The following is a 144,179-nucleotide window of genomic DNA, read 5'->3' as shown; positions in this document are numbered from 1 at the left end:
ATTGACTCTTTTTTTTTTTAACTTGCACTGGACTGATTTTTATAAAGATAAAATATAAACACTAAAAAGTCTATTAAGATCTTTATAGGAATGGGCAAAACTCTTCTAATCTCTGTTTTAATAAATCTACCCATTGTAAACTATAATTTTATATATTTTGGCATTCTTGTTATTTTTATTAGATTAGGAAGCAGTTTATCTATAGAAGAATCTCATCATTTGTGATTCCATAAGGTAAAAATCTGGAATAGGAAATTTTGCCCTGGAAAAATCTTTTAGAAGGTTGGAAGCCCAATATATCATTTCTCAATAAATCCAAGAGAGCCAAATTTTCCTCAAGCTTTGGAAGACATCTCTGTTTCTTTGAGTACAAGATGAAATATTGGCTTATATTTGAAGGCCATGCTGTATAAAAAGTAAGTACATTTAAATCTTAAATCATAATCACATGCAGTGGACCAAGATGCTCATAATATGAAAGGTAGGAGGGAGGTATGATTAAGTTAACAAAAATTCTTCTAACCCAACACATGCTCACTTCAAGGAATATTCATGGATAAGAATGGAAAAATAGAAACGGAAAACCTTCAAGTTTTCAGACTTACAAAAAAGTTTTAGCTTAAGATCCAAAGAGAAGACTGCTCATTCTGGATATTTTTTTTCTCATTTTGGCTTAAGTTCCATGCATTTGGCACATATCCTTCATAGTTTAGGATCTGAGGTTATAGATATTTCTTTGTTTCATTGAAGACCACACTTTTTTTCTCTGTTACTTTTGTTTGTTTTCTGTTGTTTTCTATGAGTTTTAGAAGACAAAAATCAAATTAAAATGCTTTATTCCTTCCATTTAAAGTCATGTTTATCATTTTATTTTATTATTTTTATTTGAATAGTATCTAATTTCATTTTATTAGGAAGTATAATGTCTTAGTAAACTCAATTTATTGAATTATTAATGTCCCTTATTGTCTTAATCATTAATTTTCTGACTGCTCTTTTACATTTGAGTTTTAAAGTTCAAATTGTATCAACATTAGAGTATCTGTAATTTAATGAAATTTTGGCTTTTAAAATGTTAGTATTTCAAAATAGTGAATAAAGTAAATTTCAACTTTATTGTTTTATTTCAAAAATATTAACAATATTTTAAGGCATTTAATGTAATACTTGCGAAGACAAGCATGATGATTTAATGACATTAATTAAATAAGAAAAATATGAGAAACCCAGAGTTCAAATACGTACATCTGTTCTCAAGTCTATAATCTTGCCAAAATCTATTGCTGGTTTTATTTAAATTACTATGGTACAAATTCTTCCTTCTGTCATGTGCAGTCACCCTAACTTAGTTTTCCAATTAATTTCTATATTTACTCATGTTTATAACGAGGACAAGGATTTGAATATAAATGAGGAGGAGTTTTAAAAATATTTCCTTAAAAGTAAATTTATTTTTCATATAACATTTTCCCTTATTTTCTTAGAATACTTTTCATTTCTTTATTCATTCAGCTCTTTATGTGTAAATGAGAACTTAGCTTGGGCCAAAATCTGTGCACATTTGTTGTAAATACAATGTAGAGCAGTCTGTTCCTGTAAGGAAATTAAAATATAGTAAGAAAGTTATAATAGACTAAACTTAAAATTATAATATAGTTTGATAAATCCTATAATGGAGGAAGTACTGTTTCTAAGATATACATACAGAAAGAGCTCCTTACACAGAGTTGGGAGGTCAGAGACAATAAAAAATAAGGAAGTTTATGAACAGATGATCTTTGCATAAGGAGCTATGTTGCTTTTCTTGATATATTTCTAAACTTGATGCAGTCTCTGGCCTGCCTGGGCAAAGCTTGTGCTTTGATTATGAAGTCTGATGATCTGAGAATTTACTAAGTAGAAAACTCTCTGTTTCTATTTTTCCCTTTAGCTTTATACATTAAAATAATTGTTTCCTCATGAAATGAATTAATGTAAAGAGATAAAGCAGTGGAATCAGCCAAAGTTGAATGAAGAAACTACATTATTAAATAATCAAATCACTTTTTCTCCAAATGGAATCTGACTTTTAAGGTCCATGTCTGAAAAAATAAAATAAAATAAAATAAATAAAATAAAATAAAATAAAATAAAATAAAATAAAATAAAATAAAAAATAAGGTCCATGTCTGTACTCATGGGAATACTAGTTTGTTTGTTTAGTATTGAAAACAAAAACAAAAACAAAAAAACAACCCTGATGCATGTTTTAATAATAAGACTTCATAGACTAACTCCAACATTGAATTTCTGGCTTTCTTTTTCTGGACCTTTTGCAAAATTAGTTCTGATGTTTCGATTAATGGAAAAAGAGAAAATTAAAGTTTTAAAAAATCTAGAGAGAAGTAATTTCAAAATATAAGGTCCTCTGGTAATATAATCATAAATGGAATAATAAATAAGAATAAAATAATAACTTATTTTAAATAATAACTTGTAACTTATATTCTATTCCATCTTAATCAGATTAACATTCTTAGAATTGCCTTGATTGGAGAAACAATAATCTCTATAGACCTAGATACTAGAAATAAATACAACACCTTATTTTCTGTTAATCATACCTTCTTTTAATAAGAAATGACTGTTTTCTAGTTCTCCATTTGTAGGAACAATTTAGATGAGATTGGGCACATTCAGGGTGGTATGGCCATAGACCATTTGTAGGAACAATTTAAAGCTAAATTGCTTATCATATATATGTGCACTAGGCTGATTTCATTATTTGTGTCTTTTAACATTTTGTAGGTAATCTGTTTCTAGGTAAATAGCTCTTGCTACTGACATAAAGTTGCTACTAAGTAAACAATTTTGATTCTAAATAGCAGAAATCAAAGAGTAGTATATATTCACCAAATGCTCAATATATCTCAAATATATTTCAAAAGGCTATGATAGCAGTCTATGATAAAAACATGTTTTCTTTGGAAGATTTTGACATCTCACAATGGCCTCAACAGAACAAAACTCTACCTAGCCCACATAACTGGCCCAATGACATCAATACTAACCGACTATTTTATTCTATGTACCAACCCACTTTACTAGATTGTTTCGAAGATCAAATGAGAAGGCATATAATAGTATTTTTCAAAATCTAAAGTACATGGCAACATAACTGGTTTATTGAAAAATTTCAACTCAGCACAGTCTGCTAGAGATTCTCTCTCCATCTCCTCTTCCCTCCCCCTATGTCCCCCCCCCCCCACCACTGTTGGGCAAGCACTCACTCTCTCTGTCATTCTCTCTCTCAAATAAATAAATAAAATCTTTAAATTAAAAAAAAAAAAAGACTATACTTTCCAGAACTGCAGTATTATTTTTTACCTTCCGTGCTGGTCATTATTGCTTCTTGAACTCTGACCTGCCCATCAATACCATCTATGAAGGTCAGGCAACCAAAAGAAGTGGTTATTTCATTTGTGAGTTATCTGGACCCTTAGGCAACCCCAAATGGGACTCAACCTTTTTTGCTACACTCAGTTGTGTATTATCTGCTAGGTTTCCTTTACACACTAAGTAGCACTGTATTGTGGAGTACAGTTATGGGGAGTCAAGTTGGATATCTTGGTTGTATTCCTTGATCCTGAAGAAAGTCTCACATGCTAGCCTCAGCGAATGGTGAGAATGTGGGCTGCTACACAGGATGTCTGTCTCTGGGCCCTGTGACACCTCTCTAATTCTGTTCTCTCCTGCTCACATAGAATAGTCTGATCTTTAGGCCTTTGCCTAAGCAGATACCCAACTAGAGAATGGATGCAACTCTATAGTTTTGAAAGACATCTTCACCCCTTTTCATGGAGTTTCCTTCTAATTTGGCAAGAGGAAGATTCTAAGTAGATGGGAACAAATATGGGTCTGATAATAGAAGCTACAGACATGGATTGTATCTGTCCAAGATAGCTAATTGATTCTTCATTTGCCAAATAACTCATCAAGGGTCAACCATGGGTCAATAAAAATAACAGGATCTTGGGGCAAAAATAAGTAAAATTAGACATGGCTACTATCATAAAATCAATAATGTATAGGTGAGTGGATGGAAAATACTGACCAAGGCATACAATAAAGGCAAATTTATACCTAGGCCATTTTATTTCTTTTAATGGTGAATTACTAAACATCACCATTAAATAAAATAATTACATCAACAACATGGATCAATCTAATGAACACAATTTTGAGAAAAATAAAGCCAGATAGAAAAAAATCTGAACATAGGGAAAACTACCTATAGCAAGAGTAATAGGTGGTAGTTTCCTTTGGGAGGATGGTGATTGGATTGAGAAGAGGCCAATGGGGTATCTGAGATGCTGGTAATATTCAAATTTTTGGCAGGGTTTTGGTTTTATGGATATATTTCGTATAGCATATTATGTCAAATTGCCCTCTGCTTCATGCATTGTTCAATACGCAAGTTTGCAAATAGGGAAGTGCTATGGACTAAACGGTGCCCCTTCTCAATTCATATGTTGAAACCCTAAACCCAATGGGACTATATTTGGAGAGGGCCTATAATAACATAATTAAGGTTAAATGAGGTCATAAGGGTAGGGCCCTAATCCAATAGGATTAGTGGTATTATAAAAAGAGGAAAAGAGAGAAATTTCTCTCCCTCTCTTTTTCTCTCTCATTCTACAAGCACACAGTGAAGAAAGGCCATTTCAACGCAAACTGAGATGGCAGCTGCCTATAAGCCAAGAGAAAAGACCTCAGGTTGAAATCACCTTTGGTGGCACCTTGTTCTTGGTCTTTACAGCCTCTAAAACTGTGAAAAGAAATTCTGTTGTTTAAGCCACCCAATCTCTGGTATTTCATTTTAGTGGACAAATCTGACTAAGACAGAAGGTGATCAGGGGTTTGATATTGCACATATGAAATATAGGCTGGCTTTAAACTAAGACAAGTTCTCTAGTAGTTGTCCAGTTGTTAAAGGAACAGCTCTAGAACTCAGAGATGTTGATGTCTGCAAATCTATTTAAAACATATATTTGTGAGTTAACTTTGACAATGTGGTTTAAATGATGGGTTTAAATAAGATGACAAGGGAAATAATGTAAAGTGAGAAATTTCCTAAGAAAACAGCCTCAAGAAATGCCAACATTTAAAGTTGGATAGAGGCTGGGACGCCTGGGTGGCTCAGCGGTTGAGCGTCTGCCTTTGGCTCAGGGTGTGATCCCGGAGTCCTGGGATCGAGTCCCACATCGGGCTTCCTTCATGGAGCCTGCTTCTCCCTCTGCCTCTGTGTGTGTGTGTGTGTGTGTGTGTGTGTGTGTGTGTGATGAATGAAGAAATAAAATCTTTAAAAAAAATAAAGTTGGATAGTCACTGAGACTAGACAAGAAATGATGAAGGACCTGCCAGAAAGTTAAATAGACAAAAAAAGGGCTAGTTGTGTTAAAAGAAGATACAAGACCTAATCAACAGCTAATTGAGCACAGAGCAATAATGAGGTATCAGATTAGAACAGGCCAAGTAGTTTGAAAGTGAGGAAATGGAGATAGTGCATAGAAACAAATATTTTTTAGGAAAAAAATTTAAATATTTAGATTAGCAAGAAAGAGTAGAAATGAAGGATCCAATATATTCTAAACATTAGAATATTTGAAGAAAGAAAGTGTAATTTTTTGTGTGAATTTCCTGCAACAAAGTTGAGATGCCAAATACAGTGGAAGCATCACTCTTAGATAAGAGGAGGGCATTGTCTTGTCAATAGCAGGAAGAAGCACAAAATATGGACACAAATAAGTCTTTTTTTTTTTTTATGTTTCTTATCATGAAGTTGAAGGAGATCCCCTCTAAGAGATTCTCTTTTTCGGTGATTCATAGGCGAATTATCAACACTGAGCACGGAAGATGGGGAGATCAGAAGTTTTGGTATAATGGAAAAGGTTTGAAAAGGGATTAAATTAAAAAGGAGGATGTATGTTTTTCAAAGACATACAGTAATATTTCTGAGCAGTGTTGAAGGACTCACTTAAGGGAAGTGACCAAGAATTGATAGTGAAACCAAAAGACCTAATTTGGTTATATCTTGCTGTGTTGCTTAACCACTTGGGTTCAGGTGCAGAGAAATTGGGTGGTTGGTTCTTCCAGGGCTCAGATTTTGCCAAGTGAATGTAATTAAAACAGTCAAGAAAGTTGGTGATGCTGGAAAAAGAATTCTTTGAATAATAACTAATTAATCTAAGCTGAATCACAAGAAAATAAAAAGGATAAGGCCAATGTATTAGGATAAAGAGAAAAAAATCAATGGAATAGAAGTTGTCTGCAATAAAAATTAAACACATATATTTTGATAAACACATTCTGGGAGAAGTTTGTGGCCAGAATGAAATGCTAAAGATACTTTGAGAGATAGATGGAGTAAGAGATTGAAAGGAAATAAACGTGGATGACTCTGGAAGTAAGAGCTACACGAGAAAATGGGTAAATCACTTGAGTGCTGAAGTCACCTGGGAAAATGGCGAACTTCTATTCTTAAAGAGGTCTGTTAAATATTTGTCAAATTCTTTGAAAGATTAGAAATAATTGTCTAGACGCCATCAAATGGTGACAACAGAAAGCTATTAAGTGATTATATGAAAGACTTCACCATAGCTTTACAAAATATTTAATGATAATGGTGTGGGTGGGTGGAACAATACGGAGTAGGAATAACCTCAATCTCATGTCGTGTACCTGAGGTTTGAAAAAATAGTCACTTCTTGAAAATCTTCTGCCAGATAAATGTTCTCACAACAGAGGGAATCTCACTTAAAACAGGGATATTAAGAAAATACTCATAGAAGAGCTTGCAAATTGAAGGGAGTTTGCTAATGATGAAACTTGATTCCAGTGGTGCCATATAAGGATTTGTACAGTGGGCAATAGGTTGGGTATGGAGCTGGGTCAGATACGATGAAGATTTTTGGTTATGGTGTTTTAGAGAACCCAGGATAAGAGGACTCCATGTTTTTGCTGACTGACAAAAACAGAGATAGAGAAAAATGTATGAATTTAGTCTTAAAGTAGCTTGAAGGAGAGTAGATGCTAAACCTAGGAGCAGGTAAACATGTCTCCTGAGGTGAAGAGGAACACAGGAGCCACACTCCTTCTGCTGGCATGCTCCCTGTTAGACCCAGAATTCAGATCACATTCTGAGTGGACTGGATGGTTAATGGTGAATCCAAATGCTATCAGCAGCATCAGTATCCATAACATAGCAGCCACAATAAAGGGTGAGGTCTTGCCATTAACAACAACATGGAGGGACCTGGGGGGCATTACAGCAAGTGAAATAAGTCAGACTGAGAAAGACAAATACCATATGATTTAATGCATATGTGGAATCAAAAAAAAAAAGTAAATGAATAAACAAACCAAAAGTAGAATCAGACCTATAAATGCAGAGAATGAACGGATGGTTGCCAGAGGGGAGGAGGGAGGCAGAATGGACAAAATGTTTGAAGGAGAGTGGGAGGCACAGATTTCCAGTAATGGAATAACACGCACAGCATAGAAATATAGTCAATGATATTATAATAGTGTTACTTGGTGACAGGTGGGAGTGACACATGTGGCGAGGCTAGCATAAGGCATAGAGATGGTGATTCTTTATGCCATACACCTAGAATTAACATGACACTGTGTGCCAACTGTACCCAGACAAAAAAATTAAATATAAGTAAATGAGTAAGATAGCAAATATTATGTACCATGGTGATGTTCCCAGTGTATCATAAATATTAACTTAACCTTCTTAACAGTTCAAGAAGGTCATACCTATCACCATTACATTCTTATGTGATGAAACTGGGGAATGAAGAAATTAAGTCACTTTCCTGGGATCCCAGAGCTAGTAGGTGGTCTCACTGGGATTTAAAAGCCAGCAATATGGTTATAGATATTTTAAGACAGAAGAGAATTTAATATATTTAAATGTCGGCCATAAGAAGTTAGTATAAAAGGTGAGGTTGTAGAGGCAGAAGCAAGAAGTCATATATAGTAGGGCGAGATGCATACTTGCAACCAGTACCTCCTTTCCCCTTCTTTTTAAAAAGGATTTCAATTATATTCCAGTAGGTGATTTTATTTCCCAGGCTTCTTTTTCTTAGGCATGACCATATGATTATGTTTCTCAAGGAGTAGAATGTGGAGTAAAAAGTTGGCTTAGAGTTGGAAGTTGAATCAGTTGGAAGGAGGAGCACTTTTATCTTCCCATCTGGCTGCTCCTTCTGGCCTTCAATGTAGACACACTGGCTAGAAGTCCAGTGTCCGCGTTGGACCAGAAGGTGGCCCTGAGGAATGACATGGAAACATAGGACCCTGGATCTGTAATGACATCCCAGAGCTGCCGGACTGCCCTGCACTCCCTAACTCTAGAACTATTTTAGAAGCGAACAAAAATGTACTTCTTATTTTAGTCATTATTTTAGTGTTTTTCTGTTAAATGCAGTTGAATATCATCTAAGAGAGCATGGTGTCCAGAAGCTGGGCAAAAAAAAAAAGCGAGGGAAATGCTAGGTACTTTCTTAGAGCTAAAGCAAGTTGATAACTGAAACATGCTTATTGATTAAGTGGAATAGGCCACTGATGAACTTAACACAAGAAGTTTCACAACCGATGGAGTTTAAAGTAAAGAAAATAGCAAACTGAGAAGAAATAGAAAAGGAGAAATTGGAGACAATTTAAGTACATAATAGAGTAGAAGCTTTTCTCTGAATAAGAATAGCAAATGGAGGGAGTCTAGCACTCACATATATAGATTTTTTTTTAATTTGTTGGTTTTGTTTTCTAATGAGGGAAAAAAATAGAACATGCTTAACTTGCTTTCTGCAATAAAATCCTGAGTATTTTCTTTGGCATGGGGAATTCTATCATCTATCTATGTATCTATCTATCCATCTATCTACCCAGAAAGAGAAGCATTTTTAAATGGTGTGAATTTTTACTTATGTGTGATGCCATAAGTGAAATTTCTGAATAAAGTGAATTAATTTAAGGCAGTTATAAAATAAATATGTCATGGGGATTTAATGTGCAGCACAGAGAATATAATTAATAATATTGTAATAACATTGTATGGTAACAGATGGCAACTAGATGTATCATAGGGATCATTTCGGAATGTATAAAAATATCAAACCACTACAAAGTACACCTGAAACTAATGGGAAATTTTGTGTCAATTATACTCCAATAAAAAAAATCAATTTAAGGATCTTTTAAATGAAATAAACAAAAATTAAAAAGACAAGTGCCACACCTTATAGCACAGATTATAAAATAAATTTACACCTGCAAAGGCTTACTTTATAGACTCTTGATAATTATTGCTAATTATATCAAAATATTTTTAATAATAAATATATCTAGTTCATGATTACACTCACTTTAAAGTTTCACTTGGCTTCCAGCTTTGAAATGAGAGTTATCCTAAGAGAATATTTTAGTAGTGAAATATCTGAAATTGAAACTGAGACCTTCATGGTGAATTTGAGAAGGAAGATTTCAGGAAGATTTCTATGGCAAATTGTTTATGTGCCAATAAATTCTGTAATAGACATTTTCACCAGCCTGCTAAAGTTTCATCCAAGAAAAATAGTATAAGGAATGAATTTATCTCATGTTCTGCTCCCTCTCAAAACAGTAATTATATATATTTTTAAAAGCCCACAATTTATACCATATGCTTCTCAGAACATCTTTATACCTAAGGCTGTGGAAAAGTATAAAACCCTTATTGAGGATAGACAGGCAATCTACTCATTAAGCTCTCTGCAGAATTAAGTGTATATATTTGTATTTTGAAATTATGTGAAAAATACATTAGCCATTAAACATTAAGGCCCTAACGGGTGCATCCAGAAGGCAATAATATACAGGAACATGATTTTCCAGACGTAAACATTATGACTGAAATGCTTTGAAGTGTGAAATAGTTTTGAAGGAGAGAAATTCCTTTTCCTTATCACTGATTCTACCAACTTTCGATCAACAATCCCTTCACTAAAGTTGCTGGAGTTTCCCCTAACACCATGTTATCACCCAGGCACTCGAGGGCATGGACCGGGTCATCAGGTCTCCTGTCTGTTACGGCCTAGCTCTTTACACTGACTACACAAGACTAAAATGGACAAAGGATACATTGACAGTGGTTTCCAAATTGAGATATAATTTCAATTTTTCTGAAATCCACATACATTTCCACTTTCAAATAAGATCACTCCAGAAATAATGTTTCCGTATGAAGAAATACTTTATGTGAAATTTTGTGTCATGGATTTTTCCAAAAGGCGTATTTGCCTAAAAACTATTACATGAAAGTAAAGATTTCTTTTTTTTTACTTTGTTAAAGTGATTACTATCCTAAAGTTACACCCAATTATCACCAACATGTAAGAACTGATCACATCAGATTTCTAAATAGATACTTTTATTTCAATAGATAATATATGTAATAAGATTTCAAGAAAATACAAATGAGAATATAGGAAAAAGTGTTTCTCACACCTCAGTCTTTTATTTTCTCAGAGACAACCACTGCAGCTGGTTGATTATCTTTCTAAAGATAATTTGGAAAAATATAAATTAATCAATATGGATATAGAACCTGTTTTGTGATAAATGCAAGAAGTAGTATATGTCTATGCAAATTTCTAAGAATACATGTCTAATAGTCATCTTATTGTACTTAATCAAAATGTTTTTCCAAAGCCTTAGATAAAACATGTCTGTCCACAACTCCCTTCATTCCACATTTCCACCACCTGCCCACCCAAAGCAGCACCCCCTACCCACTTCTGGTCACTTTTTTCTGCATTATCCTGTTTTATCTTTTCTACAGAAATTATCATTATTGGAGATAATCTGTTTAAACTAATTGATTTATTTATGTTTTTGTTACTTCTACTATTAGAATAAAAGCTACTTTTGAGGCCGGGAACTCTTTCTTTTTACTATTTATCTCCCCAGCACCTACAACAGTACACACCTGATCCTTTTCCACCTTGTTTCCCCTCACTGAAAAACATCTCAAAAATCATTCAGTCCATAGAAAATACTTTTACTTGACCACATGCCATTTCATTATACAAGCATACCAGTTTATTTGACTAGCTGCCTAATAATGGACATCTAGATTGTTCACATTATCTTGATAAGACAGACAATGCTGCAGTGAATATACTGACATTCTATACAAGTTGGCGTAGTTGTTGTTCATATGTGTGAGTATAACTGGTGGATAATTTTCTAGAGTAGACTTGCAGAATTGAAGAGCACATGTATTTTTATGTTGATATATTTTGCCAAATTACACTTTCAAGAGATTGTTCCAATTTAAATTCTCTACAACAATGTATGAATGTTTTCAAAGATTGTCATCAATATAGTGTGGATAAAATTAATTAATTTTTTTCTTATCATGACTGAGTTTGAGCATATTTTTACACATACAAAAATCAATGCTAAATTGTCCTTTTCACATTATTTTTTCAGGAGCTTATTGATTTATGGATACTATTATGAAAGTGAATAAAACAACTCATGTGCTTTATTTGACTAAATTACAATATTTTTCTATACACCCACAATTTTAATTTTTGCACATTCATATTGGTCACTTTTTTCTTTTATGACTGTCCTAGTTACTTTTGTGTTTAGAGGCTATTCCACTTCAAAACCATAAAAAATTATCATATGTTTTCCATTATTTATTTTATGGCTTCATAAGAGACACAGAGAGTGAGGCAGAGACACAGGCAGAGGGAGAAGCAGGCTCCCTCTGGGGAGCCCTATGTGGAACTCGACCCCAGGATCCTGAGGTCACGAACTGAACCCAAGGCAGACGCTCTACTACTGAGCCATCCATACAAAAAAATGTATTTCTTAAGGGCATCCCAGGTGGCTCAGCGGTTTAGTGCCACTTTCAGCCCGGGTTGTGATTCTGGAGACCCAGGATCGAGTCCCACGTCGGGCTCCCTGCATGGAGCCTGCTTCTCCCTCTGCCTGTGTCTCTGCCTCTCTCTCTCTCTCTCTCTCTCTCTCTCTCTGTCTCTCATGAATAAATAAATAAAATCTTTTTAAAAAATGTATTTCTTAACATAATAAGACTTGACAGTTGAAATTACCCCTTGATCTATGAGCTGCAGAACGGATATTGTATTAGTAAGCATAAAAACAACATTGATCTTGTACATTTCCATCAGAGTTTTTGAGTGATCGGATGCATTATCAGTAAACAACAATCTTTAAAGGTATCTTTTTTCTGAGCATTAGGTCTCAAGAGTGGGCTTAAAATGTTCAGCAAACCATGCTGTAACCAGATATACCATCATCTAGAATTGTTGTCCTACTTACAGAACAGAGGCAGACGAGATTTAGCATAATTCTTAAAGACTAGGATTTTCAAAATGCTAAATGAACACTGGCTTCATCTGCAAGTCAGCAGCTGCACTAGACCAACAAAACAGTCAGCCTGTCCTTTGAAGCTTGAAGCCAGGCATTGACTTCTTTCTCCTCCAGCTGTGAAAGTCGTGGATGGCAACTTCTTCCAATAGAACTCTGTTCTGTGTACACTAAAAACTGTTGTTTAGTGAGCCACCTTCTTTAATGATCTTTAGACCTTCAGGACAACCTGCTGCAGCTTCTACACCAGCACTTGCTGCCTCACCTGTACTTTTATGTTATGGAGAGGCCTTCTCTCCTTAAACTTCAAGAGTCAACCTCTCATAGCTTCAAACTTTTCTTCTGCAGCTTTCTCACTTCTCTCAGCCTTCACAGAACTAAAGAGGTTAGGGTCTTGCTCTAAGTTAGTCTTTAGTTTAAGAAAATATTATGATTGGTGTGATCTTCTATCCAGACTAACATTTTATCCATCTCAGCTATAAGACTATCTCACTTTATTTTAAGATTTTATTTATTTATTCATGAGAGACACACACAGAGAGAGAGAGAGAGAGAGAGAGAGGCAGAGACACAGGCAGAGGGAGAGGGAGAAGCAGGCTCCATGCAGGGAGCCCGGTGTGGGACTCGATCCCGGGGCTCCAGGATCATGCCCTAGGCCGAAGGCAGGTGCTAAACCGCTGAGCCACCCAGGCTATTTCACTTTATCATTTATGTGTTTACTGGAATAGCACTTTTAAGTTCCTTCAAGAACTTGTCCTTTGTATTCATAAGTTGGCTGACACAAAAGCATAGCTTTCAGCCTGTCTCAGCTTTCAACATACCTCCCTCCTTTATCTTACTCATTTTTAGCTTTTGATTTAAAGTGAGAGACATGAGACTTTCCCCATGACTTGAACACTCAGAGGCCATCGTAGTGTCATTAACTTGTTTAATTTCAATATTATTGTGTCTCAGAGAAAAAAGAGGCCCAAATAAGGTAAAAGAGAGAGATGGGGAAATGGCCAGTTTGTGGAGCAATCATTTATCAGTTAAGTTCACGGTCTTGTCTGGGGGTAGCTCATGGTGCCCCAGAACCACAATAGTAATATCAAAAAGCACTGATCACAGATCACCATAACAAACATAATAATGAAATGTTTGAGACATTGTGAGAGTTACCAAAATGTGACACTGAGACATGAGATGAGCAAATGTTGGAAAAATGGCACCAATTGAGTTACTTGGCACAAGGTTGCCATAAATCTTTCCATTTGTAAACAACAACAAAAACAACCCCACAAACATATTTGAGAAGCACAATAAAATGAGGTATGCCTGTATTTAACAAAATCCCTACTGAATACCACTAGAGTTAATGGATTAATTCAATTAATACCTGACTCAGTGTACGAATGCAGAAGTTTTTATCTAATTATTCTCCTATTCTATACATAGACTGTTTTGATTATTTCTGTTTTCAAAAATTGTGTTAAATTATTTTAAAAACTAGAATGGATTTGTGAAAATTAGACATGCTTCCACATTTTGTACTTTCCTTTTTGTTTCCTTACTTTTATTTCCCCTATATTATTGTCTTTATTAACTGTGAAGCACAATAAAGAACAGTAAAGGAAAAAAGAGGGTATGCCTATATGTAAAAACCAAGGATGTAAGATTTTTGGTTTCCACCCAGTCTAGTGTCCACATAGTCCTTCTGATAGACTAAATAAGACAGACTAAATAAGAACTGTCTAAATGTTTAAATTTATTAAACAAACTTACACACATTTTTGTGACTTTGATCTGATTATTTCTGTCTCAGGTTTGGTCTGTAGCAGTTGAAGACAACCTTATCAATTCCTTTACCAAAGCCTGATTTTTGCCTTCTGATCAACCAACAAGACCTAAGATATTGACACACTTATGGTTTTGTTTTGGTTAATTTTCAAGAAATAAATCCATTATTCTGAACCTATAAAATTATTAGGTGGTAAAAAAAAAATATTAGGTGGTAATTTCTTTAAAATGCAATGGTAACATATTGCTTTTTATATTTTAGTGTTTAGTGATACTTGAATTATTTTGCACATTTATGATGTAAGACAGGAATCTAACTTTACTTTTTCCCATATGGAGAGCCAGATATATAGCATTTATTATATATATATATATAATTTATTAACAAGGTCTACCTAACAACTAATCTGGCATCTCAATCATTTGCTAAGTTTTCATAAATATATTGATCTGTTCTTGAGCATATCATTGCAATCATACTAAACTAAATAATATTACTAAATTAAGAAACACTAAACACTAAATTAAACACTAATACTAAGCACAGCTAAAATACTGAACCACCCAGGCACCCCAAACTACAAAATTTCTTTGAATTTCAACTTTTCCTTATTGATGTCCTTTTTCCCAGGATTCAGCTCCAAGATTTCACATTGGCTTGTTGTATCTTTTTAACCTCCTTAAACTTAAACAGATCTTCAGTCTTTCCTTGTCTTAGACAAGGATACTTGTCAGTTATTTTGTAGAATGGTTCTCAGATTGGGCTTGTCTGGTATTTTCTCATTTTTAAACTGAAGTCATGCATTTTTAGGGAAAATAATACAGAAGTGATGTGCTCTCTCTGGTGCACCATTTCTAGACAAACAATGTCAATGGGCATTAGTGTTATCAGTGATCACAGTAACCTTAATCACACAGTTAAAATGCCAGAATTATTCCCTATAAGGTTACTATTTTCCTCTTACCAATAACTGGATATTTAGGGAGAGATACATCTAAATTACACAAATATCATTTTTTCTGTTTAGCTTCTGCCCCCAATTTTAACAGCTATCAGTGGATCTTGTCTGCAGTAATTATGCTGTTCTAGGGGTTAATTTCCATTTTCCTTATTCTATCTACATTTATTAATTGAAATTCTCTATCAGGAAGAGCTGTCCTTGCTCTCCATTTGTTTGTTCAGTTATTTATATCTGAAGTGATTTTTTTAAATTTGAAGTTTAATTCAAAACAATAGTTATTTTGTTGCACAAGTTGTTTACATTTTAGCCATTGAGAGCTCTTCCATATGGGGTCCTGTACCCCCTTCTATCTATCATCTATCTATCTATCTATCTATCTATCTATCTATCTATCTATCATCTATCTATTATCTATGTGTATAGATATAGATATAGATATAGATATAGATCTTCTCTTTCTTTCTCTCTAGCACTTCCTTATTTTCTGGAACCACAAAAGGCTGCAGTTTCAACTTGTACTTCTCCTGCCTCAGTCTTGGAGTCCTTCTAGGTCTCTAAGAATCCTTGTGTACTTTCACCGGAGAAAGGTATTTAGAAACCAGGTTATAGTGCTAAATATGCCAATTTTTACTTGGCTGTCACTGCTTCTCTTCCCTAGTGGATACAGCTAGAAAATATATTTCTGTAGGTTAATCCATGGACATGCACACACACACACACACACATGCACACACCTGTAGTTATCTCTGCATCTATTTGTATGTACAATTTTTTAAAGTCTGTATTAATTGTTCTGACTACAATCCAACACTATAAAGTTTATTATAGCCTTTTCCCTTATTTGCAACTTTTTTCTCAGATCATGAAAAATCTGGCTTTCATTATCTACTTGTTGGTTTAATCTTAGTATATAGTTAAAGTAGCTTTAGATTTGCCAACACATATCCTTGTGAGAAATAAATTTATCAGAGTACTTCTGTACAATGTCCAGTGGCCTTAGAGTATTTACTCAAAACAATTCCAAAGTTACTTAAGTGAACTTCTTTCTTCCCTTTTACCTTCAGTGTGATTATGTAATTCATTTTAATACAGTTAGATGCATTTGCGGCAATTGGTTTTCCACCACTACCCCTGTATCATGGTGGTTTGTTTGTTTCTTTTGAAATTTATTCAGCATAATCCACTCTCTATGATGTGAAATTCTGTAGAGCTTTGGCAAATGCATAGAACTAAGTATGTAAAACCACAATATCATACAGGACAGTTCTAATGCTTCCCAAACTCCTTCCCTTTGTAGGAAACCACTGTCCCAACCCTCATCCCCTGGCAACCTTTTGTTTCCCATGTCTATAGTTTTGCCTCTACCAGAGTGTCAGCTAAATGAAATCATAAAATATGTAGTCTGTGGGTTTGGATAAAACGCATTTAAGATTTATTTATACGGGAGTTCTAGGTGCTTCATATCCTAGCCAGCAATGGGTATTACCAGTTTTCCATTTTGTTGTTGCTTTTAGTTTTAGCAATATCAACAAATGTGTAGAGATATACAATGAGTTTGGACTTTGATCTGCTATTCACTGGCTTTATGGCCTTGAGTAAGTTATGTAATCTCTTTCAGTTTCCTGAACTGTAAAGATGGATTCCTGATAGTGCCTGCCTCTAGACTTTTGCAAATTAAATGAGATAACAAACATAAAGTCCTTAATATTGTCTGATACCTATGCCTCAAAAGATTAACTCTTCACCTTCCTTTATCCTCTTAATGTTTTTATATTTACTCACTAAGTCGTCAAGTCGGCCAAACATTTAACCTTGAACAAAACTAGCATTTTCAGGTAAGTAAAATGATTTGTGCCAAAACCCATAGATTTTGGGCACTTTACTACTTTTGAAATTGCTGGGTCTTTCTTGCTTATATCACTATCATTGATAGCATCTGAGCCTCCTTCTAAAATATTATCTTTTTTATTGCCTTTGACTCAAAATCTAAGCTCTATCCAAGTCCAACTCTACATCTCCTATTGCTGACATATTTTGAGCTGAGAATGTGCCTTTCTCTAAAATATTCTTATTTATTCTCAAAATTATTGACAATCATTTCAGAATTATTTTGAGAACTTTTTCAAAATAGATATGCTTACTCAATTCCTTATTGTAGTCTCTGGTGATCAGTGCAGACTTTTTTTAAAAAATAACCAATTGATAGAATGCCCCTTCCCTTACTTCCCTTTCAAACAGTTTGCAAACCATGATTTAGGATGTGTCTTAATAAGCTATTGCATTCTAATTCTTTTCATGTCTAAACATAAGATGCAGTAATCTTTTTCCTCAAAACTATTTTATGCCTGTTATAGCAATTCTGGGAGATATATTTTCAAGCTTCTTTTTTAAATTCCCAAATGACCTGGAAATCATTTTATAGGCATCTATGTGAGTTGGAAATGTATTAATAGAAGTCCCTTAGTATTATCTGGTGGCCTCTAATTAATCTTATACTGAGACAATTAAGGGGAAGAAAATGTTTAATCTTAATCTTCTTTAATCTCTTGGAGCAACCTAGAAAGCTACAGGATAATTTAAATTTTTTACTTTTTCTTTAAGAAAGATATATTTAAGGACAAATGAGAGAGTAGGTCCCTTGATTGGATAGTTTTTCTAAGAAACCTGAATCACGTAATTTATTCAATGGAAGTGCTTCTAAATTGTTAGCAAACAAAATTAGTCTTAAATTTTTTAAATAATTTTTTAAAATAACCTTATGCCTCATGATTTAAATATAAAATTTTAAGGTTTCTAGTGCTCCATAAATTAATCTAGAAGCAGAGGGTTGCTTTCTTTTTGAGATGGGCAAGACTTCTGAAGGAACAAGTTTGGGATTAGAACAGAGATGTAAGAACTGAGATAAAGAGTTTGGTATGCAATCTGTTAAGTTTGAAATTACTATTACCATTTTAGACACTGAGTAAGTAGTTTGGAGTTACAATATCTGGGCTGGAAGATAAGTTCAAGAATTACCATCCTAAATGTAGTACTGAAAGTCACTCTGTGAAAATGAGTGGAGGAAGTAAAAAGATCCAAGAACGGAATCTTGGTACACTATACTATTCAGACCCAGGGTCTGGATGAAGAAAAGAATAAATAAAAATAAATAATAAATAATAAATAAATAAATAAATAAATAAATAAATAAATAAATAAATAAAATAGATCTTGCAAAAAGAATTGTATTTAGCAATACAAAGGGCTACCATGACCTGACTATAGTGACTTTGGTATAGCGTACAAGTGAAACAATGATTACAACTGGTTCACAAAAGAAATTAAAAGAAGTACTAAGAGGAATCATAACTTCTGAATGGGTAAATGGATAAGTAAAATGGGCAGTATCTGGAAATGGAGAAAAATTAGTTTCCTCTTTTAGGATACCTACAGAAAATATATTCTTTTGTTTGCTAGTAGGACAAAAATTGGGAAAGGGGGAAAATGGTCATGTAGGAGACGATTGGTAGATAATTGATAATTGTCCTTTTGTAGCTAAGAGAAAATAGAATTAAGTGTAAATAGGGAAGAAAAAAGGGAAGAGGCCCAGAATGTGATCCCAGGGTCCTAGGATCAAGTCCCACATTGGGTTCCCTGCATGAGAGCCTGCTTCTCTGTCTGCCTGTATCTCTGCCTCTTTCTCTGTGTCTTTCATGAATAAATGGATAAAATCTAAAAAAAAGTGGGGAAGAAAAGAGGCCTTAGGTCATGGCACAAAACACTCAGACAGAAGGCAGTGCCTTTGTTGAAAGTGAGATGGCCAAGGAAAAGTTATCAAATAGTTATTTAGGAGAGGAGAAAAGATGATGGATGTTGGACAGCATTAAAGGCTCACTGAGGTTTAAAGTGAGACATGTAAGTACAGTAGTTTTTCTCAAGCCCCACTCCCCTGCAGAGATGTAACTTTGGAGTAGGTAGAGAATTGAATTTAATAAGGATTGGGATTTTGTCAGAAAATTACAAAAAAAAAAAGATGTGGTAAGAGATGAGGGTCTATGTAATCATCTTTATAATGATAGATTATGAAATTTAAGCCAGTTTAGAAAGGCATCAAAGAGGCAGAGGACACTGAAATGCTTAAGAACAGTAGATGGTGGCCCCAAAATACTGTTGGAGTAAAAGCACTAAAGAAAATGAGTAGAATGTTGGAAATTGAGATTTTAGAGTGTTTAATGATGAAACGATCTAGATTCTGGCCATGCTTTTGAGAGGGAAAGTAGCAGGCAGAATGAAGAAATCACAAAAATGAGAACTTCAGAATATCATGAGTTTTAGCAGGAGTATCAAAGAAGATGAAAGTAAGCCAGGATCCAAATGAGAGAACATTCAAAAAATGACTGGGAAAAAGAGAGAGAGAGAGAGTTAGTTGAGGATATAACTGGATGATATGACATTGAAACCTTGGATAGTGCTTAGGAATTAAAGAGAAAATGACTTGGAAACCCCAATGAGAATCAAAAGTGAAATTATCCTATTTCAAAAAGAGTAATGCAAGACATTCTAAAGAAGTAACTTGATGGATGAAGTGTCCTCAGAAGAGACCTAGATTTCAACCACTTAGATTACTGGGAAAGAGAATGATCAGAGAAGAACTGAGTATGCAGTATAGGAAATTGTTCTGAAGATTGACAATACCATAGGACTCTGAGGAAGGGTTTCGATATTTGAATAGGAGTAAGGAAGAGGCACACAGGAGGCGAATGTTGGCCAAGGGTGATGATGACCAGAGTTATGGGTTTTTCTCAATGATTGACTGAAAAAACAAATGAGATGAATCCTTACAGTATCAAGGCAATAGCAATGAGACAATATGCTTGTTATATGTACAATATAACCCCACTTTTTAAAAGATTGATTATTTATTTATTTATTTATTTATTTATTTATTTATGAAAGAGTGTGTACAAGTGGGATGGGGTGAGGACGGAGGAGAGGGAGCCTTAAGCAGACTCCATAGAGCCCCATGAGAGGCTCCATCTCACAATCTGAGATCACAACCTGAGCCTAAACCAAGAGTTGGATGCTTAACACACTGTGCAGCACACATGTCCCTCAAATATTTTCATAAACAAATGAAACATGCCTGCATTTGCATACATAAAATATGGAACATTATATTGCAATCTTCTAAGAATTATTTTTAAGAGGGAGACATAATATTGGATTTCTATAGTATATGTTTGGTCATTGGCTGAATTTTTATAAGGATTCACTACTTCCACAATCAAAATTTATAAAACTATAATAGGACCACATAGCATCAAAATATGTACATCGTGATGCCATTATGTATTTAAAAATGTAGGAGAATATAATGGTAGCAGTGATTCATTTGGAGTGATATACCAAATTAATAGCAACTATCTCTCCAGACTGGTATCACAAGACAAATATTAAACTTGCTAATATTTGAATTTTCTATGACAATCATTTTTAATGAGAAAAAAAGTAGAGAGATAGAAACAGGGAGAGAAAAAAAACAGTTCTGCTTACACATCTCATAAAATTTCTATCAGACATTTAAACAAACAAGGACGCCTGGGTGGCTCAGTGGTTGAGCATCTGCCTGAGCTCAGGTCATGACCCTGGAGCCCTGGGATCAAGTCCCATGTGGGGTTCCCTGCATGGACCCTCTTCTCCCTCTGCCGGTGTCTCTGCCTCTCTTTGTCTCTGTGTCTCTCATAAATAAATAAATAAAATCTTAAAAAGAAAACAACAGAAATTTAAACAAACGGTTTTCACTCAAACATGTTTGTTAACTATCAAATGCACACCAAATATATTCCTCCTATGCATCAGGAAATGGTAGTTTTCAAGATACTCAACATCCCTCCCTTACTTACACTCTAAACTATTATTATCCAATAGAGATGTAAGTGCGTCACAGAGTTAATTTTATATTTTCTAGTAGAATACTAAGAAATAAAAAGAAACTAATTAACATTAATCTTATATTTTATTTAGCATCATATAACCAAAATATTATCTTTTCAACATGCAACCAATATAAATATTATCAATGAGTTATTTTACAGTATTGTGCCATCCTCTGAAATTTGGTGTTTCCCTTATATGTTACCCTTATAGCACATTTCCATTTGGATGCTAAATTTTCTTTTTTTTAAATATATATATATATATTTGAGAGAGAGAGAGAGAGAGAGAGAGAGAAAGAAGCAGACTCCCTGCTGAGCAGGAAGCCTGATGCAGAACTCGAAGCTCCATCCTAGGACTCACCGGTCATGAGCTGAGTCAAGGCAAACACTGACTGAGCCACCTAGGCACTCCTGTATACTAAATTTTCATCAAATATATTTGATCTGTATTTAGAGTTGCTAAACATAGAGTTAAAAAAATATGTTTATATATGTAAGTTATCCTAAACATATTTCAATGGTTTCAAATTACTGAATCAAATTTCAATGGTTTCAAATTACTGAATCAAATTCCAAAACTTATTTTACTTTATTACTTGTGTCTAAATTAATAAAACTAGTTCATTGTTTGTAGTTTTTTATTTTTATTTTTTTACTTGTAGCAAAAGCACACTGGTTTCAAAACTGTGTCTGTTCAAGTTAAATACATTTATTAACTCTTATGTCAACCCAGTCTTAGTGTTCTTCAACTTTTTTTTAATTTTGAGGGCAATTTACATAATGCTGCCAATTACAATTAAAATCTGCATGTTGATTCATGTTGGAAAATGTACATAATTATTATTGACTTGTATTATGAAGAGCTTTCATTTCAACATAAATTCATGTACCTGTTTAGCTAACAAATAAGCCTTTCCTTTCTTTGATACTACATATTTTGCTTGCTTATATGGAATGTTATATCAATGAAATATGTAAATCACACTATCATTTTTTGTCTTATCAAATATTTGGGAAGCATCCCTTTAGTTTCAAAAAAATTTGAATTAATAGTACAGTAAATCTTTAGAGCACTCATCTACAACTCAACAAGGGGAACTGGCAAAGGACACAAGATCATTAAATTTATTCTCTCCTCTCTCAATAACTCAAAAACTGGCTGTAATTTATAGCATTTGCTTACATATATTAAATGATTTTAACAACTGTGTACATTATATTTTTAATATAATTGTCTCAAAAACCTAGCACAGGTTTAATATATATTACACAGTGGAATGAAACAAACGAAATAGTTTTAATTCCAATCAACATGAAATTTTGACCTAACATAATAGCTGGAGCACCATACATCAGGATAGAAATGAAATTTTCCATAATCTAGTTGAATTCTGTGTTTAGCAGATGGAAAAGTTTCAAAAATAAGCTACAAATTCTATTCTACACCACAAAATGACACTTCTTTGTCCATTTGACTGTCCTCTGAGGAAAAAGCTAACTCAAGTAAACATTGCACAGTGTGTCTCAAAAGTTTGCAATTTTTCAGTTTTTGAGTAAACGCTCTTTGACATGGTTAGGTATTATATTGTAAGAGTTGTTATTAGGTGGCTTCACTGAAGATATTTCAGTTTAGTATTTTGTCATTTTTATTTTTTCCTTAAATTTTATAACAGAGTTTCTGGAACTGAAATATTTTTTGTATCCCTCCATATAAAAATGGTTATGACAAAACTGCCTTTGGAGGTGCCTGGTGGCCTCTTCAGTTAAGCATCTGACTTGGTTTCAGCTCGGGTCCTATTTTCCAGGTTGTGAAATGGAGATTAGCATGGGGCTCTGAGCTCAGCACAAAGTCTGCTTGAGACTCTCTCCTCCTTCCTTCTCCTTCTCTCCATCTCCTCACACAATAATACTGGATGGCATATCTGAAAGTTGCTAAAAGAGTAGATCTTAAAAGTCTTCATCACAAGAAACAAAAATTTTGCAACTATAAATAGGAACAGATATTACCTAGACTTATACAGTGGTCATCTTACAATATATACAAATATTGGATCATTAAGTTGTATGTCTTAAACTAATATTATCAATCATACCTCTATTAAATTTTTTAATTTTTTTTTTATTTATTTATGATAGTCACAGAGAGAGAGAGAGGCAGAGACACAGGCAGAGGGAGAAGCAGGCTCCATGCACCGGGAGCCTGATGTGGGATTTGATCCCAGGTCTCCAGGATCGCACCCTGGGCCAAAGGCAGGCGCCAAACCGCTGCGCCACCCAGGGATCCCTATTAAATTTTTTAAACAATGGCAATGCATATATGTGCATTGTGTTTGTGATAATAAAAATGTAAATTAATATTCAACTAAAATACAAATAACAAATTGTAATTAATTCACAGTATGCAATTATACAATACCTACCTATGAATATGTACATAATACACATTATGTACACACACAAAACACTGCAAGTGATATGACCTATAGATAAAGCATTGTATAACAAGGATAAATCTTAAAAACATACTCCAGATCAAAAATTACATATTTCAAAATGTTAAATATATTGTAACAAAATATATACAAAGCTGTAAGACAGCCAGAAAAATAGATTTTTATGGTTCTATAAATATTTAGGAAATTTCTAAAAAGTAGACAAATGACTTATAGTAAGTTTATGACAGTGATTACTCCTGGAAGGTACAAGATAGGATTGAGATCCTGGATGGTTATATACACAGGTATATATGTTTTGCTTCTTTAACATACAAAGTAAATATAACCAAAGAGGAAGATTTGATAAAGCTGAATAGTGGTTAAAAGCTTTCACCAGCATATTGCCTATCTTTCTCTATAGTTTTAAAATATTTCATAATTAAAACTAAATAACTAAATAAACACACAAGTAAATAAAAGAATGGTGTAAGAAGTCTGGCAATGAATACTGAAATAGAAAATATGGAATTATTTAAAAATAGTTTAATGGATTTTAAAACTTAATGGAAATTTATTGTTACTTAAAAAACTATGTATCCCATAGAAATATGTATGTCTTGTGAACTTGCTTAGCCACAAATGACACCAGTAAGTGGACAGGAGTAGAACAGCAAAATTGTGTCCTATATATTTCACCTAAAATAGAGAAGACAAAGCAAGTATCATTTTTCATTTTTAAAATATTTGTTTTAAGTTGTTGGTTACAAAAGGAATTCACACTCACTAAAGATTTGGAAAAGATTAAAAATCTCCTAATTTCCTAAACATTCCATCATAATTAAATTCCAGTAATAATCACTTTTTTTTTTCATTTTGGTGTTTACTTTCAAGTTACTCCATCTTTCTTATATATATGAAATAGATTTTGCACAAATGCAAAGACACACATAAACATATATGCATAATTTCAATCTTTTATAAGGTGTAATCATATATAAAGTGCATGTAATGTCTTATAATCTAAGTATATTTTCACTTAAGACAAATAAAAATGTTACATTCTCTCTTTTCATTGATATCTCATTGAAGAGGTCCAGTTTGAAACTTAATACAGTTAAAAAAAAAGAAAGAAACTTAATACAGTTTAACTATCTCCTCTTTGTTCAACTTTGTTCTTCCAACCCATGCTCAGGATCACTATCCATGCCTAAGGGTTCTCAACGAAATATTTTCCTAAGGAAAGTAGTTCTATTCCTGAAGCAAACGGAGGTACAATATTAGAAATAACAAAATTTTCACTAAGAAAATATCAATGTATGTATCATAATGTATTTAAACACTTCCATAAATGAACATCTAGGGTTTTTTTTTTTTCACAATCCCTCTCTATTATAAACACAAAACTTACTTTGTTTGTATAACTCTATGTAGTCATGATAATTTCCTTAAAACAATTTTTAAGAAAGATGGTCATAGGGCAAACAGTTATGTATATCATTTCCCCCCCAACAGTTATGTATATCATTCAGGCTTTGATATTATTGTCAAGTTTTTATTCATGTGTGATTCCATTTTATATCAGTTGGTTGGATCAAAATGAGACAACTCATAGGATCCACTTTCTACCTCTCAACTGTACTGTGATCTGTTCTCATGTCTAGCCCTTTAATTTGAGGAGAAAGGCAGCAATGAGATGCAATTATTATCTTTTTCTATTACTTTTCAGATGATTTCTCCTTTCAAATGTAGTGAATTTTGAGTCCTATCTTTTTGAAATCTGATCTCATCTATAGAAGATTTGGCAGAAATTTCTTGGCCCTTCTTGCATGACACATGGTGTTCCTTATTTTAAAATTTTATTAGTGTCTTAATAGAAGCTGGGGAGAAACAAGGTTGGATAACCACTGCTTATGTATTTTCCTCATAAGTTTGATGCAGCTTTATTTTCAAATTAGAAAATACTGGTTAAAGAATTATTTTGAAGAAATCTTAAAAGTAGACACTTATAATAAGAACAAGATAAAAAACTGTCAATGCATTAGAAAATTTAAAAGCAACAAAATCATAGATCAAAAAAGAAAAAGAGGGAAGAAATGAAAAGAAACTACAAGAGGTATAAAGTTTAGGAAACAAGCTAAGAGATAGAAAATTAAACGTGTAAATTATACCAATAAATAAAAGTCAGTTGTACTCCTTAGTTAACTTAATTCCATAAATATTTATTGAATACTTAATATGTGTCAGGTACCACTAAGTTCTGAGGAGTCAGTGGTAAACAACATTGACACAGGACCTCCACTCCTGAAGTTTAGTCTAGTGGAGAGCGCATTAAACAAGTAAATACGAAAGTGATGTGTGCCACCAAAAGAGAAGTGCAGGATGAATAAAGCACACATCAAGGATTTTCTAAATGGGTTGGAGAAAGTCATGAGCACATTATCATATACCTAAGTTTTTCCTCATCATCACTGATCAGCTATACATCGGCCAACATCACATTTAATATTGAAATACTAAAAGGAAGTACTGTTAACATGAGAAATAAGACAAGGATGACTGCTGTCATCAATAACAGTTTTATACATGTTCTCACCAAGACAAGAGGTACAAAGGACAATTCAATCTTATGGGAGGGAAGCAAACTGATGAAATGTTACTTATTTCAGAGAATTAAAAGAAGATGAAGAGCTTCAATAGCATTATTCAACATTGAAAATGTTTTAAGGTATTCACTCCATGCCAAGGACTAGGTTTAAAAAAAAAAAAAAAAACATAGCGAGCAGGAATTTTCAGTATAGTAAGTGAAAACAGACTAGAAATGATTACTTTATAATGGGTTAAGAGCAGTACAAAGAGCTAACACAGTTTTATGATCATTGAAAAGCCAAATAACCCCTTCATAAATGCACCAGGAAAAGGGTTTTCAGAGATTTCAAGACAAAACAGCCCTGAAGGATAAAAATATATAGATGGAAAGAGCTTTCTGGACACAGAATTTTCTATTTAAAAATGTAGGATGTGGGCAGCCCAGGTGGCTCGGTGGTTTAGCACTACCTTCAGCCTAGGGCCTGATCCTGGAGATCTGGGATCGAGTCCCACGTCCCTGCATGGAGCCTGCCTCTCCCTCTGCCTCTGTGTGTGTGTGTGTGTGTGTGTGTGTGTGTGTGTGTGTGTGTCTCATGAATAAATAAATAAAATCTTTAAAAATAAATTTTAAAAAAGTGTAGGATGTGAGGCTAACAAAACAAAGACAAAAATAAGCTACTAGGACTACATCAAAATAAAGTTTCTGCACAGTGAATGAAACAATCAACAAAATTAAAAGGCATCCTACTGGGTAGGAAAGGATATTTGCAAATGGCATTTCTGATAAAGGGTTAGTATCCAAAATATAAAAGAACTGATACAGCCCAAAATCCAAAAAACAAACAATCCAATTGAAAAATGGGCAGAAGACATCAACAGACATAAAATAATACATGGAAATGGCCAACAGTCACATGAAATGATGTGAAACCTTATCATCAGAGAAATGCAGTTAAAACTGCAATGAGCTATCACTGTCACATGGCTAAAATAGAAAACATAAACAACAAGTGCTGATGAGGCTGTGGAGAAAGGGGAGCCTTGTGCACTGCTGGTGGGAAAGCAAACTGGTGCAACTATAGTAGAAAACAGTTATGGAGGCTCCTCAGAAAAATTAAAACTTGAACTACGCTATGATCCAGTAATCACGCTACTGGGTATTTACTCCGAAAATACAAAAACAATGTTTCAAGGGAAGATACACATGCTTATGTTTACTGCAGCACTATTATAATAGGAAAAATATGGAAGCAGCCAAAGTGTCCATCAATAGATGAATGGATAAAAAAGATGATATATATATACAAAATAGAATATTATTCAGCCATAAAAAGATTGAAATCTTGATATTTGCAACAACAAGGATGGAGCTAGAAAGAATAATGCTAAGCAAAATAAGTCAGAGAAAGGCAAATAAATACTATATGATCTCACTCATATGTGGAATTTAAGATATAACAAATGAGCAAAGGAAAAAAAGAGAGAAAGACAAAGACAAACCATGAAACAGACTCTTAACTATAGAAAACAAAGTGATGGTTACCAGAGGAGGGAGTAAGGGGGCAGAGGAAGTAGGAGATAAGAATTAAAGAGTACACTTAAAAGAAGGTAAAATGATTTTTTAAAAAGTATAGGATGTAACAGAGACCATGGCATATTCTGTGTATATTTTAAAGCAATCGGTATGGTTGAAGCTGGAGAAGAACAAGAAAATAAGTTTTGAGATGCTATCATAGTTCAATTATAAAATAAATTTATACTTTCCCAAGAAAACACTGGGAAATGATGAAAACATTCTAAGCTATGGAATGGCATTATCAAATTTGTGTCTTAGAAATGTATTCAAGAGTTAGAAGTGCATGTTTAGGAATTATTGCAGTAATCCGGGGGACAAATGGCTGATCACAGCTAGGCCAGTAGTCATGGGGTTGGAGAAATAAAAAAGCAGAATCTAGGGATAATAAGGCCATAGAACTTATGGACTTAGAGAGGTACAGGCAATGAGGAAAACAGTCTAACATGACTCCATGATGACTGGTGGTACATCCACTGAAATAGGACACTAGGGGCAAAGGACTGTAAATGTAGTGGTCCACATTATCAATGTAAAGATAATACATTCTGGTTCAGTATGTTGAATTTCAGATGCCTGTGAAATGTTCCAATCAGAAATGTCCAGTAAACAGAAAGATCTTAGTGGAGCAGAACTGTGAGTCATCAGTGTGTACTGGAGATACTAACGCTAGCCCTTGGGGACCGAGATGATCATGTAAGGCGAGTAGCTAAGACAACTCCTTCTCTTCCCACTACCAGTAGACCCAGTGGAACAAAAACATTTTTTAAACATTTTTATTTACCCATTTTGGATGTATAGATAGAAGTGATGAACACATAACTTTAGAGCCTATAATTTAAATACTGGCACAGAGCCTATAACTTATATTGGCACAGACAATAGGTAGGGTTATTTGTACCAGTTAATTACTCTGGCCTAAGATTTGTTATCCAAGGCTGAATAAATCACTGGATTTTAGAGTGTGGGATCTTAGCACAGAAGAATTTTCCTAGGAACGCATACTAGGAAGAGATTCACATACCTAGAAAAAAAAGATTCCTCCCTCTATATAGTCTTACCTGTTGAACATGATCTGAATTTTCTTTAGAGACAGGGAAATAGACTAGCATGAATTGGCTTAAGGGTACTGTCATTATAATGTTTTATGAGGAAGGAGACTAACAATGAGCTAGATACTGTTCAAGATAAGGTAGGTGAAGTATTTCTGGTTTACGGCCAATTAGGATTATTTCATGTAACAATGATTATACAGTGGCTACTATAAGCCAGGCATTTGGTTAAAAACCTAGGATTCAGTTTTGCTTTCTAGGAGATCATAGTCTATTATTTAACAAGAAAATAGACTTAAGAGTACTAGTTCCCCTTACCTAGGTGCTTCTTCAGCTAAAATATACAGTCACACTTAGTTATTACTAAGAATTTTAATAAGCATGATAGGAAATCAATCTCTAGTTTCAAAGAACTAAGAGGTCAATTGCTTTCCAAGAAACAAAAAGTTAATTTAATCAATATTTCTCATTTTGAAACTTTGTCTGGAAAAATTTGAACAGTATCTTTGGCCCCTTTGGCCCTTTTACTGTGGTGCTATTCCTCATAGGCCTCGTTTTGGGAGGTCGTGATTGACTTGGTTGTGGATTCCCAGGAAGTGGCTGGTGACTTTTACTACATATAAACTCAAGCCAGGAGACCCCTGGAGGCAACCGGTGGTAACCAAGCACCTTAGTGAACACACAACCTGAGAGAGAAGATGTGGTAGACTCTTTGGCGGGAGGGGGTAAGGAGGGTACAGTGGAAGAGGAAGAGAGGAAGAAGATGATGAAGAGGAGGAAGAGGAGGAGGATGTGGAGGAGGAAGAGGATGGAGGCAAGGACTGTGGCTGAATATTACTACTTTTCTTGACATAAAGCAGCCAGTCGATAGCCTGGGGTTGTTGGCTTACAGCTTTGTTTTCAGGGGCTGCTGTTAGCCATTTGTTCTCCATATTTAGCTCCTGCGTGATGTCAGATTCAGATGGAGGGGAAACCTGCATCTCCTCCGTCCCTTCAAGGTTGTCTTCAGGGGCTGCAACAGGCTGATTTTCTTTCACAGGGGATGGGAGACAAGATGAGAGAGAAGTCTCTGGCAGGGAAAGGAGAAAAACTAACTTCACTTCCACTTCTCCCTCAGAACCAAGTTCAGGCGTTGGTATGACAAACAGTGTTGCACTGCGAGGGTCCTTCCTTCCTGTAAGGTGGCTACACTGAGATTTTATGCAGGAAGCACAAGCTAAACAAACCATATAATTTGATGAAAGGCGGGGACCAGGATGAGGATTTGGCCTTCCCCTCATCCTTCGAAAGAGAATCTGCCTACAGAGGTCCCTCTGGATTCTGGTCTTGGAGACAGAATTGACAATTTTATTTACAATATCATCAGGGATGGTGCCACCTTTCACAATGCAGGGATAAATATAATCTAAACTCCATGGAATTTCTTTATTTGGTTCTGTCTTTGCGCAAAGATCAAAGTTGTTTTTACTCTGGAATCTGGAGCCCAGTTTTGAAGCAGCTATATTTCTGATAAAGTGTTTGGAGCTTGAGAATGTCTGACTTGAGATATTTGGTTTAGAATGGGGTGGAGATACATCTATGGTTCTCTGTTTGTCATTTGGTGAGGAGGTGTTCTGAAACTTGGAGGGACAAACCGGTGAGCTCAAGGTCCTGAAGTCATGGTTAAGTGACACTGTCTGAGATTTGGATGAGAACAAGGGCAAACTCTGAGTCTGGTGGACTGAATGTGCTACAGGTGACTTCCTTGGTTTTGAGTGGGACAATGGCAAACTCAGAACACAGGAACTAGAATTCAATGCAGGTGCTGTCTGAGTTCTTGAGTCAGATAACAGTGAGTTCAGATCCATTTGATTGGATTCCAATGAACGTGATGACTGAAGCAAGTCATTTATTTGAGATGTAGAGTTGAGTGATGGTGAGCTCAAAGACCTTTGATTGCGCTCTAATAAAGATGTCCAAAGGCTATCCAATGAAGATGCTTTCTGAGACTTGGGTTGTGATAATGTTGAGCTAAGTATTCTTCGATTAGATCCCAAAGAGGATGAAGTCCAGAGAATGTCTAGGGAACGTGTTTCTTGATATTTGGTGGGGAATGATGATGAACCTGAGACTTTTGGGTTAGACTTCTGTGAAGGTGATGTCCAGCAAAAGTTTGGTGAAGGTGTAGTCTGAGGTTTAGGGAGAGGTAATGGTGACTTCAAGTTCATCTGACTGGACTCCATTGATGAAGATGTCTTATTCAGATCAAGCGAAGATGTTGTCTGAAGTTTATGGTGTATCACAGGTGAGCTCAGGGCTCTCTGATTAGGCCACAATGAAGTTCTCTGATGGAGGTCTAGTGAAGGTGTGGCCTGATGTTTGGATTGTGATACTGGTGCTTTCAGAGCCCTGTTATAAAAGCCCTGTGAAATTGTGTCCTGCGACTTGGCTGAGGGCAATATTGAGCAGCTCTGCACCATCTGCTTAGAGTTCACTTGAGGTGCTGCAAGTTGATTACTATGGGCCTGTGCTCTGGCCACAGGCTGGATATCAGGTTGATTTAGTTTTTCACTTGTGTATTGATATGTTAATGAATTGGTTGTGGCCAGTTGGTAAGAGTGTTCTAATGACACAAAGTGTTGATCATAGTATGCTAATGGCACCATCTTGTGCTAGTGGTACAGTTTATTTGAAAGCAGCTGGCTTTTGGGATATTATGGTAACTGAGTCTTTTAGCTGGATTCCATGGACAATGAATATTTTAAAATAAATAGTCTTTGGTAGTTTCTAACTTCTATCTTGTTTCCTCACTGTTAATTCCCATATATTATAGAGTATCTCAAAATTCAGATATAGATTAGGTTGAAAAAATTATCACCGTTTGAAATTCTCCACTATCTTCTCTCTCATTTCCTAGAGTGTTTTTTTTCTCTTGAGGAAATAATGCCTGTTAATAAAATAGCAAAAAGAGTTCAGAAGAGATCCTAATAGGGATATTAATTTTCTCAAACGATTTGTTGCAGTGACTAGAGCATGGGCTTTATGTTAAATCCAAGTCACTTACTCTGTGTGTAACTTTTGAACTAAACTTTCTAAAATCCATTATCTATCCATAAAATAGATTAATATTTATTGAGCTATAGACTAAATAAGATACAAAATGTATAACATTGCCCAGAATATAATAAATGGTAATAGCCATTTCTGGTACTCTTTTAATCGCAACTTTAGTAAAACCAGCAAAAGAACAAAAAAAATCTATGGTAAGCTTATTGCATTAAATAGGAGAATCTTAGAAAAGAGTGAAATGGAAGTTCTAAAATGTTGGTTTTCAGTTTAGATTTAATTACCTATCAGTATCACCCTTTAGCTTATCTCCAAAAGTCCATTATTCCAGTTGAAAGTCTATTGCATTCTTCTAGTCTTGTTCTTATTTGTCACCATGGTAGCTTTTGAGACTGTGACTACTACATTTTACAACTAAATCTTCTTCTCTACAACTTAATCTGTCTTCGTTCATATTCTTTCTGTCTTTCTCTTCTGGTTCTCTCCACTCATTCTCTCATATCTCTTCAGGCCTTCACTAAATTGTTTTTATTTTCCTCTCACCTCAATGTAGTCCTCAGTGTTATATCACTAGTTCTCTTCTCTTTTTATTTTATTCCTAAATAATCATACTAGTTATGTTTGGGATTTTAAAAATGAGCTACAGAAAGAAACCTCACCAAAAAACAAAACAACCAGACATATAGCTGGCCAAAAGTGAAACAAACTCAGAAAAGATGGATGTGCTGCTTTTTAAAAGACAACATATAATATAACATGATACTATTTTAGTGCATTTTCATGATTTAGGTCTTTTTCTTCTGGTTTTAAAGCTAAGACATATGATATGACCAAAAAAAACTGCAAGTTATTGCAACAGATCTTGAGATCAGCCAAATAATCCATTGGTCCTAAGGTCCTTTAAGATGGGAGCTATCAAAATTTGGTTTCATGATTCTTCTTATACTCCCATGACTTACCAACACAATTTCTGATGGACAAATTTATTCTTCATATATGCCAACTTATCCAATTACTTAACCACCAATTTTATTACAACTAGAAGGTCTTCAAGGTGTCTTTTCACATACTTATTCTAATCTTATGTATATCTATTTTAAAATTTATCTTATTTATATCTTAATTTACTTGTTTTGAACTCCTGGGTCATTCTTCGTGGAATTCTCCAAGTATCAACAATATTAGTTACACACCAATGACTTCATAATCTTTTGTGTCTGGTACTGGTTTTCTCTTTAGATTCAAAATTAATTTCCCACTAATCATCAGACTTCTCTACCCCAAAGTCCCAAAGACAATTCAAATACAAAGCACATAAACTCAATAAAGTTATTTCTCCTTCTAGAGAAATCCTTTTCTATATCTTCTATCTAAATGCCTAAAGCTTATTTATCTAATTCAGAATCTTTGCAGTTATTCTTGAACAGATTCACCCTCCAAAACCATTTAGATACCAATACTGGATGATTTTTTTTTAAGATTTTATTTATTTATTCATGAGAAACACAGAAAGATGCAGAGACACAGGCAGAGGGAGAAGCAGGCTCCCTGCAGGGAGCCTGATGAGGGACTCAATTCCAGGACCCCGGGGTCATGTCATGAGCCAAAGGCAGATGCTCAACCACTGAGACCCCCAGGCGTCTCAATACTGGCAGATTTTACCTCTTCCACATCTTAATTTACCTTTTGCTATCCAATGCCATTAATTTCAGTTTATACTATAGGCATATCTCATGTAGACAAATATGTTATTAAATTAACTTCTATATATCTTTCCCTCATCACCTCACTTCCATCTCCTCTTCCAGACATTCAAGAGCAAACTCTTGCTGGTGAGACACAGCTGCAGCTCACCCAAGGACTTCCCTCACTTTGCTTATGTCTGAAAAAGTAGTAAGCCCTGAAGTTATCTGTGATTACTGGATTTTGTGTAGTGTGATCTGACACCCAATTTTTTAAAGAGGGAGAAAATTGTATACACCCCACTGTGTACTGTCTGGCACCCTAACAAGCTTCTGGATAGTAATACAGAATAACCTCATGACCTCGAGGTATGCAAAGATTTCTTAAACAGAAAGTAAAAAGCAATAATCACTAAAAATTGGTAACTTAGATTCATGAACTCCCAATCATCAAAATATACCATACTTAGAAAGAGTAAAGGTAAATTAAAAAATATGAAAACATATTTATAATACATGGTATCTGAAAAAATATGGATATTATCATGGAAATATTACATAAATGATAACCACTGCATATTGCTTAGAAAAAAAGTGCAATTGGAATGATGGCAAAATACATGGACAAGCACTTGACAAATGAGGATAGCCAAATGCTAACATATATATGAAAAAAGCTCAGCATCATTCGAAATTCATATTTAAAAAAAGAGATATTACAACACATTATCAGAATATGACTTAAAACAAAATAAAATAAAATGAAATAAAAACAGACAAAGCCAAGATTTGGTGACTATGTAAATTAATTAGTATGTTATACACACACACACACACACACACACACACATTTCACTCTTAGGTATTATCCAATAGGCATGTCATGAATGAATATTTTCACCAAATACCGGCACTAGGATGTTCAGGGGAACATTATTCTTAATAGCTGCAAACTAGAATTAACTGTCAATTAATAGCAGAATATATAAATAACTCATGATACATTCATTCAACAAAATAGCAAACAATGATAAAAAACTAACAGAAAGTCTAGCACCATGCAACTGTATGGATGAATCTCATATACAAAATATTGAATGAAAAGAATAATATGCACAAAAATACTTCATAATTTTGCATATGAAAGTACAAAACAAAGTCATATGCTCTTAAAAGTCTAGCTAATACACTTGGGGAGGTAGAGATTAGGGGGGAACAAAAACTTCTAGGGTGGTGGTAATACTCTATTTCTTGACCTGGAAGATGATTATATGGGTGAACTCATTTTGTGATAATTGAGCTCTAACACTTACACTATATGTATTTTTGTATGTTTTTAACTTCAATAAAAAGTTTAAAAAATACATAACTTGATGCTAATTTGAAAAGACACATCTGAAACAAAATTACACTGAAAGGTGAAACATTAAAGGATGAACCAAGATCTGGCACACAGATGTAATGAAAACTTAAAAAAAAAAAAAAAAGAAGAGGAATGTAATGTGGAAATCCTGCTATCATATGTAGAGGAATAAAGAAATTCAAAACAAATGGAACTAACAAAAATCTACTTAAGACAAAAAACAGAGAAAAATAACATTTCTGAATGTTTTCCACTTTCAGACTTACTCAGCAAATGGCACTCCCACTTCAAGGAATGTGTTTTGCTAAAACACAGGAATATTAAAAGTATGCAATAAGTGGTGGAAATTTGAATGAAGCTATTACTGCAGAAGAAAATGAATACCACTTAAGAAAAAAATTAACCCACATATAGTCTTGTACCCAAATTCTTTTTATAGATAAGTTCTTTCAAACTTCAAATGAAGAGATTTACATAGTTATATAAACCTTTTCAGAATATGATAAAGAAATAGACTAAATTGTTCTATGAAACCTCTGTACATGATTCAGATATTAAAGCATGACAAAAAAAGTTGAAAATTAAAATAAAAATAATAAAATACCACTTATTTCATATGTAAATTTCCTTAACTAAACATTTCATTTAACAATATAAGAAAATAACAATCAACCATCACTAACTTGATCTTACTCACAAAATGTAAAGATTTATTAGTAAACATTATAATTTGTCATGTTCATAATTCAAAATAAATCCTAGTAGATGCTCAAAAAAAATCACTTTATAAAATCCAACATCCACTCTTCATAACCCAGTACTACTACTAAGAACTACTACTACTAGGGAAAAAAATTAGTTACTTAGTGAAAATAAACGCCAATCTGAAAGCAAAATGAAATTGTCCAGTTGATATCGAAATGTGAGCTAATCCCATTACAGGCTGATAATAGACAAGATATTCATCATATAGTCACTACTATAATTTAACATTGTTTGGGAAGATCTAGCCAATGTAATATGAAGAAAATAGGGAAAAAGAAATATAACTATTGAAAAAGCAGAAATAAAATTATCTCTCTATGCATATACTGTGATTAAAAACCTAATTTAGAATAAGGAAAACCTGATAAAATCAATAATATATTAACATTCTGAAAGTTCAATGAAATCACTTTAGTAAGTCAATATATATGAATCAAGAATTTTACTAAATATCAATATATAATAAAATATATGATCACCATAGATACTTTATATATAATTTGCTCTAACAATTCAATAAAAATACAAACACCTTATTACAAAAATGAGCAATTACTTGAAAATTTTATAGAGAAGACCATATGACAAATTTCAATAAATTCAAATGGGTTTGAGTCATACATAGTATGTTCTTACTTTTGACAATGATATTAATTATAAATAAATTACAGAAATATCTGAAAATATAACCAGATACTTAATATAAAATAATATACTTCTAAATAACCCATGGATCAAAGAAGACAAAAAGGAATTATTTTACAATAAATGAAAACAAAACTAAAATGTATAAAAATGTGTAGGATGCTGCTACAGCTGAACTTAAGAAGGGAAGATATCGTGGCATTAAATAATTATATTAGAAAAGAAGAAAACTTTCAAACCAAGGACATTAATTTGCTTATTAGGCAAAGAGAAAAAGCACATTAAGCCAAAATGAAAAAAAAGGCATAGATTAGAAGAGAAATTAATATAGAAACTAGAAAATCAAGGAATGCCAAAATCTGGTTGAGATCAATAAAACTGAAAACATTTAGTCTGACATGTCAGGAAGAAAACAAAGAGAGAGAGAAAAACAAAATCTGGAATGAGAGAGGTGGTATTACTACCAACTCTATAGATGTTGAAAAATAAGGTAATACTATGAATATTATGCCAATATGTTAGACAACTCAGATGAAAGAGACATATTTCTTGGAAGACACAAACTGCCAAAGCTCACTAAAAAGTAAATTTAAAAACTAGATGTCTAGGGGCACCTGGGTGGCCCAGTCAGTTAAGTGTCTGCCTTCAGCTTAGGTCACCATCTCAGAGTCCTGGGATTGCCCCTGCATCAGGCTCCCCCCTGAAGGAGAAGTCTGCTTCTCCCTCTCCTTCTACCCCTTCTGCTCAGGCTCTCTCTTTCAAATAAATAAATGAAATCTTAAAAAAAAAAAAAAAAAAAAAAAAAAAAAAAAAAGAAAAACTAGAGATCTCTTACCTATGAAATAAATTGAATTTAAGTGTAAAACCTTCCCACAAAGAATGGCACCTGGGTGGCTCAGCTGGTGAAGCATCTGACTCTATTTTGGCTCAGGTCATGATCTCAGCGTTGTGAGACTCACACTGTGCTGGGCTCTATGCTGGGCCTGGAGTCTGCCTGGGATTCTCTCTCTCTCCCTCTGCCTTTGCCCTTCCCCACCTCTAAAACAGCAAAAACACAAAACAAAACAAAAAACCTTCCCCAAAAGGAAACATCAGACTCTGATGGCTTCATTGGTGCATTGTACTAAACATTTAAGGAAGAAATACCAATTCTGCACATAATCTAGAAAATTAAAATGGAAGAATTTCTTCATAACTCATCCTATCAATCATTATCCTGATACCAAAACCAAACAAAATCATTACTAGATTTAAAAAAACAAATAAGCAAACAAATCTATATATCTATTTCTTCAGGTAGTTGCATAAATCCCAAAGTTTTAGCAAGTCAAATCTAACAACATATAAAAAAGGATAATACACTTTCCCCCAAATCCATGAACCCAAGAAAATGTCAGACAAACCCAAATTAAGAAAAATTCTATAAAATATTTCACATTGCTGTTTAAAAGTGTCAATCTTGAAAAACAAAGAGCAATAAAGAAACTGTCACTGATTAAAAAAAAAATCTAAATGTAATGACTAAATGAAATGTAGTATCCTGGATCAACAAAAAGATGTTAATGGAAAAACTGGTGAAATTCTATTAAAATCTGTAGTTCAGTTAACAGTATTTTACCATTGTTAAGTCTTTGTTTTGATAAATACACAATGGTTGTGTAAGAAAAATCTGGGTGAAGAGTTGAAATGCAAAGGAGCTAGAATAGACAAAACAGCTTTGAAAAAAGAGAACCGGGGGGGGGATCAGCGTTACCTGACTTCAAGACTTATTAAAAAACAACAATAGTCCAGCACCTGGGTGACTCAGTCAGCTGAGTGTCCCACTCTTGGTTTTGGCTCAGCTCATGATCTGAGGGTCATATGATAGACCCGGAGGCCCCAGGCTCTGCATTGAGTGAGGAATCTGCTTAAGATTCTCCCTTTTCCTCTGCCCCTCCCCCTCCTCACTCACTGGCTCTCTCTCACTCTCAAATAAATAGAAAAAAAAACCAAACAAACAAAAAGGCAACAACAGTCAAAACAGTCTCTATGGGCATAAAAGTATACAAGTTGATCAATGGAAGAGAATAAAAATGCCCCCACACATATATGGAGAGCTGATTTTTTAGAATGTGCAAAAGCAATTCAGGAGAGTAATCCTTTCAAAAGATGTTGTAATCATTGAATATACATCTACAAAAAACATGAAGTTTGACCCATACCTCAAATTATATACAAAAATCAAATCATAATGGCATTACAGATCTCATATAAAACCTAAATCTACAAACATTCTGGGAGAAAATAGAGGAGAAAATCTTTGTGACTTTAAATTCGGTGTAGATTTTTAGATGAGACACCAAAAGCACAGCCAATAAAAGAACAAATGAATAAAGTGAACTCCACCAAAATTAAAAACTTCTTCATCAGCCACTTTTGGGAAAATGAATAGATAAGCTATAAGCTTAGGGAAAATATGTGCAACCATATACCTGACAAATGACATGTTATCAAGAGTATATGGATAACTCTCAAAACATAGTAAGAGTGTTAATGATCCATTGAAAAAAAATGAGCAAAATATTTGGACAGCTCTCCAAAGATTATGTATGAATGGGAAATAAACGTATGAAAAGACACTCAACATCATTAGTCATTAGGAAATGCAAATTGAAACCACATGAGATACAACTAAATATCTATTAGAGCTGCTAAATTTTTAAAAAAATTCAGCTACTAACTGTTGATGAGAATGTAGAAGAAATAGACTTCTGATACACTGCTGGTGGGAATTTAATATAGCCCAAGATGTTTGGAAAACAGGTTGAACGTTTCTTAGAAAGCTGAATCTCACATGCATCACGTGATCCAGCCACTCACTCCTAGAGAAAAGAAAGTACACACTCATACAAAGACTTGTATGGGGATCCCTGGGTGGCGCAGCAGTTTAGCGCCTGCCTTTGACCCAGGGCGCGATCCTGGAGACCCGGGATCGAATCCCACGTCGGGCTCCCGTTGCATGGAGCCTGCTTCTCCCTCTGCCTATGTCTCTGCCTCTCTCTCTCTCTCTGTGACTATCATAAATAAATAAAAAATTAAAAAAAAAAAGACTTGTATGAAATAGGTTCCTTGCAGCTTTAGTTTAATTCTCCAAAAATGAGAGTAATCCAATGTCCATCAGCAGATGAAAGAATGCATCAACAACTTGCAGTAGTCCCAGATAATGGAACATGTAATATTACTATTAATCTCAAGAATCCCACCTTCAGCTGAGAATTTGGGAGCAAAATTATTACAAACCAAAAGACAACAACAACAACAACAAAAACCACCAATATAAAACAAAGAGAGTCTCATAAACCAACCCTATTTAATCTCTCAGACGTAGACCTCTGAACAAAGACAGTACAACAAGGAAAATGCTTTGTGTTCTCAATAAGCCATCAAAATATAAATAGGTTCCAAGTTCAAAAGAAATCAAACAGACTTCTAGGAAACCCATATACATAAAATATAAATGCATATTTGCCTTAAAAATTGGTGAGGATTAGGACCTCTGGGTGGCACAGAGGGTGAGCATCTCAGCTCAGGGCATGACCTCAGGGTCCTGGGATCAAGTCCCACATCCGGCTCCCTGGATGGAGCCTGCTTCTCCCTCTGCCTGTGTCTCTGCCTGTGTCTCTGCCTCTCTCTGTGTGTCTCTCATGAATAAATAACTTTAAAAAATTGGTGAGGATTGGTTTAGCATGTATAAATAGGCAATATTCCTGTTGTACATAAAAGTTGATTTTCCAGCAATGTCACATTGAGTTAATACTGAGAATATACAATACCTAATTTTTAAAATTTAGTCTAGAGTAACATAGCGTAAGTTGTTTTAATTGTTTAATTTGTTTGGTTTGTTTAAACCAAATCATGCCCTGCCCACCAAACTCTCAACATCTAAAATACCCTTAGACCTACATTATTTTTGCGATTCAAAGATTCGAATTTAGAAAATTTCTTGGAAATCAATTCTTAACGCACTAGAGTCAAAGAGAGGATGGATCATTCTAAGAAGATAATCCTCTTTTGGGAGTCAGCTGCATATGATATACTCAGGTATATAGACTTCAGAAGAAACCTCTACAATCCTAGGCTTATCTCTAGCCTGACATGAGTACTTGACATGAATACCTGACATTTCTACTTTGTCGAGCTCAGACATTCAGGTATCATCTTTTCCCAAATATAAACCTGAGGGAAACCTCTCAGATTCATATTCCAGGGAGGGCTACACTCTCTGAACACTATGGTACCTGCATTCACAAGCACAGTCATGTACACATACTCCTGATGGTAAGTGTGCCTCTCCTCAGGAGAAGTTTCATGAAAACTAAAAATATGGCTCTTTCAATGACACTTAGAAAAGAAATGTGAGCTGCTCTTATGCTGGACACTGTTGTAGGCTATATACTATCTACATTCTCTGTGAGGAAAAGTAATACCGGAAGGACTATTTTCTATTGTACAGAAAAATAAATATAATTCCTAGGGTACTACTTCCAGAAAAAGCTCTACAATTCTCTATGCAAAGTAAGAGCTTTGAGAAAATTCTGACTTTTTTCACCTGCAATCAGGTTATCACCCAATACAGGGAGTTATAAGTGGAATGGCTTCAAGCAACCTTGCAGAAATCTATCCATCTGACAGAGAAGTTCGTGCATCTCTTAAAACCCTAACTATGAAAGTATAAAGCATTCTTGATATGACAACACACACACTTGTTACTTGAAACAAACATGGTAAGAACCTCAAAACTTTTAAATTGTGCTTTTTATGTTGAGCAACTTGATGATCCTTGTAATTAGTCAACTTAATATCATATTAGTTTCTATTTACTTTGGTGTCTGGCATCTTGTGGATCTGTTGTACATAATAAGTATTTCAACTCCTGTTTATGTTCTCACACTGTCACAAGTAAAAACTGCCATAAAATATAAATCTCGAATGAAAATATCATATTGGGTAGACAGAGCCAATATGAGTTCTAGATAGATAGATGATAGATAGATAGATAGATAGATAGATAGATAGATAGATAGATATTTAGATATTAGATGCATAAACTTCTCTGTCAGGTGGGAAGTCCTGTAAGGCTTCAAAGAAGAAGAGACATGAATTGGATTTTTGAAAGATGATTTCACTATTGACAGTCATGGGAAGGTCATCTCACGAAAGGGCACAAAAGCAGGGAAGAATCTGAACATTCAAGGACAGAGATTCACTGTGGCAGTATAACAGGTCACTGGAAGAGGAGGGGCAGACGATGACTCCAGGAAAGATGAGGGTGAAAGCAGATGAAGAGAGGCCCTGAATGTAGTTCTAAAACATACGGATCTTATCCTGTGGGTAACTGATGAGCCGGGGAAACAATGAGCAGAGAAGTGAAACCAGTAAGATGAACATGAATAATCAGACTGCACACTCCCCAGGCAGGAACCAAGTAGCACGGTGCCCAGCTAACTGGCTCCATGTTGCTCATACAAAGTGTATTGACGTCAGTGTGTCTTATTAGAAGTGTATCTGTTTTAAAAGTCAATTGTGTGATTTGGTACTTTTTGTGTGTGTGATTTGGTATTAAGTTCACAGCATTACTGGCCTTTCGATTTTATTTTAAACCCGATGTAGCCTTTGAGATTGAGGTTTTAAGATATCTCTTCAAAGTCAATAAAATCTGTAAATTGATTGCCCTATAATATAATATTTCTAACAAAATGATTAAATGGGACTACATGTGAGAATATACTATATGCTCTGGGCTAAAATTTATATAAACATTTCTTCTTTTTTTAATGTAGCCGCTATTTAGTAGTATATTAGACAATCCAAACATCGTGATGATACAAAAATTCAAACCATCAATGATAATGAAACAATGGATCAAGTTTTCATAAGATCAAATGTTTGTGCAAGTAACTTTGTCCCTGGAAATGGTCGCTAGGTTTAAAACAGCAGTGACAATATCACAAGGGAAACGTGATATCCAGGCCTCTAGAAAGCAGCTGTGCAAACAAAGGGAAGGACCTCTTGGAAATCACGACACATCAGAAGACCTGTTGATTACCCTGCATGTCTAATTCAAGATACTCTGCTTATGCAAAATCAAGGACATAGCCTCCAATGGATAATTTGGCAGGCTACACATTGCCTTCATATCGCTTGATTTGTGTTTTTCACTTAACAGTGAAACCCCTTGCTTTCTGAATCTAAAATGATTAGATTTCAGTAATGTAGATTTTGTTCCAAATGCATTAAACTACTTAATGCATATACATAACATTTCTATATCTTCATGTGCTTGACAATAGCCTAATGCTAACCATTTTAAGAATGAAATAGGATCTTTTAAAATATCATATCTAGCAAATAGCTAGCAATATTCATCTTCTCCAAATCCAAGAGATTAGTTTTCCCATGATGACAACAAATCAAAATATAGTCATGATGACAGGTAACATTTAGTACTCTGTAATTTACTGCACATAAGCACTGCATAACCTTTTCCTTATTGGAAAATACGCTTATAGAAGTTTTGGAAATAAACTACTATTAAAGTCTTCACCTAAATTTTCACTAGTTTAGATGATTATTTAAAAGGTCCTCTATCTAAAAGATGCATCTAATTTTTCTATGTCTTTGATTTTATGATTTAAAGATTTTTGTCTAAGCTCCAGTGCTGCTATTTTTTCAGTATTTCTTCAAATAATTCCAGGGGACAAGAAACTCATTATAAACTAATATAAATCAACTTTCGGTTTGCTTATTTACCAAGTTAATAACCTGTTTTAAAATAAATAAATTTTTAAATTATTCCTATAAGACACAATCCTACAATATTTTCTCTTGAAAACATTACCTGGGCACTCCCGGTGGCGCAGCGGTTTAGCGCCACCTGCAGCCCGGGGTCTGATCCAGGAGACCCAGGATCGAGTCCCACGTCAGGCTCCCTGCATGGAGCCCGCTTCTCCCTCTGCCTGTGTCTCTGCCTCTCAGTCTCTCTCTCTCTCTCTGAATAAATAAATTTAAAAAAAAATACTTATTTAAAAAAAAAGAAAGAAAAAGAAAACATTACCTGGGATACTACAAAAGGAGTTTTATGTATTTTTCCTAAAACATTACATTGGAAGTATAAACAAAAAAATGAAAAATTTCTATCTAGACCTCTGATATCATAATCATCTCAAGTCAGGATGATTCCATTACTCTTTTACTCTTTCTCTATCCCTCTACTTCCCAAATATTTCTCTTCATAGGAAACTGGGGAATGGCAAATGAAGGAATATCGAAATGCTTATGGTGAAATTAATACGAGACTGCACGTACTCAGTTCTTGCCATCTGTGTCAACCCTTTCCAGTACATGTTAATATCTACTCCATTTTTGTGAAGAGCAGTGGCCTGGCCCCGTGCACCACACAAGCTAGGTTTGACCTCACAATTTTTCTCTTCAAAAGTGGATAAGAAATACCTTCTCAATCTTTCTCTCTGGATATAGAAGGGCATTTGATTTCTATTTCTCTATCTTTAAAAGATAAATAACCTTCGGAATCATGGTCTCCTCTCTCTGCCTCTCCCTCGACGGCTGCCAGCATCTGTTTTCAGTCATCTTTTCCATACCTTCCAAGACTTTGCTCTTCATCTTCCTGACCTTTTCTCTCTGACCCACATCTATGCACCTCTTTTCTCAATTTGCACTCATTTTTCCTAATTCCTACTTCTAAACCCTTCTTCTATTTCCTATCAAGCTCATTGTTTTTATATGCTTCCTCACTTATAATACTATCAAAAATTGCTATGTCAACAATTTTAAGCATTTGAGGTAAAATCCAGATGTTTATTGAACAGCAGTGCCAAACACCAGACACTTAATATAAACAATATGTTTACAAATCCCCTTATACTGAATAGAATATTTTTAACTCATATGACTAGCCAGTGTTGAATGTAGATAAGAAACAAAAAGCATTAAAAATCATTAACTTTGAAAAATCATTCTTCTATATTATTTTTACAACTTCTTTCAAATGGATTTACTGAAAACTCGCAATTTGTATTTTAGCATTATTTTAAAAAGCAAACTTTTATGAATCTATCTTTTTATATCGGGTAAAGGACTGGTTATGAAAGCAATTAGAATAAAAGTTTGTTTATATTATAAAAAATTGCAGTGAAAACATCTCAATTTTCAATTAACTAATCATAATATATTATTATTGATTGTACCCAGGTTTCTGTGTATCAAGAAATATAATAAGACTTTTAAAGAACTCATTGTAATCAGGAAAAATATTATGCAACAGGGTTAAAATAATATTCATATTTTTGAGAAATTAGTTTAAAAAATCTTGGTCACTTAGCATAATGCTACATCCATCCATGTTGTCATAGACAAATATCATATGATTTCACTGATATGTAGATTCTAAAAACAAAACAAACGAAATACAGCCTCTTAGAAACAGAGAACAAACTGGTGGTTGCCACAGGGGAGGTAGCCAGGAGGATGGGCAAAATAGGGAAGGAGATTAAGAGGTACAAACTTTAAGTTATAAAATAAATAAGTCACAGAGGTGAAAAGTACAGCATAGAGAATATAGTCAATGATATTGTAATAATACTTTATGGTGCTAGCAGGTGAGTACACTTACCATGGTGAGCACTGAGTAATGTGCAGATTGTTGAATCAGTGTGATACAACTAGTATGATATTGTATGTCAATTATACTTCAATATTTTTTTAAAAGTCTAGGTCAAGTAAGCCAAAATTATAGCTCCAACCATGTTGTTTCCTAGCTCTATGATCTTGGATAAATTATCTAAACTCTGCAAGCCTTAGTTTTCTCTTCTGTAAAATAAAGACAATAGTAGTACTTATGTTTGCTCTGAGGAATAAATGTGAAAATATAGTTAAATGTCCAGTATAGCATACATGATTAATAAATTGCCATTTTTATTATTATTAAATAATTACGACTGCCTCATTATATAGTGGAAACTCAAATTATGTAGATACCTCTCCCATAATCCATTATAGTTGATTTATATTTATTTGGGTGTTCCTGCCTAGGGAACCCATGATGTTTCCACTAGTTATGCAATCATAAGGAAATTAAATATTGAGATATACGTGTGAATACTCAGTAAAGATCTCAGAGACCAAATGCAGGTTATTAACAGGATCTGTGTTAACCTAGTGTGTATCTGTGTGTGTGCAATGGGAGTGAGGTGTATACCCTAATCCAGCATGGCAAGTGTGCAAAAGATACATGGATTTCAACCTGTCAGTTACGCTGTTGACTTTACTATTTAGCTATTTAATGCTTAAATTTTCCAAAGAACTACAGAATTTTTTTAAACCTCACGAATTCTTAAAAACAAAGGAAGGTTTGCCTAAGCCTTGTTTCTGCTTTTAAGTAAGATGGTCTTTTTATAACTGACACCACTACATTTTATAAAGATAATAAACAAGAAACTAAACCCAGGTTGTAGAAAATTCCTGTGTAAAAACACAGCTGCAGACCAGCATTTCATTCTGCTTAGTGCACTTGAAGCATACATTTGGATAAAAATATAAAGTCCACATATAAACAGGTCACAACAAATGGAAAAGAACTTATATCCAAATCAAAACTATTGTATCTAGAGGTAGCATGATAACTTCACTAAGCATAAGACAGTTCTATATAACTAAGGTGAAAAACTGCATTCTCCATCTAGGAGATTATCTTCTAATTTATATCAGACTTTGAAATGCATATTCAACAAAATATCACACTATTAAAACTGAAAACTTTGACAAGAAAACACTTCTACTGTTCAAGGATTTAATCCAGCTTATAATCAATCATGGAAATGCACCATACAACCTTTTTATTGCTTTTGTTCCTGGTACAACAGCTGAAGGAAAAAATAACCTCAACATCAGTTAATGTAGGAAACCAAGAAACATATCCCATTTAATCACCAAGTTTCTTTATTCTTCCTCCCACAGTAATAAAATACCCCATTCTGCAGAAGTTATATTATTTAAGTAGAAATGTGGAGTAGGCAAGTTTCAGACACACCTAACTCTTCCAAACCCAAATCATCAATAACAACAAACTTTAAACAGTTTCTTGGCAATAGATAAAAAATCAAGCAAGGATATCTTTAAAAACAAAAATGGGTTTAACACCTCTCCAATGCTGTGTGATTGGTAAACGTAAGTTCCTTTTGCTAATATAATGTACTGCTCCTTCCCTAAAGGACTCATAAACTTCTTTAGGCAACACCTAGTTAAAGTGGGCATTTATTAAACTGTTCTATCCTCTTAATTCACCTTTGAACTCTTGGAACAGGTTATTAAATGAGGCAGTCAATGTTCCTTTTTGCACCTGCAAATAACAACTGATTCTACAATTAAGGATCATTTCCTCCTTTTTGAAATTCAAATAGCGGCATTAAAACAGAATGTAATATTTTTATCTGCATCTGGTCAGGCTATTTCCTGGCATTTGGGATGAGGTAACAGGATGACTATATAAAAATGCTGCATAAAGATGCTGCGATAATCTCTAGGAGACTTCAGAATAGCAGGCAACTTCTAGACATTACAGTATGCAGTATAAAAACAGACCACACACCTCTAAAGTCATGTAAGGTGAGATTTTTAGTTTCTACGTGAAAACAAAACCAAAAAAAATCAAATTTAAATCATATACTAGTGTTTTTGGGTCAAACACTTTTTAAAAATATAATTTACTAGAACCCTTTAATTCCATCATCCAGAAAGAATTAAAATATTTAATGCAATTTATCCTTTCCCAAACAGATATATACCCTTTTCTCATGCCCACTGCCACACACATATTCCCGGAGTAAATTCCCACGTCTTATCTACCAGAGTTCCAGACTTTGCAAAAGTCTCTCCTACAATTCCTCATGGAAACCCGAAGATTACGTTCAATAGTTGTACTAATCTGTGTTACTAACTATTCCATTTTTATTGCTACTGAACTCTTTTGGAGCTTATCTGAAAAGTATCTCATCCTTAACTCCAACTAATAGTTTTCTAAATTTTATCATTTTACCAGAAAGGTTTTTTGTCACTACATTTCCTGCATTCCCATTTCCCTGAATTTGAAATCCAAAATGCAAAACACATGGTAAAGTATTAACAATATAACACATTTGCAATACTGCTGTACATTTTATGGCATAATACATATTTTACACCTTTCTCACATTTTTAAGATAGAAAATATCTCAAATGTTTACTTCAAACTTGTCATCTTTGGGTGAGGAAACTGAATTCAAAGAGATTAAATGATTTCCTAAGATCATCTAGCTAGTTAATGAAACCAGGATTTCCCAAGGCTGTCCTAAATCATAGTTACCTTATTATCTCTGAAAACTGTCCCAGTTTGGAAAACAAATCATAAGGCCACTCTAGTTAATGTAAACTGCAGGTCAAGCCTTTGGTTTAAACCTTTTTTTCTTCATCTCCCCTAAAAACAAAAATTTTAAGGCACTGAATCCTGGTACACATGCAGTTATTGGTAGTGCTAATTCTGATTTGTAAAAGTACTAAATTAAAACTAAATCAAAAATAAAAAATAAGGGCAGCCCCAGTGGCGCAGCGGTTTGGCGCCGCCTGCATCCTGGTGTGTGGTCCTGGAGACCTGGGTCCCACGTCGGGCTCCCTGCATGGAGCCTGCTTCTCTCTCTGTGTTTCTGCCTCTCTCTCTCTCTGTGTCTATGAATAAGTAAATAAAATCTTAAAAAAAATAAATAAAAATAAATAAAAAATAAAAATAAATAAAACGAAATCAACCTGTAAAAATTGCAAAACCTATTACAGAGCAATGTGTATTACCGAATTATTTTTTTAATTTTTTTTTTTAGTTCGAAGTTTATTCTACAGACCTCAAAATAAGTTCTCTAAAAAATAAATCAGCATAGAAGCATATGTGGGCACAGTTCTGAACCATCTGTACTCAACTTATTGATAAGACATCACATTACTCAACAGATACACAGTTAGTAGTGGTTTCAACAGGGCAGTGGTTAGAAAGTCAAAGAAAAGTAGGGCATATAAGATTCTTAGAAACTGGAGGAGGACGAAGGATAGAGAGGGTGGCTCCTAGAAAAGACTTCATGGTGGTTGCCTGGGTGGTTCAGTCAACTGAGCCTCTGTCTTTGGCTCAGGTCATGATCCCAGGTCCTGGGATGGAGCCCATGTGGGGCTCCCAGCTTCGGGGTGTCTGCTTCTTTCCTCCCCACTCACACTCTTTCTCACTATCTCTGTGTCTCTGCTTCTGTCTAATAAATAAAACAAAATCTTTGGGAAAAAAAAAGATTTCATGGGAATGATGCCGTATTTGTACAAGGCCTTGAGGAGGTCACAATTTCAAAGGCCTGAATGCTGGGTAGGGAGTCGGAGCAGGGGAAATCATGAACACGCTTAGGGGCTAAGAAGTCACTGAGGTGGGAGGAGGAAGAAATCAACGCTATGAGAGTGGTGCGACAGGAGCTGGGGGCAACACAAAGGAATGTGGATGTCCAGACGATCATTTTATATAAATCAGTAACTGGGGGAAGCAGGTAAAGTTTGGGAGAAACTGACAATAAACACATCCTTGTGATAATCTGATAGCGGTTCATAGATTTATAGTAGAAATTACCTTAGACACTTGTTTTTTTTTAATATTTTATTTATTTATTCATTATAAACAGAGAGAGAGACAGACAGACAGACAGAGACAGAGATACAGGCAGAGAGAGAAGCAGGCTCCATGCAGGGAGCCCGAAGTGGGACTCGATCCGAGGTCTCCAGCATCACACCCTGGGCTGAAGGCGGCGGTAAACCGCTGAGCCACCCGGGCTGCCCTACACACTTGTTGCCGAAACATCTAGCTGTGAAGTAGAGACAGAAATGCTGTGCCAGAATCAGTAAGAACATGAATTTAGAAGTTAGTTAGATGGGGTTTGAAATGGTCTCTGCCATTCATTGAGTGTTTTGAATACTTTTCTTAGTTGTTATAAATTCCTTTCCAGATTCCCCCTTTGTAATCTAAGAAAGATTAATAGGAAAGTTGATTTTGTTATGAGGATAAGTGAAGTCAACATATTTAGCTCAGGACCGAGAAAATAGTAAGGATTTAATAAATGTCAAATGTTATTAAAATCAATATTATTAAAGAAGCAAATAATGATGGTAGCCCATTGTTAACACTGGTGTGAGATAGATGAGTAATAAATCAATTCTTTATCATAGTAATTGAACTTGATTTTGTTTTTATGTTAAGATTCTTAACACAGTTTCGTATTTCTGATATTAGGAAATTACTTTGACCTAGAAAAAAATTGCATATTATGATTATGCTAATAAAATACATAGCCTATATACAATATGAAATCAGATTAAAAGTGTTTAAGAACAGTTTTATAATAATATTGTGAGTGAAAAATTCCTTCTTAGCCCATAATCATGAAGGTATTGCACAATTTTCTAGTTCCTGCTAAACTCCAGTTGAACTTGAAATATAGTAGCTTCCATTTAACTGAGGGCAGTATGCCATGAATTCTGAAACATCTGCCACTAATTGAGCAAGACCATTAATGGGATTTGAATTTGTTCTCTGTTAATGGTCTTCCAATAAGATAAATTCTTAGGTACCCTCAAACCAGGCTGTGATCTTAGAAGAGATAGACAGCAGGCGGAGACTATGGTACCATTAGCATTAGATTACTTAGACACCAAAAAGAAAAATGGAAAATTAAATGAGTGTGAAAAAACTAAACTTGGCATTCTTTACAATTTTGAAAGATGACAGTTATGGCCTCATAATAAAAAGGCACCAATCATTTTTTGCTCTAATTAATAGTATATTTATTGAATTAAGCAGTAGATTTCAAATAAATAAGGACCAGTTAGAGGTTACTTTCAAGTACGCTGGACTTCATTGCTTCCTAGAGTAAATTTTTTCTGATCATAAACGCTAAGAATTTTGACTAGAAGACAGTGCCACTCATGCTTTTTTAAACAGTATGCCAAGAACTCTAGTTTGTTTTCCTGTGGCTGCAACGCAATCGGTAACTACCCAGCAAACTGTTCAAAATGCCACGTGTTGTCAGGACCAGACGAGGATTTTCCTCCTTCCTGAATGATCAGATAGCATTTGCAAGAGTTCATCAGCTTCAAACAGCCCAATGTTGCTTTAATTATTTTAATTGTGTACTTATGTAGTATTTCTTTCCTTTTAAAAGTTTGTACATATTTTGTATTTTATAATTAAATTTAGATTTTGTTTAAATTTCATGAAAGAATTATGTTTAATGAAAAAGCCATCCTGTTAACATGATATAACTCAACCATCAGTTTGACTATGAAATGTGGCCAGAAGTGCTTTTTAGGATCAAAAGATTGTTTTTAGGAAAGAAAAAAAAGAAGCTCATTTATACCCTTTTTCAATTCATATCATCTTCTTTGAATCCTAAAGTTATCCTGGTGGCATATCACCTGACCTCTCTATTTTGGAATCTCCCTTAATGATCTTGACTTTTTAAATTTCATTTAATCCAGCATTTCAGTTCAAAATAACCGATTAACCTTTCATTCTTTCAAATGTTACCACTTAAAATTCACAAGATATTTGGCATCTGGTAATGCATATTATATACAGTGATAAGGTGTTTGCAAGGCTTAAACATAATGTGTTCCACTTTGTTCATTGAGGTAAAGTGATTTAGATTTTAAGGAACATTATGCAGTAAACACAATTGCCTTTTTTCTTTTCTCTTTCATTTTCTTCTTTTTTCTTCTATTTGATTCTCCCTCCTTCTATCTTTCACCCTTTCCTTGATGTATATACATCATATACAAGCTAAAATTTATCTCAAAAATTCTTCTATTATTATGAGTTTTGAAATGTTCTGCTGATTCAGATCTACAATTTTTAAGAACCAGATTTTTTCATTTAGTGATTTGGGTAAGAGAATATCCACAATAAGTTCCTATGAACCCTTGCCACATGGCATGTTCCAGCTGTGTCTGTACAGTACTGTATGTGCTTTGAGAATGCTCAGCTAGGATACTTATTAAAGCTGAAGCAATAGAAAATCCAACTTCTCTGCTTTACAAATGAGGGAATATTTCCTAGAGCATTAAATCCAGGGGTAATGGGTTCTGAGTGAGGGTAACATCCACTTCTCTGTAAACCTATGAACTGGCTCTACCTTTCTCCCTGTACTGCTCACCCTCATTTTAGCAGCCACATGATTTTACGTTACATATTCTTAGCATCTCATCTGGGCACACAAGCAAACATTCAGAGACAGTCAACACACAGTTTTTCTCTTCTGTCTCTTTCTTAAGAATCATCACATTCTTCCAAAAGCAAACCAGTGAACTCCATCTCTCATCTCATTGGCCAGAATCAAATCACTTCTCCGTTCCCAAATGAATTTCTAGCAATAAAGTTGGGTTTACTAAAAGAGACTTATTTATTCATCTTGGAGCCCTGGAATTGAGAATAAAATATGCTGTGGCACTTAGCTGGACTGAGGAGGGAGGAGGAACGCCTACCTCAACAATATTGAGAATACTCAACAATATTCACCAGGTAGTAGGAAGTGAGGAAGAATGGACAAACAACAGAACCTGCTTGGAATTCTGCTTTCTGAGGGGAACCTTCCTTCCCATTAACCTCCATGGGTCCTGATCTTTGGGACGGCCACACCTAAGATGGGACTCAAGAGCTCTGACAGTCCTCCTCTTACGGGGAGTTTAGCGACACAGAATTCACCTTAACACTGAACTTTGAGACTATCATCAGTCAGCTCTGCGGTTTCTTTGGCAATATAGAAGTTTATACATATCTTAGCAGGCTTTGGTCTTCCCTTAATTCCAGGACCTAACATCTGTGTTCAAAGGGACTGTCACAGTTTTGAATCTTTAAATTTCTGTGCCCTGTCAGACCCAAGTTTGTGAGAGGGCTCCTGTCCCGGAGTCTCTGCCTTGAAGGAATTGTAAAAGCGGCTTTGGGGAGAGATCCATCACTTATCATCTGCTTTTGCCTGACAACTCTTTTTTCCACAGCAACCCTGTGGAGAAGACCCTGGCCTGGAAAAGAGATGGCAGGAGGGAGAGCCAACCAGGCTGTGCCTAGAAAGTGACTGGGAAAGAGGGGGGACGTCAGAGATGACAGAGCCAAGGGGAGGGAGAAAAGGAACCGAAGTAAAGGCTCACCAGCACCACCAAAACCCAGACAAAGACACAGCCTAAGTAGAACCACAGAGAGATCTGTGTTGCTTTTATACAGTGTGTATGGCCAATGATTGAATAAAACTTGCTGATGGTGAAAAAAAAAAATTGTTCTTTTTTTTTTTTTTTTTTTTTTTCAAAAAAGAGATTAAGAGAAGATGCTTGGTAGAAGCTTGGAAATTTAGGACTGTCCTCCAGCTAATGCTATCTCCATCTTTACCTACCCTAATTTTAGCTTAGAGAATTCAGTTTTCCCTTCTGATAGATTATGCTGTAGTATAGAGAAAAAATTAAATTTAATTAAAAATTGAACCACCTGGGTGGCTCAGTAAGTTAAACACCTGCCTTTGGCTCAGGTCATGACCCCGGGGTCCTAGGATTGAGCCCTACATTGGGCTCCCTGCTCAGTGGGGAGTCTGCTTCTCCCTCTCCCTCTGCCCCCCATCTCTGACTCATGTGCGTGCTCTCTATCTCAAATAAATAAAACCTTTAAAAAATAAATAAAGTTAATTAAAAGTTAAATCATTACCTTTTATTGGTAAGATTTTAAGTTTATTTTTTACTTGCCTGATTTTTGCTCCAAATGAGTTTGTGTGTTTTGAAAATTTTTATTCTTTATATATTAAATTTCAGAGAGATAATAGATAGGTTTCATATTTTCTCTTCCCTCCTAAATGTATTATATATGTAATTAATTAATTTGAGTTAAACAGAAATCAACTGACAAATTAGATAAATTACTAAACCTTAGATAAATATTTTTCTTGGTAATAAAAATCCTTTCCTAAAGCCATCTTCTAAATTTGAAAATTGAGAAAATACTAAATGGTTGGGGTCATTAGTGTGTGATTTTTTTTAAGGTATACATTTTGAGAATGACCATAGCTTTATTTTTCAGCAAAAATACAATAAAGTATATCAGAAAAAAATTAGAAGGCATCTCAACTGTATAAGAAATAAACTATTTTTAATAAAAATACAAAAAATTTCAGAGAAACTGTCTAAAATATCCTATAAAAACATCATTTTTTTAGAAGAAGAGACAACATCACATCATGGAGAAATTATTATAGTTTTTATTTATTAAAACTCTGAAGGTATTTTACATGAATTATCATATATCCTGTCTCTCCTGAATCATCTAATCAATATATAATTGCTTTTATTTTTTTTCCAAAAACATTCCACCTACTTATTTGTTTCACTTCAGGAACATTTTTTAGAGCTTTATCTTTCCCAGAATACCAATTGATTTTCTTTTTCTTATTGGTAGAAGACACAGCTCTACAAGAACAACTCATCAAGAATTTCTAGTACCTCTTCCTAAAATTTGTGTAAAGTTTCCTACCTTTACTCAGAAACCTTAGGCTTCATATTATGAATTGGATCAATTCATTATAAGTTTGTTGCTTTTGCTGTTATCTTGGAATTTTATGCATTATATTCTTGAATAACTTCTACAAATTCCTTCAGCCCAATCATTTATTATCAAATTATTTTGGTAGATTGCATCTTCAAATAATTTTTCTGAAATTTGAAGTCCTAGCTTTATTATCTCTTACTATTCATTATTACTGAATTGAGGTCTAAATAGACTTCTAAATAAAGTTACTCCTCTATCAAAAAATAAAGCTCTTCTTTTTCTGGAAGCATTTGGATTTTCTGAAATGTCGCTATTATATGTTTAAGGTCTGTGTGTGTTGGGTGGGGTGGGAGGAGCATGATGTGTATGAATGTGAAGTTTTTTCCCATGTCCTTTCAAGTCATTGCTATTTAGTTTCTTGAGTTGCTCCTTTCCATTAGATTGGTTCTTCTAAAAATTGGAAAAGTCTCTTATATTTAGTATCCTCAATGGATTTATTCTCTCCTGAAATTCTTACCAGCCTAATGTTGGAGATCTATATTCGTATCTCCTACCTCTATGCTCCTTTTCTATATCTTTGTCTCTCCTCTGTATGCTGGCATATTTTCTCAAATTTGTCAGTTCATCTTCTTGATAATTAATAGATATTTTAGCCCTTCTACTGAATGAGACCCTTCAGCAATTTCCCTTTCTTTTTACTTAATTTTTAGGAGCACTATCTTGTTATATGAGAAATATATATGTATGCATATGTATCATAGCCTTTTCTTTCTCGTAGATGCAATATTCTCTCAAACTTTTCTCACAAGAATAGTTAGCACTAGTTAGAAGGTTCAGGGCTGAGCAGTAAGGAGTCCCTCTAATCCTTTACTGAAAAATTAGCCTGGCATATAAAATAGAATATCACAATGTCAAACTGCCACATCGTATAAAAATTTTTAGAAAATTCACCTAGGAAGGCAAGAGTTTAGAGGCTTAAGGAGAACAATGTCAAGCTCTGAAGAGTTTGGTGAATTTTAAAACCTTCTGTAAAGACCTACTGGAAAAGACAAGCTTTAGCCCAGCTGTCATCTGAAACCAAAAGGGAAAGAGAACATTGTCTTGTTTGGAGAGTCAGCTATCTCTGGACTGAGTATCAGAAAATTTTGAGTTTTGTAAATGATGAATTATCTGCCTTAGATTAAAGGGAAGTCACTGTAAGACAAGTCACATTAATAAAAAGTACAGCAGGAGGTAATATTAAGAAAAGGAAGAGCCAGTAAAGTAGGAATAGGAACCCTCACCAGTCCCTCCTACTGGATTCCTCAAACATGTCCTGTCTAAGAAAGTAAATAACATCAAGATGAATACTCCCCTCTAGAGAAAGAGCTGAGAAGCACATCTCCCTGGCTCACTGCCCAAGTTCGTTGTATAAACAGGCAGAGGCTAAGGGACATGAGGATAAGCAAAGTGCCAAAGCTCAGGCTTCAAACTTTCTAGGCGATAACTAAATTTGAGGAGCAATTTGGACAGAGATCCAGTATTGGTTATTAACCACTGGCCCATGGAAAAAGAGAATGTAGATAAAGAGCATACTGAGACTGTTAAAAGAACAGTTACCAATGGAACTCCAAATCTAAAATGCATGGCCAATGTTTGCAAACATTTAACAGGTGCTCTGACCCAAAGGGAAGTAAAGTGTACCACACTATGACTACAGAAGAGCTAATTATTTTACAAATTGTTTAAATGCACACAAATATTACAGCAGTCCCCCCCTTCTATCTGGAGTTCTGCTTTCCACAATTTCAGTTATCTTCAGTCAACCACAGTCTAGAAATAGATGATTAGTCATCTAACGTTATGTCACAACACTTGCCTTAGTGTCATTCACCTCACTCCATTTCATTGAGTAGGCAGTTTATCGTCTCACATCATCACAGAAAGAAGGGTGGGTACAACACAATAAGACATTTTGAGAGAGTGACCACATTTATATAACTTTTATTTATTTATTTTTAATTTTTTTATTTATTTATGATAGTCACAGAGAGAGAGAGAGAGAGAGAGAGGCAGAGACACAGGCAGAGGGAGAAGCAGGCTCCATGCACTGGGAGCCCGACGTGGGATTCGATCCCGGGTCTCCAGGATCGCGCCCTGGGCCAAAGACAGGCGCTAAACCGCTGCGCCACCCAGGGATCCCCCTATTTATTTATTTTTATATAACTTTTATTTTTATTTATATAACTCTTTCACTTAAAAATAGGTGTCTTATGTGAAATATTTAGAATGTTTATTATGAAACATTAGCTCATATACTGAATGTATCACTTCTCAAGATTTCAGCTTCTTTGTGGAGTAAAATCAAGACTATTAAATTTGCCTCCCACCTATAACAACATGTAGCATAACAAGGAAAATGCAATTCTGAAGGCTGGAAATTTAGGTGGAAGTTCTACCCAGTAATCTTGGTAGAAAAGCAAACTCTTTGAGTCCCTAACAATTATCTGTAAAATGCAGCTAATAATAATGATTTGAATATTAAATGTTATAAGTAATATGTCAATGTATTATAAAACTAAAAACTAAAATGCCTATTACATTACTGCTACTACTTCTACTGTTAGTACTACTACTGGTGCTAGCATTACCACTTTTGTACCAATTAAGTAACTTTATGTCTGTCACCTACACCACTTATCATAGGTAACATTATAAAAAGAAAATATTTCCTACAATCAAGTTTGTATATTATTAAAAGGACAAGAAAACTGAGTTCGTGAGATAGAATCGAATTCAGTTTATATATATTTAGGATATGATAATGGTGATATAAATGGACAAATCTAATTCCAAAAATTAAAATTTAAAGGCTCAAACTATAACACATTCAATTTCATCTATTTGTTTTTATTACTTCTTTAAATTTGGAATTATCTTAACATTTAGAAAGAAAGAAGAACATATCTTAGTTTACTTTTAATCCATTTTGATGCAAAAAAGAGAAAAAGAAGCAGAGATTAGTCAGAATATTAAATGCCACAGAGACTTAAATTACATTTGATTTAAATGCATTTACAAAGTATTTTTGAAAATAAATCAATTTTGTCATGTACGTTTTAATATAGTTACTGATAATCTGTAGGGAATTTGATTTTTTAATTATAATTATGTGGTATATAGTTTTTCTTAGTTATAATTCTGGATATAACCAGAGTAGTATCTATGAAATGAATTGTGAATGATGTGCCTCTGTGTATACAGATTTTTATAAAAAGTTTCTTCTGTCTCTTTAGATTTATTCTAAAAAGAAATTAAAACTATAACATGCATTTGCAACTGGACAATCTGCATGTATGTGTATGTCTTCAGGTGTTCATTCCTTAAGCTGGGAACATTTTCAGTTCTCCATCTCTTATACAACTTGTTCCTTAAAAGGTTACAACATTATACTTTTTTCAGTTTATGTTACAGGATTTTCACATGCAGAAAAAGATCGTGTCTGGAAATAATTCATGAAGGTATAACTAATAAGCATTAGTTTCTCATACACTAAATCCAGGAAGCCATGGTTCAATATTTGCATGTTCCTTAATTGATAAGAGTTCAAATATAAATATGAACACTTATTGAGTGACTTGTAGAGATGTAGGCATCTATCATTGTAAAAGTCAATGACAGAAATCTGCATACTTTGGGAAAATGATATTCAGTACATAATGGAAGTTCCCGGTGATGGTCTGACACATCATTTTATTGTCATTCTTTAAAGCACTTATCACTAAAGTTGAATTTTTAAATGTTTTTTGTAAACTGTGTCCCGCAAGCACAATGTCCTTTTAGAGTTGCCCTTGGCTGCCTGCAGGAAGAACAAGTATAAACCTAGTATAGGATCATATTATACCAGACAGAGAAGTCACCTCCCTTACAGATCTTGACTCGGGCTCCTCAACACCATACAGAAAGTTCACCAATGTCACTTCTATGGAACATGCCCCATGAACACGTAGTCCAAAATGTTACAGCAATTTAGACAGAAAAAAGATATTTCAGGGCACAATCCTCTCGGAAGGATTATTAACTCAGCAAACAGACACTCATTTAACTAAACGTGAGGATCATTCCATAGAAAAAGTTAGGGCTGGAACTAAGTTTGGAAGCAGGGACAAGAAAGAGCTGAAACTCTCTATATAACAGATGAGTAAGAATTTAAAGGAAGAGTTTAGCAAATATGTCAGAGTTGAAAAGAGGAGAAAAGATCCATCACAATGGTGATAGTAGCCAGGCCCATGTACCTTAATAAAGCTAACGAGAAGTCTTCCATATCAAATAGCCAGAGGGCTCTCAACAACAAAGATTCTGGTATGTGACTATAAGTTTCCTTATTTGTTTTTTACCTGAGAATTATGTGTCTAATATTCTTCTCTGAGAAAGAATACAAATCCTCTACAATGCATCAAGTTCCAATACATACAAAATTCATTTTACAGTTAATTTGGCCAAGGGCACAACGGATACCAGACTATAAGCCATAACGTAAAAATTCTAAGATAGAAGCAAAACCCAAGATTTTGGCGGAGGTGAAAAATAAAAATCAATGACAAAGAGAATCCTTAAAATGTTCATGGGATGTTCCATAGGGAAATGAAAATTCCTGGTAAGTTTACGTGGAACATAAGTGGTGTGCTTACCTAACTGAATTTTGAGTTCAACTCCATTTCAAATTTTGAGAAATAGAAAATCCTTCCCGGAATTAACTTAATGCTATATTGTGACAGAGAAATAAGGATCCACAAAAATAAATCTCTCCAACACTGTCTGTGCTATAAACAAAGAAATAAATGGCATTCCGATTGCAAGGGAAAAATAAAAACTGTCTTTACTCACCAAACATATAATCCTGCATATAGAAATCCCAAAGAATTCACAATAAACTACTAGAAATAATAAGTTTAGTGAGTACGCAGGATGTACTATCAATATAAAAATTAACTGTATTTCTATATTCTAGCAATGAACAATCAGAAATGAAATCAAGAAATAATTCTATTAGCAATGGCATCAAAAAAAGAATAGAACCTGTAGAGATCAATTCAACAGGAAATGGGTAAGAATTGTACACTGAGAAGAACAAAACACTGGAAAATTCAAGACCAAAATAAATCAAGACTCATTTTATGTTCATGGATCAAAAGACTCAATATCTACTATTTTCAAGACTGCAAGTCCCTCCAAGTGATCTATCAGTTCAATGCAATCCCTATAAAAAAACAACTTCTTCCTTATTTTCTCCTGTAAAATAAATGTCAAAATCTATAGCAAGAGTTTTTCTCTCCCATGTGCTCTTCTCAATTCTGAAGAGAGGGCCTCTCTCAATGCCCAGTGAAATCTGAGCTCTGTCTACAGCAGCTACAGCTGACTTGGCTGCTTCCTCTCCTCAAACATTATTCTAACACAAATTTTTCATTTAACATGTCCAGAGTATAAGGGGTGAAACGGACACATAAAACTATTTTATTATTAGCCATACAGAAGACAAGACAGTCTTCCCAGCACTGGGTTATCTATTGTAACCCACCAGCATATCACTGTGACTAGTCAGACAGCAGCGAGAGCAGTTTAAAGTCATCCAGAAGGAAGAGTGAGGAACAAGGATAGGGAGGAAGCAGGGGTAGCATCTTGGTGAATTTTCCTCTCCTTTTTTTAAAAAAAGGAGAGGAAAATTTAAAACAATCAAATACAGCTTCACCGAGATGCCGGTAAGGTTAAAATTCAAGTGAGAGAAATATCCTCAGAGGAGGTTAATTGTGACATCATCTCCTTCCATGTCCTCTGTGTACATAAGCTGCTTCTTTTCTGAGAATGGTACGTAACACATAATGTCTTTAGGGACAACAAAGAGCGCCAGGTACAAGAAGGTCCTGGAAATTCGGTTAAGCTTGCTTCACATCTTTGGGGCCTGAGATCCCTCACCTATAAAATGAGACCCTCCCGGGCTGTAAGGACCCAGTCTGCTGCCGGGGTCCATCTTGTCTACTCCTTGCTGCCCATCAGAGTTCCCTCATCTGCCAGTAACATCTAAAGTCTGTGCCCTGTGATGAAAGAATCTTCTAATTTCTTGAACTCTAAATATTTCCGTATTGCAACTTGTTAAGAGGTCAAAACAACAGGGAGGAGACACAAGGATCCTTGTCAGTCTGCTTCCCCTAATCCCTAACACAGAGAGGCACTTTCCATAATCGGCCCACAAACATCAATCATGTTGTTTATATTTTCTGTGAACATTACAGTATCTACTGCACAGGGACAATGAATGAAAGAGTAAATCAATGAAGTTGTTCATTAATCTGTCAATGTATCAATAGTTTTGTTAGGGTTGCTCAGCTTGGGGCACAAAACCAGAAATCTAGGGGTCCCTAGGGGAGAGATTCATGTGTCTTTCATGAATAAATAAATAAAATCTTATTTAAAAAACTGAAATCTAAACATAACACATAAAAAAACCAAAATCTGTTGTTGTTGTTGTTGTTGTTTGTTTGTTTTTTTAAAGATTTATTTATTCATGAGAGGCACAGAGAGAGAGGCAGAGACACAGGCAGAGGGAGAAGCAGGCTCCCTGCAGGGATCCGCATGTGGGACTGGATCCCGGGACTCCAGGGTCACGCCCTAGGCCAAAGGCAGACGCTCAACCACTGAGCCACCCAGCTGTCCCATGTTGTTTTTTTAAACTGTGAGTTGTACCCCTGCATGTATTCAACATTAGGGAATATCACAGATATTCATCGAGCCTCTTAATGTGTTGCAAGGATGAGAAGTTAAATGGAGTATTTCAAAATAAAATTTTGTTTAATAGCTATTTTTTTCAGAAAAGTAAAACATTAGTGTGAAATCTAATTCCTATTTCTAGTGCAAAAGAATCAAGAGAGAAAATATGATCCTAAAAGGAAAATATTATGAGAAATAAGTCTATGTCAACCTTTTTTAAAGGTGATAGAATTCACTTCTATAAAAGAGAAACATAAGGAGGTGAGACAAGGAACCCCTGCTCACCACGGCTTCTTGTAATTTATCACAGCATTTTGCTTTACATTTTGTTTTCATTAGAAGAATGAAAATTAACATAATTTATCCGAGAATTTTCCAAATTAATAAGATGGTTATGACTATAAGATGACTATAAGAGCTTACAGTCATGTGTGCCTCCTCCTATGTGATATCATTTTGTAATAATAAACGAAGGTATTACCCACAATTATTTTAGAGCACAAATATTAGACTTGAGTTTAATTATCCAATTTCTAGGATTCTTCTATGGTTGACATATTGAAGATTAAAGAGAAAATTGCTCTCTAAATGTCTGTATTTGTCCAACCAATAATTATTAAGTATTTACTTGAGCATGAGGCAATAAGCCCTGGACACAAACAATAAGCAGTAACTCAGATAGATATGGTCCCCTGCCTTCCTTGGAGTTTCTGTCTAAAGTGATTATCTAGTTCTACTTCTCAGAACTAAATCCAAATATGTACTTTATGTCCTAGCAGTTCAAAGACAGATGGAACTTGAGCTGTATTATTTTTTATTGTTGTTGTTTTTATTGTTGTTTACTTTTAATCGATAAGCCATTATAAATGCTACTTATATAAAAAAAGGCCTAATAAATGTTGATTGTCAAAGCCTGTACACACGGTCCCTGACTTGTAGTGGCTCGACTTATGATTTTCGACTTTACAATGTTGCAAAAGTGACATGTATTCAGGAGACGATAGTGAAAATATTTCAGATTTTGAATTTTGATCTTTTCTCACGCTAGTGACGAGCAGTAAGATACCCTCCCAATGATATGGGGTCATGGCAGCAGCAGCAGCTACAGCCCAGTTGGTCATGCCATCCCAGGGTGAACAGCCAACACACCTACAGCCACTCCCTCCTCAGCCATTTTGTTTTTCACTTTCATTACAGTTTCAATAAGTTACGAGAGACATCCAACATTTTGTAAAAGAGGCCTTGTGTTCATCATCTTGCCCAACCGTAGGCTCCTATAAGTTCTGAGCACATTTAAAGCAAGTGAGGCTAAGATGTCAATAGGTTAGATGTATTATATGCATTTTCAACTCATAATATTTTCAACTTACAAAAGGTATATTGGGACACAACGCTATCATAAGATGGAAAAGGCCTTTAATTTGAAAGGAACATAGGTTGAAAATGCTAACTTTTCAAATGTGTGAATGGCAAGATAGGATGTCTTTCTTGCCTGCATTCATTCAACAATGGGGGAAAAACAAAATAAAAAGCAACAGTAGACCAAATATTTGTCGTGTCTTAGTTACATAAAAAAAAAATTTAATCTGAAATTTTTCTGCAATAGATTAATAATTGCCTTTTCAGGAAAAATATTTGCTTTGTTCTTTCTGACATGGTGGTTTAGCTATTTTAGATGTTTAATTCTAGGGCTGTATTCATGTTTTGATTTTGGTTTTTTTTTTTTTTTTTTTGATTTTGGTTTTATTTTGTTCTATTTTGTTTTGTTTTTGTAGGATGGCTATTAGGTCATGGATATGGAAAAAAATTTTTTTTCTGGGAAAAAAATCATGCAATTGAGCCTCCCATCAGGCTCCATGCTCAGCATGGAGTCTGCTGGAGTTTCTCTCTCTCTCTCCCTCTCTCTCTGCTCCTCCCCCACTCTCTCTTTCTCTCTCTCTCAAAATAAATAAAATCTCTAAAATAAATAAATAAAATGGCAACTAAATTGGCATTGTCTCAGAGAAGAGGAGGAGAGAATTGGCTTGGTGTCTGTTAGTTTAAGAGAAAGATAAACACCCAAAACATCCATGTTCGGGTTTAAGAACAAAAATTTAAAGATATTTCAATTGGACAAAGATACACAAAAGTAAAAAGGAGGGGAAAAAAAAGATGACATAAAGAAAGGGAAATGAAAGGAAATTCAAACACAGGACGATAAAGACAAAAAATGAGTGCTCTATCTATCCATTGAAGAACCCATGTTGCCAAATATGCAGATTCAAATAGACATAAAGTTCCTTATAAATAGGTCAGACGCTAACCCACGGAGAGCTGTGTCATATAAATAAGCACACATACAAAGACACATACTCAAACATGCAAAGACATATTAAGAAAAAACTCTCAGAATACACATATGCTCTCAGATACAGAGACACAGACAACTTGGCTAATTGAGGAATTAAATAGCTCATGAATTCTTACTACTGTTACTCTATCACATCTGTGCTTTAAATTCTGTTGAGATAACTATTGCAATTCTTTCTAAGAAAAACATACAGACCCTTTGAACAAAATTGTTTATAGGATGGTTTCTGCTAAAAGTCGTCCTCACAAGAAAGCTTACAACACTACTAGGGGCAAATCCAGATGGCTTTTTGGAGTCATATATGTTGGAGGAGTTGTTTCTTGACAGGAGGAAAATGTTGTGTTTCTGTAAAATAAAAATAATTTTAAAGTACTGAAAATATGAAATAAAGTCATAAAACTAAAGAGAAGCTTTAATTGTAGCAAAACAAGTGTTGCTATATATGGGGGTTGCGCTGCCTTGTGGAATGAGGGCCCTAAACAAGCTTACAGCAGGGCTCCTTGCACATATATACTCTCCAAGGTTGAAGGAAGGACATGGACACAATGAATTTGAAGTATAATCACTAAAAGTTTTTTTTTTTTTTTTGGTCACTGATTAAGGATATAAGTTATAGAAAAATAAAGAACATATACAAACCGATTTAATACTCAGGAAGAAAGTGAAAAAAGGAGCTAAGACATCTCTCAGAAGGAGACAAGAGGGGGACAAAAAGACATGATAAATAAGACCATTTCTTAATGTATCCTGGATAAATCTCCCCTGCACATGTTCTTTTTAAATATATTTCCTTATGTTTAAATTTTAGAATTTTAATAACAAGTTTTATTTAAAATATTTTAATCTTGTGTCAGATATTTTGCTTATGACTTTTGTGCTTTCTCCCACTCCTATTATATGAGATGGATCCTGTATAAATCAACAAGGGATCATTTCAGATTGGACCAAATATTTGTTTTAATGGCCCCTACCGAGTCATGCTACATTCTTTTTTTTTAGATTTTACTTATTTATTTGACAAAGAAAGTGAGAGAGAGCGAGAGCCAAGCAGGGGGAGGTGCAGAGGGAGGGAGAAGTAGGCTCCCCCCTGAGCAGGGAGCACCGGGCTGGACCAGGGCCCTGGGATCAGTACTCAAGCCAAGGGTAGCGTTTAACCCACTGAGCCACCCGGGTGCCCCTAGTTGTGGTCTTCTTGACTCATCTTTTTTTTTTGACTCATCCTTTCCTCTGTGTCCTACACTTATGTGTCATAACCCAAGTAACTTCTATTTGCATACGTAGCCCTTAGTCTGGGCACTGAAAGCAACTTAAATATTCATCTAGCTCTCCAGGATTTGGCACTTCATTCTCCCTCTGAATTATCTTATGTCACTTCGTGAAAGAATCTACTCATGATTAAACATTTTTGGGGGGCTGTAGAATTTTATGAATGTTTATCCCCACTGTTTCATAATAATGAGAACATAGCATATTATTATATATATCCTGTAATCAGTGAACATTTAACTTTTAAAAATCTCATTTCAAATGTCTTTCCAAAGAAATTCCTAGTGCTATAATGTTTGTACAGAAGTGGAATGTAGTTTTAATATCACAGAGCAATTCTGAGTCATTAGTCATGGCTGCCTTAAATGCAGTATTGAGGAAGATCATGACGCTTCATGTCGGCTAATTGGCAATCGAGGACAATGAAAAATGCCTACGTGCAAGAATGGCAGAGTGGGAGCACTGGCAAGGCCCACTAGCCATCCCGTCTAACTTGTGAGAGCCAGACATAAGATAAATGGGTAGAGCCTAAAGCTGACCCCTGACTAACCAATAACCATATTTGTTAGATCTGAACAAAGCACATAATGAGTTAAAGACACTGAGATGTATCTCCAGAGAAGTGGCTAATTCCAGTGTGGAACCTGCCAGGTATAAGTTTTATGTTTATGATGTTCTAAAATAGACTAGTTATTCCAATTCCTAGCTACACATCAGCATCATCTATGGAGATATAAGAAATGCCAATGCCCAAGCCCCTTTTCAGACTAGTAAAATAAGAATTTTTCTGGGGAGGAACTGGGCATGATCAGTAGTTTTAAAATATCTTCTAGGAAAAAAAATAAAATAAAATAAAATAAAATAAAATATCTTCTAGGGAAAAATAAATAAATAAATAAATAAATAAATAATAAATAAAAATAGATATCTTCCCAGGTGTTTCTGCTACAGTGTGAGTGTAAGGGATAATGAATGATTTTCCCCCTATGCCTTGATTCTGCGTGATGCCTACATAGCCTTCTGGATCTCAGAACATCCTTTCAACTGCTCTAAAAGGAACATCAAACAAGACGACACTTGGAGTAAAAGATTTCTTGTTGGTGTTCATTTTATTAAAGGGATTTATAAAAGTTCTCTTTGCCATTAAGTTCACTCCATATGCAAGAGAATAAAGTTTAAAGCACAAAGAAACAATAATAATGAACCAAATGCCTAATTTCAAATAACATTAATCTTAGAAATCTACTTTCCTTTCCCATCACCTTGACTACAGCTGATCATAACTAGTAAAATCTGATTTTATGCTGTACTAAATGCTGCTGAACACTAGAGGATAAAGGTACACAAATGGGCACGTCTGTGCACGCACACCACACACACACAGAGACCTTTAGCTCCCTGTAGACATTTGGAAGTTGTCAGCAGTAGCATAATGACAGTTCTAATTATTAAAATTACTCTTGCGTGGAGAGTGCTTTAGAATAAGATGCCGGCAGGCATGCAAAGTTAACTGCACCATGGTCTTTTTCCTTTCTTTTAAAGTGAAATTCTTAGGAATATTCTACTGGCTTTCATCAAAACACCTCTCACCATCCCAGTGACATGTACCCTCTCTCACATTCCAAAGGAATTACCAATGAATTCTGATTTAGTAAGAATTCAAATGCTCTAAAAATATATTTTAGTATTTACTTTGGTCAAGAGATTCCCTTACAAAGCCATCTACAAAACCTACTATTGCTACAATTTCTCACATTTTTAAGTATATAATAATATTTTTTACAAATTCTCAAATTCTTTACAGTATCCCAAAGATGCTGGGATAAAATATTGTAAACCTGATAACGTTTCACATGTTTTCTTTTAGGTCTCAAATAGGGCTAGTCCTTGATCTTTAAGAAAGAATTTCATGTCCTCTATCATGATACAGATGTGTAAATACTTAACTGTTTTAAGTCAAAATATCACAGGGTCTAACACGGGCCTTCATGGATCATAGGAAATATCCAGTAGGTGAAAGCGATGGTGTGCAGAAGAACAAGGTCTCCTATGTTGTTTCAGGAGGAACCAAGACCAATGGGTAGCAGTTAAGTGGAAGCAAATTTGAGTTCAATATAAAATAGGATCAGATCTGAATGAAAACTGTGCCACCTTGAGTAGCATGCCTATTATAGTTGGTTCTTGGCATGTCCAATGTGGGAACGCTCCATTTTTTTTTTTAGATAATGGAACTATTTACATGGGAGATGATACAAAGCTGATACATTCTCAACTTGCTCCCTGTCCCATGGAGTGGGTATCAAACATTCATTCTCAGACAAAACCAAGCATCAGCCAAGCAGAAGCACCTGGTTTCTCTGAACCACAGATTGCCTTCTGCACCAGGCCAGGAGTGGTAATTAAATATTTGGGTTTTTAAATGCCTACTCTTCTAGCTCCCAGGCAACCTTCTGTTGGGGCCAGATAACCAAGAATAAAGTACATGCTCAAATCTTTATCTCAGAGCACAGAGGCAGTAAAAAAAGCGAACGTTAAATACCAACAAATGTGGCTATTTATTGTGTAAATAAACTGCCTCCCCATATTTCTGTCCTCACATTCTCCTGTGCTTCTATCAGTGAAGTATGTAAATTAAGGGCAGGCCATTTTTAGTTTAAAAAACAAAAAAAGATATTCTATAATCTGTGTCTAGTGATCTTATATAATGCCACTTAGTTTTGATCTTGTTTGCAAGAAAAAAATTTGTTTGACAATAAAGGACATTGAATAATTTATGTAATATTTAATAATGCAACAAATGGGGGAGAATTCAGAAAGATGCTCCTGGTACTCTACATAATATTCCTGTCGTATTATTCCATTTGAGCCCATATACTAAAAACTGTTAGCATGAGCAATTAAAAACGAGAAACTATGCCTAACTTGCAAATAAAGCAAATGAAAACAGCTGCTTTTACTTTGAATGATAACACAATAGCTTTTTAATCAAGCAATGTGAATTGCCAAGAACTTTTTTTGAAAAAAAAAAAGTGAATTAATGGGTTAGATTTACAGTTATATTGTCTTAAACTGACCCTTGACCCAGAAGCTGCCTACAAGAAGCAAATGTGTTAAAGGTGATGAATGTCTATGGTTCTGTGATATGGTATAGCGAGTATCTCAGGAGAAAAGAATATAATGATTTCTGCCCAGCCTCCAGCTAGCACAATGTATTACTGATCTCTCTCTGTCTCTTCATTTTAATGCTGTCTTGATCTGCTTACGTGAGGTTTGAGGATGCCACAGGGTCTCCTTATCTCAGCTATGTGCTGAACTCAAGCCTGAGAGTCTATAGGGAACAATCTGATTCACAAGGAAGATGGAAAAGCTATAAACAAAGTACAAATGCAAGTGGCTTTTCCTGAATCCCTCTGAGTTCCAGTCCTCTGTGGACGGCCCAAGTTCGGTCACCCTCTTTCATCCACGTCTTCTGAAGAGCAACAAGGACAACCTTAGCTTCTGTGTTTCTGAATTTTGGTTTAGATTCACTTTAAGGCATCTCAATGGAACTGAAGGTCTAATGGGAAAATGGTACACTCCTAGGTCATCCTAGGTCATCACACCTGCCAAGGCTGTTCACTTCACGCTGTAAGATAAAGAAAACATTACAGCACCAGGATCTGGAGTTAGGGCTTGTAAAGCAAGCTGTATACATGACTGTGTCTCCTGAAGTCAGGTGAACTTTGCAAGAACTACGTCCAGAGCACCTCACTGGCCTGTGAAGACTAAGTGACGCTATGCATGTCAACTGAATAGCTAAGAGCTTGGAACAGTTGGACAAATGTTGGTTTCTCACTACTTTTCCCATTCCTTCCCCATTTTCATTATTTCATTTAAAGATCACACTACTCTTATTTAGGTTTACAAATGGGAAAAGGGAAATTCAGAGATGTTAATAAAAATTCTCCAAATCATACCTTGATGGACCTCAGAATCAGTTTTTACCCAAACCCATCTGATTCCACCACACCACTATATTTGTAATAAGATATGACACGATCCTTATTGTGTTTACTCTGTACAGTATTAAAAAGAATAAGAAGACACTTGGCATGATGCTAACTCCTTGAGCTCATCTTCCTTATCAATTCTATCTTTTTAATCTAGACTGGGAATTAGAAATCATATTCTATTTTCCAAGAAGAATGCTGTAATGTCGTTGCTGGTTTTTTTTTTTTTTTTTTTACATCAGTAAATGAAACAATTGTGAAAAATTTAGAGGAAAAGAAAAAAATTAACACTATCCATGATTCTATCATTAAATAACTAGTATTAGTAATATTTTGTTGTATGGCATTTTATGCATTTACTAGGTATAAATTCAAGTATTTATGTATTTTTTTAATAAAATTAAGATCAGGGATGCTTGGGTGTCTCAGTGATTGAGCCTCTGTCTTTGGCTCAGGGTGTGGTCCCAGGATCTAGTCCCACGTTGGGCTCCCCACATGGAGCCTGCTTCTCCCTCTGCCTGTGTTTCTGCCTCTCTCTTTGTGTCTCTCATGAATAAATAAATAAAATCTAAAAAAAAACTAAATTAAGATCATACTAAACACTTTTTTTGGAGGATACACATGAACTTTTCTTTTTTTAAGATTTTATTTATTTATTTGTTTGTTTATTTATTTATTTAGAAAGAATACTGAGAGGGAGAGAGAGAGAAAATGTGTCAACCAGACTCCATGCTGAGCAGAGTCCAACACAGGGCTCAATCACACGACCCTGAGACATGACCTGAGCCAAAATCAAGAGCCCAAAGCTCAACCGATGGAGCCACCCAGATGCCTCACAGGACTTTTTTTTTTAAACTCAACTAAACAATCTTTGAACACAATTTCAATAAAGCCATTGTTTCCAAATTATGTTACAGAAATAACATAATTAATTTACCTAATCCCCTAATTGAGTCTCTGTTTGGTTATTTCTACTTGAATACTGTACTAACTGCCATTTACTATGTATTTATCATCTTGTTTAACCCTCTTAATTTTATAATTATTTCGTGGAACACCTGTAACTTCACCAAGAAGCAGGCATTTACAATATTTTCTGTTCTAAATATAAGGAAACAGAATCCAGAATCTATAATACTCTGCCTTTAAAAAATACTTTTCAAAATCTTTGTAGATATTTTATGGATATTTCTGATTTTCTTAGCCTATGTTACTCAAAAGAAATTTACGAATAGCTTTATCAATTTTGTACTTTTACCAGTGGATTGAGAGTACCTGTTGCCTTGGACTATCTTATTATTTATAATTTTTAAATATTTTATTAAATGAGAAACAATATTTCCACCTTGGTACTGTATTTAGGTTCTTGCCTTTGATTATTCAGTGATAAACATTTCATAAGTCTACTGGCCATTTGTCATTATTCCTCTGTTGATAACCTATTTATGTTAACCATTTTTCTTTTAAAGAGTTATCTTTTCTTATTGATCTTAAAATTTTCTTACAAATTAGTTTTTTTAACCATTTGTCATGTATGTTGCAAATACTTGTCACTCTTATGTGAGGGGTTTAGGATCATCAATTAATCACATTTCTTATCCCCTATGCAGCAAATACATAAAAATGTTTATGTATCAATATTTATTTTGAAAAATGTTAAATCTACTGAAAGTTTAAAAAAAGTTTAAAAACACAGAAAAATCTGATTTATCAGCTGTTAATATTCTGCTATACCTACTATCTTTTTCTTTCTCACGACACACACACACACACACACACACACACACGTCTTTTGCCAAACTTTCCGAAGTAGGTTGAAGACATCATTAAATTTCATCCCTCAATACTTCAGCATGCATCTCCTAAAAGGTGGAACATTATTTCCTATGAAACCATAACATCATTATCACACAAAAAAAGTCAACAATAGCATTATCCAATGTCCATACACAAATCTTCTCAATTATCTTAAAATATCTCTTCAAAATTCAGGGACTCATAGCATTTGACAATTATGTCTCTTAGTTCCCTCAATCTATAAGAGTTATATGTTGTTGTAGCATTAGCTACAATATTAGCTTGATATTAACTACTCGAATAATCCAGGTATCTAACAAACATATCTGACAAGAGCATATATCAATTAGCCATATTTCCCAATACATTAAATCATTAGTGCCTGCTAAATCACAGTAAATGAAAGTCACACAAGGCAAATTAGGATTAATATGATATCAGTTTTATTACCCAAAAGATTTCCCAGGGGACTAGATTAAGAAATATATATATGAAACTATGTATATATATTTTTAAGAAACTAGATCTTAAAGGTTCTCACCACAAAAAAGAAAGGATGACTATTCAACATGATGGATGTATTAGCTAACACTACAATGATAATCATATTGCAATATATATCAAATTAACATGTACACCTTAAACTTTCCAATGTTATATGTTGATTATATAACAATAGAAAAAATTAATTTAATTTAAAATTTATTTTTTAAGAGTATAGCTTGGACCAAAAGCCAAAATAGGGATACCTACTTCAACCCACTGAAAAGCACCAGTTTAATCCATCCATCTTACTATAGGTGGCTGAAAAATGCCAAACCGTGTACACCCATCCCCACTGTCAGCCATATAGATTTCATAAATTTACAACTGAAAAAGCAGATTTGCATACCAAAATTGTGCTAAGTATACTTAAATATTTTCCAATAACTGAAACTTACCACAAAACAGAAATAAAGAAAGACAGTGTGTTCCTCCAAGGAGAGAAAGATAAACATTGTGTCATAAAATGAGCAAGTATCCTTGATTTAATTATAAACATAAGGTAAGCCTTTCCTCTAGGAGCAAAATAAAGGTCCCAAAGATGATCCGAATGCCATCTAATTCTAGAGAATGAGCAAGAGAACTTCCCCTTGCCCCCCAGAAAAGGTAAGAAGAACAGACTCCACAACATACTGAACTGTTGCTCTTTAATTTTACTCATAATGGATTCTTAAAAGAGACTCACACAGAAATCTACAGGTTATTCATTCTATATAGTCAAAGTGATCAATATATTATTTATGATTTCTTCCTTTTCCTTAATTCTGATAAAACAATTACTCATCCAAAAATAAAGTAAATATCATCTAACTGTTTATTACTAATTTTTTCATGCCAACCTCTTTAATTTCTTTCAAGTTTATTTTTATATGCAGGATAGATCATATTACCCTTTCTCTTGGAGTATTCTTCTAACAGTGTTGTCAAATAGAAATATATGCAAGCCCCACATATAAGTTCAAACTTTCTAATCACCACATTAAAAATTTTTTAAAAATATGTGAAAATGATTTTAATAATGAAACAGAAAAAAAGAAATCAAGGAATTGATTCCATTTGTAACTGCATCCAAACCAATAAGATATCTAGGAATATGCCTAAGTAAAGAGATAAAAGATCTGTACTCTGAAAACTACAGAACACTTATGAAAGAAATTAAAGAGGACATAAAGAAATGGAAAAGCATTCCATGCTCATGGGGTGGAAAAACAAACATTGTTAAAATATCTATATAAACTGGGTATCTGGGTGGCTTAGTAGGTTAAGGTTTCAACTCTTGATTTCAAATCAGGTCAAGATCTTGTACTGGTGAAACCAAGCTCTTAGGCTCCATGCTCAGTGGGGAATCTGCTTCTCCCCTTCTACCTCTCCCTCTGCCCATCTACTCTGCTCTCTTGCTCCGTCCCCCTCCCTCTCTCTCCAAAATAAATAAATAAATCTTAAAAAACAGAAGTCTCTGCTCCCCAAAGCAATCCACACAATTAATGCAATCCCTATCAAAATACCTCCAGCATTTTTCACAGAGCCAGAACAAAAAAATCCTAAAGTTAGTATGGAACTTTAAAAGACTCTGAATAGCCAAAGAAAATCTGAAGAAGAAAAACAAAAACAAAAACAAAAACAAAAACTGGAAGTATCACAATTTCAGATTTCAAACAATATTTCAAAGCTACCAGTCATCACGACAGCATGGTACTGCCACTAAAACAGACACATAGATCAATGGAACAGAATACAGAACCCAGAAATGGACCCACAACTATATGGTCAACTAATCTTCAACAAAGCAGGAAAGAATATCCACTGGAAAAAGGACAGTCTCTTCAACAAATGGTATTGGGAAAACTGGACAGTAACATGCAGATGAATGAAACTGGACCACTTTCTTACATCTTACACAAAAACAAATTCAAAATGGATGAAAGACCTAAATGTGATACAGGAAACCATCAAAATCCTAGAAGAAAACATAGGCAGAAACCCCTCTGACCTCAGCCATAACAACTTTCTTACTAGACACATCACCCAAGGCAAGGGAAACAAAAGCAAAAATAAACTTCATCAAGATAAAAAGCTTTTGCACAGAGAAGGAAACAATCAACAAAACTAAAAGGCAGCCTATGGAATGGGAGAGGATATTTACAAGTGATATATCCTGATAAAGGTTTAGTATCCAAAATCTATGAAGAACAAACTGAATGCTGAAAAACAAATAATCTGATGAGGAAATGGGCAGAAGACATGAATAGACACTTTTCCAAAGAAGACGTCCAGATGCCCAACAGACATATGAAAAGAGGCTCAACATCACTGATCTTCGGGGAAATACAAGTCAAATCTACAATGAGGTATTACGTCACACCTGTCAGAATGGCTAAAATTAGCAACACAAGAAACAGATACTGGTAAGGATGTGGAAAAAGGCGAACCCTCTTACACTGCTGGTGGGAACCTAAACAGGTGCAGCCATTCTGGAGAACAGTATAGAGGGTCCTCAAGAAGTTAAAAATCCAGCAATTGCAGAACTAGGTATTTACCACAGGATACATATATACAGATTTGAAGGGGTACATGCACCTTGATGCTTACAGCAGCATTATCAACAATAGTGAAACTATAGAGAGAGCCCAGATGTCCATCAACTGATGAATGGATAAAGAAGATGTGGTCTAACAGGCATCAGAAAAATGAAATCTTGGCATTTGCAATGATGTGGATGGAGCTAGGGTATATTATGCTAAGTGAAATCAGAGAAAGACAAATACCATATGATCTCATTCATACGAGGAATTTAAGAAAGAAAACAGATGAACGTAAGAGAAGGAGGGGGAAGGAGAGAGGGAAATAAACCATAAGAGACTGTTAACAATAGAGAAAAAACTGAGGGTTGATAGAGGGAGGTTAGTGGGGAACAGGCCTCATCGATGACAGATATTAAAGAGGCCACTTGTGATGAGCACTGGGTATTGTATGTAAATGACGAATCACTGAATTCTACTCCAGAACCCAGTATTTAACTAACTAAAATTTAAATTAAAAAATAAATAAATGAACATTAAAATAATAATATATTTTATTTAACCCAATATTTCTAAAATATGGTCAGGGTACCTGGGAAGTGCAGTCAGCTAAGTGTCTGACTCTTGGTTCCAATTCAGGACATGATCTAAGGGTCCAAGGATTGAGCTCTGATTTGGGCTCCATGCTCAGCAAAGTCTGTTTATGACTCTCCCTGTCCCTCTGGCCCTCCCCTGCTAAAATAAATAAATAAATCATTAAAATAAATGAAAGAAAATAAAATATTGTCATTTCAACATTTAAGATATGAAATACATTTTTAACAAAATATATAACATTCTTTTTTTATACTGTTAAAGTACCCAGACTAGGCCTGACGCAGAGTTGCTCATGTTACTAAATCCCTCATTAGCAAATGAAAACTTACCAAAATTTCTATAATTAGCTCTCTGAAAAGGAAGGCCTAAGTCAACCAATCATCACTTGCTCACTCCGCACAAACCACCTTACCCGCATCGAGACTTTCCTTTTGCTCCAGTGAAGCACACACCCAGGAAACCTTCCTTGTTTCTGGCTGACTTCAATCTATAAAGCCCTCTCAGTTTGTTCAATCCTTAAAGCTCCTCTCTTTTCTAGACTGGATGCTTCGTAATTCATGAGTCACTTAAAAGCCAACTAGATCTGAAACTTTCTTTTAACCGAATCTTTAATTCTGAATCTTTGACTCTGGAAGGTGTTACACATTCACAAAACTTCTCTTCCAGACACTCTATCTTCATCAGCAACACTCAGTATGTATTTAGATTTAATAAATCTACAGTTAAAAAGATATATTCACATACACCCAAGTTTTCCAAACAAAAAAAAATATTTCACTAAGTGAATCAAATATGTTTTGAAATTAGAATTAAATTAATTAAAATGAAATAAAATTAAAAATTCAGTTCTTCAATCACACAATCCACATTTCAAGTTCTCAATAGTTACATGAGGTTAGTTGCAAACAAGACAGTCTAGAGAATCCATATCTGCTTAGTGGCTGAGTAGAGATTCAATTTAATGAAGCTCTTTAGTATATGGTGCTTACAATATACTGAGCTTAATGAAACTCATAGGAGGCTGATAAGAACTTAATCATTTAGGGGAAACAAGGTAGAAGTGTTGATGATAGATAGATAGATAGATGATAGATTGATAGATAATAGATTGATTAAGATATGTGGTAAATTTCCTGTCACTTATAGACCTTACAAAATATCTAAAATTAGAAAAGCAAACATGCCTTACTTTTGCTTCAAAGTTAGGAGAAAGTTGAGATTTGTTCTGAGCCCCACTAAACAAACAAACAAACCAAAAAACTGTACCAAAAAATGTGTAAAACACATTTTTTTTAAAGATTTTATTTATTTATTCGAGACACAGGTAGAGAGAGAGGCAAGAAACACAAGCAGCGGAAGAAACAGGCTCCATGCAGGGAGCCCGACGCGGGACCAGATCCCGGGTCTCTAGGATCACTCACTGGGCTGAAGGTGGCGCTAAACCGCTGAGCCACCCGGGCTGCCCCCTAAAATATTTTTAATCTGACCTCATATTTTGATATTTTCCTAGATCGAATAAAGAGAAAATTTTCATCCTAATTATAATAAAAAGTTATCTTTCCTATTCATTTAAAAATGAGCAATAATATAATATAGAAATATATTTAATTACATATATAAGGAAATTTGCAGTAGATAATTTAAGGGAACAAAAGCCTATTTTCCAATACTATACCACAAACACTTATAATTTTAAAAACTAAATATGCCTTGCTTAATCAGCAGTTAAAATAGGAAATAGCTTTATTTTTTAAGACAACATGAACATTTTATTCCATTGCTATTTGTTTTGCTCCATCTCTCTGAACTAACAAAATTATTTTATAGATGAGTAACCTTGGGCACCAAAGTGTTTATCACCAAAACTCATACAATAAGCCACTATGCTAAGAACTCATTGTGACTTCTTGTCCATGAAGCCAGGAAGTAATCAAATGGCAGCATTTAATAATATTAAATTCATACTTAGATTACACATCCCCCAACAGGGATGGGAGACAATAAATCAGAATAAAATTAGAAAGTTTATAGGAAGAGTTTATATTTAATCTGAAAAGACAAGTTTTAGAGGTAATAACCAATATCTATAATCTCATGAAAAATCTTTTTGAACATTTATTGAACAGTTGTCAATCAGCACAAAAGATAAGTTCTTTAAAGGACTTTGATGGAAGGAGAATTTCATGAATGGGCCAATGGTTCACCCTGCGATAAATCTAAGAAGGCAGGCTTGGGCTTCTGTAACTAGAGACCTTTAAAATGTCAGACTCCTGGTGATCTCAAGTATGGGTCTGATTCTCACATACCTCCATTGATTTCTGCATGTGCTGCAAAGGAACAGATCCTTTTCATTTATGGGGATAATTCACTATTTATAAAAGAAAACCCTCCCAATTTTGGAAATATGTGGGGGTGGGTCATCTTCGGGATATTCTAACTTTGCAATTTGATTAAAGTTACTGCCCAAGTGCTTTTCATGATTCCATTTCCAGAGTCTTTTGGGGAAAAGATCAGTGAACCATGTTTTTCCATGAAATAAAATGAACACCCATATGTTTTTGCTCATTTTGTGACAAAATTTGGATTCTTTCTCTTGAAGACTACGAGTTTGATTTATGGACTTATCCAGATAGGACTTCTTAACTACTGTTGGGTGAAAGGCTTCTTGTGACACACAATGGTCCTAATTCAGACTGAGGTAATGGTCCTAGGACAGCTAAAAATACATCTTCCTGATGCATTAGTCACGGAAGTTGGATATTATCACCGCTTGTATAACTGTCCCTGTAGTAAAGGATGATTTGAATTTTTGTTTCATTTTATAAGTGACCAATAAAATGAATAATATACATCCCATTATACAATTAAAGACAAGACCACTGACTACTAGAAAACAGAAAAAATAGAAATATGAAAAAAAGAACCCAAAGGAAACAAAATGATCTCATAAGTAAATAACTTGATCCTTAAATTATATTCAGCTTCTGTATAGCATCGTGCATGTGTGCTACAATTTGACCTAAGAATAATTTTTTATCACTTTTCTGCTATATAAGCTAGTTTTTTTTCCTACTTGCCTCACTGTAGTATAAGGGCCTGACAATTAGTTTTGATTGTATTACAAGTACTTGACGTTAAACTGTTGATTGCCAAGGTATCTACTTCAAAGCCATCCACCTCAAATAAACATATTGCCATTTACACAACGTGATAAAGAGTCAGGCAGTCCTACTTGTGAAGCTCCCCTTTTAGAAAGCTTTGGGTGACCTAGATCTCTGACTGCTAGAGGGACCCGCATTTCCTTTCCCATGCTTTAATTCCTGCTCTTGTGTTTTAAATTCACTAATGAAGAGTTAACCCAAAAAACACTAGGAATCTCGCCCTTGACCCCAATAGAGACAGAACTCTATCTAGATCCTTGAGTGAGCACTCCCTCTCTCCCTCTCTCTCTCTCTCTCTCTCTCTGCCTGAACGTTGCTGTGTGGCCATGAACATGACCTATACCCTGCAGGATTTGTGAGTAATAAGCCTTGTTTTATCAAAGCTCTCTGATGGCTGTCGCTGAGGCGTGTCTTGCACTAAGGAGAATCACAAGACCCATTTGAGCCACAGCACTGACTCTAGTCAGAGAAACTTCAGGGGGGCTCACCACAAATCACAAAGGCCAGGAAGGAGCCCCAGGCATTGCTAGGCAATAGCATCACTCTTTTCTTTTTCTTTTCAAAATGTTATTTAAACTCTAGTTAGTTAACATAGAATGTAATAATGGTTTCAGGAGTAGAATTTAGTGATTCATCACTTACATGTAACACTCAGTGCTCATCACAACAAGGGCCGTCACTATTGATAGGCTGAGACCAACACAACACAAAACACTCACGTTCTGCAATTCTAATGTTTAGAACAAAGTTTTCACTTGTACCTAGTCACCTAGACATTTTCCCCCCAATCCCTGAAATGAGACACAGAAACCATTTTCATGTGTAATAAAGACAACTGATTTAGCAGGGAACACCACACTGCCTTAGCCAATCCTGATTCTGGGCAACTAATCTGAGTAGCTAGTTGATTTCTGCAAACAGCCTCTTCTGTTTCCTCAGAAAATAAGGGGAAGCCTGGGTTGGAAGAAAAGGAACAGGAGGGGAGAACAGAAGAACATGGAAATGGAGTGGATAACTGTTCAGGCATGGCTAATCAGAAAGGACACTCCATGCATATTATGGACCCATTGTGATAATAAAATTGGAATAAAATTGCCTACTCAAACCACTTGAGACACTGTGCATCTTCAATTTTTAAAGTTATGAAGACACTTGACACAGAAGGGGATCAATTATCATGAGTTTGCGTGCAAATACTTACTTAAGCTAGGCAGTGGGTCAGAGTCAGTAGGAAAAGTGCAGGCTTGCAGCCACGTAATGGCAACTAATTACACTATTCCAGGGCCCCTTTCCAATGGTCTCAGTTAGCAGTAATGGTCACGGCTGATTTATTCTGAATCACTTTTAGGGGTCTGAAGTTATGATAAATTTATATATTTGCTAAAGAAAACTGGTTCCACCAATAAATCCACCAAAACAACAAGATATACAGGAATCCTCCTGTTAACTTGTTAGGTGCTCCAATCTTTGGGATGAACAGTTTGGCACATTTTAATGATGGAATAGAAGCATCTGGTATAGTATGTAGGCAGCTCCCAGATCACAGGAACCCCTCTCACAATGGGTGACCATGAACACACACATTTTGGCAGATAATTTAGACTGTTTCCTTGTATGGAACATTAACAGTGTTTTATTCCACATAAAATAAAATAAGTAAGGTTCTTTTCTTTGTGGTAGTGATAGTTTCAAGGACCTGTTCAGGCACTGACTTGGTTCCAGATTACCAAAGCAAATTCAATTTTTTTTTTTTATTCTATGAGATTAATCAGCTGATTTGGGAGAAAAGTCTTTACACTTCTTTTTTGTTCCTTCTGCACAAACTTTGAGAGATTACTATTTCCATAAGGCCAAGTTGAGAAAAAAAAAAAACCAACAAATTGGTCTGATGACAAGAAAACTGAACTTCATTACTGAGTTCCGTTAAATGAGCAGTCTCCCTTGTAGTGAACAATAAAAATAAGCGACCTCCATCTACCGTCTTTATTTCTTTAAGGAAAAACATCTTTCTAACCACACTGTCTATGTGAAAACTAAATAGACAGGACATTTTTTTCTATTTTTTATCTCTCAGCAAGGTGCCCATTAAGAAGTGAATCTAGTACTGGTGAATAAATTGCTTTTTTTTCTGTCCTACTGAATGTACTGCTTTAATGTATATTTAAAAATTAATACATTACATATAAAAGTAAATTCATTCCATGGTATTTCCCCGCATCCTTTACAGTAAATAATCTTTGCTTATGAAAAAAAAAAAAGTTTATGTTCTCAGCCTGCATGGCCACCTGTGTCACCTGTGGGTGGACGTGATGTGGGTCTGACCTCCATCAGATGCGGTGACCGTGCCACCAAAAACGAGAGGAGATCAATGTAAATACTGCATACGACACCAAGAAGCGGATCAAATTTTAAAGTCAGCTCCTCACTTTGCTCGCTTGAATCTAATAGCAGAATCTTATTTTGTTTCAATCCTTAAAAACATAAAATATACATATTCACATGTTTATCATAAAAAACATTACGTGAACTGCATAAATGCATTCCAGAATCCCCCTTCCTTTTCCTACCTTTTCTAAAGGCTTCACTTTATTTCTTCCTGAAACGTACAATCTATCTGAATTAGAAGGAGGATGTTGGCACAAAGCTGGGGAATGCCTGGCTCAGCCCTGAGTAGGTGGTCCCACGCTGGCTTCCTCGAATCCACACAGCATGGGGGGGCAGGACTGAAAAGATGCCCCCCTCTACTGAAAACGGGGCAATAGTATCGGGAGATGTAGTAGTTTTTCCTTCGTCCATCCTTTTTGTGGTCTGCTCGGGGGTGGGAGACCATTAGCAGTGGAGTAGGAACTAACAGCATTACATGCTACAGAGAGCAATTGCCGGAGCAATTTTCCTAAGCCAGAGCCAAGGCAAAGCAAATGCAAAGCTCCCCCGTTGCCTGTGTCTCGGCCACATGAGAGTGGAGCCGCATGGTGATCTCCACAGGGCAAATTCCGTGACAGAAACTCAATTCTGTGGCCAATTGCATGGCGGCATGGGTCTGTCTCAAGTATGGAATTTAAATACTGTACACTGTGTACAGCTTTTTTCCTTTTCTGGGACCATCAGAAGCAAAAACTTCAATAACACAGGTGTATTTGCTTGACTTTGGAAGAAAATACCTTTTTAGCTAAAAAAAGATGTATAATGTTATTTGAAAACATCAGTATCATAGTATGATTTGGTATTTTAATATCAATTCCAATGAAGCAGTGACCATCTGTTTAAGAATTCCAACTTAAAATTTTTCAATCTTCTATCTAAAGCTAAATATGGACAAAATACTCCTTGAGATCTGACCATTCAACGTAGAGTGTCTCTTTGCCCCTTTTAGAACATCACATATTTCAAAAAACTCTCTCTTCACATTTAACGAGATGACAGGCAAATGAAATGGAAAAGTTCAACTGCCAGATAAATCTTCTATAGATAACATTTAAAGAAACTGTTCTTCCCATATCCCATGCCTGAAAATATTAGTAAACTGTACTTATTTAATCTAAACTCAAAGTACATATAATCAACCTGCAGTAAATAAGTAACTACCTGCACTTTCTTCTTTTGCTTCTAGTTTTGGATAGAATTTTACTGTTTAAGTTTCAAATTCAAAGCTACATAATCATGACAGCTATTTATTTTGGATTTTTATATTGGTATTTTTATATCATAAACCCATTTTACGCTTACTTTCTTCTACTTTTACACATAAAAAAGTAATGATAGGGCACCTGGGTGGCTCAGTCAGTTAGGCATCTATGTTCAGCTCAGGTCATGCTCTCTCCAGCCCCATATCGGGCTCCCTGCTCAGCGGGGAGCCTGCTTCTCCCTCTGCCCCTCACCCTGCTTGTGCTCTCTCTTCCTAGACCAAAACTGAGGAAGGGAGTGTGGTCTCGGGAAGCCAAAGCAGGGGTCCTTCGTGGAGAGCTCCTAGGACAGGAACTCTGGCCATGGTCCAGGAGCAAAGGACTGGACTCACTCCCCCCATCTGGTCCCCCGCAGCAGGCTCCTGCAGTAAGCCACTGGATAGTAAGAGGGCCTCTTGATGCATGGTCCATGGAGGGCCATCTCCCTGGACAGAGAGAGGGTGGGAAAAGCAAAGTGGGGATCTAAGAAAGGAAATTAAGGCATGCAGATAAAATGTGAACACAGGAAGAAGTGACGGGCAGATGAAGAGCTAAGAGACAAAAAAGACCAATTTTGAAATTAGGAGCAAAAAAGTATTTACACAAGCAAGGGCAGAATAGTATAGAACGAGAACGTTATATTGGATAATTAATAGACGGTAAATCCAGGTTTCTGGAAGAGAGGAAAAGAAGAGTAAATGGAAAGGCGGGAAAGCTTTCTCAAGAGAGAAAAGGCTGAGGGTGCAATGGGTATCAACATACTAAAGTTTAAAGAAAACAGATCCTTTTTTCATGTAAATCTGTTCCAGTTGGGCCTGGGCTAGAGACAAGTTTCCATTAACTGCCCTGCTCTAACATTTATGCAATATTAAATATGCAAACTTCATGTGAATATTGAGAATTTCCAAATTATTTCAGTCCATGAAATGTGTTCACTCCATCTGAGAATCCTTTTCCTCTCCTTGCCTGCATAAGACTCCGGCAGCACGTCACTTTCTATTGACTTATCTAGCTTTCCTTTTGGTTTTGGTTTTTTAAGATTTTATTTATTTGAGAGACTGTACCAGCGCATATGGGAGCAGGCAGGAGGTAGGGGAGGTGGGGAAGAGTCTCCAGCAGACTGTGCCGCCGAGCTGAGGCGCACGCTGGCCTCCCCCTCACCACCCCGAGGTCATGACCTCAGCTGAAACCAAGGCTCAGGTGCTTAACCCACAGAGCCATCCAGGCCCCCCAGTTTATTTAGCCTTCTGATCATTCCCCTGTGTGCCCTGCTGCCATTCCCCTGTGTACCTGCCCCGCACACTTCCTGCCCCACACCCTTCCTGCATAGTCAGTCACCTACACTACCCTGAATAGATGCCAGGCACATATTAAACCTATCCCAGGTGCACCATTTTCTTTCTGATATTACTTGTCTTGCTTCTGGTTATCTAGGATTTGATTTCTTCCATAGGAACCCTCAAGCTGTATAGAAAAAAAGAAGAAAAATACACCAAGTATGTGAGACTCATCTCCCAGTGTTACCAGGAAAGAATAGAACTTATTGCCCTTTGCTGGAAATTTCCATGTGTTTCTTGGCCCCTACCACATATCCATAGCTCTTCTTTTCCTTTCACCAGCAAGCATCATTTCCCACTTTTTTCCCAGATTTCGTTGCCAATCAAAAGATAGACTTTCTTTGCTAAGACACTTAACCAAACTTACAATGACATACTTTGTGCTTATAATTTAATTTAGAATTATGTGGTCAGTGACCTAGAGTTTTTATTTTCTTTGAGATTTCCTGGACCCCTGTGAGCCTTAGTTCCTGCATCTATAAAAGTTAAATAATAATAGCTTCTTCCTCATAAGTTGTTAAAATGATATGAGATAATCCATGTAAAGTGCTGATTACAGCACTGCAAATAATAAAAGCTCTTTAAATGTTAACTATTATTATTATTGCTCTCTAAATGGCAGCCCATGATGGGCCAATGATTTATTGTGAAGAATGGTAATAAAGCAAGCTAAAGGGGTCAACAGCACTCCCAAGAATGAAGAAGCAAGAACAATGCCACCCCCATTAGAATCCCTTGGTATCGATGATTAAGATCATCTCTAATGACAAGCTAGTCTTCTTTCTCAGAAATGGCACATATTTATCTCCATCAATCACATTAGCTGGTCCAGAATAGTTACATTTTTTTCAGGGTGACCTTATTTTTCCAGAGCTGTGTTTAATGAATCATATTTGGGGCAGTCAATTTAATCTTGAAAAAAACTAATAGAAATATTGCTGACTATATCTAGAGAAATTTGAAAATCTTCGATAAATAGCTTCTTAAATGGATCATCAAATGCATGACAGTCCTGGAAAGACTTCTGCTATAAGAACACAATCTAAGGAGGAATACAGGCCAGCTGCCTAAAATAAAATAGGATCTGAGCCTGAAATAGAATTAACAGAACCACACAAAACAACCCAAATTAAAACCACTACCAGATTATTCATGAGATGATTAGTTTATATGGCGAAATAAAATATCATCCTTCATTTTTTAATTGGTTTATATTTGAAAATACAGAAAATTATGAAAAAGTAATCTAACAAATACCCTGTACCCACTCTCAGATTAAATAAACATGCTTTCACATTTTCTTTGGGTAACTGTGGAAAGACATAAAACAGTAAAGGTTTGATCAAAGTTCTTTTTTGTAGCCTAATCCAGTCTGTTCTATGCCATCCTCGTGACATCCCAGACAACTGAAATGTATCCTTTCTGTCCAAGTTCTTATACTTTTCACATACAAATACATATATTATTTATATACAACATATATTATTCTTATGTGTTTCAAATTTTTAAATAAGTATCGTATTAAGAATTTGCCTTTTTCTCTCAGCATTTTTTTGTCTATTTTCTTTACTTATTGTGACTGCTGGATACAAAGATATCCACTTCTAATAATGGATATTTAGAGGTTTCTTTCTAGTTTTCCTTTTTTTGTTTTGTTTTGTTTTGTTTTCCCCTATAAACAACAATGTCCACTGAAGTCCCTGGTGCATGTTTTCTTGTGCACATATGCAACAGTTTTTCTGAAGTAAATGCAGCACTTAGAAGTGGAAGGCTGGATCCTGATCAACTTGACCAGATATTGCCAAATCGTTCTCAAAACTTGCTGTATCAATTTATACAACCACTACCAACATATAAGGGTCCCTTTTATTCCATAACCTCACCAGGATGGGACATCGCCAAAATTTCTCAAATGTTTATTGTTCTGGCCAAAATTAAAACGAATTTTGAGGAGAATGTCTTTTAAGCAGTCAATTCCTGGGTTATGGATCTGCAGGTCTTACTACATTTCCATTTAACCCACTGTGTACCCACGTGCACTGTTACCACATGTGATATTACAATGAGTTGCCAAAGAATAAATGAAACAGCAGATCCCCTTTTTTCCAAAGCAGAGAAAAATATTTGTTCCATCTCATTTTTCTCAGGCCCAAAATTACCCAGACCTTTAAAAAAGAGCTCACTTAACTATAAATCAGGGCTTTTAAGTTAATTTATACTTTTTTTTTAATTTTTTTTTTTTTATGATAGTCACAGAGAGAGAGAAAGAGAGAGAGAGAGAGAGGCGCAGAGACACAGGCAGAGGGAGAAGCAGGCTCCATGCAACGGGAGCCCGACGTGGGATTCGATCCCGGGTCTCCAGGATCGCGCCCTGGGCCAAAGGCAGGCGCCAAACCGCTGCGCCACCCAGGGATCCCAAATTTATACTTTTGTAAATAGTAACATTCCTAGAAATCCTATGTTCTTCTCCTTCCTCTCCTCCATGTTCCTCATCTTCTCCTTCTCCTTTTCCTTTTCCTTCTGTTTGGCTATTTTTTCCCTTAAGAAAAGCCATTTAATATACTCCATTACAGAGTTGGACTTGCTAGCCACTTCTTAAACATGGCAAAGATTACAGCTTCCTGCATTTGAGTCTTTTTTTTTTTTTTTTTGAGTCTTTTCATTAATATAGCCAGCAGGATTTGAGGATTTCATTAACTCTTCATTAGGAGTTTGACAATTCTAATAAATGTATCTTTCTTCTATAAGGCTAACTTTATCCAGTAGTTTATGCTTCCATTACAGTAATGGTAAAATCTGTTCTCAATAAAATTTTCTGCGAGAAGTATCTTTGTTCCTACGTTAGTCCCTAGAAGATATTCATTTTTTTAATTTAATGAAATGTTCTTCAAGATGACATAGGCCTGCAAGAACTACATAAACTAAGGATGATTAACAAAAGGGTTACTATTTCATTGTTATTGCTGATATTCAAGTAATTATGTAGTTTATGTATGCATATGGTCATATTTTAATTAAATAATTACAGTTTGCTGGAGTCAATTTTATTTTTAAAAGTATAAAAAAGAATTTAATCTCTTGTGAAATAATCAGAATATACTTCCTTAAACATGCATACTATACTATTAATTTTATAAGACTGTTTTATGATTTATGTTTTAATGATTTGTTAAAATTCAAATAGTATACTTTGAATTTTCTTTCTCCTTTAAATTTATATACTGACCAAGAACTTTTGATAACTTATTAAATAATTTCACCATATAAAAAATCAGATAAATAAATAAAACAGTTTTGCCTAAATTTGAAGACCCTCAACAATTTAACCCAACCCATTTGTACTGACTGGCCTTCTATTACTCGTCTATCACCTCAGCCAAATTTCTTACCAACTTCTTATTCTTTGTTCATCAAAAACATTTGATATTTTTTCCCTCTGCATTATGGACATACTGTAGCCTTTTCATAAAATCTTTTACATTAGTTTCCTATTGGCGATACAACAAATCACAAAGTTAGCACTTAGAACAAGAAGAATCTCTTATCTTCCAGTTCCATAAGCTAGAAGCCCAACACAGGTCTCCCCGAGGCTAAAATCAAGGTGCCCCGGGGCTGTGCTCCTCTTCCCATTTTCAGATGTCACTCCTACTCCTTGGCTTGTGGTCTCCTTCTGTCATCTTCCAAACCAGCAACATTACATTTGTTTGACCATTCCTCCATATTCACATCTCCCCCTTTCTTGTCATATTAAGGTAGTGTCTACAATTTCATGTACCCATGAAATTAGATCAAGGTCACCTGAATAATCCAGAATATTGCCTCATCTCAAGGTCCTTAGCTTAATCACATGTGCAAAGTCCCTTCTGCTATATACGATGACATATTCATGGGCTCCAGAGGTTAGTACACAGAAATCCTTGGGAACCATTGTTCTGCATGTCACATTTTCCCTTCATTCCTGCCACTTATGAGTTACCTCTTTACCCATAAAATTAGAGCTTTCAGGGAGTGGTTCAGACTGAAAAGTTCTTTCAACCCAACTTTCCATTTTACTAGTCCAAGAGTCTTGTTGCTGACAAATGATAGATTTTTAGCAAGTATTTGTTAAATGCTAAATGAAGTAACTTGCCTTTCTAGGCCCAGTTCAGATAATACAATTTTTTGAAGCATCACTTAATTATGTCAGCTCAAATGGATTTCTCACCCAGTTTCTCTAGCATTTATTATCTGACCACTAATTTGTAATCTATCATTTATTTTATACAAGGACAAATGTTACTTCTCTACTCTTAGATATTTATTATGTTTCATTTTATATTTCTGCTATATGATGCTTTATACTTTTCCCTTTATTTCATTTCTTGATCATTCATTCCATTGTGTATTTTCTGTATTTTACGTGTCACATTTTATTAACCTGGGTCAGTTCTGGGACTAAAGGCAAGATCTGCTCCTTGGTTTATTCTCCTTCTCAATTCACTTTTGTAATTCTCCTTGCCAGAAGACACACTGGGGCAGATTTTCCATTCTTTTTTTTTCTACTTTTCCAGCATTTGATTGTAACAGGTGTGGAAATTCAACTTGGATTAGCACCCTGGGCCTACTTATCTTGAATTTATGAAGAATTTGAAATCCCACATCAATTTCAAGCTTATGTGTCAATTGTATTATTTTTTCCTATCAGGAGGCATAAATTTCATTCACCACTGCCAGGCCACTGTCCAGCACATTCCCTGAATATGGTAAGCACTTAATAAACATTTATCAAATGAATAAATAAAAGGAGTGAAAGACTGACATAAAAATTAGACGCTGTGTTAGTGTGTCCAAGCTTTGGATACAAGAGAGGAATGGGTGGGTAAATTCAGCTACTCTACTTTTCTCAATCCATTCTGGATACTTGTTCCTGGAAGCCCCTTGCATTAGGGATAACATATTTTTTAGGATGCAGATACGATTTCTTTCAAATGTCAAAAGCCAATAAATTATCTTCTAACAATGTTAAGGAAAAACCCAAGACAACCATTTTGGCCCAAGAATGAAGTAGTAAAATCTTATGTAACAGAATTTTTTCAAAAGTATTTAAAAAATGCTTTTAGTCCTCATGCTATTTTTAGAGAATGCATCTCTCTAAAATGACTTCATTCAAAAACACCACATATATCAACACTAATGTCCTATCAGGCTAGTATTTCATTATACATTTTTGTATGCTTTTCTTCTTTGACAGATCTTGAATTCTTTGGGTTGTCTGACACATCTTTGTATCCTTAGAACCTAGGGCAGTTTCTATTTCTTTTTTTTTTAATGTAAATAAACAAATGAGTATATATTTCACTTGGCTTCATGCCTCCTTCAGATATCAAACATTAATAGGCAAAGGATTGTGAAAACTTGTCATATTCCCTGCCATAATGGAATAAGAGTGACAACTCCAAATAAAGACTAATCTGTCTCCATATATAATAGTCTTAATTATAGACAAATCAAGACATCCTTCCTTGTATCTCATGACTTTGTGGTCAGATTTGCTTTCAACTTATAATCATTAAATAAAGCCTCTTAGCTCTTAGATCTGATAGCTATGGTTTCTCTTCATATTCAAAATGCTGCCATCCTCTATTCCTAACGGTAAGCATCCTGGGTGGAATTTGTTGCATTGGGAAAGATGAAACATTTTGGCATATATTTTGGCATATACAGCATTTAAAAGTATTTAATCCTGTATACTCCTAGTTTATTTTAGGATTAATTTATCCAACTGATGCTTGGATTTAAATATTTTTTTTAATTATTGTATTTTTGCATTTATATTAGTAGGGTTACCAGCATTACTATTCTTTACAACTTTAAGAGTTTAAGAACAAAGAAAAAGTATATTTCTCATCTTAGTTCACTGATGATGAAATGGGAACATGGACTTAACTATCTTATTCTAAATCATATAATAAGTCTTGATTAAAATCACTGTTGGAAATCAAAGCTTTTTGTTCAATGGGTTCAACAATGAGCCATTCATCTTCCTTGGACATTTTGCATAAGTAATAGGAGCTAAAGTTTAAGAACAATTCCAGTGGCCATAATATCTATATTCATTCTACATTAGAGGATTTAATTTTCTGTTTATGAATTCAGCATATTTCTCTGAATTGGATGAAGTTCAGTGTTTTATTATAGGAAATCGTATTTTTTCCTGTAGGTTGTCAGGAAACAGTTATCCAATTTTACTAAGTTATAACAATGGTCCTTATCCAAAACTGTTATAAGTCATGAAAATGAAATCAATTTACTGGCTCAGCTCCCAGATTAAGGATTGCTTTATGAATAAAAAATAGGTGGCATCTAACAGGAGAATGGACAATTTATATATTATCAGCCTACTTCTTACTTTTATACATTTAGCATTGAAATGGTTATTATTTGGAATTGAGATGCTTCAAATTGTGGTATTTTATTTTAAAAAAAAATATGCAAAAAAAACCTAGGTATCATCATCATCGTTATAAATAATTAAAAAGCTAATTTTGCAAAATACAGATCTTCCTCAACTTATGATGAGGTTATGTCCCAATATACATGTGACCTGACATGTAACTAACTCTGTTACTCCCTGAGAACGCCACATCCCTGGTCGTTTTATGAGGTAAAGGCAGCACATTACTCACACCCCATGTGTAATTGCAGATTGTGTCACTGTGTCAGTGTCTTCCCTGTCCCCTCATATTACTTCCTTACTCATTTGTGTCTTACATCATTTCAGTTCTTCAATCCTCCTGACCCTCTGTAGTATCTACCAATTTCTTGGTCATTTTTACTTATTTTCTAATAACCTTGGCACCCAGCTCAACATTGTTACTCTCTGGCCAAACTGTACTATTATTTTTGAATTCCACATTTTCAATATTACATCTAAAAAATTCTACTACATCTGAAATTATATTTGATTACTTCTGAAATAGCATTTTCCTCCATTCCATTTCAACCACATATTTCTTTTACCACAGAATAAACCAAACAATCACATTAAACTACTTCAGAAATCTCACTGTCTGACCACAATCTCGTAAAATTTTGTATATGTCATTCTGCTACTGTAATTACACTTTAAAAAATATTGCTGAGTTTCAAACCATTTTCCTTTCTCTCATTGTGTCTATCTATACTATTCTGTCTATATCTTTTTGTCTATTAATATCTCTATTTATATTCCTCTGATCTATTTTGATTTGATCCTTGTTATACACTCTACTTTTTTCTAAAATGTCTTTGTCCATACATAAATGCCAAATCCCTAACCCAGATGAATCCACCTTGTACATTCTCCATGCTAGGTGGACAAACATCAATCACATGGGTTGATATAAAAAATTAATATTCCTCAGTTGGGCTTTCAAAATTTTCCATGATTCTTTAGTAAGATTACCTTGGTTCTTTCTCCCTCATTCTCCATAAAGACAACATTAAACCTTCTCTAATCTGTTTGAAGGCAAAACCCTTCATTTCCCTCATCCCCTCTACAGATATGTGAGAGATTTATTCCAACTTTCACCACCAAAGACGGAATCCATTTTTTTGTATATGTTTTTATTGCAGTTCGATTTACCAACATATAGTATAACACCCAGTGCTCATCCCATCAAGTGCCTCCTTTAGTGCTCGTCACCCAGTCACCCCATCTCCCCACCCATCTCCCCTTCCACTTCCCCTTGTTCATTTCCCAGAGTCAGGAGTCACTCATGGTTTGTCTCCCTCTCTGATTTTTCCCACTCAGTTCCCCTCCTTTCCCCTATAATCCCTTTCACTATTTTTTATATTCCCCATATGAGTGAAACCACATAATTATTGTCCTTCTCTGATTGACTTAATTCACTCAGCATCACACCCTCCAGTTCCATCCACATTGAAGCAAATGGTGATGTTCATCCTTCTTGATGGCTGAGTAATATTCCATTGTGTATATAGACCGCATCTTCTTTATCTATCATCTGTTGATGGGCACCGAGGCTCCTTCCACAGTTTGGCAATTGTAAACATTGGGGTACAGGTGTCTCGGCTTTTCACTGCATCTGTATCTTTGGGCTAGATCCTCAGCAGTGCAAAAGTACAATTATATCCATACTCCCTTCCTCCTGACTCAAAGGAAAAACTGCCCTCCATCCTTTCTGAGGCCAGTTCCCTCGTTCTCCAGGTTCCAGTTCTTTCTCCCTTCTCTGAACTTGTACAGCTAACCTGTCTCTCCACTGTGTCACAACTTTGTTTTTAACTTCTATCTCATCTGCTTTTAAGAATGGTTATATTGCCCCATCTTGAAAAATGTATAAAATAAAACAAAAGCATCTTTCCTCTGACCCACTAATTCACCTGGCATTCTATCTCTCCACACCGCAGCCAAATAGATACAAGGTGTTGACTTCACTTTTCTCCATTTCTTTATCCCATTTTTAGTTTCCAGTCCATTCTAATGTGGTTTCAACTTCCACAAACCCACTGAAACTGCTTTCATAAAAGTCACTAATGTCTTCTCTGATCCGAAATTTAATTGGTAGTGTTTGTTCTAACCTTGCTTAATTTTTTGGAAGAATTTGAACTGTGGTTGATTCTTCCTTTTTGGAACTTCCTTTCCTAAATTTTCCTGTCCCTTTAAGACTCCTATTTTTTTTCTACTATTTTTTCTATTATTCATTTTTCTGTGTTTCTTTTCTATCAAGTTCCTCAAGATTTATCCTAAGCCTCCATCTCTACTCACTCAATACTCTATCCTGGGAATATCTCAGTCCTTACACTTTAACTATTTTGGGCTTTAACTATTTTGGGGTGAACAATAGCTATCCTCAGTTCAAATTTCTCCCCTGAATTCTTAACCACATACCCAACCTGCCTACTTGACATTAATACATTCACAATTCACACTGCGAAGCAATAGGTGTCATCTTCTACTATCCTAGGCTGCCCTGCACCACCTGTTCCTTTCCTAGTGTTTTAAATGGTACCTCAATCTTCTCAGGCAATCCACCCAGAAATCTGGAGCTGTTCTTGACTATTCTCTCTTTGTCACCCTTTTCCATAATCCAAACTACAAATTCCTTTGACTATACACCTTAAAAGATGTTTTGGTTCTTTTCATTGTTCTCCATTTAAACTATCATCGAGCCACCATCATCTCTTGAGTGAACTGCTGCAATGGTCTCCTTGCTGACCCCACTGTAACCACTCTCAGTTGCCTTCCTCCACCCTCACTATCTTATTCTAGAGTAATGTTTTTTTTTAAAAAAAAATGCATATATGATCCTGTTATTTTTGTTGTAAATCATCACAGTGACTTGCCCTGGCTCTTGGGGTCAAGCTATAGATTTTTAACATGGCTTATAGAACCGTTCACAATTTAATCTTTTCCTACTTCTACAACCTCATCAGTGGAAGTCCCCCTTTACTACTTGTGCTCCAATGATAATGGATTTATTAGCTTCTTGAGAAAATCTTACCTCTGATTCCTAGCCCCTGCTATTCCCTGTGCCTAGAATACTCTTCTTTCCCCCTTCTTCACCTGGATATTTCCCATATAATCATATAATCTTATCAAATATAATTTTAATTTAAGGAAAGCTACTCTAGCTTAGATTTGACCTCCTATATGGACCTTAAAAAATCGATTTCATTTTCAGATTTGCATTTGCTTTTTTAGTATTTTAAATATGTTAGGCCCCATACTGTAACATCTATGAGTTCAAATATTATGTCCATTTGGATCACAGGTATAGGCCAAGTGCCCAGCACACTGTGTGGCACATAGTAGGTTCCAAATACTTGTTGAATGAATAAATAAGTAAATAGTATAATTCAATAATGCAGATATCTAAAACTCAAAAGTGGGAAAGTTATTCCCAAGAATAATAATAGCTAATGTTTTTTTAGCTATTATTATGCAATAGGCACCAATATTAGTATAGATAGATAGATCTAAATAGGTAGATGGATATAGATAGAGGTATATATAGATGAGTCCTTGCACATATCTGCTAAGTATTATCCTCTTTTTCTCTCATAAGGAAACCAGACACACCAAGGTTAGGTAATTTGCTCCAATCACAAGGTAGAAAATGATATCTATCTAGGAATGAACACAGAAAGGTCTGATTCCAAGACTCAAATTCTTAATCATCATGCAAGATATTATCTTAAAAGAGCACTGATTAATTTTTAAAATTTCCCATTTTAGGAATGTAAGAAAATAACAAAATGATGTTAAGAATGCTATTGTTAGTATGATAGTCATATTTCCTGGTATACTATCATGTGCAAATTTATCAAAATATATGATACAGAAACCCAGATTTTCCTAAACCTTAAAATAATCCATGGTAAAAACAAATAAAATATATTGTGGCACTAATTATTTCAGGCTGCTCATGAATTCTTTAGTTAATATTTCATGAAATAAGTGTTACTTCTACATCCTAATAGAATTAATGTACCATCAAAGTATATAAGTTTTAATCAGAGAATTAAAGTTACATCAAGAAATGTCTGCTTGATTTGGTTATTAATTTTTGTTATATTTTTATTTCATCAAACATTTGTAGCTGGCATATCCCTCTGAGAAGACCACTCATTGTATATACCATATGGTCAACAGCTTAATGAAGTATTACAATGCTTCATGACCAACTCATTTATTTCCTATTTATGTAATTATTTTCTTCCATTACATGTCACAGTGCCAGGTTAGTGCCACTGAGTTAAGGAATGCTCTAGTAGTAGTCCTTTTTTATGCTTGGATAAAGCTTTTACTTTCAAAATCCCATGTCATGATGTTTACTCCTTACCATAGTCCAAATATGCTGCATGTAACAGTAAGCTCACTTTAAGACAGCCCTTAGTTCTTCATTCTCATTTGCCAGACTCATTTGGCTCCAGTCAAGTGCATCAGATCTATTATAATAATTTTGATCTTATTTTATACAAATGTATCACCCTATCCTTCACATGTACACAGGTCCCCCCCTAAAACCCCTGAAAACTTAAGCTTTTTATGCCTCTTACATCCATGGATTGGAGGGAGGGGCCTTAAAATCCTCTGCACTTTCAGAGCTGAGTCTATTCTTCGATTCTGATGCCCTGTTTCTACATTCTTTCGTCTAGAGCATTGAGGGGGTACTTGTTTTATATTTGCAAATTGACAAAAGCTCTTACAGTGGGTTTCTCAAAAGAAAGGAATCATTCTAGCATGGTTTCCTTAGCTGTAAAAAAAGAAGAAAAACATACAGCATTTTTAGTCTCTCTGCTTTTCATCTCCATGCATTCATTCCAATGTATCTGTCTGTGCTAGGTTTTCACTGCTGGCTCTGTCTTTAAAACTCACCCATAATACAACTACTACTCACTATCTTTATCCCCAGCAACCTGATATAAACCACCATAGTCTCACCTAGATTATTCCAGTACGTGCTAACTATTCTCCCTGCATTACCCTTGTTCTCCCTATGGTCTAATCTCAACACAGAGGGACCCTTAAAACTTGTATTACATCATCTTATTTCTCTGCTCAATAACTTCTGGTCTCAATCAGAGGAAAAGTCAACATCTCTATAATGGTTTGTAATCTCCCATGATCTAGCATGTTCTTCCACTCTCATCTTTCCCTACTCTGCTCGCACCACATCAGGCGGCAAGCTGTTCCTATAGCACAGCCTCACAAGAGCCAACCTTAAGGCCCTCACCCTTGCTGTTCCCACAACCTTTCTTCCATTAAACACAATCCTCATTTTCTCAGGTCCATGCAGTGTTTAATCAAACGTTCCTTTCTTAGTACCAGAGGCCTTTCTGAGTACCATATTTGGAACTGCACCTTTATCCTGGTACTGCCAATTCCCACTTGTTGCTTTCTTTCTTTCTTTTTCTTTCCTGTGGAACACAAATTAGTATCTAATATACCCATATGATGTTTTTATTTTAGTATTTAAATCCCCCACTAGAATGTAAGCTGATGAGGGCAGAATGTTTAGTTTGTTTTTTGTTTATTACTGAAAACTCTGCTCCTAGAACAGTGCAAGGAACACTACAGATAGTTAATAAATATCTGTTAAATGAATCAATCAATGATATTATTTGGTATTAAATTGGGCAGAGGGAAAAATCATCTTATATCCACCCTCCATGGAAGATTCCTTCTGTAGTTAAAACAATCTTAATTTGGTAGATATTCAACTAACCAAAAATTAATAAGGAAGACAACTTGACTAAATAGAAAATGTATTTGTCTATATGAGGACACAAAGCTTTTCCAGAACAACAAAGTGCAATAAATAAGACAGCAGCAGACCAGATAGCCAACCTTACACCTGGTTACTAGTAATAAACCAACTTCTGCTTCCTGATTCGGGTGCGTGTATATTCTCTATCCTAATACTGAATTACAGACTTCCATTTAATTAGATAATAAATTTTGTACATTTACACTTCCTGTAAAATAAAGGACCATTATTTTGACCTTTTTAATTGACTTAATCTGCCAAGATTCTGACCAAAGACTGTAACATTTTGACACTACATTTTACAAAAAGCTTTTATATATTGAAACCTGATCAAATTGAATAATATACGTGCAGGAACTGGAAATATGTACTTTGCTCAATATACTCTAATTAACATAATTGGCCTAGCACCAAAATGAGTAGAAGAGTTACATTTTTAAAACATAGATATTAAACAGAACACTCTTTCATGTAAGACATTAATAGTAAGTGTAAGTTTGTGTGTGTGTGATTTACTCAGGAATTTATATGGGGAAAAAAAGTAATCAAGAGAAAAGTAATGGGAATTATTGGAGCCTAACATAGGAATGGCAAAAGAGGAAGTGGAATAATAAAATTGCCTTCGGGGGGGAAATAGGGTAAGTACTATGCTGAAATAAATAAGAGTTAATTAACACAAACTTGAAAGGAGGATTATAAGAAGGCTTATAGATTATCTCAAGGCACTGCTACAGGTAGGAGAAAATAAAAAATAATATTCATATACCAATATCAACCTATAGATTAAGGGTAGCAACAATGGGCTACTCACAGAATTGCAATGCATGCTCATGAAAAAAAATGGTTTAAGAGATAATGGGAATCATGGGGGCTACAGCGAGTATCCACAGTGAGATACATACAGGTAAGCCTATAAATATAAGGGGGATGATTTAGTAAAAGCATGTGTTTTCAGGCAATTATATTTGAAAGATAGTGATTGTTGCAATGCTGAAATAATAAATGAAATTAGGAAATTACTAGACTAAGAAAAAGTTTCCCATCTCTTGCTCATTTTCATCTCCAAGTGACTACTTACTCACCTGCTATTTATTGGTGGACAATCTCAGCCTCAATTTCATTGCATTTCCATCCCAGAGCTTCCCTCTGTCTCAGTGCCTGGCTTTATTACTGGTGACATCTTTATCCATGTAGATGACCCACCTAATAACTGATCTCTGTTTCTTGACTTCCTCATCTTTGACCATTCTTTTTCTCTCCCCCACATTAAACACCTAGTCACATGGCCAAACCCTAGACTTCATCATCACTAATAACCACATTACGCTAAACATCTTGTTTACTGACTACCACGTGCTTTTTCCTCCATTTCATTTACAATTGTACCTCCACTGCCTCATCTAACCTCTTTTATGATTAACCCTACCAATTTTTCTTGATTACATTATGTCATTCTTCCTCACTTCCCATCTTCATACCATCTTAATCCAACTTAGAATACATGTGTGGGGGGATCCCTGGGTGGCTCAGTGGTTTGGCGCCTGCCTTTGGCCCAGGGCGCGATCCTGGAGTCCCAGGATCGAGTCCCATGTCGGGCTCCCTGGCATGGAGCCTGCTTCTCCCTCTGCCTGTGTCTCTGCTTCTCTCTCTCTCTCTATGTCTATCATGAATAAATAAATAAATCTTAAAAAAAAGAATACATGTGTGGTAATTATAATCAGTCTAAAAATAGTCTCAATTATTTTGTCCTCTCTGTGTTACACTTGCTGGACCAAACCTCAGACCCAAGTTAAACAAATTATCTGCTTTCTCTATACTTTCTGTATAAGAAATTGAATATTGATGCAAAAATATTTCACAAATGGATTGCATATTTTATTTCCATTCATAAATTTCAAACTGAATTGAATTCTCTGTATTTTTGTCTTATTACATTTGCCAAGTTAATCCATATTCCTACTCATATTTACACTGTCATTCACTATTGCTATCTTCAGTTCCTCACATTCCAATTACTCTTCAACTTCCTTCAATACAATTTCTAACCACTAAACATTGATAATCTTCCTCTCAGGTCACCAAAGACCTTCCCAACATTCACTGCATCTCTCCATTCTATTCTAATGATGGTTCACAACATTAAAGCTAGTTTCTAAGCCCTCCTTCACAAACACCTCTTTTCTCTTGGCTTCCATAACACTACACATTCTGAGTTTTCCTTCAGCCTCAGCACTGCCTCTTTTTCAGCCTCCTTTGCTAACTTTTCTCCTGTGTCCAACATGAAATAATAATTGGACTGACTTGGGATACTACCTTGAATCACTTTTTCTCTTTGACTTATACTTTCTCCCAAGATAATCATACAGTATGCAATAACTTTATGCTATTTCCAATTCTGCATCTCCATCTAACACTTACCCCAGTCCCAAATTCCTATTCCTAACCACCTAAATTCTAAACTCCTCTATCTAACTGCCCAATTCAGACGGCTTAAGCTAGGCTTCCCCAATATATTTCATCTCAAAAAGAACTTTTGCTTTCTTTGTCACCAAAACTTCCCCAATCTTTTGCACCTCAGAAATTAACATACCATCTTCTTCTTTCCTCATAAGCCTGACTTCATTCTTCCATTTCCCTCACTGCCTTCATCTGATCTATCACCATGTCACTTTAATTCTACCTCCTAAATATACCTCAGTCTGTCCATTTCTCTCCATTTCTATTGTTTCTGTCCTAGTTAAGTCATCAGTATCTCCTCTGACCTGAACAACTGCAGTTTCATTCGGGTCTCTCTGCTTCCATTCTTATCTCACTAGAGGCCATTTTCCATACGTGCAAAAATGATTCACTTTTAAAATGTAAGTTGACTCATGTCATTTCCTTGCATGAAATGGTTCTAGGAGTTCTTATTGGTCTTCAAGGGGGAAAAATGACTTGTCACATTATTTTTATCTCATAATATATCACTCTATCCCTCTATCCCATCCTACTATGCTACAACCACACAGACTGTCTTTACTCTTCTCATTCCTGCCAAGTTCTTTCCAGCCTCTGAGCTTTTCACTTACTAATCCCAAGGCTTAAAAATCTCTTCCCCTAGCTCTTGACTTTGCTAGCTTTTCTTTAAAACTTCAGGTCTCAGAAAAAAAAAAAAAAAAAAAGGAGGGAAGGAGGGAGGGAAGGAGAGAGACAGGACAGGAGAGTGGGAGAGAGAGAAAAAGAGAGAGAGAAAAGAAGAAGAAGAAGAAGAAGAAGAAGAAGAAGAAGAAGAAGAAGAAGAAAGAAAGAAAGAAAGAAAAGCAAGCAAGAAGAAAGAGAAAGAGGAGAGAAGGAAAAAGAAAAAATTTTCCCCCACCATCCAATCAAAACTGGGCCCTTTCTGTTTCCAGTCACTTTAATGAAATATACTATTTACTTTTTATCATTTTTCACAATCTGTAATTATTTATTCTATGTATTTGTTTCCTATTTTGTTGTCCATCTCAGGCTACTAGAATGTACTTTTCATAAGGGCAGGGACTTTATTTATCTTATTCATTGTAGTATTCCCAGTCTGGAAAAGAGCACAAAATAGCCACTCTGGTAAATATTTATGAATAAAATTGAATAATAAATGAATATGAGATTATCACATAAAGGCTAATTTGAGGAAGTTCTTATTTTCCATTTCTATACCAGTATCTACAGAGTCAAAGCAAAGCTATATAACATGAGAAGAAACAGGTTTCTATGGGCTGTTCAAAATGATGAATAACTCCCAGGATAAAGCCTATGACTGAGCAAGCACAAGAAATACCACTTAGGCCATATGCTGGTGAGTAAACAGTAAAGTGGCTCCCTGAGTGTCCATCTGGAAAGAAAGCAAACAATAATGGAGAATTAACTGTGCACCAAACATTGTGCTATTTTGTCTCTATTACTCCCTTTAGCACAATACTCTGAAGTATACATTGTCATCACCATTTTACTGATAAAAATTCTGACCTCAAAAAAAAATTTGCCTAAGATTTCATAGTGAATAATGGATCTTAGAGATTAAGTCTGCCTAGCTCCAAAGCTTATATTTTTTCTATGATACCACATAACCTCCTTTGTTTTCTATTTCAGTAAATTTAAAGGTTGGTGTCCTTTGAATCTAAAAATTAAGGTATAGGCCCAGAAGAGACCTAGAGGAGCCCAATTTTTAATGTCCTAAGGGACCTCCAAAAAAACCCAAAATCTCCTGAGAGGAGAAAGAGGAGGGAGGAAAAATACTTGAGATTAATTTTTGGTCTACAGAGGTAAACTGTTATGCAATGCCACGTTAGCAGGAAGTGTGAAATTAGAAACTGGCTTCCAGATCTAATCTATTACTCTCATCCAAATAACTCAGTAATAATAAACTAGAAATATATAGCTAAATAATAATTTAAAAATGAAAGATTGGGGATCTCTGGGTGGCTCAGTGGTTTAGTGCCTGCCTTTGACCCAGGGCATGATCCTGGGGTCCCTGGATCGAGTCCCGCGTCAGGCTCCCTGCATGGAGCCTGCTTCTCCCTCTACCTGTGTCTCTGCCTCTCTCTCTCTCTCTCTCTGTGTGTGTGTGTGTCTGTCATGAATAAATAAATAAAATCTTTTAAAAAATAAAAATAAATAAAAATAAAAATGAAAGATTATGCTTGTATTGGGCACAAGTGAACCAAATCAGCAATAGAATCTATTAGTTAAAAAAATAATAATAAATGACTGATCAGACCTCTTGGATATGAACCTTCAAAGGCCAGAGCTGCTTTAACCATGGGGACAAAAATGCTCAGAGCATTGATGAGTCCATGATTTCTTTGTCCCGAATCTTCCATCTTCAAGTCTTCATAGCTGACCCCATACTCCTCTCTTACCCAACTATAGGTTCAGATCATTCAAGAGTATTTTGTCAATGGACAGACTAAGAAGCTTCCAAAGATTCTTGAATGATAGAAGCCACAATGACAGAAAAGAAGGAAAATCAATCAATCAATCAATAAATAAGATGCTTGATAGAAAAAATCAGAACTATTTTAGACTTTTATAGAAGTATTTTGCATATTAATGTATTTTGGTTACACATTCAGAAGTACCATAATACCCTCACTGCTCAGGGGCTCTAGATGTCTTAATGAAGCCCAGTCTGTTGGCAACTTCTGCCTAACTATCCCCAACCTGGCAGGGCTATAGTAACATCATTCTTCTGTATCTCTCAATTGCAAATTCTTGGGGACCAAGTTACCCTTTGTTATTTCAATACTGATATACTAACTACAGAGGGTGTACCAAGGGATCAGTTCCTATCTCAAAGGCAGCCATCTTTCATGTAAGAAGCTAACTCTGATATTGCTTAGCACAAAGACCGTATCCAATAGAAATCTTCTATGCTGAATAGTGACTAACTAAACAAGTTAGGTCCTCTATTATGAAGTGTTTGAATGAAAAGGATACAGAGTTGTTTTCATTTAGGAGGAAAACAGGGTGAAGAAGCAGGCGGAAAGAGGAACAAAGAGGACCAGAGGAAAGGAACTGTGGCCATTTTCCTCAGAATAGGTGGAAAGCACTCACAGTTGACCCTTGACTAGTACCTGTTATCTTTTTAGTTCTATTTGAATAATAGTTCTTTCAAATATCATTATACCTGAACTGTTATGAAGTACCAAATATAATTACATCTCTGACCTTTCTAACTAATTGTCTGAGTCCCTATATACCTAATCAGAAAGAAGTCCAATTTCCTCCAACTATGGCCCACTTTTGCCCAGGAATGCTAAGTAAGGGCTGAATCTAAAGAATGAAAGTCAACCGTCCTCTGAAATCAAGCTTATAGGAATCTCACATTTAATCCTTCCATTACTGTCATTGTGCCTCATTTTTTTTAATTGTGCTACTGCTGAAGTTTACTTTTGCCCAATCTTATTGATGTTTATTCTTCCTGCCAATATAGCCACAGAGAGCCTCCATGCTGGAGTCTGAAGATACATCTTTCTCTTAGGAACCACTCATATATTCTAGCAATTGTTCCCCATATAATAGTACCAAGGCTGGGCTTATGAGGGACACCAGCTCCATGTTGTATCCTAACCAGTAAAACCTTTTCCCTCCCATAACAACGAAAATGGTAGTTCATTTTATACCACCTAAAGAACCAACCCTTACTACTTCTTTTATCTAGGAAATTTTATTCAAGGGGGTCTCATTGTCCCGCTCCTGCCACTGGTCTTGGCCAGGGCCATTCAGATCCATTCAACTTGGTCTCCCATACTAGGAGTTCTAAATAAGATTATTTAAAATATTTATTGACATCTTTCCTTCCAGAAGGCAACAGGTCTTCATTTACAAACAGATACATCTTTCCCTCAGGCAACACACTTTCTGACCAAGGACATTTGAGAGTGGTGGCCTCAATAAACAAGCTCTTGCCACACCCTGACTTGGTGGCTGGACACTAGCCCTACAGGGGCACACCTGCAGCACCACTGAGGTGTCTTTCCTCTGTCTTCACCTTGAACAAGCAAGAGCCTGTCATTTTAAGAATTCTCTTCCATGGGGAACCTATTTAAACTCCACTTTGACTGACACCCTGTTTACACATCTATAAAGGAGATACTTTAAGCCCAAACTTTCTAATATCTAAGCTTCTTGGCAGGAATAAATTAAACACTAGCAGGAAGACATTAATTCTTAATGGCTCAACATGTGAAAGGAATGAAAGTAAATCCATGAATCCTTTCTTCTAAAAACTTTAGATAGTGAGTCTATACCTAATTCATTTTCTTTTCCTAGCATAAAGCTCTTATTTATTTTTCTTCTATTTCTTATAATTATTGTGTTCCATTATTGCCTTAATTCTGAATCTATTTTAGAAGTATTAACCTCTTCGTTCCTTTTACATGAGCATTGCCAATCAACAAAAATATAACTGGATAGGTTTATTTTTTAAGCAGTGTTATTTAAAAATAGTTAATATTTTTCTAAAGTGGCTTTATATTTTTTATGAGTGATATTTAGTTTTCTAAATAATGCTATTGTCCCTAATACTCTTAATAAGTGATATAAAAATTAAATGCAATACTTAAGAAGACTTAAGATGTAGCTTGATGCCTTTGCTACCAGATTCTTTTTGTAAGTACTAATAGAATATTCTTTTTGGCTAATTCTTTTGTCTCTTACAACATTACAAACATTTGCTTTTCAGCATTACTAATTTAGTTGCCATAGCCTACTGTACTCAGAGTTTAATCTAAATAGAATTGTTTATATTTTTTAAGCTGAAAATTCTTTTTGCTTTCCTATTTAAATGCACTTTTCTAATCTTCCATTTATTTATATTGTCTTCTTTCAGTAAATCTAACATCACCTATAATGTTTATAATAATAAAGAATTTCATTAACAGTTTCCAAAGCATGTATGTTTTCAAAATCCTTTTCACAAATTGATAACCTAAAAATATACTAATACATTTTAGGTTCATCAAAATGTTTACAGTCTAAAATGAAATACTACAATTATAATGTTCAAATAGAAGCTATAATAAATGAATATCTAACATTAAATTGGCTGAGTAGAATCACTACTGAAGATATGAGATTTCCACATGAGATAACCTTGGTATGCTAAAATAAAAAATAAATAAAATAAATCTCCCTGGAAAATAAAAAAAAAAAATCATTGCCTGCACTTCTATCAATAATGACAAATACAACCGAAAATCCCGAGGAACTTTTGAATATGTGTGCGTGCACACACATATGCACAAACTTTCAAATGTTCTTACAATGCCAGGGATTGCCCTCACAAATTTAGGGACAGTAGTTAAGGCAATCTCAAATCCAACCTTCTCCCTATTCTCTTTGAACTGAGTGAGACTGCACACTATCTTTTGATTTTTAAACTACTGTTAATTTACAGGACTGAAGTGTGGGGGTAAGACCTGGAGGATGAACCTGAAGATAATCCAAATAATTCAAACCCTACAAGGAAAAGTTTATCAATTTAAAAGAAATTTAAAGACATTGTGATATGAAGCAGAATCATCACTCCTATTAATTGCACAGGCATATTAATAGGACCCCAGAAAGTGACCTCCTCTAAAACAGAGACTGTATGTAGAAAATATGTTTATACCTAGACAAACATCAAGTGTATCTATCACCTCAATTAGCCATAGGAAAAAATTGTCAAAATCTAATTCTTTGTTTGACAAGACATTTATTCTGAAACCAGCAGAGGAAGAAGCAGGCACTTGCCTTAAAAAGAGAAGAGTGTCACAGGGGTCTGAGCCACATGGGGAGTTTTCTATGTGCAAAGGCTGATTAGAACCATGGTGAATCTAGCAGACATGTTCCAGGGTTTGTTGACAGAGCTGTAGTAAATCTGGGGATTTGCAGTCTGGTTGGCCTTGAAATTGAGCTTGTTAACAAAACAGATGTTTTCATTTCTAGCAATGTCAGGCAAAAATAAGGATGAACTGATAAAATAAAAGCACTTTTTATTAAAGAATCATATAAGCAATTGCAAAGATGAAGGCCAGTTGTTTATTATACGCATTATTTTACCTTTGTTACCTTGAAAAAATTAAATTATGTAACAGCTTTTGATATCACTAATACTAATACAATTAAACAAAGTTAACAGATGGTCATCCATTCATTTAGTCACATAAGAAATATTTATTGTGTTCTTTTACATACAAAAAATGTGCTAGCTGCATTAGAATACACACACACAAATAAAATGCATACTCTTCCTTCCAGAAAACTATAAACAATAAGAAAATAGTTAGATGCTACATTATTGTAAATTTTTTAAACATACTGGCCATTCAGCAATACCAGAGTATTGAATTGGCAGTTTAGAGCTGTAGCATCTACTACAGGAGCCATTAGCCATCTGTTGCTTTTTAAATTTAAATTTAAATTAATTAAAATTAAATAAAACCAAAAATTTAATTCCTCAGTCTCACTAGCCATATTTCAAATGCTCAATAGCCATATGTGGTTAATGGATACTGTACTGGGTGTATATTCCCATCACTGTGAAGAGGCTCATTGGAAAACACTGGTTTAGAATACAGAAATATCCTATCCAGCTCCAGGAATCCCTTTAAACCACTTACTGAATCTTCATAAGGGAAAAATGGATATAATTTTGACATTCATAGGGACCTGTTTGAACATGTCACTCTACTCAGAAAAGCATGTGACTCTCAATCTTGGGATCCTAAGTCTGAGCCCCACACTCGATGTAGAAATTACTAAAAAAAATAAAATACACATAAGAAGACATTCAGAAGCTCAGTTAATAGAGTATTGATAGAGAAATAGTATGAACAAAAGTGAAGAAACCAGAAGTAGTGGGATATATATATATATATATATATATATATATATATAGGAGAAGAACTGCATTTATTCATTTATTTATTTTTACCTGTGGGAGAATAAAGGGTAGAAGTGGGAAATAAAATTATGATTTAAGTTGGAATTGTCATCATTAAAAAACGAGTGGCAAAAATATTTGTGTAACAGTATCATGATTTTAACTTCGTTTGCAGATAGGTATGCCCTAAAAGACAGTATGCAATACGATTTTAAGTGGTACATTGATGGCATTTTTTTATTTTAAAGTTTTATATGTATTTTATGAGTATGTGAAAAAAATTTATTAGCACATAAAATGTGTTGTATCTCTGGTAGTATTGCTTAAGACAAGAGTGAATTCTTTTCTATTAAAACAGAGTGAATTGAATCAAATTCACAGATGGTCCTGTATAGACAATGAAGAGTTTTCAGATTTTATTGTAAGGCAGTATATAGTCTGCTGGCTAAATCAAATACCAGGGTCACCGTTGGCATATTACTTTTTCCTATGTTTCCTATGTTTCAGTTTCCTCTTCTGAAGAAAGATATTAAGAATAGAGACATTAAGATTCTCTGTGTTACAGTATTTGTGTAAGGGCTAACTGAAAAGCATTTAAAGGAGTGGTCTAACAAGTGGTAAGCACTTGCTAAGTTTTTGCTATTATTATTGTTAATAGTGAAATTTGCAAAATTATTAGATCTGTGTTTTAGGAAAGTTAATCCACCAGCAAACCGGACAGGGATACAAGAAGGAGACAATGCATTTTGGAAATAAGTTAGAATACAGCCAATCATTCAAAGGTCAAAAAGAAGTGCCATGCGTGAACAGAGTAGCACCAATGAAAATGTAAAGGGGAGAAGTTTATAAATTTAACAGAAATAGAATAAATAAGACTTGGTAAGTAATTTAATAGAAAGATGAAGAAAAGAGAGAGGTCAAAGGAAATACCACAGTTCCAAAGTCTAGGTAGAGGGGCACCAACGCATACTGAGAAGCAGATGTTCAGGAAGAATGAAGATAAGTTTCATTTCAGAAATACTGACTTTGAGGTTATGGCAAGAACTTCAGATCAAAGTATCCAAAAAACAGGGGAAATAAGGATCTGGAGCTCTGGGGAAAAAAGCACCCTCAAACCAGGTTTATAACTATCAGCACATTGTTCATTATTAAAATCATGACACAAAATGAAGTTGCCAATGGAAAGAAGGCAGAGGAGAGGATCCCCAAAGAATATCTTCTCTTTGCAGGTAAAATGAGGAAATGCAGACCAGACAATAATTGTGATTGAGATGGAAAATTCAGAGATGGAAATGAGAACCTATAGACAAAGGACTTACGAAAAGGAAAGGATAAGCAAGAGCATTAACTGCTGCAGAGTGGTTGTGAGAGGGGGAATTAAGAGAAGTCACAGAGCTTAGTAACTAGGCATTATTGGTAAACTTAGAACAAAACCTTAGAACAAGCCCTTATAGGTCAGAATAAGGGCTTGAGCTTGACTTTAAGGTCCAATATTGATACTCTTCCAATAAATTTAGTTCCAAAAGTAATGAGAAGTATGCCAGCTTGAGAAGATGACAAGAACAAGGGCAAAAAAATAAATTAATTAATCAAAAAAAAAAAAAAAAAAGAACAAGGGCAAGTCCTTAGCTGATCTTGTTTTGAATGTCTCAGAAAGCTGAAAAAAGTAGTCAATGTAAAGGGTGACTGAAAACTAAAACAATATAATTCAAAAAGCAAGTACCAACACTGTGTTTTATTGCCCAGAATATGATTTACATTGCTAAACATTTCACATAATTTTGAAAAGAAAATTTATTTTGTTGTTCAGTAGAGAATTTTGTAAGTCTCGATTAAGTCAAATTAGCTAAGGATACTGTTTAATTCTTTCGTTATTTTTACTGAATTTTTGTCAACTTAGTCTATCAATTACTGGGTGGTAATTTAATTTCAATTTTAATTGTGAATTTGCTTATTATTCCTTGCAATTAAATTTTTCTTTAAGTTTTGGAATTCTGTTATTATTAGATGCATCCACATTTATAACTATTATATCTTCCTACTGTACTGACCCTTTTATCATCATGAAATCTCTACCTTTTCTCTAATAATGATCCTTGTGTTAAATCTACTACATGTTAATATAGCCTCTTCAGCTGTCATATTTACTCTTTGCATGTTACACTTCCTCTATTATTTTATTTTCAAACATGCTTATATAAAATCTGAGAGTTACATTTTTATTTGGTTGGTAATTCTTATTGAAGTCCATTTACATTAAATATAATTTTCAGTGTGAATAGATCTCTTTCTGACATTTTGCTAATCTTCTTTGGTTTGCTCACTTCCTCTGTTCCTCCTTCCCACTTTCTTTTTTTTAATAATAAATTTATTTTTTATTGGTGTTCAATTTGCCAACATACAGAATAACACCCAGTGCTCATCCCGACAAGTGCCCCCCTCAGTGCACGTCACCCAGTCACCCCCACCCCCCGCCCTCCTCCCCTTCCACCACGCCTAGTTCGTTTCCCAGAGTTAGGAGTCTTCATGTTCTGTCTCCCTTTCTGATATTTCCCACATATTTCTTCTCCCTTCCCTTCTATTCCCTTTCACTATTATTTATATTCCCCAAATGAATGAGAACATACAATGTTTGTCCTTCTCCGATTGACTCACTTCACTCAGCATGATACCCTCCAGTTCCATCCACGTTGAAGCAAATGATGGGTATTTGTCACTTCTAATGGCTGAGGAATATTCCATTGTATACATAAACCACATCTTCTTTATCCATTCATCTTTCGATGGACACCGAGGCTCCTTCCACAGTTTGGCTATTGTGGCCATTGCTGCTAGAAACATCGGGGTGCAGGTGTCCCGGCATTTCATTGCATCTGTATCTTTGGGGTAAATCCCCAACAGTGCAATTGCTGGGTCATAGGGCAGGTCTATTTTTAACTCTTTGAGGAACCTCCACACAGTTTTCCAGAGTGGCTGCACCAGTTCACATTCCCACCAACAGGGCAGGAGGGTTCCCCCTTCTCCACATCCTCTCCAACATTTGTGGTTTCCTGCCTTGTTAATTTTCCCCATTCTCACTGGTGTGAGGTGGTATCTCATTATGGTTTTGATTTGTATTTCTCTGATGGCAAGTGATACAGAGCATTTTCTCATGTGCTTGTTGGCCATGTCTATGTCTTCCTCTGTGAGATTTCTCTTCATGTCTTTTGCCCATTTCATGATTGGATTGTTTCTTTGGTGTTGAGTTTAATAAGTTCTTTATAGATCTTGGAAACTAGCCCTTTATGTGATATGTCATTTGCAAATATCTTCTCCCATTCTGTAGGTTGTCTTTTAGTTTTGTTGACTGTATCCTTTGCTGTGCAAAAGCTTCTTATCTGGATGAAGTCACAATAGTTCATTTTTGCTTTTGTTTTTTTTTTTTTTTTTGCCTTCGTGGATGTATCTTGCAAGAAGTTACTGTGGCCAAGATCAAAAAGGGTGTTGCCTGTGTTCTCCTCTAGGATTTTGATGGAATCTTGTCTCACATTTAGATCTTTCATCCATTTTGAGTTTATCTTTGTGTCTGGTGCAAGAGAGTGGTCCAGTTTCATTCTTCTGCATGTGGATGTCCAATTTTCCCAGCACCATTTATTGAAGAGACTGTCTTTCTTCCAATGGATAGTCTTTCCTCCTTTATCGAATATTAGTTGACCATAAAGTTCAGGGTTCACTTCTGGGTTCTCTATTCTGTTCCATTGATCTATGTGTCTGTTTTTGTGCCAGTACCACACAGTCTTGATGACCACAGCTTTGTAGTACAACCTGAAATCTGGCATTGTGATGCCCCCAGCTATGGTTTTCTTTTTTAAAATTCCCCTGGCTATTCGGGGTCTTGTCTGATTCCACACAAATCATAAAATAATTTGTTCTAACTCTCTGAAGAAAGTCCATGGTATTTTGATAGGGATTGCATTAAACGTGTAAATTGCCCTGGGTAACATTGACATTTTCACAATATTAATTCTGCCAATCCATGAGCATGGAATATTTTTCCATCTCTTTGTGTCTTCCTCAATTTCTTTCAGAAGTGTTCTATAGTTTTTAGGGTACAGATCCTTTACCTCTTTGGTTAGGTTTATTCCTAGGTATCTGATGCTTTTGGGTGCAATTGTAAATGGGATTGACTCCGTAATTTCTCTTTCTTCACTCTCATTGTTAGTGTATAGAAATGCCACTGATTTCTGGGCATTGATTCTGTATCCTGCCATGCTACCAAATTGCTGTATGAGTTCTAGCAATCTTGGGGTGGAGACTTTTGGGTTTTCTAGTATCATGTCATCAGCGAAGAGGGAGAGTTTGACTTCTTCTTTGCCAATTTGAATGCCTTTAAAGTCTTTTTGTTGTCTGATTGCTGAGGCTAGGACTTCCAGTACTATGTTGAATAGCAGTGGTGAGAGTGGACATCCCTGTCTTGTTCCTGATCTTAGGGGAAAGGCTCCCAGTGCTTCCCCATTGAGAATGATATTTGCTGTGGGGTTTTTGTAGATGGCTTTTAAGATGTTGAGGAATGTTCCCTCTATCCCTACACTCTGAAGAGTTTTGATCAGGAATGGATGCTGTATTTTGTCAAATGCTTTCTCTGCATCTAATGAGAGGATCATATTGTCTTGGTTTTTCTCTTGCTGATATGATGAATCACACTGATTGTTTTACGAGTGTTGAACCAGCCTTGTGTCCCGGGGATAAATCCTACTTGGTCATGGTGAATAATCTTTTTAATGTACTGTTGGATCCTATTGGCTAGTATCTTGTTGAGAATTTTTGCATCCATGTTCATCAGGGATATTGGTCTGTAATTCTCCATTTTGGTGGGGTCTTTGTCTGGTTTTGGAATTAAGCTAATGTTGGCCTCATAGAACGAATTTGGAAGTATTCAATCTCTTTCAATCTTTCTAAACAGCTTTAGTAGAATAAGTATGATTTCTTCTTTAAACGTTTGATAGAATTCCCCTGGGAAGCCATCTGGCCCTGGACTCTTATGTCTTGGGAGGTTTTTGATGACTGCTTCAATTTCCTCCCTGGTTGTTGGCTTGTTCAGGTTTTCTATTTCTCCTGTTCCAGTTTTGGTAGTTTGTGGCTTTCCAGGAATGTGTCCATTTCTTCTAGATTGCCTAGTTTATTGGCGTATAGCTGTTCATAATATGTTTTTAAAATCGTTTGTATTTCCTTGGTGTTGGTAGTGATCTCTCCTTTCTCATTCATGATTTTATTAATTTGAGTCTTCTTTTTAATAAGGCTGGCTAATGGTTTATCTATCTTATTAATCTTTCAAAGAACCAACTCCTGGTTTTGTTGATCTGTTCCACAGTTCTTCTGGTCATGAGTTCTGCTCAAATCTTTATTAACTCTCTTCTTCTGCTGGGTGTAGGATCTAGCTGCTGTTTTTTCTCTAGCTCCTTTATGTGTAAGGTTAGCTTTTGTATTTGAGTTCTTTCCAGTTTTTGAATGGATGCTTGTATTGCGATGTATTTCCCCCTTAGGACTGCTTTTGCTGCATCCCAAAGATTTTGAACGGTTGTATCTTCATTCTCATTAGTTTCCATGAATCTTTTTAATTCTTCCATAATTTTTTGGTTGATCCTTTCATCTTTTAGCAGGATGGTCCTTAACCTCCACGTGTTTGAGGTCCTTCCAAACTTCTTGTTGTGATTTAGTTCTAATTTCAAGGCATTATGGTCTGAGAATATGCAGGGGACGATCCCAATCTTTTGGTATCGGTTCAGACCCGATTTGTGATCCAGTATGTGGTCTATTCTGGAGAAAGTTCATGTGCACTTGAGAAGAATGTGTATTCAGTTGAGTTTGGATATAAAGTTCTGTAGATATCTGTGAAATCCATCTGGTCCTGTGTATCATTTAAAGCTCTCGTTTCTTTGGAGATGTTGTGCTTAGAAGACCTATCGAGTATAGAAAGCACTAGATTGAAGTCACCAAGTATAAGTGTATTATTATCTAAGTATTTCTTCACTTTGGTTATTAATTGATTTATATATTTGGCAGCTCCCACATTCAGGGCATATATATTGAGGATTGTTAAGTCTTCTTGTTGGATAGATCCTTTAAGTATGAGATAGTGTCCCTCTTCATCTCTCACTACAGTCTTCGGGGTAAATTTTAGTTTATCTGATATAAGGATGGCTACCCCTGCTTTCTTTTGAGGATCATTTGAATGGTAAATGGTTCTCCAACCTTTTATTTTCAGGCTGTAGGTGTCCTTATGTCTAAAATGAGTCTCTTGTAGACAGCAAATAGATGGGTCCTGTTTTTTATACCGTCTGACACCCTGCGACTTTTGATGGGGTCATTAAGCCCGTTCACGTTCAGAGTTACTATTGAAAGATATGAGTTTAGTGTCATCATGATATCTATTCAGTCCTTGTTTTTGTGGATTGTTCCACTGGACTTCTTCTTAAAGGGGAATTTTAAGAGTCCCCCTTAAAATTTCTTGCAGAGCTGGTTTGGAGGTCACATATTCCTTCAGTTCCTACCTGTCTTGGAAGCTCTTTATCTCTCCTTCCATTTTGAATGAGAGCCTTGCTGGATAAAGTACTCTTGGTTGCATGTTCTTCTCATTTAGGACCCTGAATATATCCTGCCAGCCCTTTCTGGCCTTCCAGGTCTCTGTGGAGAGGTCTGCTGTTACCCTAATACTCTTCCTTCCCATGAAAGTCAGGGATTTCTTGTCTCTTGCTGCTTTAAGGATCTTCTCTTTATCTTTGGAATTTGCAAGCTTCACTATTAAATGTCGAGGTGTTGGATGGTTTTAATTGATTTTGGGGGGGGGGGTCTCTCTATTTCCTGGATCTGAATGCCTGTTTCCCTTCCCAGATTAGGAAAGTTTTCAGCTATGATTTGTTCTAATACATATTCTGGCCCTCTGTCGCTTTCGGCGCCCTCGGGAAACCCAGTTAACGGTAGGTTTTTCTTCCTCAGGCTGTCGTTGATTTCCTTTAATCTGTCTTCATGGTCTTTTGTGTGTCTCTTTTTTCCTCAGTTTCCCTCTTTGCCATCAACTTGTCTTCTATGTCACTCACTCGTTCTTCTACCTCGTTAACCCTCGTCGTTAGGACTTCTAGTTTGGATTGCATCTCATTCAATTGATTTTTAATTTCTGCCTGATTGGATCTAAATTCTGCAGTCATGAAGTCTCTTGAGTCCTTTATGCTTTTTTCTAGAGCCACCAGTAGCTGTATAATAGTGCTTCTGAATTGGCTTTCTGACGTTGAATTGCAATCCAGATTTTGTAACTGTGGGAAAGAGGACTGTTTCTGATTCTTTCTTTTGAGGTGAGGTTTTCCTTCTAGTCATTTTACTCAGTGCAGAGTGGCCAAAAACAAGCTGTATTGGGAAAAGGAGAAAAAGAGAGGAGAGAAAGAAGGAAAGAAAAGAGAAAAAGGAAAAAGAAAAAAGGAAGAAAAAAAAGAGAAGAAAAAGAGAAAGAAAAAGAAAGAAAGGGAAAAAAGGGTGGGGGAAGCAAACAGAAATCAAAAAGAAAAAAGAAAAGAAAAAATCATGGGGGAGTATCTTCTGATTCTGTATACTTTAAGTCCCTTGACTTCCCCTGGAACTTGTCGGTCTAGCTGGTCTTCTGGGGGAGGGGCCTGCTGTGCTGATTTTCAGGTGTTAGCACTTGGGGAGCTGCTCTGCCCCCTGCCTGGTGCAGGGCTCAGTGGGGGTTGTTTACCCCGTGAGGCCCCAGGAGGAACAACCCCAGTTGCGGCGGCAGCTCTATAGCCCTGGAGTCAGCACCTGCAGGAACTCCAGAGCTCTCCGTCTGCAGAGCCTGGAGTTTCCGGGGCGGGGCCGCTGATCTGCTCAGCTCGGGGCAGGAGCGTCCTTGCTGTCCTGGGCCCTCCCAGCCTCTGCCTGTCCCAGGCCCAGCCCCTCCAAGCTGCTCCCGCCCCGCAGCCCCCCTCCCGGAGCCGCCCCCGAGCCCCCCAAGCTGCTCCGGGTCCCGCTGTGCTCGCTGCAGCCCTTAGGGAGCTCGGCGCACTCCCCTGGGGCGCAGGTGCCTGTTAGTGTCCCCGGGAGCCCGAGGGCATCCCCGCCCTCCTGGGTCCTGCTCCACCTCCCTGGAGCCCCTTTCCACCTGGGAAGGTTGGTGCAGCTCCTGAGTCTCCGGGCCGGGGCTCTCCTGTCCTGGGGACACTCGCCCCGGCCTCAGCCCGGCTCCTCGCGGGGCCCCTCCCCCTTGGAGGCCTTTTTATTTATTTCTTTTTCCCCGTCTTCCTACCTTGATAGAAGCGCAAACTCTTCTCACTGTAGCATTCCAGCTGTTTTCTCCTTAAATCTCAGGCTGAATTCGTAGATTTTCAGGATAACTGGAAGGTTATCTAGGTAATTTGGTGGGGACAGGTGACTTGGGGACCCTACTCTTCTGCCATCTTGCCCCTCCTCCTTCCCACTTTCTTTTCTTAATTTAAATTTTCTTTTACCTCTTTAGATATAATTCATTACATTTTTTTTGGACATTACATTTTTAAATAATAACTTTAGGAATTAAAACATTAAACTTTAAATTATTTCAATCAATATTCAATATTCAATATTTTCAATATTAAATATTGACATTCTATGATGATATACGAGAAACTTGCAACAGTGTAATTTCTATTTAATATCCCTCCATCCTTTTCTGCTACCATTGTTATGTATAATGCATCATCTATGTTATAAGCCAAAAATGAGGTGTTAAAAATTTCCTTTACATAGTCATAGGTATTTTAGAGAAAGTAGGAAATACAACTATAAATATTTCCTTACTTATACTTATTTACAATTTCTAGCCCTCCTTATTACTTTCTGTAGAGTTATTTACTTTTCACCTTAAAGGCCTTCCTTTCAATTTCTATTAGAAAATCTCTTTCAATTTTAGGGACAGCTTGCTGAAAATAGAAATCTTGGTTGACTTTGTTGTTGTTATTGTTACTCTTTCAGCACTTTGAGTATGTCATCCTGATGTCTTCTGGTCTTCATTATTCCTAATAAGAAGTCAGTTTATATTTGCATCATACATATGTAGTCATTTTTCTCTTGCTACCTTTTTCCTTTTTCTTTGATTCTTAACATCTTAAACATGAGCGGTGTAGGTACAGCTTTTCTTTATTTTCCAATTTAGGGTAATTGAGCTTCTTGTATCTATAAGTTAATATATGCCCTCAAATTTCAGAAGCATTCTGCTCATTTCTGGAAATAAATTTTTTTCTGTCCCTTTTTCTTTCTTTCTGACTCTTGACTCAAATTGCACATGTGTTGGACCACATAATACTCTCCACTGTTCTCTGAAGAAGTTTTGTTCATTTTTCTCTGATCTATTTTTATTTCTGCCCTTTGAAATGTATAGTTTCCAGTTAACTATATTCAAGCTAACTGAGTCTTTCTTATGCTATCTTCAGTCTGTTTTTGAGATCACCTAGGGAATTTTTATTTTCAGTTATTTAATTTTCAGCTTTAGAATTTCCATTGGCTTATTTTTAGTTGCCATTCGTCTGTTAAAAATTAATAATTCAATCTGTAATAACACTTTTTCAATCTTTGAACATATTTTTCTTAAATTCAGTAAATATAACATCTGCTGTGACATTTGTGCTAATTTAATATCCTGACCCACTTGAAATCAGTTTGTATTGATGGATTTTTTTGGTTCCTACAAATGAGTTACACTTTCCAATTTATTTCCATGGCTAGTAACTTTTTGTTGTAAACTTGATAGATAATGCATTAATTATCTTAACTGGGTGACTTAGACAACAGAAATTTGTTTTCTAGTTCTCACAGTTCTGGAGGCTAGAAGTCCAAGATCAAGATTCAGTTGATGAGGCTTCTCTTCCTGGGTTGCAGACAGCCATTTATGATGTCATCATATGGCCTTTCCTCAGTGTAGCAGAGAGAGAGACAGAGACAGAGACAAAGACAGAGAGTGTGTGCATGTGTGTGTTAGTTTTCTAGTCTCTCCTATAAGAACATCAAGCCTTTTGGGTCACCTCCCAACCCTTATGACCTCATTTAACCTTAGTCACTTCCTCAGAGGCCCTATCTCCAAATAGAGCTATGTTGGGGGATGAGGGCTTACATATGAATTTGAAGGAGATATATACAGTCCATAACAGAGAGTATAGTATGTTATAGTGACTCTGAAATTTCTTTTCTTCTTCCAGTAAGTCACTATCTTGCCTGGATCCTAACTAAAATTTGTCTTCCCTGTGGTCTGGAGAAGATGATTCTGTCCAAGTTTTCTTGGCTTTCAGCTGCTGCTTTTTAGCCTAGCCTCCATGTTGGTCTCCTCTGTGCCTATTTAGTGTAGATGTCTGCCAAGAAATTTAGCTGAGTAGATGCTCAGATTCGGGGGTTCACTCTTTTGGTGGTTTCTTTGCCTCCAGGCCCCCTAATAAATTTCCAGTTGCTTTTCCATCCCAGAAATCTGTCTTCTGAGAAATTAATCTAATAAGATTTCTATTCTCTTCTACCCAAGCTCTCTGTGGACTAGGGAGTGCACTCAATAAAAGGCATAACAAACTACAATATGTCCCCAGAAGCAATTCTGTCATTCAAGAGTAAACCCATCTCGATTTTCACCCTGCTTTTTCACCAGTTTGCCTGGGGTCATATTTTGTTGATTATCCAGGAATTTGCAAAAATAAAATACTCAGACTTTTGGATTTCAAACCCTTGTGGTGCTCCCGCTTCTAGAATTTTTCCTGAAATTCAGTCATTTAGGCTGAGGTTTTCTGTAAAAAGTCACAATTTCGTGCTTTCCACCTGATGTAGTAATAGTCTCTCAGGAGTAAACTCTTCTCAAATTTCTACCTGCCTTTGACCATTTGCCAGTATCTTAAAATTATTGTTTTGATTATTTTCCAGTCATTGTAATTGTTTTCTGTGGGAAGAATTGCCTGAACTTGTCATACCACCTATTATCAGTGATCAATCTAACACATGAATCAGATCAGATCACACACACACACACACACACACACACACAAACCAGTTTAAAAATCCAGAAATTTCTCTTCCCTTCAATTGGAGTAGAATGGAAACTCTATCCTACAAAACTCTGCATAATCTACGCTACACCTAAATACCTGGCCTCATTTCTTTCCACTCTCCTTCTTGTTCACTATTGCCATAATAGCTGTGTCAGACAATTAATATGTTGCCTAACCAACAGTTTTACCCATTCTCCTGGATTTTTTTTTCATATTCCTCTTACTTACATGCAAGTTACATCTCTTGGGAATGTGGAAAGTACAGAGTTTCCCACATTCCCAGACATATCCAGAGGTGGGCCTGATTTACCTGAAGGTAATTCTATTTCCCTCACCAGCGATTAATTCAGGATTGATCATTTGGAAGATTTTGGTACATTTGAGGAGAGGCTGACAGAGCTTCTGAGTAAGTTCCTCCCCTTCTAAAAGACATTCAGGAATTAATTTTCTTGCCTCCTGAACTTAAGAGGAAGCTCCGATAGGTACTGACATGTTTCCTATCATCACAAAGTGAACTGACCTTCAAGGGATACAGATCAAAGGTTCGTGCAAACATATTGGAGAGTAAGACAAAAAGAAGGAAAAACACCTGGGTTCATGATGATGGGATCTCCTGGGAAAGGCAGTCTCATACCCTAAATGCCTAAGGATGGGCCTTGGGCCTGGAATATTTCTTTACCATGAGATCACAAGTCCTCACAGTCTCTGCTGGGCTTATCACCTTGTGTGGGAATGTCTTCCCTGTTTCTGCTTAAGCACATGCATCATATAGCCTGGACAACCCCACTGTTATATATTCACCCTTGTAGGTTGCAGCCCAAGAGGAGTGTACGAAGGCCAGTCATGCTTTATCAGCTGCCAAAAGGGACCAGTGAAGACCAGTGTCACTAGAGAAACTGTCTGCACTGTCTCTTCTCTATAGCCAGTCTGGTGCTTGACTGCACTGTATTTTCCCTAATGACTTCAATACCAAGATGCAGGGCACAGAAATATTTGAACTTCTACTCTTGGTAAAATAGGCAATGGATGCCACATGGTTGACAAGATCAAACAATCCTGAAAACTACCTGACCTTTGCAATTCTGGTATTAAGAGGTGAAAGGTGTCTTAATCATTTTTAACTATTGGAATGTTTTTTACTCTTTCTTGTGAGAGAAAGCATACTGGCCTTCTTTCCATTCCACAAAAATGCCAAGCGTGTTCCTGTCTTCGTACTATTTTAATTTTATTATTACTTCTTTTTAAGGTCTCTCCCCTCAGATCCTAATTTAACTGCATCCTTTTCATCATTCAGAACCCAATTCAAGTACAAACTTTTCAGGTAGTCTTTCCCCAACCAGCCTAGCTAAAGTAGACTTTCAATCACTACCTAGCCAAGGTCCCTGTTTTAATTTCTCCTTTCAACTTATTATCATTATTTGATATCCTATTCATATTTTTCTTTTTATTATCTATTTTTCCCAGTAAGCATATCGGTTTAGGAAAGCAAACATTATCTTGTTCATTACTGTATTTTCAGTGCCTAGAAGAGGATTTGGCAGCGAACAGATTCTCAACAAATGGTTATTGACTGAAAAATAGCAGAAATGAGTCAATTTAGCTGGAAACAGCTAACAATGAAACCCATTCATTAGAATAGAAATCTTTCAAATTGATATTATAAAACTAGTTTACTCATAAGAGAAAAATGTCAGTAATATCAGCTTAAGTCCATATGGTTTATCTTATAATTTTTTGCTCCCTATAATTCCTTGGAGTTTTGTATAGTCAAAAATATTTGTATATGAATTTTCACAATAGAAAAGTCTCTTCCACTTGAAAAATAGGTTTAAAGGTCATTTTCCCATCACTCAAATTCCTGGAAACAAATCTGTTTACTTGGGAGAAGAACCAAATAGTCTAATCTTACCATTAGTCAAAAGACTTGCATATTTTATTAAATGCTATCCATGTGAGGTTTTTTTTTTTTTCAACAAGCTTTTGCAAATTAGCATTAGTTCATATGCCCAGAGAACAAAACAGATAATTTAGATAACATTGAAATTCTTCATTGCTTTAATATTTAACAACATTAGAGGAATATTCTTGGAGTGTTGGAAAGGAAAGGGTGCATTTTATTGGCGTGAAGGGATCACATTGACTTTTTCAAACTTAAGGATCTGTTTCCCAAAACATTGTCTGTAACAGAGTTAAAGCCCAGTTTTGAAGACACAGATTTCTAACTGATAAGGAAATGTGAATACAAAATGTGGGGTTCCAAAAAAAATGTGGGGTTCCCTTAGAACTTCTTGTTTTTATCTCTAAAATCTTTGGAAGTCATTTTTTATCTTAATTGCAAATATTACAGGGCAACAATGCATGAACCCAGCACATGCTAAGCACTGTGCTCAAGCACTACCTTCCCTGGATCCTCTTCCCTTACTCCCTGCCACTGTCCCCACATGACCCTCTCTCTGTGTGGACCTGAGGAATCTAGGACCCATCACCAGCTAGGACTCACCCTGAGCATGACTTACAAATGAAGCCTCAGAAACCAACTCTTATTTTTCACTTTGGCTTCCTTTTCTATTCCCTCCTGTGAATGAGGAATCTCCTCTGGCAAATAGTAAGGGATCAGGCTGAGACACAAGCCATTTTTGCTTTTTTTTAAAGAACACTTTAACTTGCACTATTAATTATATTTAAGAAACATTTCCTTGTTCCCTGCTTTGGCTCCAATTACACATTTTGCCCTTAGTTGACCCCTCTATCTCCCCCTTTCAATAAAACTACTACCAATTTCTCTTTTTCAATCTTAGAAATTAGTGATCACTTGAACACTCTATTAACCATCCTGTATGTACCTATTCTCTATTAAAATGTAAACATGTGGGGGACACAGAGTTACTGCTTGAGGAAATAAAAGATTTTTTTCAACTTTAAGACTCATGGACATAAAAACTTCAAATCTCTTTCAGAAAAACAAATTTCTCATTCTTAATTTGCCTTATAGGTTGATTTTTGCCTTCCCTGCCTCATTTGGTTTTTGGTCAACTCACTCTAGAACATGATGACAACATGATACCCACATCCATCTGCGGCTTACCCGTTACACAAACCGACTGCACTGCAATGCCAGCACTGCCTTGTCAGTGATATGCTAAGAAGCATTTTAATCACAAAACTGGCCACAAATGGAAACCCATGACCTGGCACAGGTCTGTGGACGTGTGGGACCTCCAAGTGCTAGAGTTTAAAATCCACTGAGGACCAAATTCCTACAGTGCAGAAAACCAACACTGGAAAATCACAGGAGAGTATTGCCAAAATGCAGTTACTTTGGGACTAATTTTCATATTATAATCTCATCAGATACAGTATAGAATCCATGATGGGCTCCTTTCCTAGGCTGAAATTGGCACATTCTTTTCCTTCTCTCCAAGGAGAATTTATATAAAGACATAAGCCTCATAAAAAGAGTTTGTTGTAAAAATAGTAACCACAATAATAATGTTATATTAAAATAAGACTGAGTTAAGGTGACATTGGAGAGCTGATACTCCATGAGATCACCTGACAAATATTAAATTAGCAGCCAAGAAACTTGGGGATTCCTCAAGCTTTGGCCCTTCAAAATATACTTATTCTTGTAAACTCCCTCCTGTTACAGCTGGAAACTTCAGATAACCCTATTCCCAGTAGGTGCTGAAGTTCCTTTCTGGCACTGATGAAGCACCTCAACAAGGGAGCCCAAAGGGCCTCAGCATAAAGATTAAATCCCAAACAATGACACTAAACCTCTTCTTGGTGAAGGGCAACATGATGGAGGCCAGATCACTTCAGGAGTTATGACAAGTAGTGGACAACAGACAAGCAACTATACCTATTTATTCAATTGTCTGCTAGCAGGCTGGGGACCTGGAACCTTTCTGAATGATGAAATAAGGTGTCTGATGTTAGGATTCCTCAACTTCTTGAATTTTCCTAAAGGTCTGAAGAAAGCCAGACAGAATGGGAAAATAAAATGTCATTAGTCTTATTTTTTAGCCGTAAATTCAGCCAGTATTCAGCCAGGGAGTTCAATATCCATGAACATGCATTACTCTGCCTAAAAATTCTTAAATTCCTTAATTCTAATTACATTAACTTCAACTCTACTCCAGCCACCCACCTTAGATCCAACATCACCCAAATCAGCTCTGTCTCTGACATCTTTAACATTAATATCCTGCTTTCTGACCACAACTCTCAATCCTTCCAGCTCTCTTGTGTATTTTAATCCATTTCCATTTTAACCTCATTGGCAATATAGTCAGTGGTTAAGTGTATGCGCTCTTAAATCAGTCTCCTTGGATTCTACTTGGATCCACATCCTGGATCCATTGCTTCCTAGCTGTGGACACCCAGAAAGGCCTCAATTTCCTCATCTAAAGAAAATGGAATTATGTGTAATCTAGTAGATACTCATGCCCATCTAATAAAGTTTTTATGAAGAAAAATGAGATAATCTGGAACATTTAGCATACTGTAGGTGAAAATAGTAGGTGATAAATAAATATTAGTTCTTTTTTTACCCATTTATTTATTCCTAAATTTATTGGTTTTTACCTATTATTTTGCTATCTAGCCTGAACTCTGTACATCATTATTTTATTTTCTCCAAACAAAACACAGGCAAGTTTAGCCAACTAGCTACTCTGCTCCAAACCAAGACTCCAAAAGCGATTGTGCTACTGCTATGGTTCAGCAAGCCTTTTACATGTCAACAAACAGCAACATCTCTAAATATTGACAGTATATTTATAAACTATATTCTTCAAATATCCTATATTATCTATTTTCCATAAAAAATTTAGGAATAATAGTTCCTTCCTTTTTGAGACTTTGTTATTACATCAATTATCCCTCTTTTTCCCATCTACTTTAATTTTTTTTCCCAGATACACCATTATTATACTTGCTGAGTCCAGGGCATTGGTACAATTGGAGGCCCATATACAACATTTTTAAGTATTTCAAAGTTCTGAATCAAGCTAACAGAGCCTTCTGATTCTACCCATGATGGAGTAACAGCAACTAGATTTACTATCCCACTAGAACAATCTTCTGTTTTAACAACAACTACAACAAACAGACAAAACATATAAAACAATTTTCAAATACATAGAACACTTTTTTAAGACTTTGGACACCAGTCAACAACTGACAGTAATCACTAAGAGATGGGGAACAAATGAGGTGAGCTCTACAATTTTTAATGTACTATTGTGAGGGAGGTCAGGCCAAGATATGGGGAGGGAGAGGCCAGGAAGGCCCCAGTTGACCTCTTGAATTGAGGGGACAGAAAGAATAAGACAGGAAGAATAGGAAGGAATGCTGAAGTTCACTGGACAGACTCTTAGAGAGTAAAGAATTTCACAGAGACAGAGCCCTGGATATCTGCAGAGGGTCTTCTCAGGTATTCAACAGAGAAATTATCAATGCATGCCCATGAGGAAATTACCCAAAACTAGAGAGAAAAAACATTAGGGACAATGCCTGGAACTAGCACAGGGTCAGAAAGAGGCCTTTTCATATCAGCCAGACTAAGAAATCCCAATATTTACAGGTAATGAGGTGGACCACTCAGGAAGGTCTTGCTTCAATGGTAATGAAAAAATTAACCCTAACTCAGTCTCAGCAAATAAGTATAAAAAGGAAAACCAGACAGGATCAAACTGTTTCAAAGTAACTTCATTCTGGAACAAAGTCCAAGAATATTTATAGAAATACAAAAAATATCCAGGATTCAAACAGGTAAAATTCACAATGTATGTCAAAGATTACTAAGCTTTCAAATAAGCAAGGAGATATGACCCAAAATGAGGAGGAGAATCAATAAAATGAAACTGACCCAGAACTAACAAAGATGTGTTAGAGTTAGTAGAGAAGGACAATAAAATGGTTTTAACAACTGTGTTCAATACATTACAAAATTAGGTAGAAACATGAAAGATATGAAAAAGACCTAGTTCTAATTTCTAGAGATATATACCAAAATGACTAATATAAAAATATACGGAAAAGAATTAAACGCAGATTAGGCAATGTAAAATAAAAGGCTGGTAAAATTGAGAACACAACAGAACTATTAAAAATGAAACACAGGAAAAAATAACATTGAAAATAAAAATAAATTTACTGTGGAACAACTTCAGGTAACATAATGTATAAACTTAAAAGATAGGAACACTCCATTCAACATCAAAATACACATTCTTTCAAGAGCAGAAGACTATTTGTGAAGAAAGACCATAGTTAGGGTCATAAAACAAGTCTCAATAAATTCAAAAGCATTCAAGCCATAAAAATATTCTATGAGTACAATTGAATTAAATTAGAAATCAAGGGCAGCCCGGGTGGCTCAGAGGTTTAGCGGCCACCTACAGCCAGGGGCGTAATCCTGGAGACCCAGAATCGAGACCCACATCAGGCTCCCTGCAAGGAGCCTGCTTCTCCCTCTGCCTCTGTCTCTGCCTCTCTCTCTCTCCTCTCTGTGTATTCTCATGAATAAATAAATAAAATCTTTTAAAAAATTAGAAATAAATAAAGAACAATCTCTGGAAATCATCAAATATTTAAAAGTAGTAATACACTTCTATATAACTCATGGATCAAATAAAAAAGTTAAAGAAAAATTAGAAAATATTTAAGCTAAGTAAAGTTTTTTAAAAAAAATCAGAAGGCAGTATTAACAGGTAAATTTGTAGCACTGAATGCTTATATTAGAAGTCAAATCAATGACTTTAATTTCCAACTTAAGAAACTAGAAAAAGAAAAGCAAATAAAGACCAAAGTAAGTAAAAGGAATAATAAAGACCAATATTCCTTATGAACATAGGTGCAAGAATTGTGAACAAAGTTTTAAAAATTAGAGTATATTTTAGAAATATTAATGTATCATGACCAAATAGGAATTAATTGTCAAAAGGCAGGTTGTTGTAACATTTGCAAATCGATGTAACTCAGCATATTGCCAATTTTTTTTAAATTATGATCTCAGTAGTAGTGGTAAAAACTTTTGATAAAATCTAATATTCATTCCTGATTTTTAAAAAAATACAGATAACATAAATTCTGCATAAAAACTACTTTCTTTTTTAAGCTCAGTAATAAAGCAAGCATGTCCACTCTTACCACATCTATTCAGTATTGTGCTGGGGTTTGTAACTACTGTAATTATTCACCTGAGAAAGGCATTTTTACATAAAGAAAGAAATAAACCTGTCTATTTGCAGTTAATATTACTCTGGAAGAGTCTGCTGGAATTTGCCAAAAAGCAGCTAATCATGATAAATTACTTACCAACTGCCAGATACAAGATCAATATATAAAAATCAATTTTATTCCTAAATGCTAGTAATGAACAATGGAAAACTAATTTTAAAAAAAACTATTCATAATTTTATCAAGTGGAATTGATAAAATCCAACAAAAGATATGACATGTACAATGAAAAAGCAAAATGGTGCTGAGTCAATTATTAAAAGATCTAAAGAAATGGAGACAGAAAATTTGTTCATGAATCAGGAGCCTCAATATTATTATGATATCAATTCTCCCCAAGTGGATCCCTGGGTAGCTCAGTGGTTTAGCGCCTGCCTTTGGTTCAGGGCATGATCCTGGAGTCCCAGATGGAGTCCTGCATCGGGCTCCCTGAATGGAACCTGTTTCTCCCTCTGCCTGTGTCTCTGCTCCCTACCCCCTTTCCCCCCTCTGAATGAATAAATAATAAATAAATAAGTAAATAAATAAATAAATAAATAAATAAATAAATAAACAAATATAAAAAAAATTCTCCCCAAGCTTATCCATAGATTTCAATGCAATCACAAACAAAATTCCATCAAGCATTTAAGCAGAAACTGAAGTCAATTCTAAAATTTATATAGAAATATAAAGGACCTAGAATCTCCAAAACAATTTTGAAATGCAAAAATAAATTTGGAAAGCCAACACTCCCTGATCTCAAACACAAAGCTATAGTATTCAAGAGTGTGGCACTGGCTTCAAGACAGCCACACAGAATAAGGAAACAATAGATCTCTATAAATATTTTTTTAAACTAGGTTTTTTTTTTTCTTTTTAGAAAAGTGTAATAGCAATTCGATTGAAAAGGACTGTCTTTTTCAACAAATGGGACCAACAATGTGATCCTTTCCTTGTATCATATATTAAAAAAAAAAAAAAGACAAAAACCTTAAAATGGGTTGTAAACCTAAATGTAAAGCCTGAAACTATGATATTCCTAGGAGATAACCTATTTGTGACCTTGGGTTAGACCAATATTTCATAAATAGGACACTAAAAGCACCATTTCTCAGAAAAAAAAAAGGCACCATTTCTGAAATTAAAAAAAAAGAAAACTTTCTGCTCTTCTAATGACTATTAAGAAGATGAAAAGGCATGCCAACAGACTGGGTGAAAATATTTGCACAGCATTTGTCTAATAAAAGACCTTCAGCCACAATATATAAAAGAACTCTGAAAACTCAGTAAGAAAACCAACAACTCAATTAAATGATAAACAAAAATTTTGAATAGGCACCATCAAAGAAGATAAGTGTATAGCAAATTAGTGCATGAAAAAAAATGCCCACATTATTAGACATTAGGGAAATGCAAATTAAAACTAGAGTATGATGCTGCTACACACCTATTACACTGCCTAAAATTAATGAGTTGAGTACGTGGAGAAATTGGAGTTCTCATGTTTTGCTGGTCAGAGTATCAAATTTTCACCTTAGAAGAACGGTTTATGGTTTCTTAAAAAGTTAAACATATATCATCATATGATCCAACCCTTTCCTTGATAGTATTTACCTAAGAAAAAGAAAGTCTAGATCCACAAAAAACTTGTATCAGAATGTTCATAGCAGCCTTTTTTTTTTTTTTTTTGCAGGCAAAAACTGGAAATAAGTGCCCATCTACAAGTTAAGAGCTAAACAAATTATAGTATATCTATATAATAAAATACTACTTAGCAATTAAAAAAGATAAGCAACAACATGAATAAATCTTAAAATAACTATGCTGACTAAAAGCAGCTAGACCAAAAGCAAACAAACAAAAAGGAATGTGTGGTATAAAAACCCTAGAAAAATGCAAACTAATCCAGTGTGACAAGAAGCATGCAAGTACTCACCCAGGAGCATGGTAGTCAGGGAGGCCTGGAGGGTGATATTAGGAGGGGCACAGGGAGATAATGGATAGTTCGCTATCTGGACTGTGGCAATGTTTCATGGGTATATAACTATGTCAAAACATCACAGTGCACAATTTGAATATATGCAGATTATTTTGTGTTAACTATACCTCAAAGCTGTTAAAATAGAAATTGATCCAGATAACAAACCATTAGAATATATTTTATTATCTTATTTTGACAACTTTGAATTTAGAATTCCGGAACTCCTTGGATTTCCCATCCCCTCACCTGTTTACTTCACAGCAGCTACTTCATAGTCACCCCCTACTCCCAGACCTAGCAGCCCATCCTGATCTCAGGAGGACAAATCAGGGAAGAGGTCTATGTAGTTCCTAGAAACATAATCAAAAACATTTGGCCCAGAACTCTCCTAGTAGGTTGTGTCCTTTGGACTGCAGACTCCTTGCCCTGGGTACATGTGTGGGTACACATGTGGCCAATAGGCCAGAGGAGGTCTCTTTCAAGTGAAGACCCGGGACTGGAGTTCCCTTTGCCTGGGTTTAAGAGGGATACTCCACAGCAAACATTTGCTCAAATCTCTCCTATTGGGAGGAAACAAACAAACAAACACCTTTCTTCACTCTGTATGCCCATTTTCCCCCTATTATTTACAGCCAAACTTCTTGAATTATAATCTACACTCACCCATTCTACTTTTATACCGCCATCACCCAGCATTGTTGGTCCAATATCACCCATTCTATACAAAATACAGATTTAGAAAATGATACTAGTAACAATTAATAATAAGAGGAGCTACCTTTTACTGAGTTTTATGCAAAAGTTTCAATATGGTATTGAGTAAAGAGCAATAAACTATCTATCTTGAGACCTACCTAATTTAAAGGCTCCCTGTAAATGTCTATGGAACTTGGGAATATCACTTATCCTCTTAGTTCTACTATTTCTTTATTTACAAAATAAAAGGATTATGTCAAATAATCTATAAAATCAACTTCAGATTCAATATTCTTTTTAAAAAAGTTCTGATTGCCTACTTGTAGAGTATAAAAGTTTTATCAAATGTTATACTAAAAAAAGCCCTCAAACATATATCTCCTATATTCCTCTACCACCCCCTTTCCTACAACCTACATGCTTAAATATAAGGTAAATTTCTTTTTTCCAAAATGATCCCTCAAAAAAGAGAGAGAGAGGGAGAGAGGGAGAGAGAGAGAGAGAGAGAGAGAGAGAGAGAGAGGCACCTGGGTGGCTGAGTGGGTTAAGTGTCCAACTTCTGGTTCATCTCAGGTTATCTTGAGGTTGTGGGATCAAGCCTAGTGAGGGGGCTCGGTGCTCAGCATGGAGCCTGTTTAAGACTCTCTCTCTCTCCCTCTCCCTCTTTCCCCCCCCAAAAATGAGTTAGCTTAAAATCAATATTCCCAAACAATGCTTTCTTAATTTCTTTGTCCTGAACAGCATTGTAGGAATTGGGAGAAGACATCAACCCAAAACTGCCTTCATCGATGTTAGTTTTGTGTGTGTATAAATCTAAATAAATGATGACAGATGGACAGATGGATAGACAGAGAGAGACAGCTATAGTCAGGGAGTTAATGTGACTGAAACAAAGAAATGGGTTATAGAAAATTAACATATTTAATAGTTATTCCCAGGGACTGACCACACAATTCCAGTGTTGACATTGTGGTAAACAAGATCACTTTTAAAAGCAATATGATAAATGATTACATTGTAGAGGTTAACAAAAATACTGTAAGTCTTAATGTTATGTAAATGAATACTTATATCATGGGATAAAATTTCCAGTAACAGCATCATAGACAGATAAAAAGTATAGATGATGAACTCTGAAAAGCTGGTGACTCAAAAGAATATCTTCAATGATGAAAAATTAATGATATTTCATGAAATATAAGATTTTTTAAAATAGGCATTTTAAAATGAACTTAGTGTTTGCTAAAATATGTGATTTTAAACTAACTAAACAAATTGGCCTTCTATTGGGTAAATAGGAACTACCTTACATTCAATGTTACTAGGGCAAGGAAGCTCTAGTATGATATTATTCTGACATGAAAAGTGACTATATATTGTTAAGTAACAAATCTTCTTAAGCAGCATAAATGTGGTATCATTTTGTAATAAAAACATGTCCACCTATACAAAGCTACCATATGGCAAGATTACTTCAATATTGAGTGAGGTTATCACTTGTTGGCAGAGTAAGAGTAAGGATAAGTTTCTGATTTTGTGTTTTTTTCCATCCAAATTTTCTATAATAATCATTGTAATAATATTGATATTAGAAAAATAAAAAACAAAAAAATCAATATCTTTGAAGCCATGTCCACTTTGCCCTTCATTGTTTGATGTCATGTTATTCATTTGTAGCATCTCACTTTTGTATGTTATTTTTAATCTACTCCATATTTTTTAATATAAGTGATATTTTTGTTGCATCAAATTGGTTATTAAAGGATAAGAAAAACCCTGTATTGTATATGCTTAAGTCATAAGTATATGTTTAGTGAACCAAAAGAACCCAATGATCAACATTTGTTTTCTAATATTTGATAAGTAACTCAGTTGTAGCTCTTATTTTTGATTCATCAGAGTTAAAGGTGTTTTTAGCTCTTAAATGAAAATCCAGAATTTTGTATCGAGGATTTACAGATGAAAGTATCAAACTGCATCAGCTATCCTAATGCCCTGACTGACTCAAAATATCAGGCTTTGTTTCCTAACTTGGATCCTGGAAACGTGAGTGTGCGTATCTATTTAGGGAGGGAGGGGAAAGTAAAGGACCAGAAGATCCTCATGGCAGCAGAAGGATGTGCAGAGGCTGCCGTGGATAGAGAAGGGACACACTGACGATGGCTCTTGGGGTACGTCTTCTATTTTCAAATCGATAGCTCTGCATTCTGACTTAATGTCCTCTATGCTATGGTTTCCTAGTATTTATCTTGGCTCTTTGTTGTAATTTGTCTCTAAGAAATGAAAGACGAAGATGGCTAGTCTGGTAAGATCCTCTTTCAACATCTGGTGTTTACTATGCAGCTCTGTGAAATTTACTCATTTTTTTTTCATCTTTGAATTTGGTGTATTTGCTTCCTTAAGACAAACAATTTTATAGGCATTGCAATAAAATAAAATAATCATTTCTCAAAATTTTTCTTTTACTCATATCCTGTTTTTGTCCCCTGTCCATCCCAATAAACAGCCTTAGCAATGAATCCCTCAAAGAAGGTATATCAATTAATCAACCAATGTAGACTTTTCATTGAGTCACTCTGTGAATTTGATCTTTATTTCACAAGATTAAAATCTTTATGAAAACTCAAAACTAGTTCAGAAAATAGGGTATGAATCAAAACTGAACTGACAACTCAGAGACAGGAAGAAATAAGAAAACAACAACAACAACAAAAAAAATCATGATGCATCCGGCCTTTCAAGAAACAGAAAGTGTTTAGTGAGAAAGCCACCAGAGCATCCCAGGCTGAAGAGCATGTTGGTGGTGATAAAGGTATGTATTTTGGCATGAAATGAACAACCTCCTTCCTGGTGGAGACTGGGTTTAATTACTGAAAGACATTATGAAAGTAAGATCATAACACTAGCTTTATTGAAGAGTAGTAAGAAGAAGGTGCTTAGAGATTATGGGTGATCCTGAAGACCAGACCTAGAAGTATGGCTTTGTATAATAGACAACTTATATCTACCAAATATTTTAAGAAATAATGTGTCACAATAGCATGATTATTTTATATTAGATTAGCAATTAACTAAAGAAGAGAATGAAAAGGAGAGAAAAAGGTCAAGAAAATGTATTAGAAAACCATTGCAATAATTTGGGTATGAGGTAATGGAGCCTGGATTCCAGTGGTGGTGATAATAGAGCAGATAGTGTATATATAGAAAAAAGAATCAAAACTTAAATTAATAACGTGACAGATTGGGCTAGGGGAATGGAAAAAGTATAAGGAGTTGAAACTTTCCCGAAGTATAAAACGATTGTGGTACTAATGACAGAAATGGAAACATTGAGATGGGATACACATCACAGGGTTTGTGCCTACCCATGTTCTTCTTGCTAATTTTTGGTTCTCTAAGTAGCTCCAGCTAGTTCTGAAAAGGACTTTATTGTACTTAGAAGTGGCCGAAAAAAACACAAAATTCCTGGATACTAATTTATAAAAGAATATCTACACCAAAGAACAGAGAAGGGTTTTCAGGAAACCTAAAAATTACATTTTCCAATACAGAGTCAAATATTCCCATTACCCTTTAGATCTATATCTGTCATGTCAAATGTTACCTTTTCTTATTTAGATGACATTAAAATTCATGTTCCTAACAATTGTTTTCATTTAACTTGAAATAACAAATTATGCCTTTTTTCCATAGTTTCTTCTGGTTCTATATGCAGAGCTTCTGAGTTTTAACTTTCCTTTTGAAGTCTCAGTGAAATAGGCAATACACTGTGTTCACCGATATCATTTTGAAACTGTCTGACCCATTATTACATAAAGATGAGCGTTTCACTTAATAAAGTCTAAGAGTAACACAATTTGTTACACCATAATTAAAGATGGACACATCTGTTCCATTTTAATTCAAACCCCTTTGAACATAATTACATAAAGCTGCAAGAGCAGAAATTCTCAGTCTTAGAAATTTACTATCAAAAAAAATCATTCTGTCTACAGAAACTACATGGTCAAAGGACAATTTGTAAAGTGAAGTCAAATAGATGTCTCTCAATGTGTATCAAAGCATGAAATAAAGCTGAGACCCCAGATTAAAGTACTGTCCCTAAATGAAACCCATAATTAGTTAAGGAAACCCAGGTGAAGGACAATCTTTATAGTTAAGTCCCAGCATTCCATCTCTGTAGAGCGGTACTGTCCTGTCCTGTATTCTCTGACCCACAGATAAATAACCAAGGAAGAAACAAACATGAAGGATAAAGGGGAGGAAATAGGAGATACTCAACATTTATGCATCACCTTTAAACTGCCCACTAAATTCTAAACTTTCAGTAATGTAAATCTCTTAGACCTTACTTAAAAATAGTGTATCTTTTTTATAAAGTCCTAGTCATTATGACCAAAATAGTTCCAGGGTTAATAATAATCAGATGTATAAATAGAGAAAGCAGAGGTAAAGGAAATGCTATCATTTCAGAATGAATTCTGAGAATTTAATAACATGAGTTAAATGGTAAGCCATGCACACAAATATCCCTGAAATGTAGGCTGTTAGTCTGTTTTATTTATGTTTCCATATCCTGAAGATGGCTTAATGAGGAGATGCAATCAGGATTAGCTAAGCAGCGAGAACTTGGAGGGAACAGGGTGGCAGTAAGATTTATATAAATATTTGCAGAGACTGGGAAGAGCAGATGCTCATATAATCCAGACAATGTGTGTGCACTTCATTTTAAAATAAAATAAAACAGTTGAAAGCCAAAATATAATTAATCAGAGGAAACGCTTTAATCAACATCTTCCAAATCCTTAAGCACTGCTAAAAAGATTAAAGAAACATAAAAGAAATTAAAATATGATATTCAAAAGGAAACCAGAATTAATCTATTCCTGACATTCTCCTTTTATTTCAGATGTGGAATGGAGCATGCAATTAATATGCATTTCCAATTGCTGCAAACTAGTGAAATTTCCTAGGCGTTTAAGCTACTAAATAAATCACCTAAGACTTACTGTATAATTTACAATGTAGTAATGATAGCTCTCTCTTCATTATTAATTTATTGGGAGTAATGTGTATGCTTGCCCTTATATCCTGTAGTTCTAAACAGGGATTTTTCCAATAGACTAGGAGACAGCAAATTTAAATGAGTGTAAGTCAGCTTTATATTCAGAGGTTACCTACAAAGATAAAAAAGAGATTGTATATGAAGAATGAAATTAGTATGTCAAATCCATGTAGATATCCAGATTGGACATTTATTTAGCTATAAACTCAGTTTTGGGCTCAGTTCTTCCAAACTCAGAATCTCTCTTGCTATTTTTTCTGTTCTTTTCTGCCCAAGATTTGGTGAGCTATTCTATATGAACCTCTAATTATTACTAAAGTTCAGGGAAGAACATTTTTAAACAGAGGATTTTAAAACAATGTCTCAAGGAAATAAAAAGCACATGCCTTCATGGCAATTTCAAAATACATAAACACTTCAAGCTCAGATCATTTGCCCTTTCTACAAACAAAATTTTATTAGTGACAGGAATTATTTCATAAGTATCACCAGAATATTATAAACCATTTTTTAACATAAGATGGGCCCCTACAGATAGTTAACAGTTTACTACTGTTAATTTCCAGAATATCTTTTCAACAGAAATTGAGCCTAGTTCTAATTTCTAGCAGAAACATTATTAGTATCTACTAAAATTCTGCCAAAAAGTCCTTAGCACTTGAGACTAGAAGTCATGAAATCTTAAAAATTTAATCCTGCAAAACAATGGCAAAATTATTCTTATTGAACTGCCAGGAATCAGAATTTCTTATTATGCTCCCTTTTATAAATAAATTTCAAAAATAGAGAAGAATGATTGACTTGCGAGATCCATTGTGAAATAATGACCGGGAAAATGAAAACAGGTATGTGCCAATTTCTTCCGTGTTCCATCATATTTAAGGTAACTCTGAAGTTCACATTGCAGTTATTTGCTTCTTAGACACTAGCTGTTTATATCCTATTCTTTTGCTAGAACAGAATATCAAACAGGTAGAATATAACTGAAAAGAGGACCTAGAGATCTTATCTCAGTCCCTAGATGTCTTTTGGCATTTGTTCAGTGATTTATGTGCAATGGCCCTTTGATTCCCAAATTACTGACCCTGCGTACTTCATTGTAACACGAATTCACATTATTATAATAGTCTATATTTCATCATCAGAATATCCTGAAAAGTTGCCTACTTTGATTTATACATCAATGTCATTCTTTATCAAATAGGATTGTGTTACTCAAATTAGTGACTTTCACATAATGAACTCAGCTAATGATTTGTAGCTAAGCCCAGGGATAATGCTTATTGAGAATATGGCCATTTCTGCCAACAGGCTCACTGGAAAGATAAGCAGCAGAGTCTAGTTATAAAATTGTTCCCTTTATTCTGTCTCCTTTTTCTCATTTCTTATCAGCATACCACAGAATGGGACGTAGAGTTTAATTACTGTGGTTGTTGAAGATCATTATCACCACCTACTAAGTTTATCACTTGTCATAAGGAAATCAGAAGTTAAGGTCTGTTGGGAATTCTGAGCCTGGGACACACTATCTGGAGCGCTGAGCCCCATCTCTGCCATTATGCTGCTCTCTAATCTTCTGCATGGGCCACGTCTATAAGATGAGGAGACGGGGTAGGGATAGGCCACGCCAGGGCACCGTGTACTCGGCATTGTCAACAGCAAGTCACGGCACATATGTAACCGTAGATGAACAATCCTCATGAATCTGGAACTGTGCTGTCCGATAAGGCTTCCCCTAGCCACATGTGGCTGTTAAATGTAAATATAAATAATTAAGAGTAAATAAAATTTATCATTCTGCTTCTCCATCACACAAGCTAAACTTCAACTGTTCATAGTCCCATGTGACTAGTATCTTCTGGTAGAAAAGAAAATTTCCCATAAATGGCTACACTATACCCATCAACTCCTGGAACTGGGAATAATACACACCAAAATTATCAACTTGCAAAATTAATCGACCTGTATCCAAGAACTAATGGATGTAGCAGAGTCATTTATATACAGTTTTTTTTAAAACCATGACTCTTACTCTTTTTTTCTTCCTAACAATGGGGGATGATACATGCAAATGAGTCTATTTCCTTTTAAATAAAAAAAAATTACTTTCTTAAAAAAATTTCTGAATATATGCTTCTCAATTCTAAAGGATTTCTTAGTAGTCATGCAGAACCCTCAGATCATATATCTATACCACACTGTAGCAAAGATTTATTTCAAAGATTTTTTACTATGGTATTAGTTGCTAGTGCTCAAAAAAAAAAAAAAAAAACCACACACATACACACACACATATAAACATACGCATACCACATCTTTTCAAATAAAAACTATTAAACAAAACTAACACCAAAACTTGCTTGGCTAGTATACAGGCAAGCAATCTGAGAATGATCTACGTTGGATGACTTAGATTTAATAATATCTATTTAATGACTTACATGATTTTACATAACCTGCTTATAAGAGGCATAATACACTGAATAAAAATATGCAATATATAACTAATTATAGAACATCACCATTGTTCTGAAATGTATGCATTCAAAAATGGTACCTACCTCAAATAATTACTTTTCAGAAAAATGAATTGCCTAGAGATTTTCTGAAATATTCTTGTAGATAACATTAATGGTATTGTGTCTTATCATATCTTAATACTTTGGGGACTTCGTTTTTGGAAATAATTCAAGGTCATCTTAAGCCAAAGACCATAATTTCTGATTATAATCAAGATTACACTAAAAAGTAGTAATAAGGCATTTCTTATGACAATGACAATAATAATAGGGTAGCATATATTGAATATCCATTAAATATAAAAGGTGTTGAGTATTTGAGATAATTATTGTAATCTTCATAATTTTTTCCCATCTTGCAGATGAACAAGTAGCTATCCATAAGGGTCATAACTTGCCAAATGTCAAACGGAAGTCACACTGCAGAACAAGGACAGACTCAGAAATATCTAGCTGCAAACCCAGGATACAAAGGGTAATTCTTAATGAGAATTTTCAAAAAAATATATTCTTATTTATAATACTTTTTACTTCCACAATTTCTGTTGAAACAATTTATATATATCCTGATACTATATATTTTAGATGTGAATTTTTTTAAAGGAAAACAAGCTATGAACCCAATTATTCCTCCAAATACATTATTTTTAATAATATTTTAATATTCAATATTTTTCTTATTTTTAATGTAGACAATAAATAAAAACCTTCAATGAAAATTAAAAGTCTTCAAATAATTGTTTATTATAATTAGGTATTAGATCATTTGGTATGGTAGTCATAAGTTTAACATGGTCATTTGTATTTTAAAACATAATGTGTGTCCATATAAATTTGCAATGTGAAAAAAATAGGAAAATCATTTGATATATAATTTTTAGCCTGTTTACAAAGGACTAATAAAATTTGATATGAGATATTATATTTGCTGATCTAGCATACACTGATTCTACAGTTTTGATTTTTGAAGTTGGTACACAGCTTTGAAATATAACTTAGAATGATTATCTCGTATAGTTCAATAGGACAAAGGCTCATATAAATATCATGTACCACTGAACACTATCAGTTAAGTATATAACCCTAGGATAAAGCTGTTCAGGTGGCATACTAGACAAAGTGGAATTACTACAGACAGTTTGTATCAATTAAGAAAGTTCAAGCAGTTATTTAAATACTTGAGGCTATCCATTAGCCTTCAAAGCTCAAAAAAAATCACCAAAATGTAATTATATCCAGCCTGGTGATTGGCACTTAGGTTTATAAGAGGTTATGAAAGCCTCTCGGGTCATGATTGAACAAATAGCTCCTAATCACAGCACCAGTGATATCTTAGAAGAACAAGATTATAGAGAAGAGATTTTGGTATTTAAGAATGTCTATGCAGTTCTTGAAAACAAAGATCTGAAATAGCGAATACTATTTTAGAAACAATGCCAATGAATCAGCATAAAATATATCATTTGTAAACAATTCAGTTTCTAACAATGTGTACACAAACCACATACAACTTTTTTTTTTTAAATGGGGAATGCTATAAATCTTAAATTCAATCTCAGAAGCAACATTAACCAGTATATCGCCTCTTACTTAGAGGTTTCCTTTCTACAGATGTCTTAACCCATTTAATCATGCTCCTAAATACTACCTCGTGGCAGGCAATTAAGATTCTGTAAGTATTCAGAATGTACATCTGTGTACCCATTTCTTCTGAAACAAGAAGAGAAAATTACTTAGCTATAATTCCTACTCTCAGTGAATTGTAATTACAATGACTCTAAACCTTTTAAACTCAAGTGCTCCTCTAGTGCATTTGAGAGATGTTATTTATATTTATTTAAATACAAATATGTATATTTAGATATACATTTAAATACATTTAAATATTTATATTTAAATATGTATATATATATATCCCAAATAGCAAATTCTAAGTCATTTTGTATCCTCACAAATAGGCAAATACACTTCTAATTCTTAAAGTCCAAAGTATATCCAAATCTATCAGCTTTACATTTCAAGACAGACAGAAAATAGTTAATGGAGACAGTAATAATGATGATCCAGAAGATCAAGAAGAAAAGTTTACAAAAAAATGACTTCAACAGGTCTAAATAAAGTGTCTCTCTACTTAAGGACAGAACCTTAATTAATTAATTAATAATTAATAAAGTTAATATTTCTATTACCCAAGAATTATATGCTTTATCAATGTTCAAAGATTTACAAGAGTACTGAATCTATGCTGAAAATAATTTAACTACGGTGACTCAGAATTCCCTTCAGGATTTTTCCCTGCCCTGAACATCATCATTGAACACAGATATCATTATCATTGCACAATCTTATAGGTGCAGAATGCATAAGAAATAGAGTTTTCTTGTATATACTTTAAAATATCTGTGGGAATAAAATCTGCTTTTAGTTTACTTAATGGACATTTCTCTCTTAATCATAAAACAAAAAAATGGGAACAAAAGCTTATTCATTGGCATTTTTACATGTTGGGTTTTCAGGGCAATAGGACTTCAGTATACACAGAATAACAGCATCACGTGTGTGCGTGACACACACAGAAACACTTTAACACACCCTTATAGATATGGTACAAACAGCCATGTAACCAAGAACTCACCAACACACTCTAGCTGCTGAAACTTCCTTCTCATCACTATTGCTGTGGTAACTCCTGGGTCTTCATTAATTTTCACTGGTGAGAAAATAAATGTCCAGGATCTCCATTACCCCATTGCTTGAATCTTTGGTGCCATGAGAACCTTGACGGCCTACCCTCACTGCTGGAAGATGAGGGTGGAGAGTGTGACTAAGCAGCTGTGTTTCCACTCCCACCTTTAAGCCCACTTCACAATGGAAGATGTGTTCCAGAATCTTGAGTTGAAACTAGAATAGAATACGTTTTTCCATAGAAATAAAAATCTGAATCGCAGAGACTTCTCAGATAATGAGTATTGCAATTCAGCTACCTTATAGGATTTTGTAGACTGGTCAGGAAAACTACCTCATGTATAATCAATGTTATGAGAAAAATATATTCAGAGCTTTTAAATCACTTAAAAACCAATATTTGAAATATATACTGCTCATAATTTGGGGAATATCCATAATTAAAAACACAAAGAAAGAAATCGAAGTTACTATTTTATAAAATCATAGAATTTTACATAATTTTTAGTGGACTTACTTTTCAAATATTTGCATTGACAAATGATTCGATTGTAAATAGTAAAGCCTGGGGAGGAACAAGTGTTGCCCAAGAGAGAGGACATAGAAGAATAAAGTCATATATTATGTGCATGATTTTTATTCTAGCTCAACTGACTATTTTGTTTTTGGGGTTTTTTTCTCCTACAGACCTGATAACACTGCACAATTCTTTCCCTTTTTATCAAAATTATCACTTTTGCTTTTAGGTGGATTATGCTAATTAGCATGTAACAAAACAAAACAAAACCTTCTCTTGACCCCAGTCCCCATTTTAACTCCAACTTCATTTCTTTTTTATGCAGCAAAACTCCTGGAAAGTTGCCTTTACTTATAGTTTTCAGTTCCTTTCCTCTCATTCTCTTAAACCCACTCCAATCAAGCCTTAAGCCCCCTAGTCTGCCAGAACTATTCCTGTCAAAATTATTACTGACATCCTTGTTCAATCCAATGGTCATTCTCTACCCTTGACATAATACAGCATCTGACACGGTTGACCACAGCCTCTTTCTCGAAACATTTTCCAGGATACTTCCCATTCAGTTTTCCTTCTTTCTTATTACTTTATCTAATTTTTTGCTTCCTTTTCTCTACTTCCTTAGCTATGTAGTCCCCAGACTTTATGTTAGTACTTTAAGGACATTGTTCTACCACCCTATGGTGTCTACAATTTTTTATTATAAGTTTGTGATTGTACAAATCATTAGTAGCCTAAAGGTAATGAGTTGTTTTCTATTGCTGTTTTCCAGATAATCTCTTTACCTTTGGTTTTCAAAAGTTTGACAACGATGACCATAGTTTGATTTGTATTTACCTTGACGTGGGTTTGCTTAGCTTCTTGAATCTGTAGTATTATGTATTTCACGAAATTGGAGAAACTTTCAGCCATTTTTTCTTCAAATATTTTTTCTGGCCCATTCTCATTCCTCTTTTCTGGGCTCTAATTACAATTGTGTTAGGCTTTTTGCTATTGCCCACAGATGCTTTAATCTCTGTTAAAATTTCAGATCTTTATTTTTCTGCTTTTTTCAGACTGAATAATTTCTACTGACCTTTCTTCAAGTTCATGGACTCTTTGTCATCTCCATTCTCCCATCCAGGGAATTCTTTAATTCAGAGACACTGTTTTTCAGTTCTAGAATTTTCACTGGATTCTCTCTTTATGTTTTTTTTTGTTTTGTTTTTCTACTAAGATTTCCTATATTTCCATCCATTTTAAGCATCTTCACTTTACCTCACTGAGCACAGTTAATAGAGCTACTATAAAAATCCTTGCTTGTTAATTCCAGCATCTTCATTTACTGAGTTGGCCTCCACGGATTGTTATTTCTCTTTAAAATAGTCGCATTTCCTGATTCTTCATATGTTGGATAATTTCATATCACATTTAGGATATCGTAACTGCTAAACTGTGGAAAATCTATATTTTATGCCTCTAAAACGTAGAAAAAGTTTTTCATCAGACAGTTAATTTAATTGGAATCAAACTACAAACTATCTCATCGAGGTAGCTCAAATGTCAGTTTATTTCTTTTGTCTTTAGCTGAAGTCTTTTTCAATCATGTATGGCTCAAGTGTCAGCCAGAGATTTCATAGAGTTCGTACACAGGGAGTTTCCTCATTCAGTCTTTACTCTCTGTGGTTGCTCTACTCTGTCTTCTGATTCTTCAGGCCAGAAAGACTTAAGATTTTCTACTGCAGCTTAAAACAGTCCTTGCAGAAACCACTAAAGATGGTACACAAGCTAAAATGCTATAAAAATGAGGAAACTTACCCACTACCAGTTACTTCTTACAAGTTTCCATTTTCCTTCATAACCCATCTGGTTTGTTAACTCCTCAGAGCCTTTGTAGAAGTTGTCTTTGGTATTTTATTTAGAATTTATAGTTGTTGTTTGCAAGACAGGGATCTGCTAGAAGGATGGGGTAACCAGGTGATGGGCATTAAGGAGGGCACATGATATGATGAGCACTGGGTGTCGTACTATATGTTGGCAAATTGAATTTAAACTTAAAAAAAAGATTACTCAAACGTTTTATTGGAGAACCAGCCTTCATTTCAGTCTCATGACTTTAAATATTATCTCTACGCTGAAAGAGAGAGTAGAGATTCAAGGTCCTTCCAGACTCATGTGGCTAACTGTAATCATAAATTCCAATTGGCTGTCTGAGAAACACTTAAATTTAATGTATCATATATCAAAGCTCAATCTTCTGATCTTTCCTCCAACGCCATCTAAGTAGGTTGCAACTTCAAGACAGACATTGTTTTCTGCCAACTTCGTAGTTGACTCTTGACTTTTCTCTTCTTTTGATTCTGATTCTTGACTCTTGCCTTTCTCTCATATCCTTCATCCAGTCCAGTAGGAAATCCTGTTGGCTCCACTTTTAAAATACATTCAGAATCTAATCACTTGTGCTCAACTATAGTCCCTTGCCTAGATTACAGCAATAGTCTCCTAAGGGCTCTCGTTGTGACTATCCTTGCCCCTTTGTTACCACAGTTGGCAGGATGATCCTTTGAAAAGGCAAAGGATTGCCTTTACTCATCAACACTTTTATAGCGCCCTGTGTAACTCAAAGTAAAAGACAAATTCTATCAAATGAGTCGTAAGCCCCAGCAATCTGCCTTCACTACTACCTCTCTGAACTCATCTCCTACTGCTCCCAAACTCTTTTGCTTCTTCTAGGAACTTTTGCCCTAGCTGTTGCCTCTGCCTGGAACACTCTTGCCCATAATACCAGGTTTACTAATCTCCTAACCTCTATCATGTGTGTGCTCATATCTCACCTTCAAAATGAGGCCTACACTGACCATCCTATTTAATACTACAATGATCTCACCCCCTCCTACTCTAATTACTCTTGTCACCTGCTAGAATGCAAGCTCCATGAAGGTATCAATCTCTTCCTCCAGTATATCTCAAGTACCTAGAACAGTGGCTGGCATATAATAATTGTTTGATAAATGTATGCTGAAGAAATGAATGTCAAGCCCCACCCTGCCTAAATGGTAGAAGATAGACAGAAAATCTTAGTCCTTTCCAGCTCTTGTTCATTTCAGGTTTAAATGTAGTTCATTTGAAATTTCCCTCCCTCTTCTTTCTCCTCAACCTGTACCTAATTTTAAATGGCTTACACAGAAGGAACGGAGGCCAGAGGATGTTCTGGCAGGCTGCTGTTGACCTTACCACACTGGTTCCTGCCAGGATGACCTCTGCCTCACCTGGCCTCTGTTGCAGCACATATTATCACTGCCATTGTCTGAGGATCTGTCAACGCTACATGGTCTCCGGTAGCACCAAACAACCACAACTAAGGAGTCACTTTAGACTGCTGGCTCTTTCTTTCAGACAATTTTCTACCCTCTTCGAAGGCAGTGGGAAAAATTAGCTATTTTCCCTTGCTTCTCTGGAGTCACAAAAATCCCTAAATCTTCAGCAAGACTTTATTGTTTTGGATAACGCAAAAAGCTACCAGGACTCACACCCTTGTCAATATGGGAAGTATTACAAGAGTAGAGCCTGCTGAACCCCAGAACTAGCTTGCTCCACTTTTGTATATCCACACTTCTCAAGCCCCCTGTTCTGAAATAACCCCGGGTAGAGAACAGAAGCAGAGCATGGGCCCAGCCCTAAGCAGACGTAACTATCTTTCTGTCTCTCTTCTGTTCTGTTCTATAGTTCAGAGGAGCTCTGGCAGGAGTAGGGGGACTTCTGAACTGGATAACAAATATTTTCCTAAATAATTCCTTCTTATTTAGGAAGTAAAGCTTTTGGGTTTAGAAGCCAAGGATTTTCTGCATTTCTTTTTTCTTCCAATCCTACAATAACATTCAATGAGCAATTTTTGGATGCTTGCACAGGAATGAAGGGTCCCAGCCCCAAGAAAAGAAAATCAAAGAAGTTTAAGTGTAGGAGAATGAAGCCCGGCAGAGAAGGAAGTAAGTGATGCTAAGGAGGATATTTCAGTCAACACTTCAAAATAGAGGATCCCTGGGTGGTGCAGTGGTTTGGCGCCTGCCTTTAGCCCAGGGCACGATCCTGGAGACCCGGGATCGAATCCCACGTCGGGCTCCCGGTGCACGGAGCCTGCTTCTCCCTCTGCCTGTGTCTCTGCCTCTCTGTCTCTCTCTTTCTCTCTGTGACTATCATAAATAAATAAAGAAAAAAATATTTAAAAAAAACACTTCAAAATATTCATAAATATTAGCTCTAATCTTCATTACTTGAAGAACTTATTATACCTGACTTAGCCTTTTGTTAAAAAAAAATCATGTAGCAAAAAGAATAAAGGAAGTCGGGAAAATGCAATTAATCTTTTCTTACAAGGTAGATTTCCACTGTAATGCTGAACTTACTTAGGTTTTTTCATGAAACCGTGGATCCTATACTAGCTCTGAGGCCTGATGAATTAAGAAAAAAAAATCAAACTGGAGAAGAGCATGAATGCTTCTCTGTCTGAGCCTAATGATGGTTTAGAGAATCAGGAACACATAAGTGAGGAAAGAAAAAGAACTATCCTCCTTTGACAAAAAGTAATGAGAAACAATCTGATGTAGCATATTAGCACTAAACAAAGCCAAAATCTAAATGAAGAAATTCTTAGCCTTAATGAAGGTCATATGTAAACATACAGAGAATCCCACACTAGCTTTAAAAGGAAATTTGGGAAATTAACTTCCACACATGATTAACTTCAAGATTTTTAGAGGAAAGTAACTGCCTATATCCCAAGTAATGTTATTTAAAATTTAGTTTCTTTTATAATTAATGAAGCAACTGAAAGTGATTACCTTTTTGTCGCAAGGGAGTAAAAATGTTTTTCTAAGTTAAGTCCTCAGGATATTTGTCCAGTCTCTTCCCCTTGCCTGTCACAGTCTCCCCAGCCTGGTCTGTGCCTCTGCAGAAACAGCACTTCCTCAGAGACCCTTCTGGACAGCCTGCTTAAGAAGGTCAGTGCCATCTCATCCCTATCACTCTCTAACTCTGTAGTCTGGTTATACAATTTTGTAATTATATGCTTCTTTATACATTCACTCCTTGTCACCTGCATTCCACGTCAGATTATAAACTACACAGAACAAGCTGTGTCTTTACGTAATTCCTCAAAGTGGATCACTTAGCGTAACTTAGTACAGAGCAGGTGACCAATTAAATATTTGCAAAATGAATAAAAGAAAAGCAGTAACATTTGCAGTTAACTACTCTGAGGACTTTTTAAGTGATTCATAGTTTTCTGTATGACAAATATACTCTATGTCATTAAGTGCTTATCAAACGTAACGATCTTTTCAGTTTCTTTCTTCCTCCAATACCCTATTGCTTCTGAAACTGCTGTACAGGGTTGTTCTGGGAAATCCTTAACAACCCACTCTCTGCACAAAAAGTGACATATGTGTATATATGCATAACTTTATCTTAAATTCTATTGACATAAAAGATATATATAGGATATAATTGACAAATAATAATAAAACATACAATGTTCTTCATTGAAAATCCTACGTAGCCAATCGATTCTCACAGATGGATTTTGTTGATTTTTGCCAAACACTTGTATCCATAGCCAATCTATTTTTAAGATTGACAAATGAGTGTGATTCCAATGTGAATATTGATTGACATTTTTGTTAATGTTTTTTGAGTACAATAAAATGACAAAACAAAGACATTGTCAGAATGTCACACATTTGTCAGAACTTCACACATTTGTCCATGTTAGCAACTTTTTTGCTGACTCAGATTATAGTTTTCAAATACCAGAAGAACATTTTCTCAAATTCTTGTGGTATTCACAATATAACACTTGTACACTCAACACACTTCTAAATTTAATCTGCATTATGCATATGTTCTCCATCACTTTCTTACCAGGAATAGAAAATTTTCTCTGTAAGGGTCAGATACTAAAGATTTTAGACTATATGGGCCTTATATTCTTTGTAATTATTATTCCTATTTGCTACTGTAACACAAAAGCAGCCTAAAACAAAAGGGTATGCCTGTATTTCAATACAATTTAGACTATGCAAACTAGTCCAACTATGTACAAATGTTTTAGTTACGTGCAAAAATAAGCAATGGGCTGAATATGGTCCAAAGGATGTAGTTTGCCAATCCTTTGCCTAGATACTCAACAGAACTATAAAGTGGACCTAAATTTTAGCACTTGCCATTTTAATGGTTCACATACTCCCTCATTGCTGATTTCGAGTTACCAGTGTGATACCACTGCCTGCTGTTGAGAAGAGATGGAGAATAGAGTAGAACACAATTATACAGTATTTCCACCATATAGCTACCTACAATATATTTAGATAACCTAAAGAGTATAGATAACTGTGAAAGAAAATAAAATAATTAGGAAGTGATAAGTGGTATTTATTAATTTTTCTTTTAATACATTTGGTTTAACTGGAGTTTATGTAATTTAATTTTTTGAATGGCTGTGTTTAAAAATTGACCCATAAAACTCCCCACTTAAACTTAAATCTACTCTCTTGAGCTGATAGGAATAAGCTTCTGCACATTACAGCTCTATCTCCTTCCTTGAAATTCTCTCTCTATGCTCTGCATCTCCTACTTCCATCTGGTTCTCTCCCTTCTTCTTTGATTCTATTTATTCTCAGGAAGCTCCTTCTCCTACTCTCATTTCCAATTTATAGTGTTCAGTGTGACTCCATCCTTTCATCTCTTCATAACTCTACAGCATGCTGTCTTACCATTACTTCAACTACTCCATTGCTGGATATGCTCAAAAATATATATTTTGCTCTGCATTGTCATTCACATTTCTAAATGGACAGATATTATATATATATATTTCTATGTGGATGCTTTGATGCCCTACAGTCATTTCAAATTTAATGAGCCTAAAACCAGTCCTCAAATTTTCCAGTCTCCTCTCCCTCATGCCTTGGCTGCTCAGGGTATTTTGCAAGACCAGATTAAAATTTCTAGTTCACCTTCTCCTTGGCTGTTATTCTTTCTTTAAAAATCATTTATTTATTATGTATTTATTCATTCATTCATTATTTATTTGGAAGAGAGAGAACAAGGGAGGGGGCCAGAGAGACAAGCAGACCCCCTGCTGAGTAAGGAGGCTGCTGCAGGGCTTGAGTCCAGAACCCTGGGATCATGCCTGAGCCAAAGACAGATGCCTAACCTACTGAGCCACCCAGGTGCACTGGCCTTATACTCCTTCTTATCAGTATTTCCTGCTAATATATTCTATCACCATTCTCTCAATTGACATTTCCACCATATAGTTCACACAAGAATTATAGTTTCTTGGCTGATCTCCCTGTCTTCAACCTTATCATCCTTTTAGGGTTTCTTATTGTGCAATGAGGCTCATTTATTCTAAATCTTGAGTTTATCATACCTAAACCCTTGATGAAGACCTAAAATGTATTTGTCTATCTCAATGATTTAAGCCTAAATTTCTTGCCTCTTAATTTCAAGAGCTTCATTATCTTCAGCCAAAGTTGTCTTTACTAAGCAATGCCATTATTCATATCTCCCCAAGTACATAAATTCTTATATATTGTAACTTGCATTTCATTTTCATATGGGTAGGCAGTAAATAACTTGTTGATTTGTTATCTGTTAATGCATTTTTAAATGAGAGGAGCTGCATTAGGAAACTCAAAAGATATGCTTCCATGGTAACAATAAAAATACAGCATATTTAAGAAGATACAGATACCCTAAAGATGTTTTATAAAGGAAACCTTAGGGCAGCCCTGGTGGCGCAGTGGTTTAGCGCCGTCTGCAGCCCAGGGTGTGATCCTGGAGACCCTGGATTGAGTCCCACGTCAGGCTCTCTGTATGATGCCTGCTTCTCCCTCTGCCTGTGTCTCTGCCTCTCTCTCTCTCTGTCTCTATGAATAAATAAATAAAATCTTTAAAACAAACAAAACAAAAAAAAAACCTTATCATTCATCTATATTCAGTAGACTGAATAAATAGGCCAATTCCTATGAATTGTGCTGTGCTAAGGACACTAGCATAAGACATATTTTCTGACTTCAGAAAGCTACAAGCTACTCAAGTAACAATATGACCAACATATTTTCAAAATAATATTGCCTCAGAAAAGCTACAAGTCTTGGTGAAAAAGGTATTAAAGGTTAAAAACTCCATGTGTATAGAAAAAAAAAAAACAAACCTCCATGTGTTATTTCAAGGACTGAATAAAGGGCTTATTGAAGAATGTTCTTGCACTGGGTAAATTAGATAAACTATTTAAGAAGATTTTTTAAATTAGTTCTTAAACTATATATTGAATTCCAGGCAATATTAAAAATTATGTGGATATTTGAAAATATTTTATCTCATTTCAGATTTTAATAGAGATTTTTATGGCCTAAACATTTCACTTAATCCATATTTTTATGAGAATTTTTAGACTTTTGTAAATTTTTGGCTATTTGGGGAAACATGAGCATTTTTTTTAAAGATTTTATCTATTCACAAGAGACACACAGAGAGAGGCACAGACACAGGCAGAGGGAGAAGCAGTCTCCTCGTGGGGAGCCTGGTGTGGCACTCGATCCCAGCACCCCGGGATCACGACCTGAGCCAAAGGCAGATGCTCAACCACAGAGCCACCCAGGTGTCCCAAGCAAATTTTGGTTATAATGTGTTTTACCTAGCAAATTAATAATGCTCCATCCACAGTAACATACATCCTTACATGTGGCAAAGAAGAATCTTTTGTTAATGACCACATACTCCAGAAAGCATGTTTAAAAGCATTTCTTCAGTACTTTTTCAAAAACGCTGATTTTAGACCTCCAGTAATCTCTTGAGCGATTATAAATAAAAATATTGTAACATTTAAAAATTATTACTTAGTTGACATCTCTAAATAAAGTATATGCTACTTGCTTCCTCATTAATAAAGTAGGACACCTGTATAGTATTGAGAGTTTTTTCCCAATGTAAATTCAGTAAAAAGTTCTTAGTCATATGAAAATTGAAA

The 144,179-nt window shown here is 35.3% G+C and overlaps 1 protein-coding gene and 1 long non-coding RNA gene across 2 annotated transcripts in view; both read right to left on the bottom strand.

Moving 5' to 3' along the window:
• The window catches only part of LOC111093748, a 4,409-nt gene extending 3,602 nt beyond the window's left edge, over nucleotides 1–807 (bottom strand). Inside the window, exon 1 of the long non-coding RNA XR_005383005.1 lies at nucleotides 606–807. This is a non-coding gene — a long non-coding RNA (uncharacterized LOC111093748). The remainder of the gene's footprint in view (nucleotides 1–605) is intronic.
• A 28,278-nt stretch (nucleotides 808–29,085) lies between these two features.
• LOC102153548 (casein kinase 2 subunit alpha' interacting protein) lies at nucleotides 29,086–134,831 on the bottom strand. Its single transcript, XM_038582500.1, is given in 4 exon segments — nucleotides 29,086–29,486; nucleotides 29,489–31,654; nucleotides 133,619–133,677; nucleotides 134,606–134,831. Coding segments are annotated over 2 exon segments (2,187 nt in total). The 5' UTR covers nucleotides 31,374–31,654; nucleotides 133,619–133,677; nucleotides 134,606–134,831; the 3' UTR covers nucleotides 29,086–29,184.
• Nucleotides 134,832–144,179: the final 9,348 nt, after the last annotated feature.

The sequence above is a fragment of the Canis lupus genome, chromosome 33 (assembly GCF_011100685.1).
Source record: "Canis lupus familiaris isolate Mischka breed German Shepherd chromosome 33, alternate assembly UU_Cfam_GSD_1.0, whole genome shotgun sequence".
NCBI classification, from domain to species: domain Eukaryota; kingdom Metazoa; phylum Chordata; class Mammalia; order Carnivora; family Canidae; genus Canis; species Canis lupus.
This window is presented reverse-complemented; position numbering and strand designations above follow the sequence as displayed.